At 51.3% G+C, this 121,896-nt stretch overlaps 6 protein-coding genes and 1 long non-coding RNA gene across 11 annotated transcripts in view; 2 read left to right on the top strand and 5 right to left on the bottom strand.

Annotated features, from left to right (window-relative positions):
• Window positions 1–21,025: 21,025 nt before the first annotated feature.
• On the top strand, window positions 21,026–25,114 carry MPV17L2 (MPV17 mitochondrial inner membrane protein like 2). Of its 2 annotated transcripts, XM_086413586.1 has the most exons (6): window positions 21,026–22,195; window positions 22,485–22,628; window positions 22,837–23,007; window positions 23,985–24,061; window positions 24,195–24,323; window positions 24,625–25,114. In XM_086413586.1, exons 1-6 carry the CDS (start codon window positions 21,964–21,966, stop codon window positions 24,715–24,717), a joined length of 846 nt encoding a protein of 281 aa, XP_086269712.1. In that variant the 5' UTR covers window positions 21,026–21,963; the 3' UTR covers window positions 24,718–25,114. The 2 variants fall into 2 exon arrangements, with proteins under 2 accessions (XP_086269712.1, XP_086269713.1); XM_086413587.1 differs by lacking the exon at window positions 22,485–22,628 and having other exon boundaries at window positions 21,983–22,195.
• A 39-nt stretch (window positions 25,115–25,153) lies between these two features.
• On the bottom strand, window positions 25,154–30,906 carry RAB3A (RAB3A, member RAS oncogene family). Its single transcript, XM_086413589.1, has 5 exons — window positions 30,753–30,906; window positions 29,401–29,628; window positions 28,120–28,238; window positions 26,984–27,108; window positions 25,154–26,032 (listed from the first exon to the last, which is right to left on the bottom strand). Exons 2-5 carry the CDS (start codon window positions 29,626–29,628, stop codon window positions 25,842–25,844), a joined length of 663 nt encoding a protein of 220 aa, XP_086269715.1. The 5' UTR covers window positions 30,753–30,906; the 3' UTR covers window positions 25,154–25,841.
• A 4,347-nt stretch (window positions 30,907–35,253) lies between these two features.
• PDE4C (phosphodiesterase 4C) lies at window positions 35,254–53,317 on the bottom strand. 4 transcript variants are annotated; one of them, XM_086413584.1, is made up of 15 exons: window positions 53,061–53,317; window positions 43,259–43,450; window positions 42,652–42,688; window positions 42,490–42,563; window positions 42,207–42,259; window positions 41,828–41,940; window positions 41,655–41,748; window positions 40,956–41,119; window positions 40,659–40,757; window positions 40,071–40,235; window positions 39,865–39,964; window positions 39,135–39,289; window positions 37,644–37,766; window positions 37,205–37,387; window positions 35,254–36,676 (listed from the first exon to the last, which is right to left on the bottom strand). In XM_086413584.1, exons 1-15 carry the CDS (start codon window positions 53,300–53,302, stop codon window positions 36,287–36,289), a joined length of 2,184 nt encoding a protein of 727 aa, XP_086269710.1. In that variant the 5' UTR covers window positions 53,303–53,317; the 3' UTR covers window positions 35,254–36,286. The 4 variants fall into 4 exon arrangements, with proteins under 4 accessions (XP_086269710.1, XP_086269711.1, XP_086269708.1 ...); XM_086413585.1 differs by lacking the exon at window positions 53,061–53,317 and adding an exon at window positions 47,215–47,385 and having other exon boundaries at window positions 41,526–41,748; XM_086413582.1 differs by lacking the exon at window positions 53,061–53,317 and adding an exon at window positions 47,215–47,385.
• LOC147368108 (uncharacterized) lies at window positions 45,674–50,136 on the top strand. Its single transcript, XR_015168493.1, has 3 exons — window positions 45,674–46,168; window positions 47,759–49,813; window positions 50,065–50,136. It is a non-coding gene; the product is annotated as an uncharacterized LOC147368108 (long non-coding RNA).
• An 11,156-nt stretch (window positions 53,318–64,473) lies between the features above and the next one.
• CIST1 (colon, intestine and stomach enriched 1) lies at window positions 64,474–69,451 on the bottom strand. The gene is made up of 4 exons (XM_086413581.1): window positions 69,242–69,451; window positions 66,253–66,642; window positions 64,737–64,888; window positions 64,474–64,620 (listed from the first exon to the last, which is right to left on the bottom strand). Exons 1-4 carry the CDS (start codon window positions 69,357–69,359, stop codon window positions 64,573–64,575), a joined length of 708 nt encoding a protein of 235 aa, XP_086269707.1. The 5' UTR covers window positions 69,360–69,451; the 3' UTR covers window positions 64,474–64,572.
• A 954-nt stretch (window positions 69,452–70,405) lies between these two features.
• Window positions 70,406–82,822, bottom strand: LOC147368105 (uncharacterized). Its single transcript, XM_086408410.1, has 2 exons — window positions 82,694–82,822; window positions 70,406–81,599 (listed from the first exon to the last, which is right to left on the bottom strand). The coding sequence occupies exon 2, from the start codon at window positions 81,567–81,569 to the stop codon at window positions 70,491–70,493; it is 11,079 nt and encodes a 3,692-aa protein (XP_086264536.1). The 5' UTR covers window positions 81,570–81,599; window positions 82,694–82,822; the 3' UTR covers window positions 70,406–70,490.
• A 31,202-nt stretch (window positions 82,823–114,024) lies between these two features.
• LOC147368104 (uncharacterized) overlaps window positions 114,025–121,896 on the bottom strand; it is a 15,382-nt gene continuing 7,510 nt past the window's right edge. The window contains exon 3 of the mRNA XM_086408407.1: window positions 114,025–121,896. This exon is cut by the window's right edge and continues 3,454 nt beyond it. Within this exon, the coding sequence (XP_086264533.1) occupies window positions 114,110–121,896 (7,787 nt within the window). The 3' untranslated portion in view covers window positions 114,025–114,109.

The raw sequence follows: 121,896 nt of genomic DNA, 5'->3' as shown, positions 1-121,896 counted from the left end.
CGTTTGGTTTTCTGATCTTTATCGTTGTCGAAAGAAATTCCTTGTATACCAGCCTATATATACTCACAGAAAGATCATTAAAGCACACTTGCTCCACCACAGACCTGGGTCCCGTGTCTTTCTTTCTCTTTCTCTCTCCCTCTCTCCCTCTGGCTAATTCTCTGGAGTGTGGAAACCCACCGAGCTCACGCTCCTGCCCAGGCTTTCAAGACCTCCTCAAGAGGACACCCTGTGCCTTCGTAATCGGTGCAAGCCCTGTTCTAGGGTTTTATTGGTTCTCTGCGTAAACCAGGAAATACTAGCTTCTTTCTCTCTTTCACTTTTATCGTTGACTCTGGACCACCAGGTTCCAGTCCATTAAAGGACCATAACAACATAGACAACATAGACAATCATAGAGACAAAAGCAAACAGAGAGTTTGTAGCTTTTATTTTTAAAGTTTAGTCATGAAACAAGTATAAGAATTTTAAACTCATTATTTAAGAAAAAACAATTGGATGCAAATTGTGTTTCTGGCAGATGGAATAAGTTTACTAATATTTGTGAAGAAGGCTTTTTGAAAATAATTTTATTTATTTATTTATAGCCATGCTGAATCTTCATTGCTGCAAGGGCTTTTCTCTAGCTGCAGAGAGTGGTGGCTACTCTCTAGTTGATTCTCTAGTACATTCACAAGCTTCTCATTGTGGAGAAGTTCTGGACATGGGCTTAGTTGCTCCAAGGCACTTGGGATCTTCTTCGATCACGGATTCAACTCATGTCTCCTGCGTTGTCAGAGGGATTCTTTACCATTGAGCCACGAGGGAAGCCCTTGAAAAAAGGCTTTTAAAACTTTTTTGCTTGCCAGTATGTTTCCAAATAGCCCTCTGATATATAATTCCATTTTAGCTTAGGAGAGAAGGCCTTGATTATCCTTTCAATCAGACTCTGAATATATCTCCAATTAAGCCAATTTCTCCAAATAAGCCATGCTGCTGCTGCAGCTGCTGCTGCGTCACTTCAGTTGTATCTGACTCTGTGCGACCCCAGAGATGGCAGCCCACCAGGCTCCCCCGTCCCTGGGATTCTCCAGGCAAGACCACTGGAGTGGGTTGTCATCTCCTTCTCCAATGGATGAAAGTGAAAAGTGAAAGTGAAGTTGCTCAGTCGTGTCCGACTCCTAGTGACCCCATGGACTGCAGCCTTCCAGGCTCCTCCGTCCGTGGGATTTTCCAGGCAAGAGTACTGGAGTGGGTTGCCATTGCCTTCTCCACCAAATAAGCCTAGACTTCCTTAAAAAAAAAAAAAAATCCTTTCAATATCTGGTTTCAGCTCAGACAAACAGTAAAATTTCCCAACAGTACTGAACTCATTTTTTTCCTACTATTTTTAAACCAAAAGCATACTTATTTCAAGTGATTCAAAATCAGTCAGTCTCCTGTGACTAAACCATGGGTGCATGAAGTGAAGTGAAAGTGTTAGTTGCTCAGTCTAGTCTGACTCTTTGTGACCCCGTGGGCTGTAACCCCACCAGGATTCTTAATCCATGGAATTCTCCAGGACAGAATACTGGAATGGGTAGCTATTCCTTTCTCCAGGGAATCTTCCTGACCCAGGTCTCCCACATTTCAGGCAGATTCTTTCCTATCTGAGCCACCAGAGAAGCCCTCTCATGGATGCATGAGATTTTCCCAAAGAGTGCAAAAAATAGCACCCTCTCAAATCCAGCAAGTATGCTAAATCATGTCCAGCTCTTTGGGACCCATGGACTGTAGCCCACCAGGCTCCTCTGTCCAGGGGATTCTCTAGGCAAGAATACTGGAGTGCATTGCCATGCCCTCCTCCAGGGAATCTTCCCGACCCAGGGATCGAACCCACATCTCTGCTGTTTCCTGCATTGGCAGGTGGGTTCTTTACTACTAGTGCCACCTGGGAAGCCCCTTCAAGATCCAGACCCTCTCTCAAAGATGACCAAAAGAGAGAAAGACTTGGACAATTTCCCTCAGAGGCTGGCAACAGGGCCCAGTGGTCGGTAGGACCCTATCCACAAATGGGGTGCAAAATACATTTGTGTGTGGCCATCAGCATATTCTCAGGGTTCTCACCTGCGGGTCTGACACTCAGGACCAAACATGCCGGCATGTCCCCGCAGACAGAAAGCCAAGCCAAGCTCTCAGCACACAATAGGAAACAAAGAGGAAACAGCTGTCCCTGGAAGGGAAAGGGTTAACAAATGGGTACCCCACACAAAATTTACAAGAGTTCTGGGAATTTCCTTGTGATCTAGTGGTTAGGACTCAGAGCTTCCACTACCGGGGGCACAGGTTCCATCCATGGTCAAGGAACTAAAATCCTGCTTTCCTTACAGCACGGACAAAAAAAGAAAAAAAGCTCACAAGAGTTAACTACCCAAAGAACTAATCCTTTCAAATGCTTTTCTCTGGCCAATCCACCCGGGAAAGAAAAAAATAAAGAGAAATTGTTTACCATCCTCTCTCTGCGAGGTACCACAGACAGCAATCAGGGAGACAGATATGGTAAGGATTCTAGCTTCTGCTCCAGCCTGGTCCTTGGATCTCTAAGTTGCAGACCCAGAAGTCAATTGCATCCCTGCCAATGCTAGCCCATTCTTGTCTCCAGAACCATAGTGGATGTAGAATTTTCCTCCACCTTCTAGGGTCTCCAACTGAAACTGACATACAAGACAGATTAACAGGGGGGAAAGCATACAAAATTTATGTGTATGTGGGAATCTTTGCCAAAAAAAAAAGAAGAAAATGAAGACCAAAAGACTTGTTATTTACTAGGTTGAACAGAGGAGCAACTACAGAAAAGCTATTGAAATACCTGGGGAGACAAGGAGGATAAGTTATTTCAAAAGACCTGTTAGTACGGATTGTCCTCATGGAAAAAAATCTTTTGAGAAAAATCTGACTCTGTCTCTGAGGATAAAAGGTTTCTTCCTGCCAGTATAGGGAAGAAAACTTTCCCATGGGAAGTTTATTTCTTGCTTTCAGGAAGAAAAAGGAAGTTCCCAGAGCCCTTCTTGCATCTTGCTGTTATACTAATGCCTTGAACTCAAAATAATCAGTCTGCTAGAGTAGCATATTGGTGGAGGGGTGGCATGTTCTGAACTCTTTCAACAGAAACACCCAAAATCATGTCCAGACATCAAAAGCTGTTCCTCCTGATGGGCGCTAAATTCTTTTGACATTTTGACCTTTAAGAAAAAACTTTGTCCACACCATGTGGATTCTTGGTTCCCCGACCAGGGATCAAGCTCAAACCCCCTGGAGTGGAAGTATGGAATCTTAACCACTGGATAGCCGAAGAAGTCCCTAACTCGTCCCTGGGCACTAAATCCTTAATAGACCTTCCATTTCTTTTCAACCAGAAATCAGTAATCCATTGATAGGGAATGCCAAATGGTCATATAAAGCCAAATTCCCAGTCCCTAATGACATTGTGTGGGAGAAGGCAATGGCACCCCACTCCAGTACTGTTGCCCGGAAAATCCCATGGATGGAGGAGCCTGGTAGGCTGCAGTCCATGGGGTCACTAAGAGTTAGACCCGACTGAGAGACTTCACTTTCACTTTCCATTTTCATGCATTGGAGAAGGAAATGGCAACCCATTCCAGTGTTATTGCCTGGAGAATCGGAGAAGCCTGGTAGGCTGCAGTCCATGGGGTCGCACAGAGTCCGACACGACTGAAGCGACTTAGCAGCAGCAGCAATGACATCGTGTGTGTGCATGCTAAGTCATTTCAGTTGTGTCGGACTCTTTGAGACTCTATGGACTGTAGCCTGCTAAGCTCCTCTGTTTATGGGATTCTCCAGGCAAGAATACTGGATTGGGTTGCCATGCCCTCCTTCAGGGGATCTTCCCTACCCAGGGATTGAACCCATGTTTCTGGTGTCTCCTGCATTGGCAGGTGGGTTCTTTACCACTAGCATCACCTGGGAAGCCCTGCCAATGACATCATCCATCAGCTCAGACTGTGGGCTTCCCTGGTGGCTCAGATGGTAAGGAGTCTGCCTGTAATGTGGGAGACCAGGGTTTGATCTCCGGGTTTGGAAGATCCCCTGTTAAAAGGAACAGCTTACCCACTCCAATATTCTGGCCTGGAGAATTCCATGGACAGAGGAGCCTGGCAGGCTATAGTCCATGGGGTTGCAAAGAGTCGGACACCGCTGAGCAACTTTCACTTTCACATCACTTTCAGCTCAGACTAGGACTTGAACCCATGGGGCTGGGACTGGAACACAGCCAAAACCCAGTCTTCCAACTGAGATCACAACACCCGGTTTCAGGACCTAATGAAGCTCAGGTTCTTGATGTCTCGTCGCATCAAGGCCTTCGAGTTTTAGGATGGAAAATAAGGCTGAAGATAAGTATCAGAGTTGCTGTGGTCTTACATTCTTCTCCTCTTCCTGGGGCCACTGAGATCATGAGGCATCATGTGATTCCAAGACAGGTTCTGGTAGTCTTAGAAGTCATCCTCCTGTAACATTCTTTCTGGAATGAAGAATGCTCCCAGAGGAAAGGACTGGAAAGAATTCAGTGAGAGACAAAGTGATAGGTAAGAAGTGGATTTGTTTAGAAAGAAAGACATCCCATAGACAAGCGTGTGGGCTGTCGCAGAGGGTGAGTGTGGCCTCAAAATGTGGTGTGGTTAGCTTTTATGGGCTGGGTAATTACATCAGTTAATGAGCAGGTTATTCCAACTATTTGGGAAGGGGCAGAGATTTCCAGGAATTGGGCCGCTACATTCTGATCTTTAATGATCAGCCTGGGAACTGTCACGGCGTGTGCGAGAGCGTGACTTAGCTTGTTGATGTGTTACAGTGAGCGTATACTGAGGCTCAAGGTCTAGTGGAAGGTGGCTTGTCCACCGTCTTGAACCCATTTGGTTCTTATCAGTTTGTGTTGTGTCCTTGGGCTATGTCATTCTTTCAAAAATTGTGTCCTGTCTCCTCCCGTCCTGATTTGTTCTCCCCTCAGAGATTTTACTCCCATGTTCTTATGAGAAGCAGGACAACGGTGGTATCTTCTGTAACTGCTTCAAGGCTGAATAGGGGTGTCGACCCTCCTGTCAGTGAGTAAAAATCTCCAGATACCTGAGCTAGGGGCCCCGGTCCAGGACAGCTCCTTGTTTTAATCTGTATGGACTGAAACCCCCACATAGGCAGCATCTTCATGTGGAACTGATGCCACTGTGTCACAAAAAAAAAAAAAAAAAACTGGGCTCTGTTCACCGATGCCGAATATGAATATGGAATCAAGAGTTTTGGAGGAGTAGAAAGGAGTAGGTTTATTACTTTGCAAGGCAAAGGGGGACCACAGCAAGCTAATGTTTTCAAGACCATGCCCCACCTCCTGGGATGTTAGAAAAGGCCTTCAAGTTTTAGGATGGAAAATAAGGCTGAAGATAAGTATCAGAGTTGCTGTGGTCTTACATTCTTCTCCTCCTCCTGGGGCCACTGAGATCATGAGGCATCATGTGATTCCAAGACAGGTTCTGGTAGTCTTAGAGGTCATCCTCCTGTAACATTCTTTCTGGAATGCAGAATGCTTCCAGAGGAAAGGACTATTAGGGAGTGCTGTCTTGGGAGGATACACATCAAGTGTAGCTAGATGGCAATCATTTTCAGAGTGCAGTTAAGCAAGAAAGAGAGGGAGAACAGACATCTGTAGGTTAAATGGGTGGAGAGAAGAAGGAATGGATAAGCGCTAACATAACAGGGTCCTGCAATCAGTATTGGCTACAGCAAACACTTCCTTAGCCTTCTAAGAATCTTCTGGGTGATGAAGCACTTTTTGTAACAGCACCAGAGTACAAAAATATCTATAAATGACAAAAGACTCAAAAGGCATAGTTAAATATCTGATTACAGTATACTTGTAAAGAATCCGCCTGCAATGTGAGAGACCTGCGTTCGATCCCTGGGTTGGGAAGATTCCCTGGAGAAGGGCATGGCAACCCTCTCCAGTATTCTTGCCTGGTGGGCTACAGTCCACGGGGCTGCAAAGAGTCGGACAAGACTGAGCAACTAAGCATGAAACAGTGTAATTGATAAAAAAAAAAAAATCTTGGTTACAATAACCATTTCCATTACATGACATTACAATAATATTTAACATATCATACCAAATATGTGTGTGTTAAATATTTCTCTTTCAGAGACCCTCCAAAGCTGGAAATCAGAACTTTAATTAAAATTTGGTATTCCAGACGTTTGTCAAAAAGTTTTAAAACTTGTCAAATAAGACTATAGGTCACTGTCAAACAACACTTATTCCTTAACCAAAGTTACAAAAGCTCTCACAAGCACATACAAATCAATTAAAGGCCAAGAAACTCACACAATCTGTTGTGAAAAGCAGCATTTCAAGAATACTTTGGAGGGAGAATCCAAATCCAGTCTTGTCCTAGCCCATTCCCAACAAAATCCATTTACCCAACTAAGTTTAATCCAATCTTAGAAAATCCTGATCATGCATAATTCTTTTCAGTATTTTTTCATTCCTCACACCTTTTTTTTTTTTTTACTGAAAACACATATCTGATTTTTCTTAAAAGTTTTTTTTCCATGTTACTATTCTTGCTGACAAATTTTCGATAGATATAATTAGATCTAGTAGACCTAGGGACAACAGAAGTATCATACTTAACATTGATGACTCTAAAGACATGTCTGTATTAATCAACCAACAAGTTTAAGCCACCTGCAATACCAGATATCAGTTTTACCCTGAATACTTTCCAGATAACATGAACCTGAAACTTATTCTGACCAGATTATTTTGTATTTCTGAATATACATATGTGCTTAATTTCCTTTAAGTTAATCAAATAGAGCCATTTTATGAATTAATTTTTGGCAATACTATATGTCTATAACACACACATATACACATATGGACGCACAAGCAAACACAGAGGCATCATAGTTCCTGTTTCAACATTTTAGCCACGATCTTAGGGACTTGAACCATTTTCCCAAAATAGTTCCTAAATCTGGGAGAGGGTCATTTACAGCCTCTATTTTTTGTGCAATGTGACTTAGTAATTGAGATACATTAGTAGAGTTATCTGGAATAAAAGCACAACATTCTGCCTTTGCAGTAAATTCCAAAGAGCGTCACATTTATCATGGATGGTTTCAGGTAAAGCCTTGATTACTTTCCATCACTGAGTTTGTGGGATCATAATCTTTTCATCTAACATATACCATATCTTTTGACTTATTAACCCCCTATTTTTAGCCCAATCTTCCTCCTTCATATAACAAGGTTGTGGCATTTCCTCTATCAAGCCTGGGACGTGTAAAACTGCTTTTATTTTATCTGTTGGTGTGCACGCTGCTTTCTTCGCTTCTTGGTCAACGTGGTGATTTCCCTTTCCAATTTCAGACCCGGGAATCTGAGACTGATGTCCCCTACAGTGAACACCAGCCATTTCTTGAGGGTCTTGTTTAATAACCACTGGCTGGATATCTTCGGCCAGGCCTGGATCCTCGATACTCCACACTCCAGGGTCTAAGGCTTCCATCTCAACTTCAGATTCAGTCTGCTGCTTTCTGTTTTCTGTTAGAGCCATTTGGTGATAAGGGTGGTTCCCTTGCCCTTTGAGAAACGGAATGACCCTAACTTAGTTAAGAAATCTCTTCCCATCAAAGGAATGGGACAATAAGGCACAAATTGAAAGGAATGTAAAAACAGCTGGCCATTGACATTGCACAAAAGGGGCTCCAGGAAAGTGTGCCCCTATTTCTTCCCTGACAACCTCATTATGTATTCCTTATGATTGCTAAGTTTTCCAATCCTTGGGTTAAGATCGAGAAGGTTGTCTACAAGAAATTCTATCAAGTAGCCTGGCACATCAATAACCACCTGAGGCTAGTTATGCAGATAGTATCTCCAGGAAGAGCCCCTTTTAGCTTCGGGCTGGTAAGTCTGCTGACTGTGAAACCAAGGGTGGAAGGCCTCCCCACCTCACTCTCTGGCCCCTGCGACATCCATCTGCCAATGCCCTGGCTATGTGCAAAGGGCACATTGATCACAGTCTTCCCTCCAGTGTCCCTTTTGTCCACATAGGATACACCTTCCTTGTTTGGGTACCCGTGGACCTAGTGGTGTGCCAGGGCCAGATTGGCCGCAAGAAGCAGTCTCCCAGTTGGTCGACTCTGAGCAGACAAAGCCACTGCAATCATCTGGGCCTTATGCATATTTCTCTGAGCTCGTTCAGCCTTTGTGGCCATATCCCAATTATTGAAAACTAAATAAGTCAATTGGAGTAATGATCGCTCATTGGAGTCTGAAGACCAGCAGTTGCTTTTTGAATCTTCTGTGTTGACTAAAAAACTAGTCACAACCTGAAAGCAGAGAGTTATGGGAATACCAGACCACTTTACCTGCCTCCTGAGAAACCTGTATGCAGGTCAAGAAGCAACAGAAGCAGACATGGGACAACGGACTTGTTCCAAATTAGGAAAGCGCTACGTCAAGGCTATATATTGTCACCCTGCTTATTTAACTTACTGCAGAGTACATCATGAGAAACGCTGCATTGGACGAATCACACAAGCTGGAATCAAGATGGCCAGGAGAAATATCAACAACCTCAGATATGCAGATGACACCACCTTAATGAAGAGTAGGAACAGTATGAAAAGGCAAAAAGATATGACATGGAAAGATGAACTCCCCAGTTCAGTAGGTGCCAATATGCTACTGGAGAAGAGTGGAGAAATAACTACAGAAAGAATGAAGGGACAGAGCCAAAGCAAAAACAACACCCAGATGTGGATGTGACTGGTGACTGAAGTAAACCCCGATGCTGTAAAGAGCAATATTGCATAGGAACCTGGAATGTTAGGTTCACGAATCAAGGTAAATTAGAAGTGGTCAAGCAGGAGATGTCAAGAGTAAACATCGACATTCTAGGAATCAGTGAACTAAAATGGACTGGAATGGGTGAATTTAACTGAGAGACCATTATATCTACTACTGTGGGCAAGAATCCCTTAGAAGAAATGAAGTAGCCATCATAGTCAACAAAAAAGAGTCTGAAATGCAGTACTTGGATGCAATCTCAAAAATGCCAGAATGAACTCAGTTCAGTTCCAAGGCAAACAATTTAGGAGACCTGGGTTCGATCCCTGGGTTGGGAAGAGCCCCTGGAGAAGGAAAAGGCTACCCACTCCAGTATTCAGGCCTGGAGAATTCCATGGACTGTGTAGTCTACGGGGTCGCAAAGAGTCAGATATGACTGAGCGACTTTCACTCACTCACTCACTCACTCACTCCAAGTATATGCCCCAACCAGTTGTGCTGAAGAAGCTGAAGTTGAACAGTTCTATGAAGACCTACAAGACCTTCTAGAACTAACATGAAAACAAGATGTCCTTTTCATCATAGGGGACTGGAATGCAAAAGTAGGAAGTCAAGAGATACCTGGACTAACAGGCAAATTTGGCCTTGGAGTACAAAATGAAGCAGGGCAAAGGCTAATAGAGTTTTGCCAAGAGAACGCACTGGTCATAGAAAACACCCTCTTCCAACCAGACAAGAGAAGACTCTACACATGGGCATAACCAGATGGTCAATAGTGAAATCAGATTGACTATATTCTTTGCAGCCAAAGATGGAGAAGCTCTATACAGTCAGCAAAAACAAGACCAGGAGTTGACTGTGGCTCAGATCATGAACTCCTTATCGAAAAAGTCAGACTTAAACTGAAGAAAGTGGGGAAAACCACTAGACCATTCAGGTATGACCTAAATCAAATCGCTTACAATTATACAGTGGAAGTGACAAATACATTCAAGGGATTAGATCTGATAGACAGACTGACTGAAGAACAATGGACACAGGTTCATGACATTGTACAGGAGGCAGCTGTCAAGACCATCCCCAAGAAAAAGAAATGCAAAAAGGCAAAATGGTTGTCTGAGGAGGCCTTACAAATAGCTGAGAAAAGAAGAGAAGCAAAAGGCAAAGGAGAAAAGGAAAGATATACCTATTTGAATGCAGAGTTCCAAAAAAGAGCAAGGAGACGTAAGAAAGCCTTCCTCAGTGACCATTGCAAAGAAATAGAGGAAAACAATAGACTGGGAAAGACTAGAAATCTCTTCAAGAAAATTAGAGGTACCAAGGGAACATTTCATGCAAAGATGGGCTCGATAAAGGACAGAAATGGTATGGACCTAACAGAGGCAGAAGATATTAAGAAGAGGTGGCAAGAATACACAGAAGAACTGTACAAAAAAGATCTTCATGACCCAGATAATCACGATGGTGTGATCACTCACCTGGAGCCAGACATCCTGGAATGTGAAGTCAAGTGCGCCTTAGGAAGCATCACTATGAACAAAGCTAGTGGAGGTGATGGAATTCCAGTGGAGCTATTTAAAATCCTGAAAGATGATGCTGTGAAAGTGCTGCACTCAATATGTCAGCAAATTTGGAAAAGTCAGCAGTGGCCACAGGACTGGAAAATGTCTGTTTTCATTGCAATCCCAAAGAAAGGCAATGCCAGAGAATGTTCAGACTATCTCACAACTGCACTCATCTCACACGCTAGCAAAGGAATACTCAAAATCCTCCAAGCCAGGCTTCAACAGTACGTGAACCGTGAACTTCCAGATGTTCAAGCTGGATTTAGAAAAGGCAGAGGAACCAGAGATCAAATTGCCAACATTCGCTGGATCATCAAAAAAAAAACAAGAGAGTTCCAGAAAAACATCTATTTCTGCTTTATTGACTATGCCAAAGCCTTCGATTGTGTTGATCACAAGCTGTGGAAAATTCTGAAAGAGATGGGAATACCAGACCACCTGACCTGCCTCCTGAGAAACCTGTATGCAGGTCAAGAAGCAACAGTGAGAACTAGACACACAAAAAGAGACTGGTTCCAAATTGGGAAAGGAGTACATCAAGGATGTATATTTTCACCCTGCTTATTTAACTTATATGCAGAGTACATCATGCAAAATGCCAGGCTGAACAAAGCACAAGCTGGAATCACGATTGCCAAAATAAATATCAATAACCTCAAACAAGCAGATGGCACCACCCTTATGGCAGAAAGTGAAGAGGAACTGAAGAGCTTCTTGATGAAGTTGAAAGAGAAGAGTCAAAAAGCTGGCTTAAAACTCAACATTCAAAAAATGAAGACCGTGGCAACTGGTCCCTTCACTTCATGGCAAATAGATAGGGAAACAGTGGAAATAGTGAGCGACTTTAATTTCCTGGGCTCCAAAATCACTGCATATGGTGACTGCTGCCATGAAATTAAAAAACACTTGCTCCTTGGAAGAAAAGCTATGACCAACCTAGACAGCGTATTAAAAAGCAGAGATGTTACTTTGCCGACAAAGGTCCATCTAGTCAGAGCTATGGTTTTTCCACTAGTCATGTATGGATGTGAAAGCTGGACTATAAAGAAAGCTGAGCACCAAAGAATTGATGCTTTTGAACTATGGTGTTGGAGAAAACTCTTGAGGGTCCCTTGGACTGAGAGGTGATCAAATCAGTCAATCCTAAAGGAAATCAGTTCTGAACATTCATCGGAAGGACTGATGTTGAAGCTGAAACTCCAATACTCTGGCCACCTGATGCAAAGAACTGACTCATTGGAAAAGACCCTGGTGCTGGGAAAGATTGAAGGCAGGTGGAGAAGGGGACGACAGAGGATGAGATGGTTGGATAGCATCACTGACTTGATGGATATGAGTTTGAGCAAGCTCCAGGAGTTGGCGATGAACAGGGAAGCCTGGCATGCTGCAGTCCATGGGGTCACAAAGAGCTGGACACGACTAAGTGACTGAACTGAACTGAACCACCTTAATGGCAGAAAGCAAAGAGGAACTAAAGAGCCTCTTGATGAAGGTGAAGAAAGAGAGTGTAAAAGCTGGCTTAAAACTCAACATTCAAAAAACAAAGATCATGGCATCTGATCCCATCACTTCTTGGAAAATAGATGGGGAAATAATGGAAACAGTGACAGACTTTATTTTCTTGGACTCCACAACCACTGCAGATGATGACTGCAGCCATGAAATTAAAAGATCCTTGCTACTTGGAAGAAAAGTTATGACCAACCTAGACAGCATATTAAAAAAGCAGATGTCACTTTGCCTACAAAAGCCTGTCTAGTCAAAGCTATGGTTTTTCCAGTAGTCATGTGTGGATATGAGAGTTGGACCATAAATAAGCCCAAGTGCCAAAGAATTGATGATTTCAAACTGTGGTGCTGGACGATACTCTTGAGAGTCCCTTGGACAGCAAGATCAAACCAGTCAATCCTAAAGGAAATCAACCCTGAATATTCATTGGAAGGACTGATGTTGAAGCTGAAGCTCCAATACTTTGGCCACATGATGCTAAGAGCCGACTCACTGGAAAAGACCCTGATGCTGGGTAAAATTGAGTGCAGGAAGAAAAGGGAAAGACAGAGGATGAGATGGTTGGATGGCATCACTGACTCAATGGACATGAGTCTGAGCAAACTCGGGGAGATAGCAAAGGACAGGGAAGCCTGGTGTGCTGCAGTCCATAGGATCACAAAGAGTCAGGGACAGTTGATTGGTAACTCAGGCTGCTGTGAGTGCTAGCTAGACTGAGGATGGTCCCTTGGGTAACTCAGGGTACAAAGAAGAGGTTCCTGAATGTGGGTGGGGTCTCTTTTCTTACCCAGCTGTGTCTTCTCTTTGGCCAAAAGCCTTGGCGGAGGAGGGCCTCCTGTCGGAGGGGTGGCCTCTGTTGCCACAGCTGCTGCTGGTACCGTGGCCTCTTCTGGGGCAACAGCTACTCCCAGAAGGCAGGGAGTAGCTCCTCTTTGCTTGGATGGCCCCATCGGGTAAATTAAAATGTCATCCGTGTCCTTACTAGAATTCTCCCCCTGAGCTACACACATCTTAAATTCCTTTTGGGTCTCATAGTCTAAACTCAAGGCTATGAAAATTTGAATGTACAGAAGCTCACTCCATTTAAGTTTCTTTTTACAACAAAATCTAACAGCAATATAGTATCATAACTCAGGGATCCATTTAATTTAATTCAGATATCATTATATCTACTACTGTGGGCAAGAATCCCTTAGAAGAAATGGAGTGGCCCCCACAGTCAATAAGACTCTGAAATGCAGTACTTGAATGCAGTCTCAAAAATGCCAGGATGAACTCGGTTTGTTTCCAAGGCAAACAATTCAGTATCACAGTAATCCAAGTCTATGCCCCAACCGGTTATGCTGAAGAAGCTGAAGTTGAATGGTTCTATGAAGATCTACAAGACCTTCTAGAACTAACATGAAAACAAGATGTCCTTTTCATCATAGGGGACTGGAATGCAAAAGTAGGAAGTCAAGAGATACCTGGAGTAACAGGCAAATTTGGCCTTGGAGTACAAAATGAAGCAGGGCAAAGGCTAATAGAGTTTTTCCAAGAGAATACACTGGTCATAGCAACCCTCTTCCAACCACACAAGAGAAGACTCTACACATGGGCATAACCAGATGGTCAATAGTGAAATCAGATTGACTATATTCTTTGCAGCCAAAGATGGAGAAGCTCTATACCGTTAGCAAAAACAAGACCAGGAGTTGACTGTGGCTCAGATCATGAACTCCTTATCGAAAAAGTCAGACTTAAACTGAAGAAAGTAGGGAAAACCACTAGACCATTCAGGTATGACCTAAATCAAATCCTTTATGATTATACAGGGAAAATGACAGATAGATTCAAGGGATTAGATCTGATAGAGAGAATGCCTGAAGAACTATGGACGGAAGCTTGTGACATTGTTCAGGAGGCAGTGACCAAAATCATCCAAGGAAAAGAAATGCAACAAGGCAAATAGTTGTCTGAGGAGGCCTTACAGATAGCTAAGAAGAGCAGAGACGTGAAAGGCAAAGGAGAAAAGGAAATATATACCCATCTGAATGCAGAGTTCCAAAGAAAAGCAAGGAGAGATAAGAAAGCCTTCCTCAGTGATCAATGTAAAGAAATAGAGAAAAACAATAGACTGGGAAAGACTAGAGATCTCTTCAAGAAAATTAGAGATACCAAAGGAACATTTCATGCAAAGATGAGCAGAATAAAGGACAGAAATGATATGGACCTGATTTTGGACTTGGGCAGCAGTAAACAGCAGCTTGAAGCAAGGGGTAGCTGGAAGCAAGGCGTTAGTTTCCCAGACCTGGAGTCTTAACCACTGGACCACAAGGGCGAGCAGCTAGGACTAGCGTCCTTAGTCCTTTTCTGCCTAGTCGGGAGCAAATTCAGGCAAGGAGGAAGAAGGTAAAGAGTAAAGTAAAAAGTTTATTGAAAAGAAAAGCATACGCGGAAAGGCATACAGGTGAGCTCAGAAAGAGAGTTGCAGCTTTGGGAAGTTAAAAGCCTGTGTAAGCTTTTAAGTTTAATTAAGTCCCATTTGTTTATTTTTGCTTTTATTTCCAATATTCTGGGAGGTTTGGGAGAATGGCATTGAAACATGTATAATATCATGTATGAAACGAGTCGCCAGTCCAGGTTCGATGCAGGATACTGGATGCTTGGGGCTGGTGCACTGGGACGACCCAGGGGGAGGGTATGGGGAGGAGGGAGGAGGGAGGAGGGTTCAGGATGGGGAACACAGGTATAACTGTGGCGGATTCATTTCGATATTTGGCAAAACTAATACAATATTGTAAAGTTTAAAAATACAATAAAATTTTTAAAAAAAGAGAGAAAAGAAATAAAGCCACAATTAACATTCTTATTAAAAAAAAAAAAAAGCCTGTATAAGGGGGCAGTCCTCTAGATGTTTGTCTTCACTCAGGCCAATCATCTTGCTCTGTCCCCTCCCTGGTTAATTTGTCTCAGGACCCTCCCCTGGGGTGCACAGGCACACCCTAGCCAAGATGGTTCTCCAAGTGAGAGCTTCTGGGAGGAGCAAGACTCATTATGGTTTGGAATTATCCTCTGACTTTTGACTCCATGGAGCCTTTCTGCGCAGGTGTAGTGTCTCCCTTATCCTTTACTGTGAGGGGTTTTTTCTTCCCTCTCTTTGTCCTTGCCATGATTATTCCCATGAGATGTTTACAAGAGACAAAGACTAGCTATTTACCCAGTTTCTGTGGTTATTACCATTTCAGAGAGCAAACAGGAGGCTGGTTGTAAATTCCTCCACTTGAGTCCACCTGTCTCTTGCCTCAGGAAATGCAAACAGGAGGCTGGCTGATGGTAAAGTCCAAATGGGAGCCCGTCTATTTCCAACCTCAGACCTAACAGAAGTAGAAGAGGTGGCAAGACTACACAGCAAAACTGTACAAAAAAGGTCTTAATGACCTGGATAACCATGATGGTGTGATCACTCACCTAGAGCCAGACGTCCTGGAATGTTAAGTCAAGTGGACCTTAGGAAGCGTCACTATGAACAAAGCTAGTGGAGGTGATAGAATTCCAGTTGAGCTATTTCAAATCCTAAAAGATGATGCTGTGAAAGTGCTGCACTCAATATGCCAGCAAGTTTGGAAAACTCTGCAGTGACCACAGGACTGGAAAAGGTCAGTTTTCATTCCAATCCCAAAGAAGAGCAATGCCAAAGAATGTTCAAACTACTGCACAATTGGACTCATTTCACATGCTGGCAAAGTAGTGCTCAAAATCCTTCAAGTTAGGCTTCAACAGTATGTGAACCAAGAACTTCCATATGTTCAAGCTGGATTTAGAAAAGGCAGAGGAACCAGAGATCAGATTGCCAACATCCACTGGATCATAGAAAAAACAAGGGAATTCCAGAAAAACATCTGCTTCTGCTTCATTGACTGTGCGAAAGCCTTTGACTGTGTGGATCACAACAAACTGTGGAAAATTCTTAAAGAGATGGGAATTCCAAACCACCTGACCTGCCTCCTGAGAAACCTGTATGCAGGTCAAGAAGTAACAGTTAGAACCAGACATGGAACAATGGACTAGTTCCAAACTGGGAAAGGAGTACATCAAAGCTGCATACTGTCACCTTGTTTATTTAACTTATATGCAGAGTACATAATGCAAAATGCCAGCTGGATGAAGCTCAAGCTGGAATCAAAATTTCTGGGAGAAATATCAATAACTTCAGATATGCAGATAATATCATTCTTGTGGCAGAAAGCAAAGAGGAACTAAAGAGGCTCTTGATGAAGGTGAAAGAAGAGAGTTAAAAAGCTGCCACAAAACTCAACTTTCAGAAAACAAAGATTATGGCATCCAGTCCCAACACTTTATGGCAAATAGAGAAAAAATGAAAACAGTGACAGACTTTATTTTCTTGGGCTCCAAAATCACTGCAGACAGTGATTACAGTCATTAAATTAAAAGATGCTTGTTCCTTGGAAAAAAAATTATGACAAACCTAGACAGCATATTAAAAAGCAGAGACTACACAAAGTTATAGCTAGTCAAAGCTACAGTTTTTCCAGTAGTGAATGGATGTGAGAGTTGAACCATAAATAAAGCTGAGCCCCGAAGAACTGATGTTTTCAAACTGTGATGCTGGAGAATTCTTTGGACAGCAAGGAGATCAAACCAGTCAATTCTAAAGGAAATCAACCCTGAATACTCATTGGAAGGACTATGCTGAAGCTGAAGCTCCAATACTTTGGCCACCTGATGCAAAGAGCTGACTCATTGGGAAAGACTGAAGCTGGGAAAGATTGAGGGCAGGAGGAAAAGTGGGCAACAGAGGATGAGATGGTTGGATGACATCATCAACTCAATGGACAGGAGTCTGAGCATGAAGGAGGAAACAGAACAGGCTCTGTCTTGAAAGCAGGGCTCCATCTTGGGCCGGACTGTGGACTTTGAGCTATATGCCCATTATCTATGGAAACAACATACCAACTGGAAAACCAGGCCCCTGGAAGGAAGAGCCCCAGGGCTCTCCATCATCTAAAAGAATACCCTAATTATCTGTGTAACCGAATAGACATTTGGTTATAATACATTAACGTGTTATTAATGTATTATTAATGTAATACATAATACATTCTATTATGCTTATTGGGTTATGACCTTAGGCCTATTGATAATTGTCCACAGTTAACTACCTAGGCTTAAGGCATAGAATCACAGGTTAACTTTGATTGTATCTTTCTTTTTCCTTTGTTCAGACTAGTTTCAGGGAATGTTTTCACAAAAACTGGGTGGGGTCCTTGGCTAAGAGGAGTCCTTGGGCCCGCCGGTGTAATAAACTGCACTCCACTATCTGCATTGTCCTTCTGAGTGAGTTTGTTTTCCGGAACACGTGGCTTCAACGAGCAGACTCTGGGAGATGGTGAAGGACAGGGAGGCCTAGCGTACTGCAGTCCATGGGTTCACAAAGAGGTGGACATGACTGAGCAACTAACAGCAACAAAGAGTTGGCACTTGGAAGGGCCAGAGGGAGAGGAGCAAGAGGAAAAAGAGTACGCCTTGGTGGTCACACAGGTGTTCTGGGGTTAACAGAAGAAAAAAAGAAGTGGAGCAGGGGTGAACAAGAAAGCAAGAACGTAGGAGAAAAACCGAAGAGTCAAGGAGAGGAGTGTAGATATTAACAATTCTGTCCTAGACCTGCTGTTGGATGTGTAGACTACAAAAAAAAAAACCAAAAAAACACAAAAACCAGTCACAACCTGAAAGTAAAGAGTTATTTTATTTTGTGGGAATGTTAAGGACTCCAAGCCCAAGAGATAGTATCTCAGTAGCCCTGTAAAACTGCTCCAAGCAGGCAGAAGAGGGAGTCGGGCTATTTACTAGTTTGCAACAATGGGGGCAAGCAGCCTGAACATCAAACATTATTGTTAAGTAAGGAAAACCAGTTATCAAGTTAAGGAATTTAGAGTTATTCTATGCATGGAACGATGCAAGAGTTTCGGATTATTGATGTGATTCCTTTCATATGTATCTCAGCTATCTGGGGCCAGCATCCTGCATTTTTATAGCAGTATTCTTCTCTTCTTGAATTCCCTTAGGTCACACTGAAGGGCTGTAGTCATGTAACTGTGACATCCTTAAGTTCTTTGTGTAGGAAATGGCACCACTTGCCCTTGTCCTAATGGCTCAGAAATTCAGAATATCGGATAGCTGTGACATTTCTTGCCCTACAGCAGGAAATATTTCACAGATGTGCAAAAGCATATGGATTTTACCCACCAGGTCAAAAGTGAGCAGATGTTATTTGCCCCAAGAGTTCTTTTCCCATGTACTCATGTGCATATGTCGGAGAAGGCAATGGCACCCGACTCCAGTACTCTTGCCTGGAAAATCCCATGGACGGAGGAGCCTGGTAGGCTGCAGTCCATGGGGTTGCTAAGAGTTGGACACGGCTGAGCGACTTCCCTTTCACTTTTCACTTTCATGCATTGGAGAAGGAAATGGCAACCCACTCCAGTGTTCTTGCCTGGAGAATCCCAGGGACAAGGAAGCCTGGTGGGCTGCCGTCTATGGGGTGGCACAGAGTTGGACGTGACTGAAGCGACTTAGCAGCAGCAGCATGTGCATACGTGGATGTGCGCGTGCGTGCACACACACGCACACACTTTTCCACCCTCTCTGATATTGTGAGTTTAAATCTAGACCACCATTGAAACCCTCATTGTGTTGGTATTCACGGCAGTGGTGAAGGTTACCTTGGCAACGTGTCCATTGCTTTTTTGATGTTTATTATACGTGTGTGTACGTTTAGCCGCTCAGTTGTGTCTGACTCTTTGCAATCTCATGGACTGTAGCCCACCAGGCTCTTCTGGCCATGGCATTCTCCAGGCAAGAATACGGGAGTTGGGAAGTCATTCCCTTCTCCAGGGCAAATTCCTGACCCAGGGATTGAATCCAGGTCACCTACATTGCAGGTAGATTCTTTACTGTCTGAGCCACCAGGAAAGCCCTGGTGGCTTTATTGTACTATAAATTCTCTGTTTTGAGTTTTGTAACTTTGTAGTATTTGAGACGGGCTTCCTTTGCGGCTCAGCTGATAAAGAAACTGCCTGCAATGCGGGTAGACCTGAGTTTGATCCCTGGGTTGGGAAGATCCCCTGGAGAAGGGAAAGGCTACCCACTTCAGTATTCTGGCCTAGAGTCACAAAGAGTCGGACACCACTGAGCGAGTTTCACTAGTCACTAATATTTGAGATAATGTTATGTTTGTATTTTGTTGTGTAGAGTAAAGTAATTGTGTTGAATAAACCTAGGATTAGAGTTGGGGGCAGGGTGGGGAAACGAGTAGACAACAGTAAAAGGTCCTCTCCTGTATACTTGGCTCATGGTTTCCCAAGGGCCTCTATAGGACCAGGCCTAACTCTAAACCTCTCTTACCTTTTCACTGTCAGTTTGTGGTTGCCAGCTACAATCATTCACCTCAGACTGGGAGTTGAACCCATGTGCCAGGACTTGAGCTCGGCCAAAATCCTGCTTGGGATTTAAACCCAAGGGGCTGGGACACAGACCCAGCCAAAACCCACGGTGCCTGGTTTCAGGACCTAATGAAGCTCAGGTTCTTGATGTCTCATTGCAGAAAGAAGTCAGTAAGAGACAAAGTGATACGTAAGAAGTGGATTTATCCAGAGAGAAATACTCCACAGACAGACTGTAGGCCATCTCAGAAGGCAAGAGTGAGAGACACACTCCCCAGACAAAGAGTGTGGGCTGTGGCAGATGGTGAGTACAGCCTCAAGTGTACTGTGGTTAGCTTTTATGGGTTGGGTAATTTCATAAACTAATACACAGGAGGATTATTCCAACTATTTTGGGGAAGCGGGCAGAAATTTCTAGGAATTGGGCCACTGCCCACGTTTTGGTCTTTGGTTTGCCTTGAAACTGTCATGGTGCCTGTGGGTGTGTCACTTAGCCTGCTGCCGCTAAGTCGCTTCAGTCGTGTCTGACTCTGCGATTCCATAGACGGCAGCCCACCAGGCTCCCCCATCCCTGGGATTCTCCAGGCAAGAACACTGGAGTGGGTTGCCATTTCCTTCTCCAATGCAGGAAAGTGAAAAGTGAAAGTGAAGTCGCTCAGTCGTGTTGGACTCTTAGCGACCCCATGGACTCCAGCCTACCAGGCTCCTCCGTCTATGGGATTTTCTAGGCAAGAGTACTGGAGTGGGGTGCCATTGCCTTCTCCAGTCACTTAGCTGGGTGATGTGTTATAGTGAGCATATACTGAGGTTCAAGGTCTAGTAGAAGCTGTCTTGTCCACCATCTTGAACCCATTTGGTCTAATCAGTATATGTTGTGTCCTTGGGCTATGTCATTCTTTCAAAGATTGTGCTATGCCCCCTTCCCTCCCGTTTCAAAGGCATCAAAATCATATTTAGAGAAAGGAAAACAGAAATGAGAAAAATAGAGAAATAGCAAAATTCTCTTACTCATTTGGAGTTGCCAGGGCTTCAGCTACCATGAAATGTACTTTCTCATGGAAAAAGTTTATCTGACTCTGTTTTGTGAACCATAACTTGACTCTTACCCCTCTTTAAGCCATTTTGAAAGTTTTCCACCAAAATGCAGTAAAATCTGGAGCCTGGAATACCAGAATGAGGTACTTGACTGCAATAGGAAGTGTTTGAAGGATCATTTTTCCCAAAAAGTTAAAATCACACCTCTCATACAGATACAAAAATGAGCATGTGTTAAAAACTACTGTTAACTCACTTTATTAATAAAGGGAACTTGTCAGGTGTTAAAACCATTTCAAAGAAGTTCCAAATAAGAGACAGAACAGGAAGTATAAAATGAACGTGCAAATAAAGGCCAAAAAAAAAATGGGGTGAGTGTCTCTTTACTTGGCAGAATTCATTTGCATGTTTATAAATAAGAATTACTTTTTGGTGTTCTCAGTTATAACCATGCGGTTTATTAAATATCTTCCATAGAATCAAAATCAGAAAACTGAAGCGTGTCCTCTAACAAAGAGCAAAAAAAAAAAAAAAAAAATTTTTTTTTTGTAAAGAGTAAAACAGTTTAGTTTTTGTAGACCATATAATCTTGGTTGCAACTCCTCATTGTAGTTGAGAGTAGACAACAAAAAAAAACAAATGGGCATGGCTGTGTTCCAATATATCTTTATTTATGGATTCGAAAATCGGAATTTCATACAATTTTCCCACGTCCCAGAACAGTACCTGGATTTTTTTCATCGACCAATCAAAAAAAGTTAAGAAAATTCTTAGCTCTTGAACCTCACCAAAACAGGTGGCGACAGAATTCGGCCCACAGGCTCCAGACACCCTGCTCTTGTAAGTAATGCATAGATTTCCATTGAAACTCAGATTTTTCCCCTAACAGGAACATAGGAGGTGATATGGTGATATAATTATCACTGCAGCAACACAAAGTTGCTGTCAGATTTCTTAAAGCACGTCATGTGCCCAGAACAGTGCGTAGCGTCTTAAGTACTATCATTATTGTGGAACTTAGGTCAGACGCCCAGCAGTAGTCAGGACCAAGGTCACGTCCAGACAGGAATCCCTGCAGCCTGCGCGCGCAGCAGAACTGGAGCCCCGAGGCCACGTCCCCGAATCTCTGCGGGATTGGGTTTCCGCCCTGGTGGCCATTACTTTTCAGGAATTGAAGGAGAATCTGGAAATCTTGAGGGCAATTTACACGGGAGAACTCGGTAACGGCCTTAGATTGGCCATCTCAATACGGGAGGCAGGACAAACAGGCTGTGATTTTTCCATCTTAAAGTCAGTGATTGGTCAGTGAAGTACTGGGCGGTCAAATAAGAGGGTGACGATGGTTACCCATAGGCCGGAGCAGAAGGGGGCGGGAAAACGAGGGTGGAACGTCAATAATTGGCGTGCGCGGTGTGACGCTAAGCCTTGTGTGATTGGTCCGTAAGGCGCGGAAGGAGGTGTGAGGCTTCGAAGAAGTCGGCGATTGACTGGAGCGATTTGGGGCGGGCATACAAATCACGAAGGCAGCGTTCGATTGGGTACCACCGCGCGGGGCGGGTAACCGGGACTCGGCGGCGACTTGGGATTGGCCGGCATGGGCGGGGCGGCCCGGTGTGCCGGTTCCTGTGTCCGGCGGACGATGCCGCCCGGCGGCTGGCGCTGGCTGCGCGGCCTTTGGGCTGCGGGTCAGCCCCTGTTCCAAGGCCGTGCGTTGCTCGTCACCAACACCCTGGGATGCGGCGTTCTCATGGCGGCTGGGGATGGGGCGCGTCAGACCTGGGAGATTCGCGCCTGGCCCGGCCAGAAGTTCGACCCGCGGCGCTCAGGTAAGGGGACCGGTGCTGCTGGCTTTTTACCCCAGATCTTTGCCCCCGTCTTCAGATCCGGAGACCGGTGAACCCGACCTGAGCTCCGTGACTATGTCCGGTGACCTCAGTTCCTGGCAAGACCCTTTACCTCAGCGTGCAACCTAGACACCCCCTCCCCGTTCTCCGCGTCCCTTCCCCCTCGAGTCTTCATCTCATCTCCAATACGTAGGGTTTCTGTCCGCTGCCATCCTGACGGTCAGGTCTTCGCCCACCCCCTAATCTGCTACCCTCTCTCTTGCACTGACAGACTTACCATTGAGCACGATATGCTGCACCTGGGGTAGTCAAAGGCACAGCATCTGGCTGCCAGCCAGCTTGGGTCGCACCCTGGTCCCACACTTCCCTGTCAGCTGTGCCTCTGTTCCCTCCTTCGGAAAGCGGGGCGATGGTGGTATCCTTTGATAGGGTAGTGAGGGAGTGAGGGAAGATGCAAAAGCACCTCTTGGAATGGTACCTGGCGGTGGGGCTGATACTGGAAGAATATTCGGTTCGGCCCTGGGAGGGTGTCAGGCTTACCCAGGTCTTAGCCAGGGAGGGAGTGGACTGGGGGGAAGGTTGCTGGCCTCACGTGCCCCCCTTAACTCTTGGACTGTCCACAGTGAGCATGTTTGCAGTCGGCTGCAGCATGGGCCCCTTCCTGCACTATTGGTATCTCTGGCTGGACCGCCTGTTCCCTGCATCCGGCTTCCCTGGCCTCCCAAACGTCCTCAAGAAGGTCCTCATTGACCAACTGGTGGCCTCTCCTATGCTTGGCGTCTGGTACTTCTTGGGTAAGGAGTCCTGTGAACTTGGGCTTGGTCCCTCCTGGATCAGGGGGTCAGGGGGGTAGAGTCAGTTTTGTGTCCAGAACTTGGAGATGTGTTATCGATGCACCTCCTGTGTGGGTGGCCCGGGACTGGAGGCTGGGGTACAGTGGTGACTGGACAGACCCAATGAAGTCAGGTGTGAATGGCAGAATCACAGACAGTGGTGCTACGTGTAGGAAGGGTGAAGACAGTGTCTGAGATGATGGTTGGGAGAACCTCTCCAAGGAGAAGACACTGAGATGAGACATGAAGAAGGAGCCACCGGGCCGGGAGGGAGGTGGGGTGGTGGGTGGAGGGGGAGGACAGCTGGTGCAAAGGCCCTGAGGCTGGAGGAAGGGGAGGTGAGACTGAGGTTGGCAGGGCACAATCATCCTAACCCTTGGCTCTGGAGAGCTGTTCATTTCTTGCCACCCAGGGTCAGTTTCATTATCTGTAAAGGTAAAGGAAGGTACAGGACTGGTAATAAAACCGCCTCAGCAAGGGTGTGTCACCGCCCCACAGGGTACGAGTTTATACAGGACAGACCTCTCACTTCTTGTTCACCCATTTCAGCCTCCCTGCTGTGCCCCACTTCCCACTGCAAGGCCTTTAAACGTCCCGGTTCCTCTGCTTGGGACACTGTTCCGCTGCCTGGGGTGGTGATTAGTTGCTCAGTTGTGTCCGACTCTTTGCGACCCTGTGGACTGTAGCCTTCCAGGCTCCTCCCCATGGGATTTTTCAAGCAAGAATACTGGAGTGGGTTTCCATTTCCTCCTCCAGGGGATCTTCCTGACCCAGGGATCAAACCCGAGTCTCCTGTGTCTCCTACACTGCAGGTGGATTCTTCACCTGCTGAGCCATTGGGGAAGCTCTGTTCCTCATGGGTCCTACCCTACCCGCTTTACCACTGTACTCCGTACTCCCCAGCCCCTGATACTCTCATTTCTTGGTTTTCTTCCTAGGCCTTGGCTGCCTGGAGGGCCAGACCCTGGACAAGAGCTGTCAGGAGCTGCGGGACAAGTTCTGGGAATTCTACAAGGTGGGCATGCCTGCCCAGGCCCCGCCTATCCCTTCTCCTCCACCCACTTTCATCTCGCTTCTGACCCTCCTTTCAGGCCCCACCCAAGTCCCTCCTGGCTCCGCCCCTCACTACATTCTGCCCCTCCCCATAGGCTGACTGGTGTGTGTGGCCTGCTGCGCAGCTGGTGAATTTCCTCTTCGTGCCCCCCCAGTTCCGAGTCACCTACATCAACGGCCTGACGCTAGGGTGGGACACCTACCTCTCCTACCTGAAATACCGGGTGAGCGCAGTGGGTGGACCAAGCACCCAGGGGACTCCTGGGGGAGGGGGGCACATGTGTGAGCCCCAAATGGCAGTACAACTACCCTTCAGGGTGAGGGCTGCCTGTGTCAGCCTTTGTTTCCTGACAGCCTGCCTGCACCCCGTGGTGGGTGGGCAGGTTGCTGATCACCAACGAGGTGAGGACCAAGCCCACAACTGTCCAGCGAGGCTGACCCCAGTGCCAAGGGGTTGGAGGAGGGTTCAGTGGGGTGCCTAGGGGGGTGAACAGCACATGTAACCAGATGCTCTTGTGCGGTCAGGTCCCAGGCCCTCTGACACCCCCAGGCTGTGTGGCCCTGGGCACCATACAGACTGAGCCCCCAGATGCCAGACAGCAAGGCAAGACTGACTGAGCTGCCGCTGACCAGCCGCCTGGGCAGAAAGGGGAACCGACTCCTAGGCCAAGTCCTAGCCACACCCTGACTTCCGGGCATCTGCTTGGGCTGCCCCTGCCAAGCCCACTGCCAGGCCTCAGTTTCTGCCTCTGGAATACAACCATGAAGATGGACAGTTGTACCTCAGCCTTTCTGGGACAGCTTCAAGTGACTCATGATGGGCCATCCTCAGCTCTGGGGTCTCAGCCAGCCAGCTAGCACCAAGCCCTCAACACTGCTGTAGGCTGGGCGCTGGGACCAAGGTGGGGGATATCGCCCATCCGCTTGGATCCAGGCCCCAGAATTTGGAGCCTCCAGTCTTATCCTCTAGTCATGGAGTATGGAAGTACCATTAAATTCTCTTTGTAATTGAAAATCTTGTGGATGAACAGAGCCAGCATTATCAGGCCGGTGCTCATAGGGACATTGTGTCATCCATTCACTTTATTGGGTGTGTGTAGTGTTGTCATGACATCTCCTGGGGGGCTGGGGGGCATGTTTGACACTCATGACGTCAGAACAGGTCTGGTGGAGAGTGGTATCCCAGGGTGGTGCATATCTGCAGCAGCCCCCCGCCCCCCAACCCTGCTCCCATAAAAGGTACAGCCTTGGGGGTGAAGAGCCAGATGGGCCATTTCCTGGCTCTGACCCACCCAGTGGTCCACGTTGAGATGCCTGCAGCCGCCTGGACCCACCATGCCACAGCCAGGAGGCTGGCTACCTCCCATCACCCGACCAGCTTGCCCTGGGGTGTCACCTGGCCCCCTCTTCAAAACTGATAACTGTTGATGGGGGTGAATTTATAAAAAGGTGGGGTCTGGAGGGAAGAGTGAGCGGTGAGTTCACGGGGCCACGACACGCCACTGCAGAGCGAGAACAGGGTTGTATGTACAGGGTGGGGCGTGGAAGAGGGGGGTGCCCGAGCCCCTGGGGGACATCTCCAATAAATAAATAAATAGCTACGATAATAAATAGGGTGATGGGCTAAATCAGGGCAGGGGACTCAAGCCCATGGCCAGTAGGGGCCCTGGCTCAGGCCCAGGGGGTGGGCAGGGGCGGGGCCAGGATGGGGCGGGGCGGGGCGGGGCGGGACAGGGCGGCTCTCAGCAGGCGCAGTCCTGATGCGGAGGCGCCTGCTGGTCCGTGAGCTGTGGGCCCTGCTTGGCGCCCGTGACTGCGGGATCGGCCGTGTCCAATGACTCAGACATCTTCTCGCAGATGACATCCACAAGGCGCTCAAAGGTCTGCTTGACATTAATGTTGTCCTTGGCGCTTGCCTCAAAGAACTCGAACCCTGTGGTCAGGGAAGGGAGGGGTGAGGACGCTGGACCCCCCACGCCCAGACACACTTTGCTGAGGACAGGTAACACCTGGAGTTTCCCAGTGCCAGATGCATGTGAAAGGCACGGACAAGTCCCATGGCGAAGCACCAGTGGACTGAGTCAGCCTTTATTTCCTGGACTCCTTTCTTCACCTTAAAATTCTCCTCTTCTCATTGTCCCCAGAGCCCCTGCATGGAACAAGGGGGTGCCCAAGCCCCTGGGGGACATCTCGATAAATAAATAGCTACGATGATAAATAGGGTGATGGGCTAATTCCCTGCTTCCACCATCCGGCCCAGCCCTGGTCCTGACAGCATCTGACACAGATCCAGGCCTTTCCTGCTCACACAAACTCTGAGGCTTCCTACTGCCCTCTGAAGAGTCTGAGTCCCCAGCTTGTAGTTCAGGTCTTGCATGATCAACCATATTTCCTCCAAGTGATCCCCATGTTCCAGTCATGTAAAACTATTTGCTAAAAAGATCTTTCCCACATCCGGTCACACTGTTTCTTCTGTCTGAAAGATCACCCTTTTTCTTCAAATACCAGTTCCAATGCCCCGTTTCCAGGAAGCCTTACCTATGCCAGGCAGAGCCTGGCTCTCTGCTAGTTCCGCCAGCCCAGATCCCTCCCTTTCACAAATCTGGAGGCCTCTTGGACCCAGCAACATCCAGCACTAGTCTGGGCAGTGACAGTATCAGAATGAATCATTAACTTCTTGCAGAGTGAACTCCTAAACATCCCTCAAGACCCACCTGAAATGGCCCTTGGATCAAAGGCCAGCTCGCCGAGAGTATAAATTATCAGGATTCAAATCCAGGCCACATCTTGGCTTAGCTGTGAGACCTTGGGTGTGTGTCTTCCCCTTTCAGGGCCTCAGTGTCCCTTTCCTAGCCTGTGATGTCCAGCGTCACTGGGTACTCACCCAGGTGGTCTGCCAGTTGTCGACCACGTTCCGATGACACCACCCGCTCGTCCTCCATGTCACACTTGTTCCCTACCAGCAGCACCTGGGCATTGTCCCATGAGTAGGTCTTGATCTGGGTTGACCTGGAGGAGATGGTGACAGAGGAAGGTTAGGGCTTGGAGAATCTGAGCACCAACCCTCTCCCCCAATTCCTTGTCACTCATCCTATTCAAGCCCCCACCTCCCATTAATTCTCTATTTTTAATATTTATTTATTTGGCTATGCCAGGTCTTAGTTGCGGCACACGGGGTCTTTGATCTTCTTGCAGGATGAGGGATCTAGTTCCCTGACCAGGGATAGAAGTGGTCACTGGGAGTGCAAAGTCTTAGCCACTGGAAAGTGAAAGTGAAGTCGCTTAGTCATGTCTGACTCTTTAGTGACCCCATGGACTGCAGACTACCAGGCTCCTCTGTCCATGGAATTCTCCAGGCAAAAATACTGGAGTAGGTAGCTATTCCCTTCTGGAGGGGATCTTCCTGACCCAGGGATGGAACCTGGGTCTCCTGCGTTGCAGGTAGATTCTTTACCATCTGAGCCACCAGGGAAGCCCACTGAACCACCAGGGAAATCCTGTCCCATTAATTTTTGAGGAGGGCAGGCTCAGTCTCTTCTCCTGCCTTTGTCCTGCCAGGAACACTCTTCTCTCTGCAGGGGCCTGCTCCCACAGTTCCTGAACTTGAGAGTCCCTCTTTCAAGAAGTCTTTCCCACCCTTCCCAGATCCCCCACCCCCAGAAGAGAATTCTCCCTCTTGAACAAAGTCAAACATTTTCTCAAAATTTATCATTACTCTCAGCAGAAAATGTAAATGTTTATACCTTCAAAACTTACAAGCTATCTTTATATTTTCTGTCCCTCCCAGTTTTTTTTTCCCTTTATATGTTTATAGTTTCATTTTCCTACCTAAAATCTTTCTTTCCCGTTATTTTGAGCTGATGCCACATTGTTTTAATGATTATAGATTTATAGCATAGCTGGGACCCCAATATTGTTATTTACATTTTTGGCAAGGGGCTGGGACTCTCTCATCTCGGCCTGTACCCCAGGCTTTACACGAAGCCTGGCTCAGAAGAGGGCAGGTGGGGGCTCACGTACCAGTCCTGCACAGCATTGAAGGACTCCTCGTTGGTAATGTCGTACATGAGGATGAAGCCCATGGCACCTCGGTAGTAGGCTGTCGTGATGGTCCGGTACCGCTCTTGACCCGCTGTGTCCTGGGAAGGAGAGGTGGGGTGTCAGAGCGGAGATACATGGAAGTTCTTCCGCCTGGGAATGAACTCTGAGATGGTGGGGTCCAGCCCCCTTGAGGCTCAGAGGAGCAGGGGCTTGCCCAGAGGCACAGTGGGTCAGGAAGGGTGAGTCAGCTGCCTGTCCCAGGGAAGGTAGTACCAGTGATCCCAAGGTACCTATAGCATCATTCCTTCATTCATTCGACACATAGGGACCTGTGCCACACCCTGTGCTGGGCACTGAGGACACAGTCATTAACAAAATGGGCCCAAATCACTGCCCTTTTGGAGCTGACAGCTCTGTGCAGGAAACAGAATCAACCCAGGACAAGAAAGAAAATGCATCCTCAGATCACGGAAATGTACTGTCAGAAAGTAATGAGACAGGAGAAGAAAAAAAACCAGGCAAGGATGGGCAGTGTGGGATGGGGGACAATTTAAAAACTTGCAGGATGAGGGAGGGAGTCATACGGGGGTCAGGGGAAGGAAAGTCTAGGCAAATGCCCTGAAGTGGGACTGGGTCTGGTACATTTGAGGAACAATGAAGAGGCTGGAGACAGAGGGAGACAGATGAAATGAGGCACCAAAAGGGGCTGACCAGGCAGGGTCTCCTCAGCCAGGGGAAGGTTGCAGGTGTTACCAAGAGTGAGGTGGAAAAAAAAAAAAGAGTGAGGTGGGAGCCATGGAAGGATTGTGAGCAGGGGACAACCAGCTCTGGCTTGGGATTTATCAGATCCCTTTAGGACCCAGAGGTGTTGAGGGAGGTGGCCAGAAGACCCTGGTGGAGGAGCCTGCTCTTGGCCCAGGGAATGAGGTTGAGGGGTCAGGATCGCTCTGAAACCTCATCCAGACACTCATGGAGGAACTTGAACATGGGGAAACTGAGGCACTAAGCAAGCAATGCATCTGATGATGTCAGGGGTAGGACAGGACCCAGCATTTACCCCTTCCCCACCCCTGGAGAGCACTGATGGGAGAAAGGGCACACTCTCTTCTGTGCCTCTAGCCCCTGGTACACAGTAAGCGCCTCATAAATGCCCAGTGTGTAATGAGCGAATCTAGACAGGAAAGAAATAGGCAGAGCTGGGGCTGCTGTTCCTGGTGGGGGGAGAGTGATGGAGCCAGAAGGCCCCCCAGCTGGACCCACCCAGATCTGCAGCTTGATCCTCTTATCGTTTCGGTAGATGGTCTTGACCTTGAAGTCGATGCCTACAGTGCTGACAAAGGCAGGCGTGAAGGAGTTGTCTGCATAGCGGAAGAGGAAAGATGTCTTGCCCACGCTGCTGTTTCCGATGATGAGGATTTTGAACATGTAGTCGAAGTTCTGGTCCGAAGATTCCTTCTGCCCATAGCGAGCGTCTGTGGCAGATGCCATCTGGGGGTGTGGGGCGTAGGCGAAGGTGAGGGATCCCTCTCCGTCCCCAAACGCCCAGGCTCAGGCTAGAGAGCTCCCAGCGAGAGATGGAGATTACTCTTATCCCATCAGGAGCCCCAGTACTAACGGCGCGCCCCACCGCAGAGGGCGGGCCGTGACCTTGAAAGGCCTGAGGTTCCAGGGGAGGACCTCAGAGCGAAGGGGATGGAGACACCTTGCAGCCCCCTCCAGCAGACCTGTGCCCCGGGCCCGGTTGTAACCTAAGCCCTACAGCTGCGCCAGGAGAGGTGACTAACTGCGGCCGGCCCCCCCGCCCCCATCAATCATTCATGTTCCTCAGAACTGAGCCTCGCGGGCGCACGTGCACACGCGTGTACTGTACCACGGGGACGCGTGTCTGCCGTCCTTCTCCCAGACTCCCAGGCTGGGAGAGCTCGAGCTGTGACAGCTATATCACGTGATAGGCACGGGACGTGCACACGCTCACGTGCACACAGCAGGGCACACACTGGGACATGCTCGGTGCACGGGAAAGAGCCAGACACCTGTCTGCACGCCAACATGTATATACAAATGTGCAAATGCACCGTGCGCAATGCGTCCTCCACCCATGCAGCCCAGTACACGTCACCCACACAGGCACACATCTCTGTGCACATAGGCACACTGTTGTGCACGCACACGCGCAGTCCACGCGTCTGCCTCCACATGCCTGTAACACTCACAATCTTGGGTCGGGATCCCCAGGGTATGCACGAGCACACCCTGGTAAACAAGCAAGGGTACACATAGACCCTCTTGCACAGGCGGGCGCGCACACGCGTGTGCACTCCACGCGCACGCGCACGCAGAACCTCCCGCGCGCACAGCTTCCCGCAAGGCACTCGCCTCATCTCCCCTCCCCCTCCACCGCAGAGCCGGGGGTGGAGGGATGGAGGTGGGGGTGAGGACACGGCAGGTAGAGGGAGCCGAGGCCCTCCCCCTCCCCAGGCTCCCGACCGCCGCATCCTCCTGCCTCATTTAAGGCCGGCCAACTTCGTCCCCTATCCCAACCAGACCACCAGTCAAATGAAGGTTATATAGGTGCTCGGCGCGGAAGCGCAACTGGAGGCCTGGGAGCTCACCTTGTTCTGCACTGATGCTGTGGCGACCCTAGAGGCGGCGACTTTTTTGGCAGTGGCGGTGAAGTGACGGGGCCCCCGGTATGGTGATGTGGGGCTGCGCTGCAGCGGAGGCGGCGGCAGCGGCTGAGGCCCCTGCAGTCCTCGGTGACGTCCTGCAAAAGGCGGGGCGGGGCCTCACATGCAGATACGGCCGTGATGCCATTCTAGGGCGGAGCCACGGATGGAGATACTGTCTACTGTCGCAGGCAGAGCCGGGAGGGGCGGGGCTCTTGCGCAGATTGACGCGAGAACGGGGCGGGGCGCAGAGAGCTCATCCAGTAGCTAGCAGAAGCGGTGCAGGAGGGGAGGAATCGCTTGCTGGCTCCGCCTCTCTTCAGAATAAGGGAGGCGGGGCTTCGCAGCGCCTTCTCACTGGCTTAAGTGGTCGAGCGACGGGGCAAGTAACCAGTCAAAGATTGCCACCCCCCCCTCCTGTCCAATGGTGGTTTCCGGGCGATTGAAGGGCCCAGAGGTTGAGGCCTCAACTGAGCCTGAGTCTTCTGGGGGCGTTCCCCTTCACCGCCCCCACGCACCCCAGGTCTCAGACTCAGGAGGTCCCCGTTCAGTCCAAGGTGCTGTGACCGCTCATTAAACTCCCCCTATTCCCAATTTCAGAAAAGAGGAAGCGAGGTTCGAGAAAATGCTCCATATCTCCTATTTACGGGGTTCAAAATAAGTATAAAAGAAAAAATAGCGGAAATAGGGATCAAGATAGACCCTGTCTCATTGCTGATATGTACCCTGGTGGCTCAGACGGTAAAGAATTTGACTGCAATGCGGAAGACCTGGGTTCGATCCCTGGGTTGGGAAGATCCTCTGGCGAAGAGAATGGCTACCTATTCCAGTATTCTTGCCTGGATAATTCCACGGACAGAGGAGCCTGGTGGGCTGTATAGTCCATGGGGTCGCAAAGAACTGGACACGATTGAGCGACTAACACACTCAAGACCCCTGAAGGGGGTCAGGCTAGTAGATGCTCCACCCTGCTTCTGAGATGAAGAAAGGAGAAATCGGGATCAAGAGAGCCACCCTCTGCCACCAATTTCCGGAAAAGAGGAGGCTGACGGACACTCCGGGAACCCCCGGGAACCCCTCTCCTTCCTGCGCCCCATTTTCCAGAGAAAAATTCAAAGTCAAATTCAAAGAAAAATCCAAATGGCCGAAGTAGGGCAGGAAAACAGCCTATCCCCTAATCTCGCAAAGTCTGCGGTTAAAACAAACAAACAAACAAACAAACAAACAAACACGACAACGTAGGGAACAGTGAGGTTCAAAGACCCTGCAATAAAGGAGTGAGGTGGGTGGGAGATGCTGTACTCCTGCCGGACTCCTGAGCTAAAAGACGGGGATGGAGAGTCCTCCCTCCACCATCCTGGCAAAACTAGACTCAGAGATGGAGACTCTGGGGTCCAAGATGACCCGTTATCCCCCAACGATCTTGATGTGAAAAAGTCAGAATGGGGGGTGGCGCGGAAGAATAAGACCTCGGCCTCGATTCCTGGGCGCTACCGTCCGCCCCAGCTCCACTCTCCACACCCGGCAGGGGGCGTGTGGCCCCAGGAAAATTCTGATCTCCCTGATTCCTCCTCTGGAGACGAGGGGCGGGGCTGGTCCTGTTTATAAAAAGCTCACCAGCTGCAGAGGCGCCTAGAGACCAGAATAACTTAGCGCCTGGAGGCCGCCCCCCGCCCCCAGCGCCCCGGAAGTGCGGAGAAGTACCCCCCCACACCCGCTCTCCCTGCAGTTGGGAAATCTATTTTTTCCAAAGGATAACATCTTTGTCCCTCCTCCTCACTCGGACTATAAAAGTATCGCAAACCCACTGCGGTGAATTGAGAAAATTTTAAAAATATAAATCCACCTCCAACTCGCCCCACTGGAAGACCAGCAGTCGAGTTTCCGCTTTGGGGTGGGGAGTGGGGGCTCCAGGCGTTGCCCTGGTGGAGGTGAAGGCATGCGAGTTTGCGAGGCTCCCTGACCTCCCGGATGCATGTTCAGGCGAAAGTCGGCGATACCCATTTATTTTTTCCCCAAAGGGTAAAAGCTCACAACAATGTGCACCAGCTTCTGCCCAAAGGTATTTGGTATTTTAAAGTAAAAATAATGGAAGGACTTTATTGCTAAGAATCAGAAAAAGGATCTGGAGTTAGGGATGGTTGAATCGGAGGTGCAAGCTACAGACTTCAGGGGAGGTGTCCTATATGGCCAGGGAGACATAGCCGGGGGTGGGGGGCGCTGGGAGAAGGGCTCCAAACCCTCTCAGATCCCACCCCACTGCCTCCCCACTAACTCATCTTTCTCCTCTGGTGAGTCACTCCATATTCTAGGTTCCAGATGCAATCTTGCCTCAGGGCCTTTGCACCTGCTGTTTCCTCTGCCTGAGCTGTTTCCCTAGCTCTCCCTGTGCCTGGCTCTCTCATCTTCAGGTCTCCAATCAACACCCACCTCCCTCTGGAAGCTCTGCTTTCACCCCGTCACTTCCTATCATGTCATGTATTTCTCCTTCCCGACACATCCCATTAGAAGTGTCATGCTAACTCATTTATTCAATAGCCAGCTGTGAGCTCTGAGTCAGGGATTGGTGTCCTTAGCACCTACACCTACTGTGTAGACACAGTAGGCGCCCTGTGATGGTATGATATGAATGGATCAATGAATCAATGAAGGGTTGAAGGGAGGGTGACTTTGGCCACTGAGGTTAGGGAAGGCCTCTCCGAGGAAGTGACATTTGAGCAGGAATCTTAAGGAGGGAAAGGATCTGGCCACTGGGAGAATTGGGGGGACAGCGCTCTAACAGAGGGAACAGCAAGTGCAAAGGCCTTGAGGCCGGAACTCACTAAATAAGCTCAAGGGACACCCCTCTTCATCTCTGTAAGGGGGGGCCAGGCAATATTTTCTCCCTAAACAGAGGGCAAACAGGTCCTAGAGTCAAGGCCTGAAAGTTCCCAGGGGCCCTAAAGAACTTCTCCTTCCCTTTGGGTCTAGGGTGGGCCACAAAGGCAGAGAGTGTGCCCCTCAGGAAAGACCCTAAACGGGAGAAAATGGGGGACCTGGAGCATGCGGGTGACTTCTTCCTCCCCCTCTCTGTGAGCCTCAGTTCCTACTTCTGTGAAACGGAAAGAAGAGGGCACTAGTGGTAAAGAGCCCTCCCGCCAATGCAGGAGACATAACAGACGCGGTTCAATCCCTGGGTCGAGAAGATCCCCTGGAGAAGGGCTTGGCAACCCTCTCCCGTTTTCTTGCCTGGAGAATCCCATGGACAGAGGAGCCTGGCAGGCTACAGTCCACAGAATCACAAAGAGTCAGATATAACTAAAGCGACTTAGCACACACACAGGCACAAAGCAAGCCCATTCTACCTGTGAAATGACAAAGGCTCAGGAAGGTTAAGAGATTTGTTGAAGCTGTCAAAGTCAGTCTCTGAAGGAGTCTGAAGATCTCAGTCTGGAGAGGGTGGTAGAAACAAAGCAAAGAATCCCAGAGAGCTTCTACTATTGCCAGCCTGGAGTGGGAGTGGGAGAGTCAGGAAGGACTTCCTGGAGGAGGGGATGCTGAGCTGAGACCCAAAGGGTGAGGATGAGGCACAGAAGTATTCCAGGTGGCAGGCACAGCATGTGCAAAGAGCCTGAGGTGGCACTGTGCTTGGGGTATGAAAAGCCAGCATGCATACTGTTCACAGTAAGGAGGAGAGGAAGGAAAAGCTGTGGCCCAAATTGAAGGAGAACATATGAATGTTCTTATGAATGAGGGGGAGAAGAAAACAGAAATAAGGTGAAGTGCTGAAGGCAGATGATCTAGGGGTGATGTTACAGCAGAATTTTATTTTCATCCTTACATGTTTCCATTATTTGCAAATTCTCTACAGTGACCATGTATTACTTGCAGGTAAAGGGGAAAGGATAAAAAAAATTATAAATAAAAAATCCCATAAATCTCTGCCTTTTAAAAGCCTGGAAGGAAATGTACCAAGTTCATGATCCAGATGCCCTTTAATTCTCTCTCAGTGAAGTTAGATGATTAATTGTGATGACGATGAATTATCAATGGAATGGAATTATTAATGAAATTATTTAGGAATGAAGCCAGAGGCTGGTCTGTAATGACTTCTGTCATGTATAAATCTTCAGACACACAGGGAGGGAGGGTAGCGGGGTGGGGGGACGGGGGATGGGGAATACTGAGGACTCCGGAAGTGAAAACTGAATCTGAGACGAGCACAGAGCCACCCACCTGCTCTCCCCCACGCCCGCAACCCTCAGGATGAACTCCACTTAGCCGGGCTCGGAGAGACTTCCTGCAAGGCGAGGACCCCCGAATTCTCCCCGCCTCCCCTCGCGCCTCCTGCCACCAGGGGGCGCCGCTGGCTAACGTCTGGAGTCCAGCAGCATGGCCTTGAGCCCTGAGACCACAGGACAGACTCTCCGCTCCTGTTTCCCCATTCGTGAAACGGGCACGGTACTAATTCTGTGTGATACAGTTTATTTTAATCCAAGCAAATGCCCCATATTTCTAAGATATTTCAGGGAGGTCACACACATCACCCTCCAACCATTGTTTACCCAAGTACCAGGATCAGGCCATAGAGGGGAAACTGAAGCCCAGAAGGGGTGATGACTCACAAGAAAGTGTCAAAGGTCTCCTTTTCCCTACGGGGAGTCTAGACAGCCTCAGAACCAGAAGATGGAGAGAACCTTCCTTGAAGGAGAATTCTGTGCTTTTGTTACTGTTCTAGAAAACGGAGAGCATATGAGGGAGCCAGCAGGAGGCCCTGGGGCCAGGGAGAACCAGGATCCTTAGACCTGAAGACAGAAACCACAGTAACTTAAAGCAACATCCAGGGCACAAGCAGTGACGGCTAAATCAACGTTCAGAGACAGTTCCTGACACAGAGCCCTCTCTTCCTTGGCCCCTACCATCACCCCCCCATCACCACCAGAACTCCAGAGCCAGAATTGGGTCCAGATGAAGTTTGGTGCTGAGAACTTCCCCATTCAAATTCTTGTTCTCTTTCAATGAGCTGCCTGCCTGGTAGACTTAGAGGAGGTGTCTAAGGGAGGGGTCATCTCCTCGAGACTGATTCCCCATCTCCTCGTGCAGTGGTACCCCAGAGGCACCTAACAGGCACAGGCCTGGCACACAGTACGTGCCCAGTAAATATCTGATAAAGCATGAAAGAATAAAGTGACGGAGTGGCTCAAGAGTGACCACTGGACAAGATGGACAAAGGTGCCTGGCAGACACTCCCTTTCTACACCACGGGTGGAAGTCCAGGAGGGGAGAACACAAGGGCCCTGGAAGAGGCTGCCCCCTCACCAGCCCAGCTCCTTGGAGAGCTCTCTCAGCTGATCCCAGGGTCAGAGTGGACCCCAGTCAGGTGCCTCCGATTCAACCCTGAGACCTGCCTGTAGCAAAAAGCCCAGTTGTCTCCCTGGGGAGGCAAAGCAGGGGCCGCCTGGGACCTCTTCCTGGAAAGTCCACCCACCCATCAGGGGCCATTAGGTGCCCAAAGGCTCAGCCACTGCATTGCCCTCATGGTCCGTGCAGGGCTTGCCCACAGTCCTCTGGTAATCCAGGTGTGGGGCCCCAGGGTCTGGGCTGGCCTCAGAGGATAGGAGCTCAGTGCCAGGTGACTTTGAGGCCTCCCCATCCAATGCTTCCTCCTCTTCTTCCTCCTCTTCTTCTGCCTCCTCCAGAGGGAGCTGAAACTGAAATCTGTCAGGGCTACCCTGCTTGGGGCTGGTGGGGTCCTCAGGGCTGCGTGGGATCTTGCTCTGGTACCACTCGCGGTTGTCCTCCAGAGTGTCCAACAGGTCCTGTGCATCTGGGTGTACCAGGTCAGCCCATGTCTCCCACAGTGGATGGGCAATATAGTCAATGAAACCCACCTGTGGGTAATACAAAGTTGAGGGGTAGAGGTTGCTGAATGGTGAGTCACTGTGGAACCTAAGCCCAGTCCAGGCAGGCCTTTGCCCAGGTTGTTCCCCTCTGCCTGGAATGCCATTTCCTAACTCCTATTCATCCTTCAAAACCCTCTTCAAAAAACCCCTCCTCTAGGACATCTCCCCTGCCCCTTCTAGGCTTCTCCAACACCTAAGTCTTTCCATCCACCTTAGCCCTGACTCCTGAGTCCTCAGGGCTGATGAATGTGCCCCCAGATTGGGACCCCTTCTAAAATACTCCACGTCACCCAGAACAAGCATTTCCAAACTCCACGAGTAAGTGCAGATCTCTCTTAAAGCATCCCAGAGGGAATATATCCCAAGACACATCAGAGCCAGCCCAGGGCAGACCCTTAGGCCACACTGCCTCATTTGCCAGGCTGGGGTCAAGCCAGGAATCATAGGGTCAGCTCGGCCACTCCTTTCTCTCCCCTCTCCCCAATGCCCAGCAGCTCAAATCAGTCACTCTCAGACCTGGGACTTCTCCACTGAAGCTGTGTGCTTATCACACATGGGGCTGATGTCCAGGCCTGATTCCCGTTCAGAGTCGCCCTGCTGGAAGAACTCGGCCATGATACGGTCTGTCCACTGGCGGTAGAGTGGTAGCGGCTTGGTGGGGTTGCTGAGGTCAGCGCAGTGCACGAGGCTTTGTAAGACCTAGTGAGATTGAGAGTCGGGAGGGCTCAGGCCAGGCCACCCCCAGGCCTGGTACCTGCCCTAAAAAGGCCAGTGCCATGGACACACCCATCTTACAGGTGGGGAAGCTGAGGCCAGGGAGGGGAAGAGGCGGCTAAGACAAAGGCGCATGACCATAGGTGCCTCTGTTTCTTCAAGTTGGGCATTCAGTCAGCACTTCATCCATGGAGCTAAAGGAGAGCTGTGGAAATCGGCCCAGGGCTGCCCAGCCACACACCTGGATGCGGTCAGAATAGTTGTCTAGCAGCAAGACTCCAAGACTTGTCACCTTCTTGGTCTCCACCATGGTCTTGAGGTCAGCCAGGAGGTTCATGTGTTTGGACATGTCCGTGGCCAGCACCTGGAGGCAGGCGAGGGAAGATGACAGGTATGAAGATAATGCCTGCCCCATCCCCATTCCCCACCTTGCAGATGCTGGACCCACTTGGTTCTTCAATCCTCTGAGCCTCAGTGTCCTCACCTGAGAAATGGGGGCATGTGACAAGATTCATTGCAAAACCAGCTCACAAAGAGGCTGAGTCAATAGTCCCTTCTCCAAGGTTGCTGGACTTGTGGGGTGCATCCCACAGTGGGACAGGGCATGGAGGAAGGAGATTAAACCTAGGGGCTGAGATGAGTGTGCCTGAGGGCAGTAGAGAGACCCCACTGATGACACAGCCAGTGCAAAGGCTCTGAGGCTACACAGAGGAGACAGTTGTGCCTGGACAAATGAGTGCAGGAGCAACAGAGGAGCAAGTGAGGGTGATAAGAGTGCGGAGGGCCTCGGGGGGAGTGGGGGATTTATCCAGAGGGCTGTGGGAGTCACAGCTGTACTTGGTGCTCCCCAAACTTCTCTGTGGCTGCTGTGTGGCTGGGAGGGATGTTTTCAGCCATTAGAAGGGAAGTTCAGCCTTGAACACTACTGTTTAAAAATTACTTAGCTGTACCCCTACAGGCCCAGCCCAGGAATGACCCACAGGTTTCTCTGAGAATCAGACAGAAGTCTCAAATCTTCTCCCCAAACCTCCCATCTGGCCCAAATGATGCTTCTGCTGGGGGTGCCTACTGCCCAAAGCTCCCACTCTCCCTTACCAAACTTTTAGTTATTCTTTACTTGGAGCCTTGGTTTCCTCTGAGCCCTCCCTACATGCTGTTCCCTCTGCTGGAAACACTCCTCCCCATCCCATGATCTTCTGCACTCTGCAGGCCCTGGCTTCAGTGTTCCCTCTTGGGGAAGTCCTCCCACGCTGAGCACCTCTCTATCACAGGGTCTGTCTACAGGTCCCCCATCATGGCTCTGCCTATGTGTCCATCTCCCCCACAGAGTGTAAGTCTCATGAAGGTAAGAATTCTAATGGTCACTGCCAAAGGGCAAGCACACAGTAGATGCTCAATAAATGCTAGTTACATAAATGACTTGAGACAAAAGATCACAAAATGTACTGGTGTCTCCCAACTTGAAAAATATCAAATGCAGATAAAGCTGCACCTGAAATCCTAGAAAGAAAAGCTTCTGGGAAAGAGTTTCCCAGAAAGAGTTTCCACACAGTTTGCACGTGAATTGCATCGAAGACTTGATTAGCCTAACCAAGTCCCACCCAAGGCTTGGACAGTCATCGTCTCATTGTACAAAACCAGGAAGCTCAGGCTCAGAATGGGGAGATGCCCTCATCCAACTGAACCCCCAGCCATGCCAAAATCACCCTCCCATCCATCACTGTGATCTCACTATGTCAATGACCATCTTGCGCAGGCTCAGCCGCTGCTTGGTGCTGAGGTTCTGAAAGATGTCACAGTTCTCTGCTTGCAGCAGCTTGAAGCCCACAGCTAGGTGGTGGTTCTCCAGCACGGAGGCATCATTGTACATAAGTGCAAGCTCTGAGTCTGTGGGGGAGGTGGAGAGTCTCAAGACCCGCACACCCAACCCACTCCACCCAAAGGCTGGTTCTGTAAAGTCTTGGCAAACTCCTACTCATGCATTGAAGCCCCAACTTTAATGCCCCCTTCCTCTAGAAAGCCTTCTAGGACCCTGTCTCTCCCCATGGCCCTGATCTGGTTTTTCAGAGCTGGGGGCATCTGTGTTCAGCTCTGCCTCCTTGAGACTGCTGACTCCTTGGAGACTTGGCATGGCAGGAGAGAGTGCTGAGTGCTGGTTGAATGAACTACTGAGTCAGGGCTCCACTCTTTATTTCCAGCTCTCCAGAGATGTATCAAAATATAAGAGGTACCTAACCATTGCTTACACCTCCTACAGTATCCTAAACTTTAGAATCTCAGCCGGCTCACATCAGCTCTGCCACATTTATTATTCTCTCATTTACTGGGTATCTGCTGGATATCTAGGCCTGCTCCGAGCACCTAAGGGAGAGAAGATTGTGGCAGCTGTTTCAGAGCAGGGATGGGACAACCTAACATCACTTGATTGACAGGCGGTGGCAGGGCCCAGCTCCCTAACTCACTGGTGTTAATGAGAAACTGATTGGAGACCCCTGGATGGTCCACGTCGTGGATGGCACTTGCAAAGATGGCAGCCAGGACTTCCAGGTCTGTGAACACGGCCTGAGTGGGCATGGAGCATATGAGGTGAGGGACAGGGCCTCTGTGCCCAGCACCCACCAGAGGTGCCCGGCACCCACCAGAGCTGCCCGCAGCCCCAGGGCCCTACCTCGAGCGCAGGTGTGGCGAGAAGCACGTGTGTGGACTGGGCCACGTCAGCAGCATGTAGGCTGTTGTGGTAGGCCACATCGTTGTGGTAGTGGCCCTCCAGCATCAGTAGGTAGGTGGCAAGCGTGTCTGCTGGGATCTGAAATGTCTTGAGCAGGTCCCGTTCCTGGTCCATCACAGGCCCCTAGTCAGGGCCTCGGCCTCTGGGTGGCAGCACGCACTATTCCTGTGCCGCCTCTCCTTCTGAATCCCTAGCCAGCTCTCAAGCGCCCCCTCTTCCAGGATGCCTCCCCTGCTTTCCCTCTGAATTCCCTTGGTCTCTGTCCTTCCCCTCTTTCTCATCTCTGACCGCACAGTTGTTCCCTCCAGACTGGGTCTCTTCAGGCCTGGCCCAAGGCTGAGTTTTGTTGATAGTCAGCAATGAACTGTTAAACCTAATGAACTCCTATCCATCCTTCAATGCCCCTACGCAAATGACCCTATTCAGACATGTTAGGGAGGATGTGAGGATTATGCATCCCCTGAAGTCCTGAGGTAGGAAGAAGAGGAGGAGACACAGGGTATCAGAAGCCACAGGCAGGGGAGGTACCTGAAAGATGCTGAACATGATAGCTGTGAGAGGCCGGTTCCCACTTAGCTCTGCCACCTTGAACACATCAAGCCCCCACTTGCTGGTGTCTTCCAGTTCCTAAAATGTGAAGGACTGTAGCTTAACTCCAGCCCAGCTTCCACAGATTCTGGAGCCTTGACCCCCATCCCCAGCCTCAGGTCCTACCATGAAGCCCACCTCGTCAGTATACAGGTGGGCAAACTGAGGGCCAAGACAGGGTGTCCATACAGAGCATGCAGCCAAACCTGGGTTTCAGCATTCCCACTGGAAACCCACCTTGGCCAGCTGCCCCTCCTGATCCGTCTGGACCCCAAAGCGTGGGATGGTGGCTGTGGAAAGACTGGAACTGTGGGGAAGTCCACGCAGGCTGCTGATCTGGGACACGGGCCTCGGGGGCTCCGCAGGGGTCGCCCTGGGTAACTCCACCTCAGTCTGCTGCTCTGCAGGTGGGGCAGGGTAGGACTCAGAGAAGTCAGTTCGTCTGCTAGCGTTAGTCTGCTTGGCTTCAGGCACTGGACCTTGCCAAGCCTTGAGATCAGCTTATTGCCTTTTACCAGAATCAAAGTGATCTCAGAGTAAAGTCCTGTCTGGCCTGTAGCTACCCTTCCCCTCTGTTCAAGGTCTATCTCAGTAACCCCTTCTGCTGGACATGGCCTCTGGGCATCTGGAGCGTAGCATTTTTTCTGGAAAGCCAAATGTCCTTTCCATCTCCCAAACTGGAGACCCGGCTGCGTGGTTCCTGCTAGCTCCTCCTTGGCAAACTTCTACTCATGCTTCAAAACCCTAACTTTAATGTCCCCCTCCTCCTGGAAGATCCTCCTCTTCCTCCCTCTGGTCCAGCCTTACCCCATAGGGCTGGAGGTGTCTGTGTCTGGTTCTATCTTCCTCAGTTGGACTCTGCAGTAGAAGGCTTTCTTTCTCTTCCCTCTTCCTATCTCTGCAATCTGGCCTAGGCAGTGACCCACCATAGCTCACCCAGGAAGGTCTGGGATATGTACTCGGACACTTGATTCCCCGAGCGGCTGGTTTCAGACAGGTGAGTCAGCTCCCGGTTCAGCATCCGCTTGAACTGCAGAGGAAGATGAGGACAGTGAGGATGGGGCCCTGTGGACAGAAGCAAGGGGTCGCAGTTATCTGGCCTCCCTCACCTTGTTGGAGGCCATCTCCCCCACTGAGTGCCGCGTCTGCAAAGTCTCCAGCTGATCCAGACACCAGTCCAGCTCGTCCAGTGTCTCCAAAGCCAGCTTCTGCCCAGTGTCTTCTGGGGGCCAAGTTGATCAGGGGTCTGCCCCACCCCCCACTCGGGAACCCCGCGCCCCTCCTGCCCCCGTCTCTGAATCTGGACCCTGCAGCTCTTCCCAATGAGGCCACTCAGGACCCCCGGCTCTCTCCATCCCCAAGGGTGTTTGGGGGAAGAGGGCTTAGAATTAGCACAGCTTAAAGATTCATGGACTGGAGAGGTCACCACAGAGAGGAAGTTCACAGCTGTCCCACAGTGGAAGGAGGGGATAGGAGTAGGCACATTACCTTTTGGTGGAGGGGGCTGGCTGCCAGATGGGGTGTTACAGACGCACGCCTGCCTGCAGTATAGTAGGCTCAGGAGTGGCCTGCCTCACCCATAGGGCCCGCCCCCAAGACCTCCAGGCCCCGCCCCCTCCTACGCTACTCCCCCCTGCCCACCCCGGCGAGTTGACAGGGGCACCCCTTCCGCCCACGCCCAACTCTCCTTGGCCCACCTCTCCTTGGCCCACCTCGTCTTTTGAACCCGCCCCTCTTTGCCAGGCCCCGCCCCGCCCCGCCCCCTGCGTACTTGGCTGCCCCGCGATCTTGCAAGCGGGCAAGGGCCGCAACGTTGCTTCGAACTGTCCGCAGACTGGCTAGGACCTGCCGGGAGAGGGGGTGGTGAGCGTTGGAAAGGAGGGGTCGGCTCTGCCTCCTTTGCACACGACGGAAGGAAGAGGTGGGCACTCACCTGGGCAAAGGGCGTCACAATCAGGTCTTCTCCGTGTCTGTGGGGAGACGGGACATGGAAGGGCAGTCAGGAGGAGCCCTCCCAAACTTCCATCTTCCAGCTTTTACCCACACTGTGCCCTCAGCTGAGCACGTCCTTGGAGTGTCTTCCTGGAAGTCCCTCGTCTCCCCTCACCCGACGCTTCTCTGAAGGCCACCGTAGCCCCTCTGACCAATCACTCACTTTATCCCCATCTCACAAATGGAGAATCTGAGTACCAGGGACAACAGGGGTTTTAGTAGAGGCAGGAAATGATGGCTACTAGGAAGCTCAAATCAAGGACTTTGTTGGGTTGCTGTTAATTGACTTTCTGGATTACCACCCAACCCCAACCTGTTCTGTTAATTGACTTTCTGGATTACCACCCAACCCCAACCTGGAGTCAAGCATAAAGAATCACGAGTTAGCATTGTCATCCTGCTCAATTGAGTAAGTGAGTTGTCTGGCAAACTGCTATGTATACTTCAAAGCCCAGCTCAAATGGTCACCTGAAGGAGGTGTGTGAAATGGAGGAATAAAGGAAAGAAGAAAGTAAGAGGAGGTGTTATTCCACCAGCCTCAAACTCACAGGTCGCTGGCCACGGAGGAGTTCCGAGACATGGTTTTGGATGAGAGTTCATAGTCACTGTCTGAGCGGTACAGGAAGGACTCCCGCCTCTGACTGTGCTGGGCAGGTGCTTGGACGATCTGGCCAAAGCCAGATCCAGCCTGAGGGTCCAGGATGCTTCTCCCACACGAGAGCCCATTTTCCAGGTCCAAGCTGAAGGCAAAGGAGACATAGTCAGAGCCGAGGGTCCTGGCATATGGATGCCACATCATAGTCTAAATCCATTTTCTCAATGCCTCCCCAGGGCAGGGCAGGAATAGCCTGCAGCTTGTCCATCTGTTACAGTCATACCCCCACTAAGGGACACAGTGCCCCTCACGCCTCCATCTCTGCCTCTGAACCCCAGAGTCTTTTCCACTGGCACTAATCTGGACTCCAGCACGTGAGTTTTGGATTTGTCTCTAAGTGGCTGTGTGACCGTGGGTCACAGCTTTTCTGTGGACATCAACCACTCTGTTTCTAGTATGGGTATCGTAGACTACATCCAGGCTTCCCAAGTGGCGCTAGTGGTAAAGAACCCGCCTGCCAATGCAGGAGACTTAATAGACATGGATTTGGTTCCTGGGTTGGGAAGACCCCTTTGGGTAGGACATGGCAACCCACTCCAGTATGGAGAATCCTATGGACAGAGGACAGAGGAGCCTGGCGGGCTACAGTTCATAGGGTCGCAGAGTAGAACACAACTCAAGCAACTTAGCACGCATGCAGACTTCATCCCCAGCACACTTTTAGGGAGTTACAACCCAACGCCTGAGGAGGGCGACAGGGCGCCCGTAACTTACCCAGATTACTAAGGGTAAGGGCATGGAGACTGGAAATTACTTCCTGGGCTTTCCTCTCAGGAGGGCACCTGGGTTTTGCCTAGATGGGGCACACTGGAAGGCCCCCCACAGCCAGGAGAGGCCCCACCCTCAGCTGTCCTTGGCTATGCCCTGAACCGCCTGTCCTTTACCCCAGCTCCAGTCCTCACCCTAAACCATAATATAGCCCTGCCCCCATGCCCAGAAAATCCCATGGATGGAGGAGCCTGGTAGGCTGCAGTCCATGGGGTCGCTAAGAGTCGGACACGACTGAGCGACTTCACTTTCACTTTCCACTTTCATGCATTGGAGAAGGAAATGGCAACCCACTCCAGTGTTCTTGCCTGGAGAATCCCATGGACGGAGAAGCCTGGTAGGCTGCAGTCCATGGGGTCACAGAGTCGGACACGACTGAAGCGACTTAGCAGCAGTAGCAGCCATCTCATCAACTTCGCCTCCAGCTCACTCAGCCCCATCCTCAGTGCCCCAGTTCCTCAGCTTTATTTTTGGCCTGAATGCTTTGTCTGTTCTCCTCTTCCTTCAGGCCTTTGCACAGGCTGTACCCTTTACCCAGGGCATGATCCTCCCCTGTTCAAGGCAATCCCCAACCCCATCCCCCTATCTCTTAGCCCCATCTCTCCCTCCAGCCACACTCTGACGAAGTAAGGAGGATTTAGGCCTCTCCCACTTGGAGTCAGAGGTCAGAGAAAGAATGGCAGGGGCCGTGGGGCTAGAACAGAAGTGTGAGGCCAGGAGTGTGCAACCAGGGAGAGGGGCTGCAAGTGGGTCACAGAGAAGAGAGTAGGCAGGAAAGGCGGAGACAGGAAGACCCTGGGGGACGCCCCTAGACAAAGGGCTCCTTGCCAAGGTCCGGTGTCCACCTGGTCCCCTGCCAGGTCATCCCATCCAAGTCCGCGCGGGCTGGGATCGGGGCCTGCCAGAAGGAAGACTCTGAGCAGGGAATTCGGTTCAGACCGAGTTGCGGGTCAGGAATTCGGCAGGATTCTGCCCGACTCAGTCGAATTTGACTAAGTTGGGTCTGGTCATACAGAATTGGGCCTCTTCCCTCTGAGTTCGGTCAGTGTGCTTTGCTGTGTTTAGTCGCTCAGTTGTGTCCCACTCTCAGTCGTGTCCCACTCTTTGCGACGCCATGGACGGGGGCCTGCCAGCCTCCTCTGCGCATGGGATTCTCCAGGCAAGAATACTGGAATGGGTTGCCATGCCCTCCTCTAGCGGGTTTTCCCAACCCAGGCCAACCCAGGGATCGAACCCAGGTCTCCCGCATTGCGGACAGATTCTTTACCGTCTGAGCCACCCGGAAAGCCCAAGAATCTGGGCTCTCTGAGGGTCTGGTCTTACAGGATTGGGCCTCTTCCCGCAGAGTTCGGTCGGGTGAGTTCAGCCGAATTTGGCTACCTCCGACTGCACTCGGGTATGTTCGGAAGTTTTCGGGCATGTTCGGCTGTGTCCGGCCGCACGAGGTTTTCGAGCAAGTCGGGGTGGCGCTCAAGCCACGTCAGGCACATTCGGTTTAGTCCGGCCCCATTCGGGTGTTCGGCTGTGTCCGATCGCTCTCGGTCCGTTCGAGTTGGGCTCTCGCAGAAGTCCCTACTCCCAGAGCTTCTGAATTCCCGCCTCGTGACGTCACCCGGAGGGGCGGGGCTTCCTTGCGCTTCCCCGGCCTTGGAGCTGGCGGAGTGACTGGTGGAGACTCTTGGGGGCGGGGTACTGGTGGTGGATACCCTAAACCTGCGATTCGAGGGGGAGGCCCGGGAATGGCTACCACCTACCCCTCCCTCCCCTCTCCCCAAAAGTTCTGGAAAAGGCGCAACTGTAGATAAATAGGGAAACTGAGGCCAGGAGAGGTCACAGGGTGCTGGGTTCGAATCCAAAAGCGAGTGCGGCGAGTTAGGGCTGAGCCGGGGTTTTCTCGCTGCGGACGACGCTGTTTTTCTTTCTGCTCTAAACTTAGCCGAGAGCGGCGGGGTCAAGCCGTGGTTCCATGACGCGGGCGGCGGGGAGAAAGTCGCACGGACTGTGAGAACGGCGCGTCCGTCCATCGGTTAGACAGGTAAACTGAGGCACAGGGGCTTCGGAGAGACCCGCCCTTTTCCAGCCTCACACCCTTGACGTCCTGGATGCCTTTGTGCGCACTCCCAAACCCTCGGCTGGGACCCCTCTTCTCAGGCGGCTGGTGCACCGGGGCGGGGGGGGGGAGTGGGGGTTCTCCCGAACCCGGAACCCCACTCTGGCCTGAAATGGTGCCATCAGGGACCACCGTCACGACTGCCCCCCCACACACCCCAGATGTCATTGGCCGTGTGACCTTGGAGAAGGGACCTTTAGTCTCTCAGCCTCCAGGTGCCAAGTTACCAAATTGAGTGCTAAAGCCGCGCGAACCAAGCGCAAGGTACCAGACCCAGTCGGCGCCCACCAGCCCCACCTCCAACCCCAGCCTCTGCCTCGCAACCCACGATGTTACAGTGGCTTCTTGAAGGGCCGGAATTTAAACCCAAAGCGGTGGGACGAGTCTTTGAAGGAGGTAACTAAGTGGGGCTGCGCAGAAGTGGCGCTCCGCGCCTGTCAGCTCTCAGCCTGGGACAGCAACAAGCCCTCTTACATCGCCAACACCCTGCCTCAAAGGCCTCCATCAAATCACATCTTCCTCCGAGGATACCGAGGGCTTAGTGTGAGGCCACCAGGCCACCCCGTTGTTGGCACCGGGGCGGATGGCCCGGGCACACCAAGGCGGGGAGTGACCCTCATCCTTCACTGCCTGGACGTTCAGCCCTCCCGCCCCGGGTTGGCAAGGGTCAGAAGGAGACGTGAGCCTCAGCCCGTCCTGCTCCAGGGCACTCAGCTGGAGACGGACAGACGGCTGGTCCCCTGGGCATGTATCCAGGCGGTGGGTGGAGGGAAACAGATGGAGAGAGAGAGGCAGTCATCAACTAAAAGAGACAAAGAGCAGGGGCGGAGAGATAACCCCGGAAAAAGGGCAAAGGAGCAGAGGTTTTATGCCCTGACCCTCCAACCTGGCTCCCGCTGTCCTTGACTCTGCCCCTCCCACCTCCAGCCCGGCGGTTCCGATGACCCCTGCGAGGCCCTGTCTCGCCTCACCACAGCGGATGGGCCACGGTGAAGCGCCGCTGCAGGCGAATCCTCTGGTTCACCAGGAGCTTCCTGAAGAGCCCGGGGGAGCCGCGTGGGGAGCCCCGAGGGGAGCTCGGCCCAGGGGCCGGGGCGGGAGCAGGGGCACCCTGCATCGCCAAGACCGCGTGGAGGCTGGACGCAGCACTGGCTGCGCGGGACCTTTTCTGGACAGCCACGGGGGCGGGGCCCGGCGGGGAGCGAACCCAAGGCGCACTCGCCCCGCCTTCGCCGCGGGACCCGCTCAGGGACCCCCACGGGGACACATGGGGAAACTGAGGCACTGAGCTAGATGAGGCTCTCTGCTTCCCTTCTTTGGGGGAGCCCAGAAACTGCATCTTACACCACTTCCCTCTGTCAGCATGTTCCCCAGAGGTGTAGCTTGCTGGGCTGAAAAGAGAGATACGGAAGTCAGAAAAGGAAGTGCCCTCCACTATCACGGAGTCTCCGAGTATGCCGAGGGGCTGCCCAGATTCCACATAGTACTTTCAATCCGCCTCTGCCCGTTTTCCAGATGGAGAAATTGAGGCCAGAGCCACCAAGAGCCTGCTCAGGAACTACAATCCTTGAGTCTTTTGTCGGGTGGAGAAACTGAGGCTTGGAAAAAGGTGGAAACAGACTCAAGTCTTCACTGCAAGTCTCCCCCCCTCTTTCTGTCCCCCTCCACAAGCCCCCACGTGACCTCCACCTGCTCTGACATTCTCCAGTCCCTGTCTCTGGATCCTTCCCCCTCTCCTGCTGTCTCCGCTGGACAAACATCCGCACTCTACTCCTGCCAAGACTTCTGCCCTGTGTAGCTTCAGCTGCCACAGCCCACCCCTAGAAGGACCCTCAAAAAGGGAAGCTTTGCCCCTAGTGCCAGAGATGGGGGGCATTCAAGAGTCTGTACCAGCTGGCTTACCCTGAATTGCTGGGGTCAGATGGTCCTGCCTCATTCTTCAGAAAACAAAACCAAGTCTCAGAGAGTGTCATGCCTGGAGGTGAGACCCAGAACACCCAGCTGCTGGTGACAGAAGTCACCAAGGTGCAAGGAGACTGGGCCTCCTTGCTGAGGCTCCACAGGAGCTCTGCACTTGACTGTGTCCTGCTGTGTGATAACAGCCCCCCCTGCCTGAGCCTTGCTCCAGGGGACTTCACCAGTTTGGGGGTGCCCAGACAAATGCCACCCAGGTTTCTGGCAGTCTTGGGGGGGTGTGAGATATTATTTCAGGAGATATTATTTCAGGCTTCAGTGGGGAGACCCTGACCCTCCCCTGACATCTCGATCATACTATGGTCCCTGCTGTTTAGATGAGAAACTGGAGGCCCACAGAGGAGTCACGCTGGGGCCTAGGAGGACAGAGTCTCAAGGGTCTGGCTAGGAACCCCCTTCCGTCACCAGGGCCCTGCAACCGGACACCTGGTGGGAATCAGACTCTCTGTCCCCAAGACAAAAATACCATCTGTAGCTGCTGTGACTGGACCTAATTATAGCTAGTCCCCAGGGGATAAAGGCTGCCGGGCTCAGCCTAGTGGAGAGACTGGGGTTGGGGCCAAGGAGTCTTGACACCACCCCCAGCCCTGTGGGAGGGGCTCAGGATGCTCTCGTGGCCCCAAGGAGACACTGAGGCGCAAAGAGATTCAGTCCCTTTCCTGAGTTCACAGACACAAAATGGAAGGTTAAGACTAAACACGTGGGTACAAACTGAGCATTTCTTGCTCTTCTGGTGCCGAGCCAAGGGCTGTGCATGTAAAAGTCATTTGCTTTTCAGAGCAGCTCTATAAAGTGGGGACTAGTATTCTCATTTTGTGGATGGGGAAATTGAGGCACGGAGAAGGGTGCTCATTGCCTGAAGTCACTCAACCCTGGGTTGGCAGGCTCCCCAGCCTCTCCCAACTTAATGCTTAACTAGCTCCATCCCCTGAGTTTGAGTAAGCTCCAAGAGTTGGTGATGGACAGGGAAACCTCACGTGCTGCAGTCCATGGGGTCGCAAAGAGTTGGACTGAGCAACTGAACTGAAGTGAGCTCCATCGCCTGTGTAGTCCCAGATGCTACTCTGACATTAATGCTTTATCGATAGTTTTAATGTTAATGTTTCATTAATAGATTCAACTTTAAATATTTTATGACCAGTTCTATCAGTAATGCTTTTACTGTTATCAATTGCTTTTTGGATGGAGAAACAGCTGCAGAGCCAAGACTCGGCATTCAAAGCCTGGCCTGCTGACCTTGCGAGACTCCAAGCTTCACCCAGGAGGGCAGAGGCCAAAGGAGGTGCTGACATGACTTTGTCTCACCCTAACTTTGTCTCTGCATGCTATATGACCTGGGAAGGTGACCAGCAGTCTCTAGCGCCCTTGACACATCAATGTCTCCATTTCCCCTACTTGAGTGAGCCTCTTCCTTGGGCAAGCACTTATCTCCTCTGCCACTAGGTGGCGCTAGTGAGACAGGAGGTGCGTGCTGTTACCCTGTTTTCCGTACAAATACACCTGGGTCTGGAGAGAAGTGATGACTTGCCCTTCTCCCTGAAGAATCTAGAGAGAGAGGAGAGTGGAGGCTGAGTCCCACGTGCAAGTGCTCAAGGGGTAAGATCTCACTCTCCTCTGCTCCAGATCCTCCCGTGGCTCCCCATTGTCCTCACTTCTGAATCCGCACCTCCCTGGCAGCCTTGTGTAGCCTAACCCCTGCCTGTCTCCCCAGCTTCCTCCTCTTGGCTCACTCTGCTCTAGGCTCATCATCTCCCTCTCCTTGCTGTTTTTTTGGAAGCATCCAGGCTCATTCCTATCCCATGCCCTCACCGGAAGCCTCCTCCCCTGCTAACTGTTTTGGTTTTTAGGTCACAGTTGAAGCATTGCCCTCTGCAGGAAGCCCTCCCTGACCAGCTAAATAAATGAATATCCTCAGAGCACCCTCCTCTTATTGGTACAATTTCCTATGTAATGTCCTGATTATTTGATCTGTGTCTGCCTCACCCACCAAAGCTTCCCAGGTAGCTTAGCTGGTAAAGAATCCACCTGCAATGTGGGAGACCCCGCTTCGATCCCTGGGTCGGGAAGATCCCCTGAGAAGGGATAGGCTACCCACTCCAGTTTTCTTGGGCTTCCCTGGTGGTTCAGACAGTAAAGAATCCACCTGCAATGCAGGAGATCTGGGTTCAATCCCTGGGTTGGGAAGATCTCCTGGGGAAGGGAATGGCTACCCACTCCAGTATTCTTGCCTAGAGAATCCTATGGACAGAGGAGCCTGGCGGGCCACAGTCCACAGGGTCACAAAGAGTCAGACACAATTGAGCGACTTTCACTTTCACCCACCAGCCCCTTGAGGGAAGGACCAGGTCTGCCTCATTCCCACTTGTGCCCTCCATGGCCAGCACTTAGTAGGTACTCAATGAATGCTTGAGAAATTATTAGAGAACCTCCCCTCCCACCCTCCAGCCACATTGGTCTGTGTTCGGCTCCTCACACATCTGATCTTCTTGAGTCTGAGGCTTTACACTTTCTATTCCTTCTTGGCACACCCTTCTCTACACTCCTCAGCGGACTTCACTTTATCCTTCAGGCTAAGCTTAGAGGTCACTTCTTCCAAGTGGTCCTTCCTCACCTCCTGGCCCCAGCTCCTGGGTCAGAAGCCTCCTCTGGGCCCTACAGCACCCTGATCTCATTCCATCACAGTATAGATCACTCTGTATGGTCTCCAGCTGGTATGTCTGCCTCTACAATTAGCCTATGAGTGCCCTCTTGCCCTTGGCCTGTGCCCCAGTCCAGGATGTGGCACACAATAGCTGCTAAATAAATGTTTGCTGAACAAGATACTCAGACCCTCCCAGACTTTTGTGATCCACCTGGGGTGGTGGGGAGGCAAGCCACCCTGAGGCCTATGCTCTGGCACAGAATGTTCTTGACAAAATTCAAAACCTGTGAGTTTTTGTGTTTGCATTTCGCTAATGACACTGAGACTCAGGGAAGCACCACCACTTGCTTGGAAGTGGGCAGAACATGGGCCTTGAACCTAGCTTCCCTGAGGACTGAGCCTCTCCCACCATATGTGCACATATACACACAAGCAGAACACACACACACTCACAGGAACACAACCCACCACTCCTGCCTTCCAGGGCCACGTGGTTCTCCCCCGAGATGGGCCCAAACCTAGTTTCCGTTTGTTCTTTCTGGAAGATGGAAAATCATGAGTCACCGGGAGGGAGGGGTGGGGAACTAAGGGTTAGAGGGTGGGGGCAAGGGGCCTGCTGGGCCACCTGGGGAAGCCCCAACCCTACCGGCCGTGGGGCCCCGCTGCCCCAAACACCAATCAACACTGCTGGAGGGCCAGCCTGGGGTGTTAGGCCAGGCTTGTTGACCAAGAAATCAGTAGCCCTGGGAGGTCCATGGACCAAAGTATTAATAGGAGAAAAGCCCAGAGAGGATAGGCTTCCCCAATAGCTCAGCAGGTAGGGAACCCACCTGCAATGTAGGAGACACAGGAGACATGGGTTTGATCACTGGTTTGGGAAGATCCCCTAGAGGAGGAAATGGTAACCCACTCCAGTACTCTTGCCTGAAAAATTCCATGGAGAGAGGAGCCTGGCAGGCTACAGTCCACAGGGACACAAAGAATCAGATATGACTGAATGACTAAGCAAGCATGCTAGAGAAGAAAATGACTCATTCAAGGTCACCTAGCCTGGCCTCAAACCCAGAGCTCTAGGTCTGGCCTGATTTAGCTCCCTCTCCCATCCAAGGGCTTCCCAAGTGGCACAGTGGTAAAGAATCAGCCTGCCAATGTAGGAGATACAGGAGACACAGGTTCAATCCCTGGGTGGAGAAGATCCCCTGGAGGAGGAAATGGCAACTCGCTCCTGTATTCTTGCCTGGGAAATCCCATGGACAGAGAAGCCTGGTGGCTACATGTAGTCCAGGGTGTTGCATAGAGTCTGACAGAAGTGAGCACACACACACACTCACACACATACACACACACCCATCCAAGGAGGACCCTGCTCCTTGGTGGTGCTGAGACCTCTCTGGCCCCTCCAAGTCCCCTGTTTCTCTATGTTTCTCTTCTGTCTTTGTCTTATTCTGGTTATATGAATCTCTCTCAGGTTATATGAATCAGGAGCAGCCCCCTACACACCTCTACTCCCCTCTTCTCCACCTCATTCTCACATTGGAAGAAACATCCTGTGCTCAGGCTCCCCAAGAGGCTTTCCTCTGATGGCAGAGGACGTGTGTGTGTGTGTGTGTGTGCGCGCGCGCGCGTGTGCGCGGGGGGAGTGTGTGTGTGTGTGTGTGTGGCAGGATATGCAACAGAGGAGGCTCCTCCCCCCAGCACAGCAGACAGCTGAGCCTGGCCCTCTAGTATATCTAGCCCAAGCTCCCCTCAAATGTTTTCTGTGACCACAAACCCCACAAACACCTGAGGACAATCCAGGATCTGGAGGACCCTTGGACACCCAACTGGACACACCCAGCCACAAACACACACGGGCACCACAAGGGGAAACACTCAAGCAGGCACACAACTGGTATACAAGCGCATACATAACTGGTATACACACACCCGAACGCCCTGTCACCCACAGAGACCCAGCCAGCGGAGCACACACTGAGTCGTAACTGCTCAGACCCACACATACTCGGACGCAGCAGCACGGTGTCACACACATCATAAGCAATCATGACACCACCGCCCCCCAGCTCCACCTCCGCGTAAAACAGCCTTTTCCTCTAAAGCGCCGGCCGCAGCCACGAGGCAGAGACCCCCGCTCCTGAAAAAGCAAAGACCCTCCCCTACTCCCGCCAGGCCCTGCGCGCCGCCCTGCCCCCGCCCACCTACCGCCTGTGGAAGGAGGTGGGCCAGGAGCGCCGCGACTTCTCGAGAGCTGGCCTCAGGCTCGAGTCCCGCTCCCTGCGGCCCACAGACTTGTCCGGGTCTGAGTGGAAGCGCTGCTGGATGCGGATGGGGCGCCGGGGCTGCCGCCACAGGTGCTTCGGGGCCCTGGCTACGCCTTGGCGGCTGCGAGCGGAGTTCAACTCGCGGGATGCCTCTAGCCCTTCTTGGACCTTTGGGGTCTCCATGCGCCAGAACTAGGGAGCAAGCGGAGAGCAGGGCGCGAGAGCCGTCCCCGGGAGGGAAGAGAGTCTGAGCCGAAGTCCCGGCCAGAGCCGGGAGTGGAGACGACAGCGAGGAGCTGTCCGCGCTGAAGGTGCTGAGGCAGGAAAAGGTAGCAACAGGGGCTCAAGGTGGGGCTGATCCCGAGGAGCTGTCCTCACTGAGGTGGTGCTGAAGGATAGATAGCAGGGCAAAAAGAACTTGAGGGTGGGGGTTGGGGAAAGGGGATGGGGAGGACCCCTGCGCCAAGGATGGTCTGCCGTCCCCTCTAGAGCTGAACGAAATAGGTTCAAGACATGGAGTTGGGGTGAAGACAGAAATTGTCCTCCCGTTTTCTGCCAAACAGAGAGCAGGGAAACAGGGTCTCTGGAAACTCCCAGCACTGAAGCATTGATCCTACTCCTGATGCTGAAAGTGTAGTAGATTCAGGAGCTCCGAGTGGCCAAGACAGAGAGGAGCTGTCCGCGACCTGTCGGTTCTGAAGGCAGGGCAGGAAGACAGACAGGAGTTCAGGAAGACCTCCAGACCAGGGCGTCGATGGCCCGGGAAATGCTGAAAGCAGTAGCGGGTCTTCAGCCTTCCCCTGTGACTGTAGCAAAGAGGTGTCTGGAAGCAGAATCAAGGGCTCTAGTCTTCAGAGGTAGGCACAGATGGCGGTCTCTCTGCTCAGAAAGGTAGGCTTAGCAGTTCAGCCCCAGATTGGGTCTCTTTGGGATCTTAAAAGCCCCATACATGCTGGGCAGAAATCAGAGAAGTAAACAGAAATGGGGAAGGGCTATGGAAGGGTGCTCCAATGCCTGGGGTGTGCACACAAGAAGCTGCCCCTGGCTGGGGGGGGGTAGAGAGGGGCACTCTTTTATAACCACACTGACGCCCAGACCCTCAGCGGAAATGGCAGGATCTCATTTGCCCCGTTACGCCCTGGGCCCCTCCTTACAGCCGCAATTTCTGCTCTCAACTCTCAGGCGTGCCCCTCCCTTCCCCAGTTCTAGACACTCAAGGCCCTGCTCACCAGACATTCTAATCTCAGGGGTTATTTTCTGGGAAGTAGCAAAGGGAGGGCGAGCATATTTTCTATCATGGTTAACAGAAGTAGACATGGACAAGAGCAGGCATAAGAGGGTGGGTGTGGGCCGAGGCAGGGAGGTATTTGGGACCATTTGGTGCAACAGATTTGGGGGTAGGAAGGGCTCCGATCTTTTCAGAGAACTCACAAGGACATCTCAAGCGTATTTCCCGTGAAGACTGTCTATCCTCTACTCTAGTTGTGTCCCCGAGTGGGAAGAATGGAAAATACTTGTACCAGGGAATCAGACACACTGAGCCCCAGTTACAATACTGCCATGTCTTGCTGGGTGGTGCCAAACAAATTGCTCCTCTCTGTCCATTCCATCTGGCTCAGTCCCCGGCCCCCCAAAGCTGATAGTGGGAGACAACTTGGTCCAGTGGTGGGGGGTGTGGGTTCTGCCACTGGCTGGCTCTTGCTTTCCCTCCCCAAACCTGTTTCTGTTCCAGAAAATGGGGATAATGATGATGTTCCCATCTCTTGGCTTTGTTACAAGGATGAAAAGGGATGTCACATGTGAAGGGTCAAAGACCAGGAGCTGTCCACACCAGATCCCCTCTCTCTTACCTACTGCTGGTGCCCACCAAAGCCTGGTGTGTCTATTTTATACATAACTTCTGAATCTGCCTACTTCTCTCCAGCCAGTGGCTCCCACACTGGTCCAGGCGCCACGATCTACTGCCTAGAACTGTCAAGGTGTCTTAATTGGACCCCTGTTGTTTTCACTTCTGCTCTTGACAGTGGTCCCTACAGTAGCCACAGGGAATTTTTTTTTTTTAATGCCAATCTGATCAACTCACTGCCTTGAAAACCCACCCATGCCTCCCCTTATATCCCATGAGATCTTGGGTAGTCAGGCCCCTCCCCACCTCTCCAAGCTCCCCTCCCATCTTCCAGCCACACTGGTCTATGTTCAACTCATGCAGCTGATCCTCTTGAGTCCAAGACTCCAGACATTCTGTTTCTTCTAATTGGCACACGCTTCTGGCTCAGCCAGTGAAGAACCTGCCTGCAATGAAGGAGACCTAGGTCTATTCCTTGGGTTAGGGAGATCCCCTGGATTAGGAAATGACAACCCACTCCAGTATTTTCACCTGGAAAATTCCATGTACAGAGGAGCCTGGCAGGGTACAGCTCATGGAGTTGCATGAGTGGGATACAACTTAGCAACTAGACCACCACTCCCTGTCTCCTCCTGGCTGACCTCTCTTTGTCCTTTAGGCTAAGCCTAGATACTACTTCTTCCTAGCAGCCCTTCCTCGTCCCATCCCCCTCCCCCTCCCTCCACAGTGCTGGGTTGGAAGCCTCCTCTGGGCTCCCTTATCACCCTGATCTCTCCAGTTAGAATGAGTCTATCTCCACCATCATCCTGTGAATATAGCCACATGCCCATGACTATATTCCAAGTACGAGGTCTGGCACACAGTAGGTGCTTAATAAATGCTTGTTGAACAAGTTAAAGAAAGGTCCAGCTAGACGAGGCACTCTCTTTCTCCTGGGACAGGCCCCCTTGATCCCCACAAGCCTCTTGACCTGCCTGGGGCCAGCCCTGTCATTTCCCTCCAGCCCCGACGTTGAACAGCACACAGGCCCTCGGCTCCACATCTACAGTGGTCCTGAGGCAGTGTGACAGTCGCGGCAGCAATGGGGTCCCTGAGAAGCATGTCTGGATGACACCATTGCCAAAGGGGCTCATGGGGGCCAAGCCGGAATCAGCCAGCTCCCAGACTGCCTGGGGAGACAGCAGCAAAACATGAGCACGTTCCCAGGCGTGGGAGCTCTCTGGAGCCCTGGGGACAAGGAGTCTCTGAGGTATCTTCACCAGGTCGTGTGTGGTCAAGCCCCTGCCCATCTCTCCAGGCTCCCCTCCCACCTTCCAGCCACACTGATTTATGTTCAGCTCATGCACCTGATCCCCTTGACTCCAAGACTTTGCACATTCTGTTTCTTCCAGAAAACATTCTTCCAGGAACTGACATTCTCTCAGTCCAGATTCCTGGACTGACGCAGAGAGTTGTATCTCAGTCCTTCTTTTCCCCTCAGTGAATTTCCTTCTCTCAGCCTCAGTTACCCCACCGATGAAATGGGAATGTGGATCTCAAACCTTGCAGGATATGAATAGTGCCTGGCCCACAGTAGGCACTGAAAAAATATTTTTTATCAGTCAATTCATATATAGTATATTTATTGTTTATAACATTATATATATATTGCTATTTATTATAATATTATAATAACATGCACTGTAATGGTATTCTAGCATGTCTTATTATTATTAAAATGTAAAGATAAGACATGCAGTACATAAACAAGTGAATAATGACAGTACCAATAGCCACTCTTTCTTACACACTCATTCCACACAGGTGGTGTTCTAAGGATCCTTCATGGATCAGCTCCTAAGAACACAATGAGACCATTTTGTACTATTATCCCCACTGTACAAACAAGAAAACTGAGGCTCAGAGGTTAAGTAACTTGCAGGTGGTAAGGAAATGGTGGAGATGAGGTTCTGGGTTCTGAGGCTTCTTGTTGGAAGGACTGAACAGGAAAAACTAAATGAGATAGTGTTTGCAAACGTGCTCTGGGTAAACACTTGAGACATTTAGAAATCAAACAGGGAACTTCCCTGGTGGTCCAGTGGCTAAGACACCAAGCTTCCAATGCAAGGGGCATGGGTTTGATCCTTGGTCAGGGAACTAAGATCCCACATACTTTGTGCATAGCCAGAAGATATGTATATATAAATCAGACAGAATCGGGATGAACTGATGCACTCTCCATCCCATCAGATCTGAGTTCAATCCATGCGATATGGTCTAGGCCAAGCATGCTTCAGTTTCCTCATCTGTCAACCAGTAATGAAATCCACACTGGTTCCTTGGAGTTGCTAATAACAGAATCGTCCAGCAGGCATATGCTAGCTTTAGGCTGGGAACTGTCCGCAGTGCTGACCCCAGGAAGTAGCGTCAAAACTGGAACCCGTGGCCATGGGGATAGGGGTAGGAGGCAAAGGCACAAATGAGGACTTGGGAGAGGCAGAGCTCAGAACCAGCCTTCTGCGTCTCTGTCCCTGCACTACACAAGTAAGTGTGACCCCACCATCAGGCTCAATATTCAGATGGAGAAACTGAGATCCAAGTGTGTGTGCATACTAAGTCACTTGAGTCTTGTGTCCAACTCTTTCCAACCCTATGGACTGTATCCCGCCAGGTTCCTCAGTCCATGGGATTCTCCAGGCAAGAATACTGGAATGGGTTGTCATTTCCTTCTCCAGAGGATCTTCCCAACCCAGGGATTGAACCAGCATCTCCTGTGACTCATGTATTGCTAAAAGATTCTCTACTTACCACTGAGCCACCTGAAGGCCAAGACTAGAAGGCTAATCTGGGCCAGAGCCAGGGCAAGGGGCGATGGGGAAGAAGGTAGGAGAAGAGGACATCAGTTGAAGCTCTTCTAGGTTCACTTCCTTCCTTGTGAGGTGGCCCCTCTTATTCCCATGTCCCAGAGGAGGATGTTAAAGCTCAGAGAGGAAATGAGCTGCTGAGGGTCACACAGCCAGGGGCGGCTCAACTCCCCACTCTCCCTTCAGCTCTTTGCGTGAATCCGATCCTCCTAGGATGCAGGACACCTGACTGTTCCCACACGCACACGTCATCCTTCTCTCCCAGGGGCATCTGAATTCTAATGCAAAAACCGAAGTGTTCCATCCTAGGCTCCCCAGGGAGGATCCCTGGCAGCTGGAGGACGTGCAGGGAAAGCTGAGGGTGGGGAGGTGGAAACAATGGGCTCCTTCCAGAACGGGAGGCCCATGGAGACATCAGCTGCCTCTTCTTCAGGAAATGGATTTCTAGATGGGAAAATCACTTGCCCACATTTATGTTCATCCATTTATTCATTGAATACAAAAAGATGGCTTGCATGGTGCTAGGAAGAAGAGGAATCTATGCCAGGGACTGGGGGTGTGGCTGGGGGAGGGGCCATTAATGTTGCTCAGGGGTTATTGAGGGTCTTTTGAGGAGAGGACTTTGAGCTGAGACTGGAAAGAGGAAAAGGAGCTGGCCAGGGGAGAGCTAGGGAAGTAGAGTGCCAGGCAGAGGGAACAGGACATGCACAGGCCCTGAGGTAGGATCAAGCTGGTCGGTTAGATGGACAGTGAGGGGAGGTGGGAATGGAGTTCGAGGAGGTGAGTTGGTGGGAAATTGATGTGGGGCCTCGGGGGTGGGGTGATGAGTTGGGTGTTGCTTCTGGGTGTGGATTGAGAGCTCTCAAGTTACACCACTTGCTTTATGATTTTTTAAAAATATATATATATTATTTATTTATTTATTTTGGCTGAGCCAGGTATCAGTTGTGATATTTGGGATCTAGTTCCCTGACCATGGATCAAACCTGGGCCCCCTGAATCAAGAACTGAGTCTTATCCACTGACCTACCAGGGAAGTTCTTCCCTTTATGATTTTAAGGAGCCTCCTGTGTCTGCCAGGGAGCAGGGACCATTGGGGGAGAATAGAGGCTGGGACAGCATCTGGGGGGGGGACATGGGCCAGGCTGGGGCCCATGAGTGGATTTGGGACATGTTTTGGTGGTTGAGAGACAGGCCATAGCTATAGGATGTTCAACGGGATTCAAAGGTAACTCATGATTTCGATGGGTGACGAGTCACGCAGTTCTCTGGGTGGGTGGGGCAACCACCACCTAGATGGGGAAGATCTGGGAGGAAGCACCAAAGAGCTGGTGAATTCAGGTTCCATTTGAGCATCACATGACTCCAAGGGGAAACCAGAGGAGGCAGCTTGAAATATGGATCTGGGCTCTTTGGGGTGGGGAGATAGCTGGTTTTGGGGTGAAATAGACAAGCCAGGCCCTATAGAGAGCAGTTGATAGCCCTGCAGTGGGTTGGGAGGGGTGGTTCTTCAGCAAACCCTGACTCCTGGGATCCATCCCGATTGCCTCTCCCTCATCCAGAGTGAGGGTAGGAGAAGGGTGGCAGGAGGGTGGAACTCTCAGAGCTGCAGGTGGGGGAGGGGAGGGTCCTCTGGGCCTCTCAGCTGCAGATTAATCAACCGGCCACTCCAGACTAATTGCTTTCCTCACTGAGAGGCTGGAGTGGGGACAGAAGGCCTGGCGGAGGAGGGGTGGGGTGGGTGGGGAAGGGATTGCAGAGAGGCTGAGAAGCTGGCTTGATTTGTGCATCTCTCTTGTCTCTGAAATCCTGATATGCCGTAGCTCTGGCTGCTAGTCTTGCCTCTAAGACTAGCCTCCAATCTGTTCCTTGCCTACTCCTGACCCTCCTGTGGCTCCCAGCACCTCTACATCACAACCCACACCCCTCACCTCGGCCCCAGAGGCCCCACGTGCCCTGCCCGCCACTTCCTCTCACCTTCCGCCATCACCCCTCACTCTACCTGCTCCAGCAGCATCAGCCTTGTCATAGCGGCTCCCTTAAACCCGCCTCAGGGCCTTTGCACAGGCTGTGCCCTCTGTAGGAAGTGCCCTGCCCCCAGCTCTCCCTGTGGCTGGCTTCTTCTTTACATCCATTCTTCAACTCAAATGTCACCTCCTCAGAGAAGCCCTCCCTGCCCAATCTGGGAAGCCTCACTCACATTCACCCACCTTCAGAGGTTATCCTTCTTCTTGGTTTAAGGTCTGTCTGCCCAGCCTGTGAGTCTCTGCGTCCCCAGGCCCAGGGCAGGAGGCACCCCACGTGCAAGTGGGGTGCCTGATGCTGTAAAAGAGTGTTTCAGGGAATGTCAAAGACCCCCACTTTAAAGAGAAGGAAGGTGCAATTTGGAGATGGAGCCAGCTGCTGGGGTTCAGGGCTGCCTGATCACATACCACAGTAAAGAGGGCAGCCAGGGAGTGTCCTGGGCCATTGGAGCAGTTGGGGATTCGTCTCAGTTGACAGAGGTTCCAAGCTCAGAAAAGGGTCCTGAAGACTCAGGTTCACGCTCACTCAGCCACTCAGCTTAAGGGAGAGAGAACCTCTCTGTGCCTCGGTTTTCTCGTCTGCAAACTGGAGTCACCTTTATCTTTCTCCTCCACCGGCTAGCAGCTGGGGCATGGCTAAGCAAGGTAAGGTATGTGGGACCTTGCCTGCTGCTGGGACCACCTCATACTGACTTCTCTCCAGCCACACAACTTTAGCTTTTTTTTTTTTTTTAAACACAAGCATATATAGAGTCCCAGCGGCTTCCCAGGTGGTGGTAAAGAACCCACCTGCCATTGCAGGAGATGTAAAGACACAGGTTCAATTCCTGGGTCAGGAAGATTCCCCTGGAATGTGAAGACCCCCTGGAGGAGGGCCTGGCAGCCCACTCCAGGACTCTGGCCTGGAGAACCCCATGGACTGAGGAGCCTGGCAGGCTACTGTCCATGGGGTCGCACAGAGTTGGACATGACTAAAGCAATTTAGCATGCATGCTCACAGAGTGTGAGTGTCCCAGCCGCTCGGGCAGTAACCTGGGATTCAAATCCAGCCCCTTCCCAGTTCCTCACTCACTACTGTCTTTTACTCCTGCCTCAGTTTCCCTGCCCTGTAAAGAAAGGAGGTGTGAGAGGCTTCACACTCTCCTCACCCTGGACTGAGGACACCCAGACCCCCTTTCCTTGGGTGAAACCTTGCATCCAGACCCAAGGGGACCGTACTGCCTTCCCTCCCCTCAACCCCCTCCACTGCTCTCCTCCCCGTAAAGCAACAGCTGCAGCCAGGGGCTGGGTCCTTGGAACAAGCAGCCTGCTCGTGGCCTCTCAAGGTTTCAGTTTCCTCACCTGCATGTGGGTCTTCAGGCTGCTCTAGGTGTTCCTAAGTACTGGGGCCCCTGCCCCACAGCACAAACAAGGCCACCCCGCTTCAGTCACAGCCCCACCCCTACTGCTCACCTTGCTTAGTGAGAAGGAGAGCAGTGTTCTGTTATGCCTCAGGGAAGCCTGAGGTGTCTTTGAACCTGGGGAGATGAACATGAGATCTCTGGCCTCCGGGAGCCCAGCCACTCCCCTGCGAGACTCCCCTAGACAGGGAGCCCACTCCCACAGCCTGCACTCTCTCCTGGAAGACACTCAATCATGGTAGCCTGGGCCAGGACGACCGTCCAGCCTTCCTCAGGGCCCTCTGTCCAGGGGCAGCGTGTCTGGCACCCACACGTACTCCCCAAGCCCCTCCCAACTCCCTCCCAGAGTCAGCAGCCTTGGAGCATCAGGACCCTCAGGAAGAAGTCCCCTGGCCCCATGGGCTGTCCATTTAGCTCCCAGCCCAGCTCTGGACAGTTCAGGGACCCCAGCCCACCACTTGGGAACCCCTCAAACTCACACAAGTTCTGAGAGGCCTGGGTAGGTCTGAGCTCACTGCCACCACTGAGTCCTGTGACCCAGCAGGAAGTGGGGGCAGGGAGGACAAAGCCTGCCCAAGAGGCAGCCCAGGGTCCCCGCCCTGTTGGAGTCCCTTAACTGTCTGAGCGCCAGCCCTGAGCAGGACACACCCACACCCACATGCTACCCTCAGGACCCAGCCGGAAGTGGCAGGCACAGAGACTGGGAAGGTGTGACAGTGTCACCGAGTTGGTGTGAGACAGAGTGGACAGGAGCATTGACCATCTGTGTTTGTGGGGGGAGATGGGGGATGGGGTGAGCCCAGAGTGGGCAGGCATTAAGTTTAATTGTTCCTGTGTTTGCTTATGAGAGAGGGAGGGAGACAGAGAGAGGAGAGGACAGAGCCAGAGAGAGAGTTGGAAAGAGAAAGATGGAGACGGAGAAACAGGGAGAAGGGAGGCAGAGAGGCAGAGGGAAGCGCAGTTCTGAGGCCAGAATGGGGGGATTTGGGGAAGGTGGGACGAATTAGGAAGTTAGGGTTGACATGTATACATTACCATGTGTTAAACAGATAATCAGTGGGAAGAGCTCTATAGCACAGGGAACTCAACTCGCTGCTCCGTGAGGGGTGGCGCGGCAGAGTGGGAGGGAGGGCCAAGAGGGAGGGAATACAAGTATTTGTTGCTCAGTCGCTAAGTCGTGTCTGACTCTGCGAGCCCAATGACCACAGCATGCCAGGCTTCCCTGTCCTTCACCATCTCCTGGAATTGGTTCAGATTCAAGTCCTAGAGTCAGTGATATTATCCAACCGATTCACGCTTTGCCACCCTCTTAAGCGGATACCATTTCCTTCTTCAGGGGATCTTCCCGACCCAGGGATTGAACCCAGGTCTCCCGCAGTGCAGGCAGACTCTTTCCCATCTGAGCCACCAGGGAAGCCCTAAGTGGATATCTGTATACATGAAACTGATTCGCTTCATTGCACAGCAGAAACTAACACAATATTGTAAAGCAACTGTTCTCCAAAAAAAAAAAAAAAAAACAAAGAAAGAAAAGGATGGGAGGATTTTATTTATCCCAGTCCCTGGGGTCTGGAGCATGGGCTTCACAGCAGAGTCCATGAGGAATGGCTTCAGGAACATGCGGATGGCTTTCAGGGGGTCCCTGGAGGCTCTGGGAAAGTTACTTGTCATGCTCTGCTGCCCCAGGCAGATTGATGACCTTCTCTGGTCCTCTGGTTAATACTCACTTCACAAACAGTAGGGGCTGGAGCTGCAGCAGGAACTGGGGGCCTCCAGGAGGGGCTGTGGGATGAGGGGGCACTGTGGCCAGAGGAAAGGCCACCTCCCAAGCTGCCACAAGTTAATGTTTCACCACACCCGCCGCCTGCCCAGGAGGCCCTGCTGTCCCCTCTTCCTCCAAGAATCATCAGAGCGTGACCCTCCCCTGGGCAGGCTTCACCTCCGTGTTCTGGGTGACCCTGACCCCCAGCCTCTCTGACCACCCATTTTCACTGCACGGTAAACCCAGCCCTGAGGGGGCAGCTCCAGATCTGAACCGTGGCCAAGGAACAAGACCAAGACCCAGCCTGAAGCCTCCATGTCCCAAGCTGCTAGAGACTCCTGGAAGGTCCCCTTAGAAGGGAAAGCCCATAACCACCGCGGGCCCGAGCCCCAGGCCTGCCCCGCCCTGAACTCAGTTTTCCCTCCTGTACGAGGAGAGGGAAGAGAATGGATGCCTGGCTCAGACCTTGGGAAACGGGACTGAGATAATGGAGGGGTTGGGGGTGGTGGTGGCTGTTTTCTAAACTATTTATATTTGCTGTGTCAGGTCTTAGCTGTGATGTGCAGGCTCATCGTGCCACATGAGGGCTTAGCTGCCCCCTGGAATGTGGGATCTTAGTTCCCCAGCCAGGAATCGAACCCACATCCCCTGTATTGGGAGGCAGTTTCTTAACCACTGGACCACAAGACTGGGGCAGGGAGGGTGGGGATTGTTTTGACTCCCTGTTCTCTGCCTGCTTCTGGCCCTGTCCAGTCTCCAAGCCTTTGCACAGGCTGCTCCTGCCTCCTGCAGAGCCTCTCCCCCTGCTGATCTGCCCTCCTAAAGACCTGAAGTTGGATTTTGGCATTTGCTGCCTGAAAATGCCCCCACGGTGTTCTGGCTAAAACTCATACTCTTTCCCATAGCCCACCTGGTGCTCCACGTATCTCTCCCTCACCCAGCTCTGACCTCACTCATCTCCTTGTTTCCCAAACACCCCAAGTTCTTCCTACCTACCACAGGGCCTTTGCACTTGCTGTGCCTGCTCCCAGGCACGCCTTCCCTGGCGTTCCCCACAGTGGCCCCGTTCTCTCTTTCAGGTCTCAGCACAAACATCACCTTCCAGGGAACTCCCTGGTGGTCCAGTGGTTAGGAACTCCATGTTCTCACTCCTGAGGGCCTGGGTTCAATCCCTGGTTGGGGAACTAAGATCCCACAAGCTGCATGGTATGGCCGGGGAAAACAGTATCACCTTCCAGAGAGACCTCCCTGCCCTCTCGGCAAACCTGGGCACACAGGACCCTGGGATCCAGCTGCAACCCCACTGTGCGGCCCTCAGCCATTTGAAATTACATCAATTGATTACCTGGCTGCTGTCGGTCTTCCCTCTTGAGACTGTGGGCTCCATAATGGTGGAGAAAGGGTCCCCACCCACTGTGACCCCAGCACAGAGTAGACACTCTAAAATGTTTGTCAAACGAATCCATGACTCAAGATGCCTCAGAGGAATGATAGGGGCTTTATTCCCACAAGCTTTGCCCCTCGCCAGATGCCCCAGCCTCATCCAAGTCCCTCTCCCTCAGCTTCAAAGATCGAAGATCACGGCAGTGTGTGATGGGCAGAAGATGACCTTCGGCTCACAAGCCCCTGAAGGAGGAACACACACGAGGGGGTGTTCAGGGACCAGCAGTCTCTGCAGCAGGGGCCTGCCCTGCCTGAGAGGGCACCCCCACCCCAGTGCAGCCTTCCCCCGCCATGGATACCTCATCCAGCTTCTGGAACTCAGAAACCCCGTTGTGACAGCGCCTCACTGCCATGATCGCACCTCCGATGAGCAAAGCAGACACTAGTAGACACACGGCCACCACCACACCAGGGTTCCTGTGCAGCCTGGGAACCCCAGAGTCACCTGGAGCTGAAGGGAGGAGCCCTGAGTCAGCCACAGCACCAAATTCTTCTAAGACAGACACACCAGGGCCCCAGGGCCTTTTTTTTTTTTTTAACTGTGCTGTGAGGCATGTGGGATCTTAGTTCCCTGAATCGAACCCACATCTCCTGCAGTGGAAGTATAGAGCCCGGGGCCTTTAAGTCCTTTCTCAGGACTCGATGCTTACTTCCCTCTCTAGTGGCTGCTGTAACTATCTTTTCAAGCACATTTTTTTACCCTTTTACTTTCACTTTTGTTTTTCTCTTTCTTTTCTTTTGAATAGACTTGTCTACAAGGCATTCGTTTTCTTTGCTGTGTTCCCACTCCACTCTTGGCCATTTCTGGGAGTTCTTGCAAAGTGAAAAAAAAAAAAAAAATCAACCTAAAACTCAATTCCCAAATGCAGTGTCTTTCTGAGGATATGTACAGAATTTGACACTTTGTAAAGATGGTTTTATATCCTGTGACTTTAAGCAAAATGTTTTTATTTATAGCAAACTGTTATTAAATTTATAGCAAAATGTTATTATACTTCATGTTTGCAGTCTTCTTTGCATGTTTTGGAGACAACATATTATTTTGAATGATAGATTTTTCTAGACTCTCTAAAAAATGCTTGGACCCCAGGGACCCTGTATAACCACACTGTGCAAATTCCCCACCCTCACCACCCCAGCTAGTACCCCACTCACCCCATTCCAGCCACCTCACTTCTCCTTGGTTGCTCCTCAGATGCCCCACGAACAGTCCTACCCCAGGGTCTTTGCACTTGCTGTGCTCACTGCCTATCCTGTTTCCCTCTAGGTACCGGCATGGTTCCTTCCTTCACCTCCTTCAAACTAAGACCTCTGCCGAGTAGGCTTTTAAAATTTCAAATCCTTTGCCTTCACGTTTCGACCCTTTATCCTGCTCTACTTTGTTCTTTTATAAACAAATTTACTTATAACCTATCTTCCAACATAACTGTTTCCCGCAATAGATGCTTAATAAAATGTGCTTGGGATGAAGGTCTGAAGAGGCTTAGGTGATGGGAGGTGAGGGGGTGGGGTGGGGAAGAGGCCCATCCCAGCACATTCTTAGGACTGTGTTTCCCCCTGGTGGCCAATCCCAGAACTGCAACTTGGTACCCCCAACCATCCCCCCTTCAGTCTCTCAGCCTTGTCCCACTCTTTGCGACCCTATGGACTGCAGCACTCCAGGCTTCCCTGACCCTCGCCATCTCCCAGCGCTTGCTCAAACTCATGTCCATTGGAGCGGTGATGCCATCCAACCATCTCGTCCTCTGTCATCCCCTTCTCCTCCTACCTTCAATCCTTCCATCCCCCTCCAGGCCCCAATGTCCCAATACTCACCATAACCAGAGGTCTCGAATGTCTGGTCAGTGGTGGCCAAGGACACAGAGGGAGGCCCCGTGCTGGGCTTGGGGTGAGTGGGACTCCAAGGCAGGGTGGCCAAGGAGACAGAACCCAGGGAGGGGGAGGTGACGGTGTGCTCCGAACTGGGGGAGCCAGAGCTGGGATGGGTGTCTGGCTCTGGTTGTGAGGAGGTGGGCTGGGTGGTGGAGGTTGTCCCTGAATTTGAGGGGCTGTGGGAGATTGTGGACTCTGAACTAGAGCTGTTGGGATGGGATGTGGAGGCCGTCTCTGGCTTCTCTTGGCTGGTTTGCTTTTCCCACACAGTAGGGGAGCTGGAGCTGAAGGAAGAAGTCAGAGGTTTGGAAGTCAAGTTGTCCGTCTCTGAGGCTGTAACATGTGGAAAGAAAACACCATTGGGGTGTAGGAAGGAGATGATTAGGAACAAGGATATGCAACCCTGGCCCCAACCCGCCAGATGCCTCTTTCCCTATTATGCCAGTAGACCACACCCACCACTTAGGGAGACTTGGAGGGATTAGTGCACGGTGGGAGTGCTCAGTGGGAAACTAAGGTGTTGGTGTCTGAAGTTCCTCATCTGAGTTCCCACAGCCAGCATTTCAGTCTGGGGTGGACCCTCCCTGCCCCCTACTCTTCTTCAGGGCTCTGGAACTCTTCTGGATATAGGGAATGGCTGCCAACCCAGGCAGCATGCTGGGTAACTCTTTCAACCCTTCTGGGACTCAGTTTCCTTATCTGTAAAATGGACATCACAGAAAGTCAGTCTCTGAGAGCACACGCAGGTCTGATACTCAGTGACGCTGGGCAGCAGAGATCCATCTTTGAGCTCCCAGAGAGTATCGACCCTAATCTCCTTTCCCAGGTACCTGGAAGGTCCCCATGGCTAAACTCAAGGTTTTAATGGGGGCACTGAGGCCTGAGCTCTAAGAACAGTCAGCAGATATTCATTGGAAGGATTGATGCCATAGCTGAAGCTCCAATACTTTGGCCACCTGATGCCAAGAGCCGACTCATTGGAAAAGACCCTGATATTGGGAAAGATTGAAGGCGGGAGGAGAAGGGGATAACAGAAGAAGAGATGGTTGGATGGCATCACCGACTCAATGGACATGAGTTTGAGCAAGCTCCGGGAGAAAGTGAAGGACGGGAAAGCCTGGCGTGCTGCCGTTCGTGGGGTCACAAAGAGTCAGACACGACTGAGCAACAAGACTCTAGAACCTCTGCTACCTTGCTCTAGCTGCTCCCTAGCTTCAAGCCAAGGGGCCAGGCTGAGGGTGGGTAAAGATTTCATGGGCCACCTCCCACAATTACTTCCTTCCCAGTTCCAGGCTGCTGGTAAACTTAACTGATTGCAAGTTCATTCATCAACCATATCTTGCCACACCCAATCCACTCTGCCCTGGGTGGATCTTTGTGCTTGCCTCACCCTAAGCAGCACAAATGAGGAAATAACATCTGGCCCTGGCCCCAGGAGGGGGCTGGGTCCTCATGCAGACCCCATTTCTCTACCCAGTTTCCCAGTTCCTGAGGGGATGACAGATGAGTCTGGAAGGAGACATGGTGTACTGGCCTGACTTCATCCTCATTTCACAGGTGGGGAACTGAGGCTCACAATGGTAGAGTGTCTGGCCCACAGTGACTGGGAAGTAAGAAGGCTCTTCAACCATCTCCAGGGGAGAGTAGCATGGAAGTATATTCACTTCCACATGTAAAATAGACAGCCCACGGAAATCTGTATGACTCAGGGAACTCAGACTGGGGCTCTAACAACCTAGAGGGGTGGGAAGGGGTGGGAGGTGCGAGGAAGGTTCAAGAGAGAGGGGACATATGTACACCTAAGGCTGATTGATGTTGATGTTTGGGAGAAATGAAACCAATATTGTAAAGCAATTATCCTTCAATTAAAAATAAAGTAAAAAACAAAACAAAACCTCCAAGCCGTCAAGGACTAAGAGTCCAGCCTGCTCAAACTGTCTCCTACCATTGAGAAGGAATCCAGATGACAGGTTTCAGCTGAAATGAAGATGACTCAGGGGCCACAGTGGACCCCAAGCCAAGAGAGACCTCTGAGGAGTTGTACTTCTAAAGCAAACTAAGGCAAACTGGAAAGAGGAGGTTGTGGAGGACATAAGCTCCGCTGAGTGCCTGGCACAGACAGGGCACTCGTGAGCTGCTGGAAAGTCGACCAGAAGGTAAAGTGGGGCTGAGTCTATGCACCATGCCAGGACTTTGCTTTGCCCAGAGACTCCTAGACCAGGAGGCTGGCGTGAGTCAAGTCAGTTGGTTTAATCTGGGTCTGGCACAGGTTAGGAAATGTGGCTTGTCTGAGCCTCAGTTTCCTGAGCTATGTGGTCCTTCTGAGTAAAGCTTTTGTCTGCTATGAGAATCTCATTTGTGGTGGCCTCCACTCTGATATTCTAGGTTTGGGGCTGGGACACTGGTCAGAGACTTGATGCGGTGGAAAGGATGGGGGCCATGGATGCAAGAAATTCAACTCTTCTCCACCCCAGGAGTTATCTTACAGGGAAACAGAAAGAAATTAAGTCAGGGGCCAAGAACCTCCCGCTGGGAGCCATGGATGTTCAGTGAGCAGGAAGTAAGCCCTTCTCCCGCCCGCATCCCCATGGTCCCTGGGTTCTCACCCTTCTCCCTTTGGGGGCTGGCTAAGAGAAATTGAGATTGGGAACGGAACCTCAAGTTGGGTAGGCGGCATTCACCAGCCTGTCGCTGTTCATGTAACGCTGGGGTGGCAGACCTGGCACCCTCAGGACTGGGGTGAGGTGGGGGGATGGAGGGGCTGGTGCTCCCGCTGTTCTTACTTCCAGGAGGAGCAACAGCTCCGGGCGAGGAGGGGGGTGGGGGGCGGTGGCAGACTAGTGTGGCCTGAGGGAGGTGTCCAGACACCAGGTGTGCGACTAGGCCACTTCCCCCTCCAGCTTCCTGGAAGCCGGATCTTACCTGTTCTTACCTGTAGAGGTGGCCGTGGGAACAGAGGAACTCGTATCAGAAGCTTTCAGCAGGAGCAGCAGAGCCAGCAATAGAAGCGGCGGCGGCGGCGGCGGCAGCGGCGGCTGGGAGCTCGCCATTCTTGCGAGAGGAGAGGGGGAAAGACGGGCTCCGCACAGGTGTGTGGCCAGGTGCCCGCTCTTTACACCTGCGCGCCCCCTGCTGTCGGCGCGCGGCACTGCTCAGGGCCGAGGCGGAGGCGGGGCCTCCGGACGCAGGGCATGTGAGGGGCGCTACTGTTCACCGGGGCTGATATTCCTGACTTCCCCCTCCACCTTTCCTGACAAATCCTCTTGGTTCATGACCCCAAAGCGTTACACTCTGCCTGTCCCCTCAGGGGACTTCCCAAGTGGCGCGAGCGGTAAAGAATCCGTCTGCCAATGCAGGAGACGCAAGAGACTGGCAGGTTCGATCCCTCGGTCGGGAAGATCCACTGGAGCAGGGCAGGGCAACCCACTCCAGTATTCTTGCCTGGAGAATCCCATGGACAGAGGAGCCTGGTCGTCCGTGGGGTCAGTGTGGGACACGACTCAAGTGACTTGGCACGCACACACGTCTCTCCAGGACACCCTTGCCCCTCCTACCTTCCACTGAAGCCCCCACCACTCTGCTGCCCCCTATGCCTTTCCCAAGCCCATGCTGTCACCCCCATGCCCCTCTGCTTGGCCAGGCGGCCCCCTCTGGGTGCCCCCAGGCCCCTCCCTCTGCCGTGTCCCTGATCCCACCTGCATCCAGCTCTCTCTCACCTACACTGGGGCCCCTTGAGGGTGGCCCAGCATCCCCCCAAGTCAAGATGTGGCTGGAAGCCTCTAGGATTTTCTAGGAACAAGGGCCTCATGGTGGCCATTCCAAGTCAGGCTCCCCAGACAATGGCTTCTGGGGTGCTTCCGTCCACAACTGACTGGACGCTGCCCTGCTCGCCCTGGATGAATACAGTGGCACAAGTGAGTCCAGGCTGGCTGCCCTGACCTCCGCAGAAGGCTTAGGGTCCCGATTCCAGGCACAGACCCCAGGTGCCTGCGGCGTGGCTGAAAGTTTTGCACCCCTCCGGTCCAGGATGTTCTAGGGCCCCCAGATTCCCACCCCACACCATGCCCAAGACGCCCACCCGCACAGGAGGCCAAGATCCAGGCTGTGGAGGGCTTTATTCATGAAACCCAGAGAGCCACGCGGCCCCTCCCCTGGCATCCCCCCACCAGTAAGCCAAGGTCCTAGACGCCTGGCCACTGCGTGTGTCGTGAGTTGTCCCACACCGCTGGCCCCAGGAGCGCGTCCGTGGTGAGGGAGGCCCGGGTGCTGTGGCCGCGCCAGGTGGCTTGAAGCATCTTGGCTGCGTCCTGTTGCTGCTTCAGCCGACGACGCATGACGAAGCCCCTCCAGGCAGACTGGATGGCCGTGGCCGCCTTGGTCTGATGATGGGGTGGCCGCCGAAGGCTCTGGGCGGTTGACTGGGTCAGGCAGCCCCGTGGCACACCGGCCTGGCTGGCAGCACCCCGGCCCGTGCCATGCACCACCCGGGTGGGCAGCGTGTGGCCGCACATGTGGCATGTGCGGGGGCTGGAACCCACAAGCATCACCACGCTGGGTGGGCTTCCGAGTCCGGAGGTCAGGGACTGGCAGAGAGCACAGACATGGGGCTGGCAGGACTGGAAGCAGCGGTGGTCAGACGTCGTCCTAGCCCCACTGCCGGTCTTAGCCCACACGTTCTGGAGCAGCATTTGCTGGGTGCGGCTCTGGCGGATGACGAAGCCTCTCCACGCAGCCTGGATGATGGTGGCAGCTCGGCAGAGGCGGGCCAGGTCCCGCCGCACACAGTAGCCACGCCAGGCAGCCTGGATGATGATGGCCCACTGGTGCCACACCTTGATGGTACGGCGCACCAGGAAGCCACGTGCACACGCCTGGATGATGACCGCCGCGTGGATGATTATCTTCTCTACAGCCTGCACTGATGCCACCAACTCCCTCGGCTGTCTGGGGTCCACCGCTGCCTTGCTGCCCATGACATCCCAGGGCACAGTGCCCCCAGCTGGCTCCCAAGCGCCTCCAGGGGCCACGGTGCTGCCCCTGGGTCCAACTGCTATGCTGGGGATGGTAGAATTCCTCGCTTGGCCACCAGACATGGCAGTGTCCTCCGGGCCCTGGAGTACAGCGGGAGTCAGGGACATCTCGAGACTGTCAGCTGGAGTCAGGGATGCCCTGAGACTGTCAGCTGGGGTCAGGGGCACCCCAAGTTGGTCAGCCGGAGTCAGGGATGCCCCCAGATGATCAGCTGGAGTCTGGGATGCCCCAACACTGTCAGCCGGAGTCAGGGACGCCCCGAGACTGTCAGCTGGAGTCAGGGATGCCCTGAGATGGTCAGCCGGAGTCAGGGATGCCCCAAGACTGTCTGCTGGAGTCAGGGATGCCCCGAGACTGTCAACCGGAGTCAGGGATGCCCCAAGATGGTCAGCTGGAGTCAGGGACGCCCCAAGACTGTCTGCCGGAGTCAGGGATGCCCCAAGATGGTCAGCTGGAGCCAGGGACCCCCCCAGATTGTCAGCTGCAGTCAGGGATGCCCCGAGACTGTCAGCTGGGGTCAGGGGAAACCCAAGTTGGTCACCCGGAGTCAGGGACGCCCCCAGATGGTCAGCTGGAGTCTGGGACGCCCCAAGACTGTCAGCCGCAGTCAGGGACGCCCCTAGACTGTCTACTGGAGTCAGGGATGCCCCAAGATGGTCAGCTGGAGTCAGGGATCCCCTAAGACTGTCTGCCGGAGTCAAGGATGCCCCAAGATGGTCAGCTGGAGCCAGGGACGCCCCAAGACTGTCACCCAGAGTCAGGGATGCCCCAAGATGGTCAGCTGGCATCAGGGACGCCCTGAGACTCTCAGCAGGAGTCACAGAAGTTCCAAGAATGCCAGCGGGAGTCTCGGATGCCCTGAGACTCTCTGCAGGAGCCATGAAGCTAAGGGAAATTGGAGACGCCTGCGGCAACTCCTGCCTAAAAAGGGGCCGCCGGGAACCCCTCGGTGAAGACTCATAACCCAGAGACACCCTCCGAATCCCAGGGTTCTGCTTAGAGCTGGCCATGCCCTGTGCCAGCTCATTAGTGTGGATTATTGGCGTTAAGGCTGGCGGTGCATGCAGGGAATGTTTAGGAAATTTCTGCGAGGACTCGGGGGCATCCTGCTGCTCCTGACCGGAGGGCACAGTCCCAGCTGCAGAACTGTCTGGCTTTTCTGGTACAGAAATAGCATGCATGGACCTGAAGGATGTTCTAGGGCCAAGGGGCCTGTGGCCATTCTGAATCAGACCGCCAGCCACTGTCTTCTGGGGTGCGCTGGGAATGGCTTCCTTCTGGAAACCACTGTACGTCATCTTTCTAAACAGGGATGGATGAGGTGAAACACGTGGCTGTGACCTCCGGGAAGTTCTTGGGGTCCCCGTCCAAGCCACAGACCCTGGGTGTAGACCGGTGGCCGCAGTATTGTCAGGGGTCGGCTTGGGTGACCCTGAGACTCCAGTAGAAGCCATGATCCCACGGGACTGGTGAGTCATTGAGGGGCTCTGAGGCAGTATATGAGCCACCAAAGCCTTTTGATAAGCCGAGGGGCTCCGGAGTGTAGTGTGAGAGCTTGACGGCTGCGGGTGAGCCAGTGGGGCCCCAGTGCCCGTGATGGGCACCGTCTGCACACTGGGGCTGGCAGCCGCAGTGTGGGAACCAGGGGCCACCAAATTGGTCTCTGACCTCTGCTGCAGGGTTGGGGTGCCACTACTGACCGTGGAGGGCTTGGCAAGACTCGGCGACTGGGGAAGGACAGAGGCCACACTGCTGGGCATTGACTTAGCTTGGCCGGGAGCTACCTCCTCCAATAGCGGCCTCTGGTCTTTGGGAAGAGCCTCATTCTCTACAGGGAATTCTTGGCTGTAGTCAGTGTCTATTGCCAGGGGACTATGGTATATCCATGGGGTTGCCGCAAGGACTTCGGACCCCTGCCTGGATACGGACCCCTGGGGAGGAGCCCTGCCCGGGTCCTCTGGCCTCATCACAGTCTTGGGATCTGTGGTCTCAAATGCCGTCACCACCCCAATGGCCTGGTTCAACTGGGAGGCTCTTTGCAGAACCGAAGGCACTTGGTATACTCCACCGGCCGTGCCAGGAGCTTCCTGGAGGGGAGCTTGAGCCAGGCCAGGGGGATGGGATGCCTGCAAGGTGGTTGTGGACCCTTCCCCTGCCAGGCCCCCATGGTATGGACGAGGAGAGATTCCAATCAGCAGGGACCCCTGGGGAAGGCTCGGGGCCACGTCTCCGACTGTGGAGGGTGGACTGGCTGTACTAGCCATGGCCTCCAGAACTAGGTTCTGACTCAGTCCCCCAGGCATAGATGCTGTGTCCACAGTAGAGTTCACAGGACAAGGAGGGATTCTGGAGTCCACTGCACCTAGCACTGAATCTAAGAGCAGGTCCGGAGCACTTAGACTAGCTGACGGCTTCACCGAGAGACCTTGCTTCTTCCCGTCACTGCCAGATGCTGCAATCAGACTGGGGGACACTGAAGTCGCCACAGAACTCATAGGCACAGTTCTGGCCATGCCAGTTGCCCCAGACCCTGGAGGAAGGCCCTGGGCTACACTGCTGCTCATGGGATCTAGAGCAAGGCCCTGGCCCACGCCACCGATCACAGGCCCTGGGGGAAGGCCCTGACCCACGCCACCGATCACCGGCCCTGGGGGAAGGCCCTGGCACACGCCACCGATCACAGGCCCTGGGGGAAGGCCCTGGCCCAAGCCACCGATCACAGGCCCCGGGGGAGGGCCCTGGCCCACGCCACCGATCACAGGCCCCGGGGGAGGGCCCTGGCCCACGCCACCGATCACAGGCCCCGGGGGAGGGCCCTGGCCCACGCCACCGATCACAGGCCCTGGGGGAAGGCCCTGGCCCACGCCACCGATCACAGACCCCGGGGGAAAGCCCTGGCCCACGCCACCAATCACAGATCCCGGGGGAAGGCCCTGGCCCACGCCACCAATCACAGACCCAGGAGGAAGGCCCAGGCCCACGCCACCAATCACAGACCCAGGAGGAAGGCCCAGGCCTACGCCACCAATCACAGACCCAGGAGGAAGGCCTAGGCCCAGGCCACCAATCACAGACCCTGGGGGGAGACCCAGGCCCACACCACTGATCACGGACCCTGGGGGAAGAGTATGGACTACACCATTGACCACATAACCTGGTGGAAGGCTAGGGGCCACACAACTCAATATGGGCCCTGGAGGAAGGCTCTGGCCCATGCCTCTGATCATGGACCCTGGGGGGAGGGTAGAGGCCATGCCACCGGCTATAGAACCTGGGGCCACAGCACTGGGCATGCCCATTGCAGGCTCCTGGCTGATAACATCAGCTTGTTGGTAACTGCTGGAGATTGTGGACACAGAAGGACACCGGTGGTCCAGAGATACTGGAAGATCCACGCTGACCTGAGATATGCTGGGGCCCACACTGGTCACGGAAAACTTAGACGAACTCACACCCAGTCTACTGGACACTGAAGCCTGAGAGAAGCCAGGAGCCATCCTGGCCGATTCATGAGGCAAAGGGGCAGCAGCCACAGAGGCACGGGATGTCATGGGAGCCATGCCCCTGCTCATCTGAGATTGGCTTGGGCCCATGGCGGTAGCCACACTCCTCTGGCCCACCCTCCCCACTCTGCCAGGGGCCATGGGTACCTGAGACATACTTAGGAACATGCCAGTAGCCAGAGTCCCCCGAGACACATCTGGGAGCACTTCGGAGGCTGTGGCACCCTGGGATCTGCTCACAGACATGCCCCTCAACAGAGACACACTGGCTTCCTGGCCTAGACAAGAGTCCTCCCCACTGGCCACAGGCGCCTGGTAGAGGTTTGGAGCAGAAACGATGAGAGCAGGTTGTTCCGTTACTCTTGGGTGCCTCCCACCAATACCAGGCAGCTGATGAAAGCCCAGGGCCACCTCGCTGAACTCAGGGACCTGGGGATGCGGGGCCACCCCTCTGACCATCAGAGGATCTTGACGTGGGTCCACCCTAGCAGACACGGCTGGCTGGCTCAGACCCTGGCCCACGCCATTAGCCACTGATGCATATGGTGCACCTGAGGTGACTTCAATGGCAAAGGATGAATAATGCTGACTGGGAGCCACTGCATTCACCCTCGAGGATGGTAGATTTGGACTCACCCTAGGGGCCCAACTCGGCTGACTCATAGCACAACCTGCACCACTCATCACAGGTAGCTGGGCCAGGCTGGGGGTCCCCCTAGTGGCCACAGATGGCTGCGCTAGGCGGGGGGCCACCACACAAGTCATAGAAGGCTGGCCTAAGCTAGGAGCCATCCCACTGGTAAAAGATGGCTGGCTTTGGCAGGGGGATACTCCAAAGGTCAAAGATGGCTGGCTTAGGCTGGGGACAACCCCACCAGTCACAGATGTCTGGGTTAAGCTGCGGGCCACTCCAGTAATCACAGGTGGCTGGGCGAGGCTGGGGGCCACCCCACTGGTCACAGGTGGCTGGGCAGGGCTGGGGGCCACCCCACTGGTCACAGGTGGCTGGCTGAGCTTGGGATCCACCCCACTAGTCACAGCTGGCTGGGCAAGTGTGGAGGTCACCCCACTGGTCACAGGTGGCTGGGTGACGCTGGAGGCCACCCCACTGGTCATAGATGGCTGGGCGAGGCTCAGGGCCAGTCTGCAGGCCATCAGTGGCTGTGAAAAGCTGGGAACCACCCCCTCAACCATCAATGGCTGGCCTAGGCTGAGGGACACCTTCTTGGTCCTGGACATCTGGCCTAAGCTGGGAGTCACCTTATTGACCACTGATGGCTCAGATAGGCTGCTGGTCATTCTACTGGCCATAGAGAGCTGGCCTGGATTTGAGGCCACCTTACTGGCTACTACAGGCTGAGATAGGCATGAGGTCAACCTACCAGCCACAGCCGGCTGCTGATAGACAGTAGGGACCATGTTACTCGATGACAAACTTCTGGTCAACACAGTCCCATAGGGTGCCTGCGACAAACTCTCCTTCAGATTCATGGAACTCTGATCTGAGGACATGTCTTCCTCATCCTCTGAGTCCCAGTGCACACTCAGTGTCATGCGACTGGCCAGTGAGCTATGCTGTAGAATAGGGATCAGCTCTGAGTCTACAGAAGACTGGTGGTCATGGAGGCTCGGGGCCAGGTGCCTGTGACCTGCTCCCTCAGTCTCTTCCACACTCCTGGGTCCCTGGGACCTCTCCACGGCCTCTGCGGAGAGGAGAGCATCTAGATCAAAGTCCCTGTCCAAGCTGGCTTCCCAGGCCTCCTCATCCACCACGTCAACAGCGGCCATGCTGGCCACAGACATGGTGGAAAGGCCGAGTGAGCCGCAGCTGCGCAGCGAGCTCTGGGAATTGCTCATATTTAGGCCGTAGTCTGTGCAGCCCTGGGAGAAGCTTCTGGACAGGTCATTGTCTGGACCTTGTGGCATAGTGGCCACCAGTTCACTAGGTATATGGCCAGTTATCCGCTCCTGTGGGCCATGTGCCCTGGAAAGGCTACCCCGTGTTTGATTCTTCTCCTTCCCAGGGATGGCTGTTCGGGAAAGGGTGGGTGTCAGCTTATTGCCTGGGGAGACTTGGAACAGACCGGGGTCCACCTGACCCCGTCGCTTGGGTGCCCAGCAACGACCAGGAGCCACGGAGCCGGGCCAGGGACCTGGGGTTATGACGCAGGCCTTGGGGGCATGTACTTGTGCTTTGCTCACTGTGGCGACCTGTGGCGGAACTGGGGTCGCTTCTTTGGTCACCTGCCTAGGGCCCCTGCAGCCTCGTTTATGATTCGGGGACCATGTTCTCTGCACGGTCTCCTCGGGGACCACAGGTAGCTGTTGTGGAACTTTGGCCCCTTGGGGTTGGCCCCCACCGGGGGATGCCCTGCTGATCCCTGAGGGCTGACACCAGCAAACAGAACCCCCATAGTTGGTGGCACAGCTGTGGGAGTGGGTGCCGCTCCCACGACCTGTGGTGCTGGGAAGCTTGCCCGGTGCTAACCTGCACTCCCCTGGGGATGCCCTTGTGTGTGGGGCCACCCTGCTGACCACGTGTGGACTGTGGGTGCTTGTGGTTGAGCTGCCAGTGGCCAGTGACGGCTGGCTGGTGCTCGGGCCCACGCCATTGGCAAGGAGTGGCTGCCACAGACCGGAGGCCAGCTGTTGGTGGGGCATGTTGGACAAGTTGGGGTCCACATCACTCACCATTGGGCCGAGGGCTGATGCCAATTCACTCACCCTGGGGTGCAGGCACACTCTTTCCTCACAGTTCTTGAGGGTCAGGTACAGATTTAAGGGGCTTCTGCTGGGTCCCGTCTCCCATGACAGAGTGGGACCCAGGGCAGAAATAGGGGGATACTGGTGAATGGTCATCACCCCAGCAATCAAGGAGGCACCTACAGAGACCACGGATGAGCAGGGTGACCCCCCGAGCATAGCCCCATCCCCCCTCTCTTCCAAGAGCCCGGACGGCCAGCCTGTGACAAAACCCTCCCAGGCCCCACCCCAGGGAACCCTAACCTTGCTGGGCTGTAGTCTCATGGGGCCCAGGCTGGGCCCCCACGCGGCCGACAGGCTCCCCCTGCAGTCCTCCTCCACGGGGGCCGGCATCACGGTCATCCCACTTCCCATCGTTTTGGAGGCAGCCTTGGGGAGGCCGACTCCAGACCTCAGGGCCGCCTGAGAGAGAGATTGGCTGAGGACTGCACCCAGCTCACCCTGACACAGGGCCTGGCTCAAGGTGGCGCGCTCCTCCTCCGTCAGGGCCTTGCTAAGCACGTCCGCCAGTCTGCTCTGAATGGCCTTAGTCAGCTCGCCCCGGGACAGTGCGCGGGACAGGCTGGTGCCCAGCTCGCCCCAGGAGAGCGCCTTCACCAGCACCGTGCCCAGGATGCCCTGGGGCAAGGCCTTGGCCATCGTGGCTCCCAAGACTTCTTTGGACAGGGCCTGGTTCAGGGCCGCCCTCACTTCCCCCTGGGAGAGGGCTTTGGCCAGCAGGGCGCGGAGGTCCTCCTGCGAGCCCAGCACGGCGGCCAGCTCAGCACACAGGGAGGCGAGTTGGGAGGCCGCTAGCTCCTCCTGGCTGGGCGGGGGTGCGCTGGTGGTTGACGGCTGGGCCCGGGCAGCCCTGCCGTCCCCCCAGGATTCAGCGTTGCACGTGGTGTGGCCAGCAGAGGCCAGCAGAGGCACCAGCGTGTTCTGGGTCTCAGAGGCCCCCTGGTGCAGGCCCAGGGTGGCCTTGCCCTGCACGTAGCTGTGGGATGGGAGCTGGGTCAGTCTGTCTTCTGGCTTGGCTCGGGGCAGAGCGCCAATGTGCTGGCAGGGCTGGGTGGAAGCCTTGAAGCCCACCAGGAGTGGCTGCGACTGCGTCTTGCTGCTGAGTTCAGCAGCCTGGTGGGCCGCATAGAGGCTCTTGGCTGTATCTGTGACCAGCTGGGCCTGGGACTGCGCCTTTGTCAATCCGGTGGGGAGATGCCCTTGGGACTGTACCTTGATCACTGCTGTGGTCAGCTCTGCCTGGGACTGCGCCTTCATCAGCTTGGCGGGCAGGTGTGCCTGGGACGGTGTCTTAGACAGACACACACTCAGGTGTGGTTGGGCCACGGCGGCGGGGGGTTGGGCTTGTGGGTATCCTTGGCCCTGGGCCATGGTCAACTTGGCAGACACGTGCTCCTGGGGCAGGGCCTTAGTCAGCTCGGCCAGCAGATGGGCCTGAGGCGAGCCTGTGGTTGAACGAGGGGCCAGTTGCGCTTGAGGCAGACATGTGCTCAGAGGCGCCCCAGCGGTTCTCGCAGGCCCATACAGTTGGGATTGAACCTTCAAGATGTCCGTCCTCGGATGTGCCCACTTGTTCCTGTCGCTCGCCACTTTTGCCCAGGTCAGATCCCCGGGCATTTCCATGGCCATACTGGTGTCAGACATGGTTTCCGTTTTCCCTTGTTTCTGGGAGAAGGCCTTGATTTTCTCACCTTCCAAAGGAGGCCTGGCTGGAGGCTTGGGAGCCCCAGCCCCCGGATGTGACGGGGGAAAGCATTTCACTTTTCCCTCTGTCAAGTATGAGCGGGACGAGACCTTGACCGCCCTGGTCGCCTGTCTCGCGTTCACCATGGCCCTGGCCTTTGGTCCACTTAGACACGTGTGGGATGAGGTGTCGGAAATTCCAGCTGTCGCCGCTGCTGAAAACGGAGGCTTGAGGTTTCCAGCTGCTGACGGGGGCAGGCACAGGGTTTTGAGGATGGTGGCCACTGAGCGTAACTGAGCTGGAGTCTTGGTGATCATGGCCGCCAGGCGCGTCTGGGGAGGAGCAGTTTTCGCCACCGTGGCTCCTTGGAGCATCTGATGAGAGAGGGTCTTGGTCGCTGTAGCCACCTGACATGTCTGCAGTAGGGTCTTGGTTCCCGTGGGTGCTGGGTGCGTCTGGGGTGGCGTCTTGGTCAGCAAGGGCACTGCACACGCCTGGGGCGGGACTTTGGTCGCTGTGGCCGCAGGCCGTGTCTGAGTTGGAGACTTGATCATCGAGGCCAGCAGGCCTAGCTGGGGTGGGGCCTTCGTCATTGTGGCTGCCGGTCGTGTCTGGGGTGTAGTGTTGGTCATGGAGGTTGTTGGTCGCATTGCAGCTGGGGTCTTGGTCCCTTGGGTCACCGGGCAGGGCTGGGGTGGGGTTTTGGTGATGGTTATCATGGGCACTGGGCATGGCTGGGGTTGGATCTTACTCATCATGGCCGCCAGGCATGACTGGAGTGGGGTCTTGGTCGCTGTGGCTGGTGGGCACATCTGAGGTGGGATCTTGCCCACCGGGCGTTGGGGGTACACCTGGGGTGGGGCCTTGGTTATTGTGACAGTTGACATCGGGCATGGCTGGGGTAGGGTCTTGTTCATCATGGCTGCCAAGCACGACTGGAGTGGAGCCTTGATCATGGTGGCCGCCGGGCATGTCTGGGCCGCAGTCTTGGTCATGGGGGCTGCTGGGTCTGTCTCTGGTGGAATCTTGGCCATTGCAGCTGCCAGGTACATCTGGGGTGGGGTCCTGGCTATTGTTACCATGGGCACTGGGCAAGGCTGGGGCGAGGTCTTGGTTATCGTGGCTGCCGGGTACATCTGGAAGGGAGTCTTGCTCGTGGTCATAGTGGGCCCTGGCTGGGCGAGGGTCTTGGTTATCACAGGCGCTGGGCCTGTCTGAGGTAGCATTTTGAGGACCTCTGCTTCCGTGTGGACCTGGGTTTGGGTCTTGAATTGTCCTTGAACTGCCTGGGCGCACCTTGCAGATGGTGGTGGCCCCATGGCTCCTGCCTTGTTGGCTCTGGAAGTTATTTGCTTGGTCTTCATTGGGTCCCCTTCTACTTGGACAAGGCAGGTACTTCTGACTGTTCTTGTCATCAGGCATGGGCGGCACTTCGCATCGAGACTCATGGGACATGGAAGTTTGATGGCGACTGTCTGGTGTGGCAGGAAGGTGACGCTGGGGCCTCCGGCAGAGCACGTCCCAGGCGGTGACATGCCCTGGGACTGCAAAAGGGCCGGTTGGTGGGTATAAGTGGCCAGGCTGTCAGAGGAAGGGAACTGGGTCTCCTTGCTCACCATGGTGGGCTGGGCCAGAAGGGACTTGCCCTCTTCCGGATGCTGGAACCGCACCTGCTGGGGCGGGTGGTAAGGGATGTCGCGTTCCTCCACCTTCGCTTTTTTCTCCATCGCCTTGCCAGCCCGGAGGAGGCGCCTGGTGTTGAAGCGTCGCCAGGACGCCTGGATGGCCTTGGCCGCCATCATCTGCGAGATAAGCTTCTGCCGGAGGCGGTACCCCCTCCAACAGGCTTGAATCAGGGTGGCTGCGCGGGACACCATTATGTCCATTTCATCCACCAGGACATTCCTGAAGGCCTGGCTCTCCACCACAGCACGGAGGCGAGGGACACGACGAGCCACCGTCTTGTCCTTGTCAGGCTGTTCCAGAAGGGTCTCCTTGGAGGCAGGGGGTTCGCTCTGGGGCTGTGGATGCAGTGTTCCCGGTTTGTCTTGGAGACTGGGATCGGGCTGATAGGAGCTCTGCCCACTGGGTGACGCCTGTAGCTGTGAACACAGTGTCCTCATTCTATCTTGGAAATTGGGGATGGACTGATAGCTCTGCCCACTGGGTGACGCCTGTAGCTGTGAACACAGTGTCCCCATTCTATCTTGGAAATTGGGGATGGACTGATAGGAGCTCTGCCCACTGGGTGACACCTGTAGCTGTGTTGCTTGCTGCATTGTCTTGGTTCCTAGGCGGGTCGGCTCTGCCTGTGGGGGGCAGTAGGGAGGTGGTCAGGGAGGGGCGTCATGCAGACACGAGGCCTCCTAGCGGGGGCAGGTACTCACCCGCAGAACCTACATGTTCTTGTTCCTGGGATCTTGCCATCTTCCTCCTCCACTTGGCAGGTACTCCTTCCCAGTCACATGCCCGGGTGCCCTTTCGTACCCAGGCCACATCATCCTGTGGCTACTTCGACATCAGCACACAGGGCACATTCTCACCTGAACGCCTGACCACCTACCTGCTCTTCAACTTTCCTCTGTATCTGGAACACACTATAAGGACAGCACTGATCATACTGTTTTGGAAATATCCTGCCTGTGTCCGTGTGCATGGTGTGATTTGCTTTTTCCCACTGACTGATGGTATTCTGAATTCTTAGATGGTAGGAACCAAGCCTGACTCATTTCTGGGGCCGCATCTCAGGCACAGGGCCTGGGCTCCCAGTTGTGAAAAGGTAGATGTTCTGAGTGGCTAGCTTGGCTGTAAATGAATAGGGGAGCAGATTGAAGGTTGGATGGATAGATGGATGACTAGATCCTGAAGGGATAAATTAGTGGACGAATGAATATTGGATGGGTTGGAGGAACAGATAAGAGAGTTTGGGCTGAAAATGGGTGAGTAAATGAAGTTGATGAATGAATGGGCAAACAGATCAGTAAATAAGGAAATGGATGCATGGATGGATGGATGGATGAGAGCATAAACAGATAAATGGATGGGTGTCTGAGTAGCAGGATAGTTGGATAGATGGAGGGATGGAGGATAGATGAGTGGGTGAGTGAATAGATGGAAATGAGTAGATAAATGAGTGAGTGAATGATGAAAGGTAAAGGAATTGGTAAAGAGATCAATGAAAAGGAGGTGGATTGACGAATGGCTGGATGGGTCAGATGGGGGATAACATAGATGATGGATAGATCAATGACAGATGGAAGGATGGGTACAGGAAAAAACGAAGAGGTGACGAGATTTCAGAAGTATCCCGGTGCAGAGTATTCAGACGCTCAGGCAGCCCTGGAGCATAAGACACTTTCTTTACAGGAGTCCCCCCTTCTGGCTGGGACCACAGACTTCATACCTTGGAAGATCATAGAGTTGGAGGAGGAGCAGGAGAAGAAGGTGCAGTCTCAGAAGCCAGCTTGCAAGAAGCAGCAGCCTTCAGCCCTTCATCCCACGCAATGTGCAGCAACACTGCCCTGGGCTGACTCTGTCCCCAAGACCAAAATGAAGAGATGTGAAAACCAAAAAAAACCCCAAAAACCCCAAAAAACTAAATTCTATTTAAAAAACAAAACAAAACCTTTTTTGTTACTGCAAAGTTCACTTATTCAGAGGTAAAACTAGAGAAATAACAGTCAGGTCAAAGAGTAGGGTAAAGCCACCATCAAAAATTGGTATTTTGGGCGACTTCCCTGGTGGTTTAGTAGCTAATGTAGTGGCTAATTCTTGTGTCCAGTGGAGGGGACCTGGGTTCGATCCCTGGCCAGGGGACTAGATCCCAAATGCCTCAACTAAGTCTTGGTGCATCCAGATAAATAAATAAATCTTTTTTTTAAAAAATGGCATTTTGGCTATGACTGTCAGTGAATTTCCTCCATGTTCATGTCTTTGGATTAACAATGAAACATCAAAAACAAAGAATTTTAAGTCCAAAACTGAATGTGCAAGGAAGTTTATTCCTTTAAAAAAATTTTTTTTATTGAAATATAGTTGATTTCCAATGTTGTATTAGTTTCAGGTATATAGCAAAGTGATTCAGTTATATATACATGTCTATATTCCTCCTTAGAATATTTATTTGTGCTAGTTTATTTATTTAGCTGCACCAGGTCTTATCTGTGGAACGTGGGGACTTCAGCTGCAGCATATGAGATCTCGTTCCCTGACTGGGGATTGAACCCAGGTCCCCTGCACTGGGAGCTTGGAGTCTGAGCCACTGGACCATGAGGGGAGGCACATACATATTCCTTTTTGACATTCTCTTTCATTATAGGTTATTACAAGATATTGAGCATAGTTCCCTGTGTTATCTTGTAGGTCCATTTGGTTATAGATTTGATATGTATCAGTGTTATTTTGTACCTAAAAAAAAAAACCTGGAAATAACCAAAAAGGTGATTGCTAGGGGGTCAGTTAACAAGTGTATAAGGAAGGGTACTCAAGGATGTTTATCACCGTATTGTTTATGAGAGTCAAAACTGAAAACAACAATGCTTTTCAGCAGGGAGGTGGCTTAAATGCAGGAGGCCCGGGTTCAATCCCTGGTCAGGGAACTAGATCCCACAAGCCACAACTAAAATTTCTCATGACTCAAGGAAGACTGAAAACCCTGCATTCTGCAGCTAAAATAGGGCACAGTCAGATAATATTTTTAAAAAAGAAAAGAAAGGGTTTGAAAAAGAAATGGTGTGCAGATCCACCAGAATAGGTAAAATTTAAAAGGGAAACAAGTTACAACCACTTGGATCTCTATCTTGAAGACAAGTCATCAATTCTACTCAGATGAATATACTCAGGAGGTTCAAGTGTTTACACTCACCCCAAACCAGAAACCATCCAAATGTCCATCAACAGAATAATGAATAAGTCAACTGTATATCTATCAATATATTAATATAAATGAATAGAATTAAAAATATCGACCTATTTATAAATCAATGCATTTTATTTGACATGTCAGTGAGAAAGCGGTCAACAGTATAGAGGAATCTCACATACATTGTTTTCAGTGAAAGAACCTGAACATAAAAGACAACAAATTGGTTCCTCCAGTTATAGGACATACAAAAGAGAAGAGAAGAAATTAAGCTCTGCTATTGAAAGTCTAGACAGGGGCTTCCCTGGTGATCCAGTGGTTAAAAATCCACCTTGAAAGGTAAGGGACACGGGTTTGATCCCTGGTCCCGGAAGCTCCCACATGCCAAGGAGCAACTAAGCCTGTGTGCCGCAACTGCTGAAATCCGCACACTTAGAGCCTGTGCTCCACAACAAGAGGAGCCGCCGCGATGAGAAGTCCTCGCGTCACAACAGAGAGCAGCCCCTACTCACGGCAACTAGAGAAAGCTGGTGCGTAGCAAGGGAGACCCATCACAGCCAAGAAATAAAATAAATATAGAAATGAGGTGATTGAGAGGGGACATGGGCGGGCTTGGGAGGCCAGTCACGTAGGTTTCTTTGGATTGTGAAAATATGGCCTGGCTTTTCTCTCTGCATCACCTTCATATAGAGGCCAAAATACTCATAAGTGATGATGAGGAATATGTAAGGAGATAAGCAAAGAATCAGAGCATAGCTTAAATGAAAAATGCGAGTTATAAACAACAAGCGCACAGGACTTGACCTTTTTCTTTTCTTCACGTGCTTGGCCGCATCAGGTCTTAGAGTGGCGGGCAGGCTCTTCTCTACTTAGGGCGTGTGGGCTAAGTAGCTGCGGTGTGCCGCCTCAGCTGCCCCCGTGGCATATGGGGTCTTAGTTCCCCGATCAGGATCAAGCCCACATCCCCTCCGTTGGAAGGTGGATTCTTAACCACTGGACCACCGGGGAGGTCCCAGGACTTGACTTTTAAAAAAATACAAACACACACAACACACACACACTGGAATAGACATTAAAAAATCTGGAAGGATAAACAATTAAATTGACAAGTGATTGTGTGTGTGTGTGTGAGGAGTAGTCTCAAGGGGTACTTTAATAAACAAAATTTAACTTAAAACATTAGAATTTGGCCTTTTAGTCAAGCTGGCAGGAGGATATGATGTGGGGACCTGGCCTCCCTCACTCCTCACTCAAACATAGAAAGAATGATGGAGTATTTTAAAACAATGTTACGTGGTGATCATGGTTTAATGCACAGAAACATCAGATTACTAAATTGAAAACCAGTAACTAACTTAACACTGTGTGTCGATTCCACTTCAAAACCAAACAACACGGACTTCTCTGGCGGTCCAGGGGTTAAGACTCCACACGTCCACTGCAGGGATCTCGGGTTCAGTCCCTGGTTGGCAAACTAAAATCCCACGTGCCTTGTGCTGCAGCCAAAAACAAATGAACTCATAGGAAGAGAGATCAGATTTGCGGTTACCGGAGGGAGTGGGGTAGGGAGAGGGGGACGTGGATGAAGACAGTCAAGAGGTACATACTTCCAACTATAAGATAAATATATATTAGGGATGTAATGTACAACATGATTTAAAAATACTGTTGTATGTTGTATATGAAAGATTTAAGAGAGTGAATTCTGAGTTATCATCACAAGGGAAAATAATTTTCTTTTTCTTTTATTTTGTATCTATATGAGATGATGGATGTTCACTAAACATTTTTTTATTTTATATATTTATTTATTTATTTAAGGCCATGACTTGGAGCACGTGGGATTAATTCTCCAAGTGCAAGTGAAAGTCGCTCAGTCATGTCCAAATCTTTGCAACCCCATGTTCTATACAGTCCATGGAATTCTCCAGGCCAGGATACTGGAGTGCGTAGCCTTTTCTTTCTCCAGCGGATCTTGCCAACCCATGAATCAAACCAGAGTCTCCTGCATTGCAGGCATATTCTTTACCAACTGAGCTATAACCAGAGATCAAATCAGCAAACCCTGCACTGGGAGCTCAGAGACTTAACTGCTGGACCACCAGGGAAGTCCCAATGTCCACAAAACTTCTTGTGATCATTATTTCATGATGTACCTAAGTCATTATGCCATACACCTTAAATTTGCACAGTGCTGTATGTCAATTATATTTCAATAAAACTGGGGGAAAACTTTTCTTTAAAAAGAAAACTATACCTCAAAAACAAACCAACAAGTCACTCAGTCGTGCCCAGCTCTTTGCGACCCCATGGACTGTAGCCCACCAGGCTCCTCCATCCATGGAGTTTTCTAGGCAAGAGTACTGGAGTGGGTTGCCATTGCCTTCTCCAGGGGATCTTCCTGACTCAGGGATCGAACCGGGGTCTTCTGCATTGCAGGTAGATGCTTTACCGTCTGACCCACCAGTTACCATAAAAAAAGGAAAAGAAAAACTTTGTAATTTCCTTTTTAAAAAAGAAGAAAAAAGAAAAACGTTATCAAAATCTAGCTCTCACCAACAGATATGATGCAAATACTCTAAAAAAAAGGCCAGTTATCAGAAGAATAATACTATACCCAAGTAGGATTTATTCTAAAGATGTAACATTAGTTCAGTATCTTTAGATTCCCAAGGTAATTCATTACATCTAGGACTTTAAAAGATAGCCATATGGTTTTCCAAATAGCACCCCAAAGCACTTTCCCAAATCCATAGCTATTTATAATAAATATTTTTAAAAATAGATAAGATAGTACCTAAAAATGGTAAGTCTAACCACAAAACCATAACAAATGCCATTTTTACAATGAAATTCTAAAGTCAGTTTTGCTAAAGGAAGGAGAAAGATGTTGCCCACCCTTGCTGTGGGTATCATTATTTTTGGTAATTACAGCAAAAGCAAGATAACAAGGACTTGGACAATCAGTGTAAATGTTTGAAAAGAGAGCTTAGCAGAAATTGTCAGTTAGAAGATCCAAGAGATTCTAATTTTTAAAAGCATATCTATATACACATACAGAACACATGTATGTATATATATATCCCATCATTCCTAAGGCACATGGCTGCATACAAAAAAACAAGCTGCAAATGGAAATGAGAAAAAAAAAATTCATAGTGATGTCCAAAACTCTACAATTCACAGGAACAAATATTACACAAAAGCCAAAGGAGTTACATGAAGGCAAGGAAAAGAGACAAAAGATCTCTTGGAGGCTTTTCTCTCTGCATCACCTTCATATAGAGGCCAAAATACTCTTAAGTGATTTTGAGGAATATGTAATGAGGTAAGCAAATAATCAGAGCATACATTAAATGAAAAATGCAATTCTATGAGGCCACCATCACCCTAATACCAAAACCTGACAAAGATGCCACAAAAAAAGAAAACTACAGGCCAATATCACTGATGAACATAGATGCAAAAATCCTTAACAAAATTCTAGCAATCAGAATCCAACAACACATTAAAAAGATCATACACCATGACCAAGTGGGCTTTATCCCAGGGATGCAAGGATTCTTCAATATCCACAAATCAATCAATGTAATACACCACAGTAACAAATTGAAAAATAAAAACCATATGATTATCTCAATAGATGCAGAGAAAGCCTTTGACAAAATTCACCATCCATTTATGATAAAAACTCTCCAGAAAGTAGGAATAGAAGGAACATACCTCAACGTAATAAAAGCTATATATGACAAACCCACAGCAAACATTATCCTCAATGGTGAAAAATTGAAAGCATTTCCTCTAAAGTCAGGAACAAGACAAGGGTGCCCACTTTCACCATTACTATTCAACATAGTTTTGGAAGTTTCGGCCACAGCAATCAGAGCAGAAAAAGAAATAAAAGGAATCCAAATTGGAAAAAAAGAAGTAAAACTCTCACTGTTTGCAGATGACATGATCCTCTACATAGAAAACCCTTAAGACTCCACCAGAAAATTACCAGAACTAATCAATGAATATAGTAAAGTTTCAGGATATAAAATCAACACACAGAAATCCCTTGCATTTCTATACTCTAATAATGAGAAAATAGAGAAATTAAGGAAACAATTCCATTCACCATTGCAACAAAACTAAAGACCTATATATAGAAAACTATAAAACACTGGTGAAAGAAATCAAAGAGGACACTAATAGATGGAGAAATATACCATGTTCATGGATTGGAAGAATCAATATAGTGAAAATGAGTATACTACCCAAAGCAATTTATAGATTCAGTGCAATCCCTATCAAGCTACCAACGGTATTCTTCACAGAGCTAGAACAAATAATTTCACAATTTGTATGGAAATACGAAAGACCTCGAATAGCCAAAGCAATCTTGAGAAAGAAGAATGGAACTGGAGGAATCAACCTTCCTCACTTCAGGCTCTACTACAAAGCCACAGTCATCAAGACAGTATGGTACTGGCACAAAGACAGAAATATAGATCAATGGAACAAAATAGAAAGCCCAGAGATAAATCCACACACCTATGGACACCTCATCTTTGACAAAGGAGGCAAGAATATACAATGGATTAAAGACAATCTCTTTAACAAGTGGTGCTGGGAAAACTGGTCAACCACTTATAAAAGAATGAAACTAGACCACTTTCTAACACCATACACAAAAATAAACTCAAAATGGATTAAAGATCTAAATGTAAGACCAGAAACTATAAAACTCCTAGAGGAGAACATAGGCAAAACACTCTCTGACATACATCACAGCAGGATCCTCTATGACCCACCTCTCAGAATATTGGAAATAAAAGCCAAAATAAACAAATGGGACCTAATTAAACTTAAAAGCTTCTGCACAACAAAGGAAACTATAAGCAAGGTGAAAAGACAGCCTTCAGAATGGGAGAAAATAATAGCAAATGAAGCAATTGACAAACAACTAATCTCAAAAATATACAAGCAACCCCTACAGCTCAATTCCAGAAAAATAAATGACCCAATCAAAAAATGGGCCAAAGAACTAAATAGACATTTCTCCAAAGAAGACATACAGATGGCTAACAAACACATGAAAAGATGCTCAACATCACTCATTATCAGAGAAATGCAAATCAAAACCACTATGAGATACCATTTCACGCCAGTCAGAATGGCTGCGATCCAAAAGTCTACAAGCAATAAATGCTGGAGAGGGTGTGGAGAGAAGGGAAGCCTCTTACACTGTTGGTGGGAATGCAAACTAGTACAGCCACTATGGAGAACAGTGTGGAGATTCCTTAAAAAACTGGAAATAGAACTGCCTTATGACCCAGCAATCCCACTGCGGGGCATACACACTGAGAAAATCAGAATTGAAAGAGACACGTGTACCCCAATGTTCATCGCAGCACTGTTTATAATAGACAGGACATGGAAGCAACCTAGATGTCCATCAGCAGATGAATGGATAAGAAAGCTGTGGTACATATACACAATGGAGTATTACTCAGCCATTAAAACGAATACATTTGAATCAGTTCTAATGAGGTGGATGAAACTGGAGCCTATTATACAGAGTGAAGTAAGCCAGAAAGAAAAACACCAATACAGTATACTAACGCATATATATGGAATTTAGAAAGATGGTAACAATAACCCTGTATACGAGACAGCAAAAGAGATACTGATGTATAGAACAGTCTTTTGGACTCTGGGAGAGGGCGAGAGTGGGATCATTTGGGAGAATGGCATTGAAACATGTATAATATCATATATGAAACGAGTCACTAGTCCAGGTTCAATGCACAATACTGGATGCTTGGGGCTGGTGCACTGGGATGACCCAGAGGGATGGTACGGGGAGGGAGGAGGGAGGGGGGTTCAGGATGGGGAACACATGTATACCTGTGGCAGATTCATGTTGATATATGGCAAAACCAATACAATATTGTAAAGTTAAAAAATAAAACTAAAAACAAAGAAAAAATGCAAATTAAAAAAGAAAAAGCAAGTTACAAACTACAGGCACCCTAGCACCTGATGTACCACCAGTTTAGGAGAAAGAAAGAATTCCTATAACAATTATTACACAATGTCACAACTCACAGACCATAATTCATGTCCGATTAGAATCTCAATGTGGAGTGTTTTGGAAATACTGAAATAATTTCAGTACTCAGACGGAAGAGTAAGTGAGAGTAGCCCAAAAGATCAGAAAAAATAACAGTAATAAGAAAACTTTGACTCGTCAGATGTATAGACTTAAAAGCCATCATAATCACAGTATGGTTCACATCTGTGACTAGAGAAATAGACCAATGGGACAGAAAAATGAAACCAGAAATTAATACCAGTGTACCAAAATACCAATGATATAATGTATTTCAATTCAGGAGAGGGAAATTCTGTGTTTAAATAAATGGTACAGGGCAATCTATCTGCAAGAACATATGCTTGGACCTCTACCTCATACCATATTCTAAAAAATTCAGATGACTTGAAAAATTATAAGAGCATTTATTATTATGTGTGTATAAGTCAGTGAGCTCTTAAGAAACTAAACAGGAAACCCAAAAGCTTTGTAAAAGATAAACATGTTTGACATCATAAAGACCAAAAAAAAAAAAAAAGTGTATGCCTAATGATGCCATAAATAAGGCCAAAGTACGAGAGACTAGGAAAAAAGTTTGCGATGCATGTGGTAAAGAGTCCAAGTTGCTATCCTGCTAAAACAAAAATACCCATACTTCTGGAAGACTATGACAGTATCCAGAGTGTCCGCAACTTAACATTTGCAATGTCTAGGATATAATCCAAAATGGCGACAAATGAGTTTGAATAAACTTAAGAAAATGAAACATTCTCATGAGAAAAGTTTATCAATGGAGTGTGACCCCAAGAGGCCCAGTTCTTGTAATTATCAGACAAGGATTTTAGAGCAGAAATGCTAAGAAACTTCTTCAAGTTGAAGGAGAATCATACTTGAGGGAGACATATCTGGGGAGAAATGAAGAATACATAAGGGATGATAGATACCCACATAATAAGGAAAGACTATTATTTTCATCTTAAAAAAAAAACAAAAACCCACACATATGGCAGTATAAGCAAAGGTTAACACATGGTCTTTCGGCATCAATAATCTATGTAGATGTATTTCACCGGAGAAGGCAATGGCACCCCACTCCAGTACTCTTGCCTGGAAAATCCCATGGACCAAGGAGCCTGGTGGGCTGCAGTCCATGAGGTCGCTAAGAGTCAGACACGACTGAACGACTTCACTTTCACTTTTCACTTTCATGCATTGGAAAAGGCAATGGCACCCCACTCCAGTGTTCTTGCCTGGAGAATCCCAGAGACAGAGGAGCCTGGTAGGAGGCCGTCTACGGGGTCGCACAGAGTCAGACACGACTGAAGTGACTTAGCAGCAGCAGATGTATTTCACATGAAAAGTGGAGAATAAACAACAATGTTGAGGGAAAAAGGACCTACACGGTTGGAAGATTTTTACATTTTAGATGAAGTAGAACAACAGTAACTCTAATTCAGTTATCATTTAAGGATTTTTGTTAAGGATTACAATTCCTTGAGGAGCCCCTAAAAAGGAAAAAAAAAGGCAGTAGAATTTAAAATAGAATTCTAAAAATGATTCAAATTAAAAAAAAAAAGGCAGAAGGAGGGATGGAGGAATAAAATTCAGGGACTACAGAAAGAACACTAGTAAAATGGTGTATTTAAATTCAATCATATTAATCACTCGGATGGTAATGGACTAAATACCTTAAGACAGAGATGATCTCAATCAATTCGTTTTCAAAGACCCAAGCAGGGAGGAGCCAAGATGGCGGAGGAGTAGGACGGGGAGAACACTTTCTCCCCCACAAATTCATCAAAAGAGCATTTAAACGTCGAGTAAATTCCACAAAACAACTTCTGAATGCCGGCAGAGGACATCAGGCAGCCAGAAAAGCAATCCAACTCTTCAAAAGGAGGTAGGAAAAAATATAAAAGACAAAAAAAGAGACAAAAGATGGAGGGACGGAGTTCCGTTCCCGGAAGGGAGTCTTAAAAAGAGAGAAGTTTCCAAACACCAGGAAACCTTCTCACTGCCGAATCTGTGCCGAGCTTTGGAAGCACAGAGAGCAACATAACAGGAAGAAAAAATAAATAAACAATTAAAACTCGAAGATTGTGAGTCCTACCGTAACTCCCCCAGCGGAGAAGCAGCGCAGACGCCTGCATGCGCCATTAGCAAGCGGGGGCTGGGCAGGGAGGCGCAGCGCGGGCTGCATCGCTTAGAGTAAGAATCTGGCCTGAATACCCTGAGCACTATCTGAGCGAAATAATTTGGGCTAGCAAACCAGACTGTGGGATATCTACCACGCGAAAAGCCAGCCCCAACCTAAGACACCGCCAGGCCCGCGCACGGAACAAAGAATTGAACAGAGATAGCCGGCTGCAGACCTTCCCCCTCCGGTGACAGGCAGCCAGAGCCGGAAGGGGGCAATCGCAGCCCCAGAGAGACATTATCTATAAAACTGTAAGCAGGCTTCTTTGCTAACTAAAACTTTTTGGGGGTCTGGACGGTTAACATCTGCCTGAGAAGGTGCGCCGGTTTTACACCCAGATAACCGAGTGGCGGGGAGGCGATAAGTCGCAGCATTGGCGCTCGCCAAGCACCTCATCACTTGAGCTGCTCGGACCTGGGAAGAGCACAAAACTCAGGCCCAACTGAGTCTGCGCCTCTGAGGACTACCCGAGTGCCTGAACCTGAGCGGCTTGGACCTGGGAGGTACATGCAACCCAGGGCCAGCCTCGGATTGTTCCCGGTGGAACAACCTAGAGCCCGAGCAGTGTGGGCAGGGAGGCTACACGCGCCGTGAGCAGGGGCAGACCCAGTGTGGCTGAGGCACTGCGAGCGCACGCCAGTGTTATTTGTTTGCAGCATCCCTCCCTCCCTCCCCACAGCGCAACTGAACAAAGAGAAGAAATACAGCTCCACCCATCAGAACACCGACACAAGCTTCCCTAACCAGGAAACCTTGACAAGCCACCTGTACAAACCCACACACAGCGAGGAAAAGCCACAATAAAGAGAACCCCACAAACTGCCAGAATACAGAAAGGACACCCCAAACTCAGCAATTTAAACAAGATGAAGAGACAGAGGAATAGCCAGCAGATAAAGGAACAGGATAAATGCCCACCAAACCAAACAAAAGAGGAAGAGATAGGGAATCTACCTGATAAAGAATTCCGAATAATGATAGTGAAATTGATCCAAAATCTTGAAATTAAAATGGAATCACAGATAAATAGCTTGGAGACAAGGATTGAGAAGATGCAAGAAAGGTTTAACAAGGACCTAGAAGAAATAAAAAAGAGTCAATATAAAATGAATAATGCAATAAATGAAATTAAAAACACTCTGGAGGCAACAAATAGTAGAATAACAGAGGCAGAAGATAGGATTAGTGAATTAGAAGATAGAATGGTAGAAATAAATGAATCAGAGAGAATAAAAGAAAAACAAAAGAAATGAGGACAATCTCAGAGACCTCCAGGACAATATTAAACGCTACAACATTCGAATCATAGGGGTTCCAGAAGAAGAAGACAAAAAGAAAGACCATGAGAAAATACTTGAGGAGATAATAGTTGAAAACTTCCCTAAACTGGGGAAGGAAATAATCACCCAAGTCCAAGAAACCCAGAGAATCCCAAACAGGATAAACCCAAGGCGAAACACCCCAAGACACATATTAATCAAATTAACAAAGATCAAACACAAAGAACAAATATTAAAAGCAGCAAGGGAAAAACAACAAATAACACACAAGGGAATTCCCATAAGGATAACAGCTGATCTTTCAATAGAAACTCTTCAAGCCAGGAGGGAATGGCAAGACATACTTAAAATGATGAAAGAAAATAACCTACAGCCCAGATTATTATACCCAGCAAGGATTTCATTCAAGTATGAAGGAGAAATCAAAAGCTTCTCAGACAAGCAAAAGCTGAGAGAATTCTGCACCACCAAACCAGCTCTCCAACAAATACTAAAGGATATTCTCTAGACAGGAAACACAAAAATGGTGTATAAATTCGAACCCCAAACAATAAAGTAAATGGCATCGGGATCATACTTATCAGTAATTACCTTAAACATAAATGGGTTGAATGCCCCAACCAAAAGACAAAGACTGGCTGAATGGATACAAAAACAAGACCCCTACATATGTTGTCTACAAGAGACCCACCTCAAAACAGGGGACACATACAGACTGAAAGTGAAGGGCTGGAAAAAGATTTTCCATGCAAATAGGGACCAAAAGAAAGCAGGAGTAGCAATACTCATATCAGATAAAATAGACTTTAAAACAAAGGCTGTGAAAAGAGACAAAGAAGGTCACTACCTAACGATCAAAGGATCAATCCAAGAAGAAGATATAACAATTATAAATATATATGCACCCAACACGGGAGCACCGCAGTATGTAAGACAAATGCTAACAAGTATGAAAGGAGAAATTAACAATAACACAATAATAGTGGGAGACTTTAATACCCCACTCACACCTATGGATAGATCAACTAAACAGAAAATTAACAAGGAAACACAAACTTTAAACAATACAATAGACCAGTTAGACCTAATTGGTATCTATAGGACATTTCATCCCAAAACAATGAATTTCACCTTTTTCTCAAGTGCACATGGAACCTTCTCCAGGATAGATCACATCCTGGGCCATAAAGCTAGCCTTGGTAAATTCAAAAAAATAGAAATCATTCCAAGCATCTTTTCTGACCACAATGCAGTAAGATTAGATCTCAATTACAGGAGAAAAACTATTAAAAATTCCAACATATGGAGGATGAACAACACCCTGCTGAATAACCAACAAATCACAGAAGAAATCAAAAAAGAAATCAAAATTTGCATAGAAACGAATGAAAATGAAAACACAACAACCCAAAACCTGTGGGACACAGTAAAAGCAGTCCTAAGGGGAAAGTTCATAGCAATACAGGCACACCTCAAGAAACAAGAAAAAAGTCAAATAAATAACCTAACTCTACACCTAAAGCAACTAGAAAAGGAAGAAATGAAGAACCCCAGGGTTAGTAGAAGAAAAGAAATCTTAAAAATTAGAGCAGAAATAAATGCAAAAGAAACAAAAGAGACCATAGCAAAAATCAACAAAGCCAAAAGCTGGTTCTTTGAAAGGATAAATAAAATTGATAAACCATTAGCCAGACTCATCAAGAAACAAAGGGAGAAAAATCAAATCAATAAAGTTAGAAACGAAAATGGAGAGATCACAACAGACAACACAGAAATACAAAGGATCATAAGAGACTATTATCAACAATTATATGCCAGTAAAATGGACAACGAGGAAGAAATGGACAAATTCTTAGAAAAGTACAACTTTCCAAAACTCGACCAGGAAGAAATAGAAAACCTTAACAGACCCATCACAAGCACGGAAATTGAAACTGTAATCAAAACTCTTCCAGCAAACAAAAGCCCAGGTCCAGACGGCTTCACAGCTGAATTCTACCAAAAATTTAGAGAAGAGCTAACACCTATCCTGCTCAAACTCTTCCAGAAAATTGCAGAGGAAGGTAAACTTCCAAACTCATTCTATGAGGCCACCATCACCCTAATACCAAAACCTGGGAAGATCCCACAAAAAAAGAAAACTACAGGCCAATATCACTGATGAACATAGATGCAAAAATCCTAAACAAAATTCTAGCAATCAGAATCCAACAACACATTAAAAAGATCATACACCATGACTAAGAGGGCTTTATCCCAGGGATGCAAGGATTCTTCAATATCCGCAAATCAATCAATGTAATACACCATATTAACAAATTGAAAAACAAAAACCATATGATTATCTCAATAGATGCAGAAAAAAAAAAAAGTTATTCCTTTTTTCTTTGTAAAGAACAAATACTTTGTGAGTAATATTTTGGTACTTTAGAATTATATAAAAGAAAAATTATGCAAATATGTAAACTTGGAGGCTATGTTAATAACATTTCCTCAAAAAAAAAAAAAAAAAAAAAGACCCAAGCACCACCTCCTTTCCCACTAGACATTTTGACTTCACTTGTGTGATGGTCTGAGTATCTGGCCCCAAGATGGGCCAGGCCCAGGCACAATGGGCATCAGTGGGAACTGACTCATAAGGGCAAAGTGGCCTGAGGCTGGCTCCCCTGGGGGTCGGCACGGTCGCTGTCTCCATGTCACAGAGGAGGAAACGAAGGTCCAGAGAAGCCAGCATACCATGTCTTACTTCTTTATATCGTTTCTTATTTGCCTCCCCCATTAGCCTGGGAGCTGACCACCAGGTAGGGCCCTTTGTCTGCTTTTGAGTCCCAGTGCCTAGAACAGTACATACAGTAGGTGTCCCAGATCCACTTGTGGGGACACTTCCCTGGTGGTCCAGTGACTGCGACTCTGTGCTCCCAATGCAGAGGGCCCGGGAATCGATCCCTGCTTGGGAAACTGGATCCCACACGCCTCAAATATGAGTGTGCATGCCTCAGCTGAAGATCCTGCATGCCACAAGGAAGACGGAGATCCCGAGTGCCGCAGGTAAGACCCAGCACAGCCAAATAAATATTTTCTTAAAACAGAGAGATTTATGGATAAATGGAAGAATGAATGGAAGGACGGATACACGGATGGACCGACAGATGGATGGATGAATGTGGTCCAGCATTCGGAACTTGGAGATGGCAACTTCAGGATCTGAATTGGTCCATCTCAGGTTCTGAGGTTTCCTCAACCGCATGATTCAGCCTGTTCCATAAACTCAATCAGAATGAGACAAAGGAAGGACAGGGTGACAGAAACAGGATGTCGAGAAACGAGAAGGAGTAAGAGCCGCAGACACATGAGCTGAGTGGCCAGTTGGGCGATTCTGAGTAACCCCTCTGGGTCTCCATTTAGTGTCACCTGGAGAAGGCAGTGGCACCCCACTCCAGTACTCTTGCCTGGAAAATCCCATGAACGGAGGAGCCTGGTAGGCTGCAGTTCATGGGGTCGCTAAGAGTCGGACACGACTGAGCGACTTCACTTTCACTTTTCAGTTTCATGCATTGGAGAAGGAAATGGCAACCCACTCCAGTGTTCTTGCCTGGAGAATCCCAGGGACGGGGGAGCCTGGTGGGCTGGCGTCTATGGGGTCGCACAGAGTTGGACAAGACTGAAGCGACTTAGCAGCAGCAGCAGCAGCAGAGCAAAGACCACCTTCCCAGGTTCCCAAGAAAATGTGATAGGTTCTCCAGGCTGGGTGCCCAAGGCAGACAAACTCACCATCAGGCCTTTGGGGGCCCCTTGCATCTTTGCTGTGAGGGGCTGTGGGGCTGTCCCACCTCTCAGAGCAGCCTGGGAGGCCCAGGAGGACCCTGAAGGCCCTGGGGACTGTGGGAGAATGACCAGGTCTCCACATACCCACCCTTACTAAGCCCACCACCAGCCTCACTCACCTGCCCTTGAAGCTGAACCCACCAGCCTGAATGGCCAGCCTTGGGGCGCTGGTATCAGGGCGGCTTTGTGACTCACCGCCAGGTTCTGGCCAATCCCCACCAGTTCCTGATGGGAGGGGATTCTAGAAGGCTGACTCAGTGGGATGGGGGAGGGGGCAGGACCCAGGTCAGGGCTGAAGGGTATAGTGGTTGCTGCACCTCACCTGCCCATCCCAAATAGAAAGGTTAGGGCTCTGAGCACAGAGGGGACCCCAAGTTCTCCCCCTTCGTGTGTCCGAAGATGGCCTCAGTCTCTCTCAGCCCCTGGGCATTTCCTGAACACCTACTCTGTGCTGGGACCCTTGTGCTGGGGACACAAACAACTCAAATAATTTAGGGGTGTGAAGCTGTTAGGAAGGAACCTGTCGACTAGAAAATAGTCACAACCTGTAAATAGAGAATTGTTCTATTTGGTAGGAATGTTAAGGACACCAAACCCGGGAGCCAGCTTCTCAGTAGCGCTGAGAAAACGGCTCCAAGGAGGCGGTGTTGCAGCCACGCGTTCCTGGAAACAAACTCACTCAGAAGGACAGTGCAGACGGTGGAGTGCAGTTTATTACACCGGCGGGCCCAAAGCAGACTTTCCTCTTAGCCAAGGACCCCAACCAGCATTTGTGAAAATCTTTTATACCCCATGTGTTCGTGTCTGAACCCACCACTCCAAATTCCTTGAGACTTACATAAACCAAGGAAAATACAGTCCCAGTCACCCCATCATTCACGTGCTGTGTGCTCAAACAGTCAAACAGTTAGCCAGTAATCAATAAACCCAAGGTTACACTCCGATAGATACAGAAAAATGTATGGCCTGTCTGGAGGAAGGGGTGATCAGTGCGTGTTTTCTCTTAGGCGATGAGTAATCTAGATACGATCTTCAAGGTTCCGCTGTCTGGAGGGGGTCTTCTCCTTCTGTTGTTTTCATAGGCACTAAACACAGAGTTCAGAGTCCATTGGAAAGGTGCTGAGCATGATCAGCATGAACAGGCCTAAGATGGAGTCCAGGCCCTACGAATTCCTTCTTCAGTGGGAGGGGGAGTCAGGCTATATCCAAGTTTGCAACAAAGGAAGCAAGTAGTCAGAACATCAAAGATTACTGTGAGGTAAGAAAAATCAGGTGTCAAGTTAAGGAATTTAGCACCCTATGTAAAAGATGTAAGCCTCTGGGCTCACTGAAATGCTTTCTTTCCTATGCACCTCAGCCATCTGTGGGCCAAATCCTGTTTCCTTGTTCACTGTAAGGGGTGGCAGGTGTTCAGTTCAGTTCAGTCGCTCAGTCGTGTCCGACTCTTTGCCACCCCATGAATCGCAGCACGCCAGGCCTCCCTGTCCATCACCAACTCCGGGAGTTCACTCAGACTCACGTCCATTGAGTCCGTGTTGCCATCCAGCCATCTCATCCTCTGTCGTCCCCTTCTCCTCCTGCCCCCAATCCCTCCCAGTATCAGAGTCTTTTCCAATGAGTCAACTCTTCACATGAGGTAGCCAAAGTACTGGAGTTTCAGCTTTAGCATCAGTCCTTCCAAAGAAATCCCAGGGCTGATCTCCTTCAGAATGGACTGGTTGGATCTCCTTGCAGTCCAAGGGACTCTCAAGAGTCTTCTCCAACACCACAGTTCAAAAGCATCAATTCTTTGGCGCTCAGCCTTCTTCACAGTCCAACTCTCACATCCATACATGACCACAGGAAAAACCATAGCCTTGACTAGACGAGCCTTTGTTGGCAAAGTAATGTCTCTGCTTTTGAATATGCTATCTAGGTTGGTCATAACTTTCCTTCCAAGGAGTAAGCGTCTTTTCATTTCATGGCTGCAGTCACCATCTGCAGTGATTTTGGAGCCCCAAAAAATAAAGTCTGGCACTGTTTCCAGTGTTTCCCCATCTATTTCCCATGAAGTGATGGGACCGGATGCCATGATCTTCGTTTTCTGAATGTTGAGCTTTAAGCCAACTTTTTCACTCTCCACTTTCACTTTCACCAAGAGGCTTTTGAGTTCCTCTTGACTTTCTGCCATAAGGGTGGTGTCATCTGCATATCTGAGGTTATTGATATTTCTCCTGGCAATCTTGATTCCAGCTTGCGCTTCTTCCAGTCCAGCGTTTCTCATGATGTACTCTGCATAGAAGTTAAATAAACAGGGTGACAATATACAGCCTTGACGTACTCCCTTTCCTATTTGGAACCAGTCTGTTGTTCCATGTCCAGTTCTAACTCTTGCTTCCTGACCTGCATACAGATTTCTCAAGAGGCAGCTCAGGTGGTCTGGTATTCCCATCTTTTTCAGAATTTCCCACAGTTTATTGTGATCCACACAGTCAAAGGCTTTGGCATAGTCAATAAAGCAGAAATAGATGTTTTTCTGGAACTCTCTTGCTTCTTCCATGATCCAGTGGATGTTGGCAATTTGATCTCTGGTTCCTCTGCCTTTTCTAAAACTGGCTTGAACATCAGGAAGTTCACAGTTCACATATTGCTGAAGCCTGGCTTGCAGAATTTTGAGCATTACTTTACTAGCGTGTGAGATGAGTGCAATTGTGCAGTCGTTTGAGCATTCTTTGGCATTGCCTTTCTTTGGGATTGGAATGAAAACTGACCTTTTCCAGTCCTGTGGCCACTGCTGAGTTTTCCAAATTTGCTGGCATATTGAGTGCAGCACTTTCACAGCATCATCTTTCAGGATTTGAAATAGCTCAACTGGAATTCCATCACCTCCACTAGCTGTGTTCGTAGTGATGCTTTCTAAGGCCCACTTGACTTCACATTCCAGGATGTCTGGCTCTAGGTCAGTGATCACACCATCGTGATTATCTGGGTCGTGAAGATCTTTTTTTGTACAGTTCTTCTGTGTATTCTTGCCATCTCTTCTTAATATCTTCTGCTTCTGTTAGGTCCATACCATTTCTGTCCTTTATCGAGCCCATCTTTGCATGAAATGCTCCCTTGGTATCTCTAATTTTCTTGAAGAGATCTCTAGTCTTTCCCATTCTGTTGTTTTCCTCTATTTCTTTGCATTGATCACTGAGGAAGGCTTTCTTATTTCTTCTTGCTATTCTTTGGAACTCTGCATTCAGATGCTTGTATCTTTCCTTTTCTCCTTTGCTTTTCTCTTCTCTTCTTTTCACAGCTATTTGTAAGGCCTCCCCAGACAGCCATTTTGCTTTTTTGCATTTCTTTTCCCTGGGGATGGTCTTGGTCCCTGTTTCCCATACAATGTCACAAACCTCATTCCATAGTTCATCAAGCACTCTATCTATCAGATCTAGGCCCTTAAATCTATTTCTCACTTCCACTGTATACTCATAAGGGATTTGATTTAGGTCGTACCTGAATGGTCTAGTGGTTTCCCTACTTTCTTCAATTTCAGCCTGAATTTAGCAATAAGGAGTTAATGGTCTGAGCCACAGTCAGCTCCTGGTCTTGTTTTTGCTGACTGTATAGAGCTTCTCCATCTTTGGCTGTGAAGAATATAATCAGTCTGATTTCAGTGTTGACCATCTGGTGATGTCCATGTGTAGAGTCTTCTCTTGTGTTGTTGGAAGAGGGTGTTTGCTATGACCAGTGCATTTTCTTTCTCTATTAGTATTTGCCCTGCTTCATTCCATATTCCAAGGCCAAATTTGCCTGTTACTCCAGGTTTTTCTTGACTTCCTACTTTTGCATTCCAGTCCCCTATAATGAAAAGCACATCTTTTTTGGGTGTTAGTTCTAAAAGGTCTTATAGATCTTCATAGAACCGTTCAACTTCAGCTTTCTAAGCGTTACTGGTTGGGGCATAGACTTGGATTACTGTGATACTGAATGGTTTGCCTTGGAAACGAACACAGATCATTCTCTCATTTTTGAGATTGCATCCAAGTACTGCATTTCAAACTCTTTTGTTGACCATGATGGCTACTCCATTTCTTTTGAGGGATTCCTGCCCGCAGTACTAGATATAATGGTCATCTGAGTTAAATTCACCCATTCCAGTCCATTTTAGTTCACTGATTCCTAGAATGTTGACATTCACTCTTGCCATCTCTTGTTTGACCACTTCCAATTTGCCTTGATTCATGGACCTGACATTCCAGGTTCCTATGCAATATTGCTCTTTACAGCATTGGACCTTGCTTCTATCACCAGTCACATCCACAGCTGGGTATTCTTTTTGCTTTGGCTCCATCCCTTCATTCTTTCTGGAGTTATTTCTCCACTGATCTCCAGTAGCATATTGGGCACCTACTGACCTGGGGAGTTCCTCTTTCAGTATCTTATCATTTTGCCTTTTCATACTGTTCATGGGGTTCTCAAGGCAAGAATACTGAAGTGGTTTGCCATTCCCTTCTCCAGTGGACCACATTCTGTCAGATCTCTCCACCATGACACACCCGTCTTGGGTTGCCCCACGGGCATGGCTTAGTTTCATTGAGTTAGACAAGGCTGTGGTCCTAGTGTGATTAGATTGACTAGTTTTCTGTGAGTATGGTTTCAGTGTGTCTGCCCTCTGATGCCCTCTTGCAACACCTACCGTCTTACTTGGGTTTCTCTTACCTTGGGCGTGGGGTATCTCTTCATGGCTGCTCCAGCAAAGAGCAGCCACTGCTCCTTACCTTGGATGAGGGGCAGGTGTGGCGAATGGCTACTTCTTGCATCCTCCCCCAACCCCACACAACCCAGCTCCTCAGCAATCACCATGAGGGAAAGCTGCTGGATTTCAGGGATCTTTTCCCCTTTGGGGAGCCCTCATTTACAGTTAGAAGCCAGAATTTGCTAACGGCTGTGACATTTCTTGCCCACTGGATTCAGAAGGAAATATTTCATTTCAGGAAATATTTAAATAAACCCAAGAGGGGGTGGGATGGCTGAACCCCACAGAGAGAGAAAAAGAGTTTACTGGGGGCCTGCTGTGGGAACGGCATCCCAGATGGATGGCAGGGCACATGCAAAGGCCCTGAGGTGAGAACAAGCTGGTCACGTTTAGGGAACAAGGTGAAAGCGTTAGTTGCTCAGTTTTGTTAGACTCTGCCACACCCCTGGACTGTAGCCCACCAGGCTCCTCTGTCCATGAAATTCTCCAGGCAAGAATACTGGAGTGGGTTGCCATTTCCTACTCCAGGGGATCTTTCTGACCCAAGCATCAAACCCAGGTGTCCCGCACTGCAGGAAGAATTGTTTATTGTCTGAGTCACCAGGGAAGACCATAGAGATTATGGAGGTGCTAAAGCTGTTGAGGGAGGGAAAGGAGGGTAGGGAGGTTGACTGTATAGGTGGGGCTTCAGAGAGGAGGATAGCAGCTTTGGTTTTGTTGAGAAGGTGCAGGGAAGCCATGAGAGGGTTATAGCAAAGGAGCACAGGCTCTGGGCTCCCGCTGTGGAGGATGGGGGCTCCTTAGGGTAATGCCAGGTCCAGGGCCCCTTGGGAACTTACCACTGCTTGGCAAAAGTGGGCACTGACCCTGAGCCACAGTCCTGGAAAGGGAAGTGAGGCCACCGTCCCCAGTCACCTCCTGGGGCTGGGCCAAGGCCTGGTGTGAATCACTGCTGGCTGGGTCCCGGCTGACACACACTTTGGCCTCAGCTCAGCGAAGTCCTGCCAAAGCCACACAGCCTGGCCCACAGGCCTCTGGCTGGCCTCCCTGGGGAGCCTGCAGGGTGTGGGGACATGGAAGCAAGAGGCCTTCGGGGATGCTCAGCCTTCCTCTCCAAAGACCCTGTCTTTTCCACACTGTGGGTGAGGTTCTGGGCAAAACCAGGGACATGGCAGTTGGACTAAACTTCGGTCTTTTGTTTCAGCAGTCACCAGGATAGCTCCTATCCAGGCCCTAAGACAGCCAAACACAAATCCAGGGTGACCACGGCAATAATAGTAGAAGCACAGAGCACCGATGGAGCCCCATAAGGGCACCTGCAGCAGAGGCTGAAAGGTGGAGATGAGCTGTGTGGCTGAGGGAAGAAGTGTATCAGGCCATGCAGCTGTGCAAAGGCCCTGAGGCCAGAAGGAAAGGCAACAGTTTGGGTGGGGAGGTGGAGCCTGGAAAGAGACACCTGCCAGGGCCAAGTGCAGTCAAAGCCTTTTTTCCAGAAAAGTATCAAGGAGGGGTCAGATCTGTGGTTTCCAAAAAGTCCTTCAGGGCACAGGCTAGTGAAAAGACTGGGCTTCCACCGAGCCCCGAGGCTCCTTCGAGGGAGGTCAAAGGCCCCCGTGCTGCCGTTTAGCAGGAAGGTGTAAGACACTCTTGATCCTTTTTTTGGCTGTGCAGGGTCTTCGTTGCAGCATGCAAACTTTTAGTTCTCACATGTGGGATCTAGCTCCCTGCCCTCTGAGCATGGAGTCTTTATCCACTGGACTACCAGATAAGTCCCAAGATATATCTGATCATTGTCCTTGGTTTTTAGCACACAGCTTCTAAAACTTTGGTGAACTCTGGAGTGATGTGTCTTTTGTATGCTAATAACAAAAGCAGTGGCCCAAGGCACTCAAATAGCTTCAGAATGGGGGCTGTTCTCCAAAAAGACCAAGGTATGACCGTGCTGTGTGAAGTCATTTAGTGCTCTACACTTTGCAACCTCATGGAAGAACCCACTGACTCCTCTGTCCACGGGATTCTTCAGGCAAGAATACTGGAATGGGTTGCCATTTCCTACTCCAGGGAAGGCGTGATTAGGTGGTTGTAAGTTTCAGCCCCCACTTCCCAGACCTCGGGGGAGGGGAGATGGCTGGATTTTGAGTTAATCCCCAAATACCAGTGATTTCATCCCATTGCTGAACACATGGGATGCTCAGAAGATGAGGTACCTGGAGAGGGCAGGGAAGCTGCCCATCTGCTGTGAAATTCTTGACCCCCTGGGAATTGTTAGGCTAGAAGGAAGGGGATAGGTAAGTGAGTATGAATTGGCTTTCCCGGAGATGGCCTGGGACATGGGATATTTAACCCATCTGTGTTTTCATCCACACCTGATCAAGCCCACCAAGGGAGAACGGACTTTAAGGGAGAAACAGTCTTGGACCACGTGGTGTTCTGGTTCAGCTGTGCTGACCGGCAGGCGAAGGCACGCCGATCCCCCTTCTCCCTCTGGGATCTGGCAGGTAAGGCTCTTCTCACCCCATTTAGGAAGGAGGCAGAATGGCAATTTAAGTGTCATTGAGTGGAAATATCAGAAGTACATAGGGTACTGAGAACTTCATAGACAGAACGGAAAGGAAAAGTAGAAGAAGGTCCGAGAAGGTAAGCAAGATGGGAGGAAGTGAATCTAAGGCAAATGTATTGGAGGGCATGATTTAAAATTTTAAGAAGGGATTAGGAGGAGACTATGGGGTGAAGAGGACCTAACAGAAGCAGAAGATATTAAGAAGAGATGGCAAGAATACACAGAAGAACTGTACAAAAAAAGATCTTCACGACCCAGATAATCACGATGGTGTGATCACTGACCTAGAGCCAGACATCCTGGAATGTGAAGTCAAGTGGGCCTTAGAAAGCATCACTACGAACACAGCTAGTGGAGGTGATGGAATTCCAGTTGAGCTATTTCAAATCCTGAAAGATGATGCTGTGAAAGTGCTGCACTCAATATGCCAGCAAATTTGGAAAACTCAGCAGTGGCCACAGGACTGGAAAAGGTCAGTTTTCATTCCAATCCCAAAGAAAGGCAATGCCAAAGAATGCTCAAACGACTGCACAATTGCACTCATCTCACACGCTAGTAAAGTAATGCTCAAAATTCTGCAAGCCAGGCTTCAGCAATATGTGAACTGTGAACTTCCTGATGTTCAAGCCAGTTTTAGAAAAGGCAGAGGAACCAGAGATCAAATTGCCAACATCCACTGGATCATGGAAGAAGCAAGAGAGTTCCAGAAAAACATCTATTTCTGCTTTATTGACTATGCCAAAGCCTTTGACTGTGTGGATCACAATAAACTGTGGGAAATTCTGAAAAAGATGGGAATACCAGACCACCTGATCTGCCTCTTGAGAAACCTGTATGCAGGTCAGGAAGCAAGAGTTAGAACTGGACATGGAACAACAGACTGGTTCCAAATAGGAAAAGGAGTTCGTCAAGGCTGTATATTGTCACCCTGCTTATTTAACTTCTATGCAGAGTACATCATGAGAAACGCTGGACTGGAAGACACACAAGCTGGAATCAGGATTGCCGGGAGAAATCTCAATAACCTCAGATACACAGATGACACCACCCTTATGGCAGAAAGTGAAGAGGAACTAAAAAGCCTCTTGGTGAAAGTGAAAGTGGAGAGTGAAAAAGTGGCTTAAAGCTCAACATTCAGAAAACGAAGATCATGGCATCCGGTCCCATCACTTCATGGGAAATAGATGGGGAAACACTGGAAACAGTGCCAGACTATTTTTCGGGGCTCCAAAATCACTGCAGATGGTGACTGCAGCCATGAAATGAAAAGACGCTTACTCCTTGGAAGGAAAGTTATGACCAACCTAGATAGCATATTCAAAAGCAGAGACATTACTTTGCCAACAAAGGCTCGTCTAGTCAAGGCTATGGTTTTTCCTGTGGTCATGCATGGATGTGAGAGTTGGACTGTGAAGCAGGCTGAGCACTGAAGAATTGATGCTTTTGAACTGTGGTGTTGGAGAAGACTCTTGAGAGTCCCTTGGACTGCAAGGAGATCCAACCAGTCCATTCTGAAGGAGATCAGCCCTGGGATTTCTTTGGAGGGACTGATGCTAAAGCTGAAACTCCAGTACTTTGGCCACCTCATGTGAAGAGTTGACTCATTGGAAAAGACTCTGATACTGGGAGGGATTGGGGGCAGGAGGAGAAGGGGACGACAAAGGATAAGATGGCTGGATGGCATCACTGACTCGATGGATGTGAGTCTGAGTCAACTCTGGGAGTTGGTGATGGACAGGGAGGCCTGGCGTGCTGCGATTCATGGGGTCGCAAAGAGTCGGACACGACTGAGCAACTGAACTGAACTGAACTGAACTGATGGGATGAAGATGAAGCCTAACCTCCTCCACATACTCTGAGGTCAAATGGCCCCCTACGGGAGTAGGATGGCCACCAGAGAACACCATGAACTTACAAATAGTGGAAGCAGTCTATTCAGTAGTCACAGGACAGCCAGGACACCTGGATCAATATCCATATATTGACTCATGGCTAGGGTTAGCTCAAGACCGTCCTACTTGGACAAGGTTCTGTATCCAGAAGGGAAAGGGAAAAATATTAATGGCACAAAAATTGACTGATGATTAAAAAGGAAATTCTGCAGGATTTGGACAGGTCGACTGGACCCCTCCTCCACAGTGGATAATGACGCTCTTGCCTCAGTGCTCCACCAAGACCGGAGGCCGCCTTAATGCCCAATCCAGGGCCAAGTGAAGTCCTGCAGCAGCCACTGCTTCTCTGCCAGCTCTTCCCGAGGTCGTACAGCTGCCACCTCGGCAGGCTCCGATCCCGGTGACAGAAGCCTCTGGCCAACACTTCCAGGATCCAGCTCCAGCCGAACCGCCCAAGCTATACCCGTCTCTCCTGGTGAGTACTGACAAGAAGGGGAGGGAGACGTTGGAGTTAAGCAGAGACTGTGCTCTGCCAGAGAGCCGGAAGGAACGAAAGAGAAGTGACAAGAGATTTGCAATGCTAGCTGCTGCTCTGGGAAAGTCAATCTCGGGCCCTCCGGAAAACCTCCTCTGCCCCAGGGACAGGACAGTCCTTCAACTGGTCCCCACGAGGCCCTGGGCCCCGTTACAGCCAAACCAGTGTGCCCGGTGCCGAGCTTTGGGCCACTGGAAGAATGAGTGCCTAAGGCAAGGAAGGAAGAGGAAGCGCCCGCAGTTGTGGGGCTTGCTGACTTGGAAAGTAAATAGGGCTGCTGGGGCTCAGAGATATCAGGTCCCCGAGAGCCCATGGTAACCTTAAAAGCGGGGACCTAAAACATTGACTTCATGGTGGATACAGGAACAGAACTGTCGGTAGTAACAAAACCTTGGCACCACTGTCCAAAAAGACTACCGCTGTAACTGGGGTATCGGGAGAAGAGATGATTAAATCATTTTGCCAGCCCAGAAAATGTCAGATGGGGGGGCACCAAGTGATTCATGAATTCCTCTACATTCCTGAGTGCCCAGTACCCCTGTTGGGAAGAGACTTGCTCTCCAAACTAGGAGCACAAGTGACTTTCTCCCCTGAGGAGATCCCACCTTCTGGATGGACACTATGACTCATTTGCGCTCTCTCTCAAGACCCCCCCAAGATGAGTGGAGGTTGCATGAGCCTCCGAAGGCAGAACCAGGTGGGCCGGAAGAGCATGAGGGAGAGCTAACTCAATTATTCCCTGAGGTCTGGGCGGAAGACAACCCTCACTTCCCAAAGGCTGGCTAAATGTCAAGCCCCAGATATAACAGAACTCAAACCAGGCTCCATTCTGGTTAGAAAGCGCCAGTACCTGCTACCGATAGAGGCTTGGGCTGGCATACTGCCCCACATCAATAGATTGAAACAAGCGGGCATTCTCGTAGAGTGCCAGTTGGCTTGGAATACGCCGATCTTGCCAGTCAAAAAGGAAGGAGGACAGGACTATAGGCCTGTACAGGATCTCAGACGAGTCAACCAGGCTACTTTGACTTTACACCCCACTGTTCCAAACCCGTATACCTTACTTAGCCTCCTCCCACCGAGGACTAAAGTTTACACTTGCCTAGATCTCAAGGATGCCTTTTGCGTATGCCTCACCCCTGTGTCACAGCCCATCTTTGCCTTTGTATGGGAAGATCCAGTCGGGGGCGCCAAGCAACAGCACATCTGGACTCCCCCGCAAGGGTTTAAGAACTCCCCAGCCATCTTTGGGGAAGCCGTGGCTTCTGACCTGAACTCATTCCATCAGAAAGAGTATGGATGTTGGCTCCTACAATTCGGGGACGACCGGCTGCTGGCCGCCGAGACCAACGAAAAATGCTGGAAAGGGACAAAAGCACTGCTCCAGCTGCTGATGGAAGCAGGTTACCGGGTGTCGAAGAAGAAGGCCCAGATCTGCAAGGAGGAGGTAAGGTATCTGGGGTTTGTTTTAAAGAAGGACACAAGGTTCCACACCCTAGTTGGGTCCTATATACTGATGGCACTAGCCTGACAAAACAAGGACAACGGCTGTCAGGTTAGCCAAAGCGGAACGGGCCACCAAGACTGAAAAGGGATGGTGGGAATTGCCAAGTGGCAAATTATTGGTACCCGAACAGCTGGCACAGAATCTGGTAAGCCAAACACACCAAGCGATCCACCTAGGCCATGCTGCCTGCTCGCAGGTTAATGCTGCCTCTCGGGCATTCAGACAAAAACCTCCGGGGATTCAGTGGAAAGGCACGCTGCCCTTTGAACACCTGGGAGTGGACTTCACTGAAATGAAACCTCACCGACACTACCGTTACCTGCTGGTCACGGTATGTACGTTCTCGGGATGGGTAGAAGCTTTTCCTACCTGGACTGAAGGAGCATCAGAAGTAGCCCGGTGCCTGCTTAGGGAAATAGTTCCCAGATTTGGACTTCCTACCAGCTTGGTTCAGACAATGACCCGGCTTTTGTAGCTGATTTAGTACAACAAGTAAGCAAAACTTTAAACATCAAATGGAAACTGCACACTGCATGTAGGCCCAGAGTTCTGAGAGGGTGGAATGAGCCAACCGGACATTAAAGAGACTCTCCAAGTGGATCAAAGAGACTGACTGCTCCCGGGTGGACTTGCTTCCGACAGCTCTGCTCAGACTCAGGATGACCCCACAGTCCGAAGGCTATTCTCCATACGAAATTGTGAATGGGAGGCCCCCTCCCATAATAAAACAGATATCAACAAGTTTGCCTCAGGTAAGGGGGGATAGGATTTCACAGCAGATGGAACTGGGGAAGGTAATAAATCGGGTAACTAAGTTTGTACAAGAAAGGGTGCCGTTCCCCCTTGGGGAACAGATTCATGAGTTTACGCCTGGTGACCAAGTATGGGTCAAAGACTGGAAACATGATTTGCCAGCCCCTTGGTGAAAGGGCCCTTAGGTTATTCTAACTACCCCTACTGCAGTTAAAGTTGCAGGTATTGTCCCTTGGATCCATCATACGAGGGTGAAGAGAACATACCACGCAGACCCAAAAAACGCTGAATGGACTGCACAGAGGGACCCCGCTGACCCTCGAGAGACTAAGACCATCCTTGAGAAGAAGGAAAAGAAGATCCTGGATGAGCCCTTTCAGGATGAAGCCGCACAATCAACTCCTGCTGCTTGGCCTCATCAACGTGATTTTGAATTTAACTTCCGTTTCAACTCAGGACAATGTTTTCATCTCATGGGCACATTCCTACGCAGGCTTCCACAACACTTCCAGCTGCTGGGTATGCAGGGCTATGCCTCTGTCAGTGATGGATGGACTTCCTTGGGGGGCGTCACCACTCTGCTCTTCTCTGGGATGACAAAAAAAGACTTTCCTCTCTCTTGTCAATCATAACCTCTCCTTGCTCTCTTGCTGTAAGACCTACAGTCAATAGACTTGGGTCATGGGGTTACATTTGATATACATGCCAGTGTAACAAAACCCTAACCTACTTGTTGTAAATCTACCCCGGTAGCCCCGGTAAATTTACCTTATTTACATGCTAGGTGGACAAGATCCGTGTTTCAATGATATGAGTATATTGCTGCCTTATTCATATCCTCTACAGGGACAACAGATATCATGATTAAAGTAGAGGCCTTGACTAATTTCACAAAACAGGCCCTCCTAGATAAAACAAAAGCCATCCAAGCCTTAAATGAAGAGCAAATCCAAATGAGAAAAGTGGTAATTCATAATAGAATGGCTTTGGACATACTCACAGCCGCTCAAGGAGGGACCCGTGCTATAATTAAGGTTGAATGTTGTGTATACATTCCTGACTTATCTGGCAATGTATCGACTGCTTTAGATGACATGAAAAACCAGGTAAAAGCAATGTCTAATGAAAACATTCCTTTCTGGACTTCGGGCCTATCTTGTGTGAAGGGTGATTGGTGGAAAACTATATTTACCGTTGTTATAGTTGCCTTGATAGTTCTGCTTTGTGGACCCTGAATTTTACAATGTATTTTGAACTTTGTAAACCGAAGGTTGATGTCATTCTCCCAAATATGCGGTCGGAGAGCCAGAGTGCAATATATCCCTATGAATGATGCTCATAATATGAGTTAAGAGCATCAAGAGGGGGGAATGAAGAAGGAATTCATAGGGCCTGGACTCCATCTTAGGCCTGTTCATGCTGATCATGCTCAGCCACCTTTCCAATGGACTCTGAACTCTGAGTTTGGTGCCTATGAAAACAACAGAAGGAGAAGACCTCCTCCACACAGGGGAGCCTTGAAGATCGTATCGAGGTTACTCATCGCCTAAGAGAAAACATACACTAACCACCCTTTCCTCCAGACAGGCCATACATTTTTCTGTGTCTATCGGAGTGTAACCTCGGGTTTACTGATTACTGGCCAACTGTTTGACTGTTTGAGCACATGAGCACATAGCACGTGAATGATGGGGTGACTGGGACTGTATTTTCCTTGGTTTATGTAAGTCTCAAGGAATTTGGAGTGGTGGGTTCAGACACGTACACATGGGGTATAAAAGATTTTCACAAATGCTGGTCAGGGTGCTTGGCTAAGAGAGACTCTGCCTTGGGTCCGCCGGTGTAATAAACTGCACTCCACTATCTGCATTGTTCTTCTGAGTGAGTTTGTTTCCAGGAACGCGTGGGTACAACAAGGGGATGACAGACGAGTCTGGAAGGAGACATGGTGTACTGGCCTGACTTCATCCTCATTTCACAGGTGGGGAACTGAGGCCCACAGTGGTAGAGTGTCTGGCCCACAGTGACTGGGAAGTAAGAAGGCTCTTCAACCATCTCCAGGGAGAGTAGCATGGAAGCATATTCACTACCGCATGTAAAGTAGACAGCCCACGGAAATTTGCTGCATGACTCAGGGAACTCAGACTGGGGCTCTAACAACCTAGGGGGTGGGAAAGGGTGGGAGGTGGAAGGAAGGTTCAAGACGAGGGGACATATGTACACCTAAGGCTGATTGATGTTGATGTTTGGGAGAAATGAAACCAATATTGTAAAGCAATTATCCTTCAATTAAAAATAAAGTAAAAAACAAAACAAAACCTCCAAGGCGTCAAGGACTAAGAGTCCAGCCTGCTCAAACTGTCTCCTACCATTGAGAAGGAATCCAGATGACAGAGGTTTCAGCTGAAATGAAGATGACTCAGGGGCCACAGTGGACCCCAAGCCAAGCAAGACCTCTGAGGAGTTGTACTTCTAAAGCAAACTAAGGCAAACTGGAAAGAGGAGGTTGTGGAGGACATAAGCTCCGCTGAGTGCCTGGCACAGACAGGGCACTCATGAGCTGCTGGAGAGTCGACCAGAAGGTAAAGTGGGGCTGAGTCTATGCACCATGCCAGGACTTTGCTTTGCCCAGAGACTCCTAGACCAGGAGGCTAGCGTGAGTCAAGTCAGTTGGTTTAATCTGGGTCTGGCACAGGCTGGGAAATGTGGCTTGTCTGAGCCTCAGTTTCCTGAGCTATGTGGTCCTTCTGAGTAAAGCTTTTGTCTGCTATGAGAGTCTCATTTGTGGTGGCCTCCACTCTGATATTCCAGGTTTGGGGCTGGGACACTGGTCAGAGATTTGATGGGGTGGAAAGGATGGGGGCCATGGATGCGAGAAATTCAACTCTTCTCCACCCCCGGAGTTGTCTTACAGGGAAACAGAAAGAAATTAAGTCAGGGGCCAAGAACCTCACGCTGGGAGCCATGGATGTTCAGTGAGCAGGAAGTAAGCCCTTCTCCCGCCCGCATCCCCATGGTCCCTGGGTTCTCACCCTTCTCCCTTTGGGGGCTGGCTAAGAGAAATTGAGATTGGGAACAGAACCTCAAGTTGGGTAGGCGGCATTTACCAGCCTGTCGCTGTTCATGTAACGCTGGGGTGGCAGACCTGGCACCCTCAGGACTGGGGTGAGGTGGGGGGATGGAGGGGCTGGTGCTCCCGCTGTTCTTACTTCCAGGAGGAGCAACAGCTCCGGGCGAGGAGGGGGGTGGGGGGCGGTGGCAGACTAGTGTGGCCTGAGGGAGGTGTCCAGACACCAGGTGTGCGACTAGGCCACTTCCCCCTCCAGCTTCCTGGAAGCCGGATCTTACCTGTTCTTACCTGTAGAGGTGGCCGTGGGAACAGAGGAACTCGTATCAGAAGCTTTCAGCAGGAGCAGCAGAGCCAGCAATAGAAGCGGCGGCGGCGGCGGCGGCAGCGGCGGCTGGGAGCTCGCCCTTCTTGCGAGAGGAGAGGGGGAAAGACGGGCTCCGCACAGGTGTGTGGCCAGGTGCCCGCTCTTTACACCTGCGCGCCCCCTGCTGTCGGCGCGCGGCACTGCTCAGGGCCGAGGCGGAGGCGGGGCCTCCGGACGCAGGGCATGTGAGGGGCGCTACTGTTCACCGGGGCTGATATTCCTGACTTCCCCCTCCACCTTTCCTGACAAATCCTCTTGGTTCATGACCCCAAAGCGTTACACTCTGCCTGTCCCCTCAGGGGACTTCCCAAGTGGCGCGAGCGGTAAAGAATCCGTCTGCCAATGCAGGAGACGCAAGAGACTGGCAGGTTCGATCCCTCGGTCGGGAAGATCCACTGGAGCAGGGCAGGGCAACCCACTCCAGTATTCTTGCCTGGAGAATCCCATGGACAGAGGAGCCTGGTCGTCCGTGGGGTCAGTGTGGGACACGACTCAAGTGACTTGGCACGCACACACGTCTCTCCAGGACACCCTTGCCCCTCCTACCTTCCACTGAAGCCCCCACCACTCTGCTGCCCCCTATGCCTTTCCCAAGCCCATGCTGTCACCCCCATGCCCCTCTGCTTGGCCAGGCGGCCCCCTCTGGGTGCCCCCAGGCCCCTCCCTCTGCCGTGTCCCTGATCCCACCTGCATCCAGCTCTCTCTCACCTACACTGGGGCCCCTTGAGGGTGGCCCAGCATCCCCCCAAGTCAAGATGTGGCTGGAAGCCTCTAGGATTTTCTAGGAACAAGGGCCTCATGGTGGCCATTCCAAGTGAGGCCCCCCAGACAATGGCTTCTGGGGTGCTTCCGTCCACAACTGACTGGACGCTGCCCTGCTCGCCCTGGATGAATACAGTGGCACAAGTGAGTCCAGGCTGGCTGCCCTGACCTCCGCAGAAGGCTTAGGGTCCCGATTCCAGGCACAGACCCCAGGTGCCTGCGGCGTGGCTGAAAGTTTTGCACCCCTCTGGTCCAGGATGTTCTAGGGCCCCCAGATTCCCACCCCACACCATGCCCAAGACGCCCACACGCACAGGAGGCCAAGATCCAGGCTGTGGAGGGCTTTATTCATGAAACCCAGAGAGCCACGCGGCCCCTCCCCTGGCATCCCCCCACCAGTAAGCCAAGGTCCTAGACGCCTGGCCACTGCGTGTGTCGTGAGTTGTCCCACACCGCTGGCCCCAGGAGCGCGTCCGTGGTGAGGGAGGCCCGGGTGCTGTGGCCGCGCCAGGTGGCTTGAAGCATCTTGGCTGCGTCCTGTTGCTGCTTCAGCCGACGACGCACGACGAAGCCCCTCCAGGCAGACTGGATGGCCGTGGCCGCCTTGGTCTGATGATGGGGTGGCCGCCGAAGGCTCTGGGCGGTTGACTGGGTCAGGCAGCCCCGTGGCACACCGGCCTGGCTGGCAGCACCCCGGCCCGTGCCATGCACCACCCGGGTGGGCAGCGTGTGGCCGCACGTGTGGCATGTGCGGGGGCTGGAACCCACAAGCATCACCACGCTGGGTGGGCTTCCGAGTCCGGAGGTCAGGGACTGGCAGAGAGCACAGACATGGGGCTGGCAGGACTGGAAGCAGCGGTGGTCAGACGTCGTCCTAGCCCCACTGCCGGTCTTAGCCCACACGTTCTGGAGCAGCATTTGCTGGGTGCGGCTCTGGCGGACGACGAAGCCTCTCCACGCAGCCTGGATGATGGTGGCAGCTCGGCAGAGGCGGGCCAGGTCCCGCCGCACACAGTAGCCACGCCAGGCAGCCTGGATGATGATGGCCCACTGGTGCCACACCTTGATGGTACGGCGCACCAGGAAGCCACGTGCACACGCCTGGATGATGACCGCCGCGTGGATGATTATCTTCTCTACAGCCTGCACTGATGCCACCAACTCCCTCGGCTGTCTGGGGTCCACCGCTGCCTTGCTGCCCACGACATCCCAGGGCACAGTGCCCCCAGCTGGCTCCCAAGCGCTGCCAGGGGCCACGGTGCTGCCCCTGGGCCCAACTGCTATGCTGGGGATGGTAGAATTCCTCGCTTGGCCACCAGACATGGCAGTGTCCTCCGGGCCCTGGAGTACAGCGGGAGTCAGGGACATCCCGAGACTGTCAGCTGGAGTCAGGGACGTCCCGAGACTGTCAGCTGGGGCCAGGGACACCCCAAGATGGTCAGCTTGAGTCAGAGACGCCCTGAGACTGTCAACCGGAGGCAGGGGTGCCCCGAGACTGTCAGCCGGAGTCAGGGACGCCCCCAGATTGTCAGCTGGAGTCAGGGATGCCCCGAGACTGTCAGCTGGGGTCAGGGGCACCCCAAGCTGGTCAGCCAGAGTCAGGGATGCCCCGAGATGGTCAGCCGGAGTCAGGGGCGCCCCAAGACTGTCAGCTGGAGTCAGGGACATCCCAAGACTGTCAGCCGGAGTCAGGGACGCCCCCAGATTGTCAGCTGCAGTCAGGGATGCCCCAAGACTGTCAGCCGGAGTCAGAGACACCCCGAGACTGTTAGCCGGAGTCAGGGACGCCCCCAGATGGTCAGCTGGACTCTGGGATGCCCCAAGACTGTCAGCCGGAGTCAGGGACGCCCCGAGACTGTCAGCTGGAGTCAGGGATGCCCTGAGATGGTCAGCCGGAGTCAGGGATGCCCCAAGATGGTCAGCTGGAGTCAGGGACACCCCAAGACTGTCTGCCGGAGTCAGGGATTCCCCAAGATGGTCAGCTGGAGTCAGGGACACCCTGAGACTCTCAGCAGGAGTCACAGAAGTTCCAAGAATGCCAGCGGGAGTCTCGGATGCCCTGAGACTCTCTGCAGGAGCCATGAAGCTAAGGGAAATTGGAGACGCCTGCGGCAACTCCTGCCTAAAAAGGGGCCGCCGGGAACCCCTCGGTGAAGACTCATAACCCAGAGACACCCTCCGAATCCCAGGGTTCTGCTTAGAGCTGGCCATGCCCTGTGCCAGCTCATTAGTGTGGATTATTGGCGTTAAGGCTGGCGGTGCATGCAGGGAATGTTTAGGAAATTTCTGTGAGGACTCGGGGGCATCCTGCTGCTCTTGACCGGAGGGCACAGTCCCAGCTGCAGAACTGTCTGGCTTTTCTCGTACAGAAATAGCATGCATGGACCTGAAGGATGTTCTAGGGCCAAGGGGCCTGTGGCCATTCTGAATCAGACCGCCAGCCGCTGTCTTCTGGGGTGCGCTGGGAATGGCTTCCTTCTGGAAACCACTGTACGTCAGCTTTCTAAACAGGGATGGATGAGGTGAAACACGTGGCTGTGACCTCCGGGAAGTTCTTGGGGTCCCCGTCCAAGCCACAGACCCTGGGTGTAGACCGGTGGCCGCAGTATTGTCATGGGTCGGCTTGGGTGACCCTGAGACTCCAGTAGAAGCCATGATCCCACGGGACTGGTGAGTCATTGAGGGGCTCTGAGGCAGTATATGAGCCACCAAAGCCTTTTGATAAGCCGAGGGGCTCCGGAGTGTAGTGTGAGAGCTTGGCCTCTGCGGGTGAGCCAGTGGGGCCCCAGTGCCCTTGATGGGCACCGTCTGCACACTGGGGCTGGCAGCCGCAGTGTGGGAACCAGGGGCCACCAAATTGGTCTCTGACCTCTGCTGCAGGGTTGGGGTGCCACTACTGACCGTGGAGGGCTTGGCAAGACTCGGCGACTGGGGAAGGACAGAGGCCACACTGCTGGGCATTGACTTAGCTTGGCCGGGAGCTACCTCCTCCAATAGCGGCCTCTGGTCTTTGGGAAGAGCCTCATTCTCTACAGGGAATTCTTGGCTGTAGTCAGTGTCTATTGCCAGGGGACTATGGTATATCCATGGGGTTGCCGCAAGGACTTCGGACCCCTGCCTGGATACGGACCCCTGGGGAGGAGCCCTGCCCGGGTCCTCTGGCCTCATCACAGTCTTGGGATCTGTGGTCTCAAATGCCGTCACCACCCCAAGAGCCTGGTTCAACTGTGAGGCTTTTTGCAGAACCGAAGGCACTTGGTATACTCCACCGGCCGTGCCAGGAGCTTCCTGGAGGGGAGCTTGAGCCAGGCCAGGGGGATGGGATGCCTGCAAGGTGGTTGTGGACCCTTCCCCTGCCAGGCCCCCATGGTATGGACGAGGAGAGATTCCAATCAGCAGGGACCCCTGGGGAAGGCTCGGGGCCACGCCTCCGACTGTGGAGGGTGGACTGGCTGTACTAGCCATGGCCTCCAGAACTAGGTTCTGACTCAGTCCCCCAGGCATAGATGCTGTGTCCACAGTAGAGTTCACAGGACAAGGAGGGATTCTGGAGTCCACTGCACCTAGCACTGAATCTAAGAGCAGGTCCGGAGCACTTAGACTAGCTGACGGCTTCACCGAGAGACCTTGCTTCTTCCCGTCACTGCCAGATGCTGCAATCAGACTGGGGGACACTGAAGTCGCCACAGAACTCATAGGCACAGTTCTGGCCATGCCAGTTGCCCCAGACCCTGGAGGAAGGCCCTGGGCTACACTGCGGCTCATGGGATCTAGAGCAAGGCCCTGGCCCACGCCACCGATCACAGGCCCTGGGGGAAGGCCCTGGCCCACGCCACCAATCACAGGCCCTGGGGGAAGGCCCTGACCCACGCCACCAATCACAGGCCCTGGAGGAAGGCCCTGGTCCATGCCACCGATCACAGGCCCTTGAGGAAGGCCCTGACCCACGCCACCGATCACAGGCCCTGGGGGAAGGCCCTGGCCCACACCACCGATCACAGGCCCTGGGGGAAAGCCCTGGCCCACGCCACCGATCACAGGCCCTGGGGGAAAGCCCTGGCCCACGCCACCGATCACAGGCCCCGGGGGAAAGCCCTGGCCCACGCCACCCATCACAGACCCCGGGGGAAGGCCCTGGCCCACGCCACCGATCACAGATCCTGGGGGAGGGCCCTGGCCCACGCCACCGATCACAGACCCCGGGGGAGGGCCCTGGCCCACGCCACCGATCACAGACCCCGGGGGAGGGCCCTGGCCCACGCCACCGATCACAGACCCCGGGGGAGGGCCCTGGCCCACGCCACCGATCACAGATCCTGGGAGAAGGCCCTGGCCCACGCCACCAATCACAGACTGAGGAGGAAGGCCCAGGCCCACGCCACCAATCACAGACCCTGGAGGAAGGCCCAGGCCCAGGCCACCAATCACAGACCCTGGGGGGAGACCCAGGCCCACACCACTGATCACGGACCCTGGGGGAAGGCTCAGGCCCACGCCACTGATCATGGACCCAGGGGGAAGAGTATGGACTACACCATTGACCACATAACCTGGTGGAAGGCTGGGGGCCACACAACTCAATATGGGCCCTGGAGGAAGGCTCTGGCCCATGCCTCTGATCATGGACCCTGGGGGGAGGCTAGAGGCCATGCCACCGGCTACAGAACCTGGGGCCACAGCACTGGGCATGCCCATTGCAGGCTCCTGGCTGATAACATCAGCTTGTTGGTAACTGCTGGAGATTGTGGACACAGAAGGACACCGGTGGTCCAGAGATACTGGAAGATCCACGCTGACCTGAGATATGCTGGGGCCCACACTGGTCACGGAAAACTTAGACGAACTCACACCCAGTCTACTGGACACTGAAGCCTGAGAGAAGCCAGGAGCCATCCTGGCCGATTCATGAGGCAAAGGGGCAGCAGCCACAGAGGCACGGGATGTCATGGGAGCCATGCCCCTGCTCATCTGAGATTGGCTTGGGCCCATGGCGGTAGCCACACTCCTCTGGCCCACCCTCCCCGCTCTGCCAGGGGCCATGGGTACCTGAGACATACTTAGGAACATGCCAGTAGCCAGAGTCCCCCGAGACACATCTGGGAGCACTTCGGAGGCTGTGGCACCCTGGGATCTGCTCACAGACATGCCCCTCAACAGAGACACACTGGCTTCCTGGCCTAGACAAGAGTCCTCCCCACTGGCCACAGGCGCCTGGTAGAGGTTTGGAGCAGAAACGATGACAGCAGGTTGTTCCGTTACTCTTGGGTGCCTCCCACCAATATCAGGCAGCTGATGAAAGCCCAGGGCCACCTCGCTGAACTCAGGGACCTGGGGATGCGGGGCCACCCCTCTGACCGTCAGAGGATCTTGATGTGGGTCCACCCTAGCAGACACGGCTGGCTGGCTCAGACCCTGGCCCACGCCATTAGCCACTGATGCATATGGTGCACCCGAGGTGACTTCAATGGCAAAGGATGAATAATGCTGACTGGGAGCCACTGCATTCACCCTCGAGGATGGTAGATTTGGACTCACCCTAGGGGCCCAACTCGGCTGACTCATAGCACAACCTGCACCACTCATCACAGGTAGCTGGGCCAGGCTGGGGGTCCCCCTAGTGGCCACAGATGGCTGCGCTAGGCGGGGGGCCACCACACAAGTCATAGAAGGCTGGCCTAAGCTAGGAGCCATCCCACTGGTAAAAGATGGCTGGCTTTGGCAGGGGGATACTCCAAAGGTCAAAGATGGCTGGCTTAGGCTGGGGACAACCCCACCAGTCACAGATGTCTGGGTTAAGCTGCGGGCCACTCCAGTAGTCACAGGTGGCTGGGCGAGGCTGGGGGCCACCCCACTGGTCACAGGTGGCTGGGCAGGGCTGGGGGCCACCCCACTGGTCACAGGTGGCTGGCTGAGCTTGGGATCCACCCCACTAGTCACAGGTGGCTGGGCAAGTGTGGAGGTCACCCCACTGGTCACAGGTGGCTGGGTGACGCTGGAGGCCACGCCACTGGTCATAGATGGCTGGGCGAGGCTCAGGGCCAATCTGCAGGCCATCAGTGGGTGTGAAAAGCTGGGAACCACCCCCTCAACCATCAATGGCTGGCCTAGGCTGAGGGACACCTTCTTGGTCCTGAACATCTGGCCTAAGCTGGGAGTCACCTTATTGACCACTGATGGCTCAGATAGGCTGCTGGTCATTCTACTGGCCATAGAGAGCTGGCCTGGATTTGAGGCCACCTTACTGGCTACTACAGGCTGAGATAGGCATGAGGTCAACCTACCAGCCACAGCCGGCTGCTGATAGACAGTAGGGACCATGTTACTCGATGACAAACTTCTGGTCAACACAGTCCCATAGGGTGCCTGTGACAAACTCTCCTTCAGATTCATGGAACTCTGATCTGAGGACATGTCTTCCTCATCCTCTGAGTCCCAGTGCACACTCAGTGTCATGCGACTGGCCAGTGAGCTATGCTGTAGAATGGGGATCAGCTCTGAGTCTACAGAAGACTGGTCATGCAGGCTCGGGGCCAGGTGCCTGTGACCTGCTCCCTCAGTCTCTTCCACACTCCTGGGTCCCTGGGACCTCTCCACGGCCTCTGCGGAGAGGAGAGCATCTAGATCAAAGTCCCTGTCCAAGCTGGCTTCCCAGGCCTCCTCGTCTACCACGTCAACAGCGGCCATGCTGGCCACAGACATGGTGGAAAGGCCGAGTGAGCCGCAGCTGCGCAGCGAGCTCTGGGAATTGCTCATATTTAGGCCGTAGTCTGTGCAGCCCTGGGAGAAGCTTCTGGACAGGTCATTGTCTGAACCTTGTGGCATATTGGCCACCAGTTCACTAGGTATATGGCCAGTTATCCGCTCCTGTGGGCCATGTGCCCTGGAAAGGCTACCCCGTGTTTGATTCTTCTCCTTCCCAGGGATGGCTGTTCGGGAAAGGGTGGGTGTCAGCTTATTGCCAGGGGAGACTTGGAACAGACCGGGATCCACCTGACCCCCTCGCTTGGCTGCCCAGCAACGACCAGGAGCTATGGAGCCGGGCCAGGGACCTGGGGTTATGACGCAGGCCTTGGGGGCATGTACTTGTGCTTTGCTCACTGTGGCGGCCTGTGGCGGAACTGGGGTCGCTTCTTTGGTCACCTGCCTAGGGCCCCTGCAGCCTCGTTTATGATTCGGGGACCGTGTTCTCTGCACGGTCTCCTCGGGGACCACAGGTAGCTGTTGTGGAACTTTGGTCCCTTGGGGTTGGCCCCCACCGGGGGATGCCCTGCTGATCCCCGAGGGCTGACACCAGCAAACAGAACCCCCATAGTTGGTGGCACAGCTGTGGGAGTGGGTGCCGCTCCCACGACCTGTGGTGCTGGGAAGCTTGCCCGGTGCTAACCTGCACTCCCCTGGGGATGCCCTTGTGTGTGGGGCCACCCTGCTGACCACGTGTGGACTGTGGGTGCTTGTGGTTGAGCTGCCAGTGGCCAGTGATGGATGGCTGGTGCTCGGGCCCACGCCATTGGCAAGGAGTGGCTGCCACAGACCGGAGGCCGGCTGTTGGTGGGGCATGTTGGACAAGTTGGGGTCCACATCACTCACCATTGGGCCGAGGGCTGATGCCAATTCACTCACCCTGGGGTGCAGGCACACTCTTTCCTCACAGTTCTTGAGGGTCAGGTACAGATTTAAGGGGCTTCTGCTGGGTCCCGTCTCCCATGACAGAGTGGGACCCGGGGCAGAAATAGGGGGATACTGGTGAATGGTCATCACCCCAGCAATCAAGGAGGCACCTACAGAGACCACGGATGAGCAGGGTGACCCCCCGAGCATAGCCCCATCCCCCCTCTCTTCCAAGAGCCCGGACGGCCAGCCTGTGACAAAACCCTCCCAGGCCCCACCCCAGGGAACCCTAACCTTGCTGGGCTGTAGTCTCATGGGGCCCAGGCTGGGCCCCCACGCGGCCGACAGGCTCCCCCTGCAGTCCACCTCCACGGGGGCCGGCATCACGGTCATCCCACTTCCCATCGTTTTGGAGGCAGCCTTGGGGAGGCCGACTCCAGACCTCAGGGCCGCCTGAGAGAGAGATTGGCTGAGGACTGCACCCAGCTCACCCTGACACAGGGCCTGGCTCAAGGTGGCGCGCTCCTCCTCCGTCAGGGCCTTGCTAAGCACGTCCGCCAGTCTGCTCTGAATGGCCTTAGTCAGCTCGC

The sequence above is a fragment of the Bos grunniens genome, chromosome 7, assembly GCF_055505025.1.
Source record: "Bos grunniens cultivar Pamir isolate PY7600 chromosome 7, Bosgru_T2T1.0, whole genome shotgun sequence".
Classification (NCBI taxonomy): Eukaryota; Metazoa; Chordata; class Mammalia; order Artiodactyla; family Bovidae; genus Bos; species Bos grunniens.
This window is presented reverse-complemented; position numbering and strand designations above follow the sequence as displayed.

What these genes read in the sequence shown, in the direction of transcription:
- LOC147368105 (XM_086408410.1), bottom strand. Translation starts at nt 81,569, where the DNA reads ATGCAGCAAGCAACACAGCTACAGGTGTCACCCAGTGGGCAGAGCTCC.
- MPV17L2 (XM_086413586.1), top strand. Translation starts at nt 21,964, where the DNA reads ATGGGCGGGGCGGCCCGGTGTGCCGGTTCCTGTGTCCGGCGGACGATG. An exon ending in GTTCGACCCGCGGCGCTCAG is followed by an intron (nt 22,196 to 22,484) that starts GTAAGGGGACCG and finishes TTGCACTGACAG; the next exon opens with ACTTACCATTGAGCACGATA. An exon ending in TCTCCTACCTGAAATACCGG is followed by an intron (nt 24,324 to 24,624) that starts GTGAGCGCAGTG and finishes TTGTGCGGTCAG; the next exon opens with GTCCCAGGCCCTCTGACACC.
- RAB3A (XM_086413589.1), bottom strand. Translation starts at nt 29,628, where the DNA reads ATGGCATCTGCCACAGACGCTCGCTATGGGCAGAAGGAATCTTCGGAC. An exon ending in GGATCAAGCTGCAGATCTGG is followed by an intron (nt 28,239 to 29,400) that starts GTGGGTCCAGCT and finishes TCTCCTTCCCAG; the next exon opens with GACACAGCGGGTCAAGAGCG. An exon ending in TTCAATGCTGTGCAGGACTG is followed by an intron (nt 27,109 to 28,119) that starts GTACGTGAGCCC and finishes CATCTCCTCCAG; the next exon opens with GTCAACCCAGATCAAGACCT.
- PDE4C (XM_086413584.1), bottom strand. Translation starts at nt 53,302, where the DNA reads ATGGAGACCCCAAAGGTCCAAGAAGGGCTAGAGGCATCCCGCGAGTTG. An exon ending in CCCACCTCCTTCCACAGGCG is followed by an intron (nt 43,451 to 53,060) that starts GTAGGTGGGCGG and finishes CTTTGCCTTCAG; the next exon opens with CTTGGACCTGGAAAATGGGC. An exon ending in AGGAGGGGCAGCTGGCCAAG is followed by an intron (nt 40,758 to 40,955) that starts GTGGGTTTCCAG and finishes TTCACATTTTAG; the next exon opens with GAACTGGAAGACACCAGCAA.
- CIST1 (XM_086413581.1), bottom strand. Translation starts at nt 69,359, where the DNA reads ATGGCGAGCTCCCAGCCGCCGCTGCCGCCGCCGCCGCCGCCGCTTCTA. An exon ending in TCCCACGGCCACCTCTACAG is followed by an intron (nt 66,643 to 69,241) that starts GTAAGAACAGGT and finishes CACATGTTACAG; the next exon opens with CCTCAGAGACGGACAACTTG. An exon ending in AGTTCCAGAAGCTGGATGAG is followed by an intron (nt 64,621 to 64,736) that starts GTATCCATGGCG and finishes TTCCTCCTTCAG; the next exon opens with GGGCTTGTGAGCCGAAGGTC.